A 131,567-nucleotide genomic window follows, 5' to 3' on the forward strand; every position below is an offset into this window, starting at 1 on the left:
GTAAATGATTTATACCACTCTCAATAACTACCAAAGCAAAATATTACTCTCTATTTTTAAATAGACTATAGTTATCATATTTTCTATAAGAAATTAGATGGTTTAAGGTCTCTTTTTCATGTTATCAACACAAAACACCCGGGTCTCGCATTGTCACGTGAGACAGACCCCGATCCCAACCTTACACTATTTATATATACCAAGTAAACACCACCAACGTGCCTCCCACATACCCCCCAGAGTATAGTGCCTAGTCTTCCTAGGTTACTACCTAGCTCCTCACCTCATAGGGGAGATTTGAGCACCCACTCAACTACCCTTATCCAACTCTTTCTACCCCACCCCCTCTTACCTTATTCTGTCCCCTTTTTTAATCCACCACTTCCCTGGAGTACAATAAAAGACACTAGAACGTCCCACAAAATAAACATCAGCCAGACAAAACTTACTTGCCCCAACATTTCTTAATAAATAACCTGATAATCTACACCATGGCATACAAATTTCTACGGAAATTACCAACCCTAATCTCTCACAACGTTAACGGGCTGAACATACCCAAAAGGAGAGCAAAAATGCTAAAAGAACTTAAAAAGGTTCTTCCGTCAATTGTGTTTCTACAAGAAACACACTTCAAAAGTGAACATGTTCCCAAATTCACGGACAATATCTTCACAGAAATGTACCACGCTACTAATCCTTTAGCCAAAATGAAAGGAGTCTCCATTCTAAACAAAACTCCCCTTTCAAACTACAACAGCAACTTATAGATCCAGAAGGACGCTATCTTTTTTTAAAGGGCGACTGGGCAGGATCACCCATCACACTGACCAATGTGTACTTCCCAAATACAGCCCACATTTCATTCTGCCGTAAGATTGTAGATGAACTAAAATGGTTTGCTGAAGGGTGCATTATTCTGGGAGGTGACTTCAACATCCCCCTCTCCCCCCCATAAAGACACATCAACAGGCCACACCACTGTAACATACAGAACCCTTAGACGCCTCAAAATACTCTTAAACTCCTTATCCTTAGTGAACACATGGAGATTGACCCATACTACCGAGAGAGATTACACCTTTTACTCCTCACCACACAAAAACGATATTCTGGGATTGATTTAATCTTTGTTTCACAGAGAGATCTAAGCAATTTGGAAGCAGCAGAAATAGGCATTATATCCCTCTCAGATCATGCTCCTATGGCTATATCTATGCGACTTGATCCCCCCAAACAATCGACCTTTAACTGGAGACTCAACGCATCACTCCTGACTGACCAAAGGGTGAAAGACGAATTACATGACACTCTGACTGAATACTTTAGGAATAATTTAGATGCAGACACCAATCCCTTGACTAACTGGGAAGCCCATAAAAGCCTCCTGAGAGGACACCTAATGAAATGGGGTTCCAGGAAAAAAGAGAGAAAGAGAAAGAAATTACCAAACTGACTTCTCAAATAGCGAGACTGGAATCACTGCACAAACAATCCCTCTCAATCTCAGCAGAAGAAGAACTGACCCGGTGCAGGAATTCCCTAAAACTAATTCTAGATCTGAAGATCAGAAAAGCACTTTTCTTTAAGAAAAGCATCTATTTTGAACATGGGGACAAAAGCGGGAAACTGCTGGCCAAAGCACTTAAAGACACGACGCAGGCAGGCAAGGTACATGCCACAAGGGACAAAGATGGATAACCTAGACACAAACCTACTGACATAGCAGAACTTTTTCGTAAATTCTATTCGAGACTATACAACCTCCCAGAACATAAACCCCCACACCTCTCCTTGACGAAACAAGAAACAATACACCAATTCCTAAAAGACAGCAAAATCCCCTCACTTACCCAAGCAGAAACAAATTAGAAGAACTCATATCCACCAATGAATTACTAGAGGCCATTAAGGACTTAAAAACGGGGAAAAGCCCAGGCCCAGATGGCTTTACCTCACAATATTACAAAACATACACACATATACTAACCAAACCCCTTCTATCAGCTTTCAACTATCTGGCGAAACACAACCACAATCACAAATCTTTTCTCATGGCCCACATCACGGTGATTCCCAAACCTGACAAAGACCATACAGAATGTGCAAGCTACAGACCCATATCTTTACTAAACATAGATTTAAAGCTCCTAGCCAAAATACTAGCCAATAGATTGAAACCCCTTCTATCAAAGATCATAGGACCAGAACAAGTAGGATTTATGCCAGGAAGAGAGGCATGGATAACACAACTAAAGCACTTAATTTAATCCATTTCGCCTGAAACGCTGAGACAAAAGGACTCCTCTCCACCGATGCCGAGAAGGCTTTCGATAGAGTCTCCTGGGATTACATGATGACCACCTGCTCTCATATAGGACTAAACGAGAGTATGCTTTCATGGATCTCAGCACTCTATCGGAACCCCCAGGCTAAAATTAAAGTTAATAACATTCTTTCTAACCCAATCAAAATACATAATGGGACACGACAAGGTTGCCCCCTCTCACCCCTTCTCTTCATTATCTCCCTAGAACCCCTAATAAAAACAATTAATTTATCTGAAGACATAAAAGGTTTCAGGGTCGGGGGCAGAGAATATAAAATAGCCGCCTTTGCAGATGACCTTCTATTATTCCTGACACACCCACCACCTATTCCCAACCTTGAAAAACAATTTGAGACCTTCGGATTTATCTCCAACTTTAAAATTAACAAATCTAAGTCCGAAGCATTAAATATTAACCTACCATCAGACCAACTTAAATTGATGAAAGATAACCATAACTATAAGTGGGAACAAAACACCTTGAAATACCTAGGGATAAATCTAACTAACAATATAGACTCCCTATATCACAATAATTACAAACCCCTCCTAACCACGTTGATTAGAGACCTTCAAAAATGGTCATCCAAAACCTTTTTTCTGGTTCGGTAGAGCCTCAATCCTAAAAATGACAATCCTTCCGAGATTGCTTTATCTCTTCAATGCACTTCCCATTAAAATTCCTGAGTCTTTTTTTACCAGCCTCCTCAGAGCGCAAAGACGCTTTCGGCGGGCTGATAAAAAACCAAGAATAAAGCTCAATTTACTGTCACTACCCAAACATAAAGGGGGAATAGGCCTTCCAAATTTCAAAAAATACCACCAAGCATCTCACATCATGAGAATAATCGATTGGCACTGCCATAGCTCAAACAAAGATTGGATCCAATTAGAACAAACTTTAACTCCATTCAACCTACTCTTTTATCCATGGTCACTACACTCCAAAACGGATAAGAAACTGAATCACCCCTTAGTAGCAAACACACTTGACATCTGGCATAAAGCAGGCACCCACAAACTGGCTTCAATACCCGGCCCACTGACACCTGTCACTAACAACCCCAACTTTTTCCCAGGCTTACACCTGAGGAACATACCGACTCGCACAGCCTCCCAATACTTAACAGATTCTAGGGTTAAACCCCTGGACACCCTACAAGCCAATGGCGTTCCTAGGGGGGGCCAGAGGGGGCCCTGACCCCCCCCCCCCCAACATTATGCTGTGCCCCACCATGTGCCCCCCCCCCCCCCCAATAAAAAAAAAATTTTTTTTTTACAAAAAATCTATGTCTAAGAGAGAATGTCCCCAGTCAGCTCCTGCGGGTGATTCCTCCCCCCTCCCTCTGCTTGCTGACACTGCATAATGCGAGCGCTCACACAACCAAGGCCGTCCGATCTGCTCCTTTCCCTGCATCCTCATTGGCAGGGAGAAGAGGGAGTTGCAGGAAGGACTCCACCAGGACTCTCAATTACTGAAAAAACAGACTGATTTCTCCAATCCTTAGGACAGGAGAACCAGCCTGTAAATTCCAAGAGATGCCAGACCAGCACTGTCAATAGCAGGGGCAGGACAGCAAGAGGAGGCTGGGGAACCCCACAGTGGCAGAACACCAGGGCCCCGTGGCAAGACCACCTTTGCATCCCTGATAGTTCTCCCACTGCTTTGGATCTTTATATTCTCTTGGTATGCTGGTGCCATATATCTCTTGTTTTCTGCCACCCGGGGGGCCCCAATACAGTAGGAAGAGAGCTCACTGCAGAACATGTGAAAGGGCCGTTGTGGGGTCGTAGTCAAGGGCCCCAGGATATATATATATATATTTGCATTTTATAGTTGCCCCCTACTTTTGTCCCTGTCCCCCTATGTGCCCCCCCTAAATATGAAAGCTGGAGACACCACTGCTACAAGCAGAATGGGACGGACCATCTCCTGGCTTGTGGCTTTATATGCAAATAAAGGATTTCCTGTTAAATAGCAATTTCAGACATCTGCTGGAGTTGCGGGGTGGAAGTCGGCACCTTCCTCCACATCTGGTGGGAATGCCCACCACTCCATGTTTTTTGGGAGGCAGTTATAAAATGGAATAAATTTATAACAGAAACCACGCTTGAATTCACTGCAGCCACATGTTTGATTAATGTGAACAAACTCACCATAAGTAAATACAAGAAGTCTCTTTCCAGACATCTACTATTAGCCGCCGAAACACTTATCCCCCTTCATTGGAAGACCACACATGTACCCAACATTAAAGACTGGTTAGAAAGAGTAAACTACATTTACAAAATGGAGGAAATCGCCGCCATGAAGAAAGAAAACACCACAAACTTCAACAGTTACTGGCAACCATGGTTGTTATTCTTATACTCCCCTGAATACTACTCACTTACTAATTAATATACTATAGGTAACAGATTGCTGTCTCATTAAACTGTCGACAAGGAAAGTTGTATTATGTCTCACCACCTCCTAAGTTCTCCTCTAACGATTGTTAATGAAATCACAAACCTCTCCACCTGTTTGATACACTTGATAAATGTTACTTTCCACACATTTTGGAGGGACACTTATTACAATACTCCACACTTATCCCCCCCCCCCACCTTCACCCCCACCCCCCAGCTATACCATCTCCCTAACCCTTCCCTTATCCCCCTCTGAGAATGTTTATACCATATTCATAAACCCCAATTGTTATTTACTCAACTATCTGACTATATACCTTCTTCCTACGCTAGATTTTAAATGTAATCCCCTTTTGTTATGGATATATGTTTCCGAATTGTATTGAATGCAGTTATTGTATTACAACAAGCTTTAATAATCTTCCGATTGTGAAAAAAACCCAAAAACTCCACTCTCTTCTTCCAACTCCAGAGCTCCGCTGTGCATACCGCTTACACCCGCCGCTGCTTGGCTTTCCGGTAATGATAAGCATTGCCTAATCCATTCCTCCCCTCCAGCTGTTTTCGCTCTAATAGTTGATGAAGAAGAGTTTTCATTATGCCAGAGCTGACAGGAGTTACTAAATTTAAAAACTCCCGCTCAGAGCTTCTTGTGGAATCCTCTTCTCTGGCGACTGGCCAGGAATCCTGTCAGTTGATTCCTTATATAGCCTTTGACCTCCTGCTTCTAGAAAATTCTATTGTCACCTGACTAAACTGACCAATCCCAACTCTTAAATAATATCTAATCCTGCTAGCCCTAATCTGCAAATGGGGCCACCATAATAATAAACTAATCCCCTAAATTGATTAAATTGCACTCGCCACGGCCCCATAGTGCAAAGGGGGGCTATATAAGGCTAACCCCCCTTTTCCCTCAGTGTTATCACTTGCTTGCATTAAAAAAAAAATTTGTAATGCAAGTGATAACATTGTAAATCTCACCTTCATAAAAAAAACACAGAACAAAATCGATAATGACAAACACAAATGACAAATGACAAACACACTTACCTGCTCTGCGTAATGGTTTTGCACAGAGCAAACCAGACAACTGTTTTTGCCGTGTCCCCCGCCGCCACCTTTCCTTCTAGCAGTGCCCCCACAGCAAGCTTCCACAGTTGCTGCTTTGCTTGCATGACGTTGTCTAATGTCTTGTATTCTTCTTCTAGGTATAAAGATTGTTTTTTCTCAAATGTAGATGCTGGAAGGCAGGCCAAAGAGATGTTCGAGCTGGAAATGCAACAAATATCTTTTGCACAGGTATTACAGGCACAGGCAGGTACATACCTGAGGTGCTTGAGAAGCCAGCTACCAAAAGGCCTCGCACTGAGCAACAGCCAGGTACCGGTGTGACTGTGGACAGTGTTTTTCAAGAAATTGCTTATTCATCTACATTTGAGAACTGTGCTCCCACCGTTGCTACCATACAACTAGAAGCATATCTTGGAGAGGTCACTGTGCCTCGTTTGGACAAACCTCTTGAGTATTGAGTCAATAAACTGCGATTTTCCCACTCTAGCCCAAATGGCACAAAATTATCTTTCAGCTCCTTGCAGTAGTGTGGAAAGTGAGATTGCTCAGTGCAGCGTCACACATTCTGACTGACACCAGAAACCGACTTCTAACTGAACATGCAGAGATTCTTCTGTTTCTCAAAAAAAAACTTGCCACTTGCGTTTGAATTGGAAAAGTAATCTACCGTCTGTTACTGTCCAACTGTAAGGCATCATGCACAGTTTCATGCTGCAGCTCAAAGCAACTGCTCCACCTGACATTTGAGCGTTTTTTTTTTTGCGTTTCCTCTGCCTGTTAACTCCCCTCCATGTTGGCCTTTAAAAAAAATAAAATAAAATATGCCTTTTTAACTCCATGCCACAACCTTTTTCCTTAAGTGAAAAAGTGAATCACCTATGGTGTGCACATTGCACACTATAGGTGATTCAACGTGCAATGCATGGGGGACACATAGCCTAATATGGAGTGGCATAGAGTTAACACTACAGACAAACAAAAGGCTCAAAAACAGGGAGCTCAAACGCCTGTAGGAGCAGCTACTTTGAGCTTTATTGTGCATGTGGCCTTACTGCTGCTAAGTCCTTGGCTCCTTGGCCTTGCCATCCTGGAATGACACTAATTTTGGTCTGTGAAAAATGTTTTTCACGAGTTTCATAAGAAGTTGAACTAGAAGCTAGCACTTTTTTTTTGTTATTATTTAAAAATGTTTACAAAATAATGTTAGTTTTGAGGTACTGTTCAGTTGCTCCTCCTCAGGCCTAACATTTAACTGTATTGCACTTGGGTTGGTTGATGTGATGATATGAACTTGTGATGTTTGTTTTATACGTGGCGTCATCAACAATGATGATATTTCATGTTCTGTGTGACATTTGAGCTTTTCATTTTCAAGGCATAAGGCCTGTACAAAGCAGCTAAAAGCATCTGCTCCTCAAGGAGTTTGAGCTTTTTTCCTGCCAGTTAACGCCTCCCCTCCATGTCAGCCCATGGTTTCAGGAGTTTAGTGCAGGAAAGTTTATAGGCAGAAACAAATCCAAAGATTTCCATTTCCAATTTCTTTTGATTTTTTTTCTGTAAGCTGCCCTTCCACTAAACTTCTGAAACCGCATAGTGTTCCTTGGCCAATGGCCATGAATGAACACATAGGCTAACATGGAGGTGAAGAGGTAACAGGTAGAGAAAAGAAAAGCTCAAAAGAGCTAAAACACTTGGAGAAGCAGCTGTGGATGAGGCCTTACTGCAACCTACATGCCACCCTAACACAAATCCTTGCCATCCTGGAATGTTCTGTCTGTGAAATGTGTTTCTCTTACACATGTGTAAGTTGAACGGAAACAAAACACGTGTTTTTTTTTAGGTTTTTGAAATTTTATAAATAATGTCTTGTGTTGTGAGTTGACTGAGGTACTGTACTGTCCTGGTTTCTCCTCATGCCTTAACATTGTGAACTTGGAATGAACATGTCATTGATGACATTATTTTTTTATATAACATGTTCTGTGCAATTTGCATTTTAACAGCTTTGTGACCAGCAAATAAACATGTTTTCTATCAAAATCTTTTGACTGCGTTTCAATTGCTCATATTATGGTGAAAATTCTTTTTTTTTTTTTTAAATGGTCACATGACCAAAATCAGGTATCGGTAATTGGTATCGGCGAGTACATGATGTCAAGTATTAGTATTCTTTGTCAAAAAAAAGTGGTATCGGTGCATCCCTAAAATATATATATATATTTTTTTTTTTTTAACGCAGAGGCTCTAGAGCATAGGTAGGCAGCAAGCAGCACGCAAAGCCTCTTTTGCCAGCACCAGAATCCCTCCCCAATAGCAGACCAGTGCAAGGAAGTGTCAGCGAGATGCTAATGCATTCCAATCTCACAATTCCCCATGCTCCACCTGCACTGTGGGGAACTACACAAATATATAATATTTTTTTTATTTGTGTGTCACTTGCTACTGACCCCTCAGCTCTGCATCACCTACTCCCAACCTCTGAACTCTGCGTCACTTACACCTGAGCCCTGAACTTTGCGTCACTACTTAACCCCTTCACTGTGTCCCTTTAAGCCACAGCCAGTATTCAATGAAAATCACACCCAATTTCGCTGCAGCGCTCAGCACCACACCTTTGTCTCAGCTGCGGGGGCTCGATCTTGCATACAGGTCCTCTGCTTTCAGAAAATGCCCCCGACCTGAGCTCATCATTGTGCATCCATTCCAGTTGCTTGTGACATCACATACAAGCACTTGGGCTGGATGCAAAAGGTGGATCAGCGGGGATGAGTGTGCCAGGACAGGTAGATGTGTCTCATCTCTGCTTCCTTGCACCACCCTGCATATCACAGCTGAGAAGAGGGTACAGCAGCTGAGTACCATCGTGGGGCAGCAGGTAGTGGTGGAAGAGATGAGCGGTGGGGCAAAAGAGAAAGGGGGGGTACAGCGGTGGGGCAGAAGAGAAAGGGGGGGGGGAGCGGTGGGACAGAAGAGAAAGGGAGGGTACAGCGGTGGGACAGAAGAGAAAGGGAGGGGACAGCGGTGGGACAGAAGAGAAAGGGAGGGTACAGTGGTGGGACAGAAGAGAAAGGGAGGGTACAGCGGTGGGGCAGATGTGTTCAGTGTTAAAACAGGCGAGAAGCTGGTTCAGTGGTGAGAAAGAGCATGGGGGTACAGCGGTGGAGATGTGCAGGGAGATACAGTGGTGGGGCAGATGAGAAAGAGGGTACATTGTTGGGGCAGATGAGCAGGGTAGTACAGTGAAGAGTGGGGGGACAGAGTTGCAGAAGGGACAGTGATCTGAGGTGTGAGTGCGAGTGCAGGATGTTAGTCACTATTACTCAAGTAGTTTACACTAGCATTTAACTTTATATAAAAAAAAAAAAACACAACTTTTTGCGATTGAGAGTCTGAAGTTAACTTTTTTTTTTTTTTTTTATATATAAAAATCGGCACTCAATTTCTTTGAAAACATTTTTCGGCACACTGTGCTCAAAATGTGGTCTACCCCTGCTCTAGAGAACAAAATGGTTGGTTTTGCAATTTTTTTATGTTACGTGGTATTCACACAGTGGTTTTTAAAATGCAAAATTTTTGTGAAAATATAACATTTTTTAAATGTTGATTGATAAAATAAAAAAAAAAAAACCCCAAAAAAAAAAAAAAAAAAAAAAAACGACACACAGCCTAATTTTAATATAAATGATGTTACAGCGAGTAAATAGATACCAAACATGTCACACTTTCAAATTGTGCATGCAGCGGCAAATGTAAATTTTACTATCCATAGGCGAAGATTCAAAAGTCTTTACAGGTTACCACTTTAGATCTCTCTCTCTCTCTCTATATTTCTCTCTCTATATTTATAGAGATAGAGATAGAGATAGAGATCTGAGAGATATAGAGAGAGATATCTATATTTCTAGATATATCTATATTTCTAGATATATCTATATTTCTAGATATATCTATATATATCTATATATATATATATATATATATATATATATATATATTTATATTTATAGATATATATATATATCTAACACCCATGACTTGCAGGTAAACCGAGCAGGATGTCAGGTCATCCAATTCCAGATTTTGATAGAGAGCCCATCCTGTTTTTTTTTTTTTTTGGCTGTCCAAGCAGCTGAACACGCTGGCTGGTCATTTGAGTCTCCTGGTGGGACAGGAGAGCCCGAGGAACTCACGAAAGGTGGCAGGGGGGAGAAAGGAGGGGGGTAAAACATCACCTCCCACTGCTTGTAAAAGAAGGACAGCAACTTATGGGTATGTTAGTGGTCAGCAAGTGGTTAAGGAGAAAAGGAAAGAGGACATTACAATAGTGGAAGATGATCAGAAAGGGAAGGAGAGCAGACATGAAAGCAATGGAAAATTATCATGGAAGGAAGGAAAGCCGGTGTGGATGGAAGCACTGGAAGAAGACTATTCTAATCTTACTTTTCCCAGCTCACTAAATACTCCAACCAGTGATTAAGCATGAAGACCAAGCAACTTTAGAAAAAAGGGGTCAGCAATGGCAACTCCCATACTTTTTGCAGATGTGAACCAATGCTAAAGAGGGAACTGATACCACTCTGGGGAGTTTAATAAAAAGACAGTTCACTTTGTAAAAAAGGTGAAGTGGTCTTCACTTTGAACACCCCATCCTGTGTGAGGGTTTTTTTTTTTTGTTTGAGCCAAGTGAAGATTTATACTGCTACTTGAAAAGTCTGCTGCTTTAGTAAATCAAACCCTGTGTCACATACCTGACAGTAAGGAGGAAGTGCACTTCATATAGCTACTCCCAAAAGTGTTAACTGTTAGGTGCTACTCCCCCACCTCAACTGTTCTCTCCCTTAGCTTAAAAAAAAACAAAAAAAACAAAAAACACACCCTTTATGCAGTGGCTTATAAAAAGCAAATGCCCGGGGGCGTGGCCTGGACATGGCGAGGTGAGGACGCTGTGCTTCTGAGCTCCCGGCTTCATCCAGGCTAGCCGAGCCTACTATGCTCTAAAATCCACCCGGAGTGCAGGGCATGTACTCAAAGAGAAGGAGGACAAAAGGGGAGAGGTAAATCGGCCAAGTCGAGAGACTCTGGGGGAACTATAGATCACTTCCTCACTCAACCCCGGACTCCAAGATGGCGGAGCCACGTGGAGAGACGAGCGGTACGCAAGTGAGCCGATCGGCATCCCCGGCTGCCTCCATGGACTCAGACTCTTTCTCAGATGTTCCAGTGGCCCTGCAGTCCGGATCGGGGACCCCCCTGTTAACCTCTGGAGGCATGAGAGGAGAAGCGGAGCTGTGGGCACTGCTTAAAGCCCTCCCCACTAAGCTGGACATGGAGTCCCTCATCGAACGCCTGGAAACACAACACCGCAAAGACATGCAGGAAGAGAGAGGAGAGCTGAACACACTCTCCACTAGACTGACGGCGGGGGAGACCTCAGTGACATCCCTGGAAAAACGGGTCTCAGAGTTAGAACATCTTCAAGAGGCTCATGTAGACGCTGCTACAATGCTTCAGCTACACCAGGAAGAAATGGAGGACCGCAGCAGGCGCAACAACCTTCGTCTGTGCGGCCTCCCAGAGGCGACGGGACCTGAGGATTTAGCCGCCACTGCGATCGCCATATTCCACAAGCTGCCAGGTGACTCGCTCCCACAGAATATGGAGTTCGACCGCATTCACCGAGCGCTGGGCCCAAAATCGCAAGACCCTAATAGACCAAGGGATGTTATATGCCGACTTCATCATTATTCCCACAAGGAAATCATCCGCAGAGCATGGGAGGCGGGAGACGTAGACTTTGATGGAGCGATGGTTAAAATTCTGCCTGACGTCTCCAGAGCCACCCTACAGAGGAGAGCTATGCTGCGCCCAGTGTTAGAGACAGCCCGCAGTTAAGGAGCCACCTATCGTTGGGGATACCCACTTTCAGTGCTCTTCAGAAGAGGACAGAGATCGTTCCAGCTGCGCTCTCAGAGGGACTTACCGGCCTTCTTCACATTTCTGGAGACCACCCCCATCCGGATGCCGAATTGGCTGATGTTCCTTCCCCAAACGGGGGGACGACTAGGCCCACAATCGTTGCAGACAAACCTTCAGCCGAGACCGCAGAGACAACGTCGGAGATCTCGTCCACCGACACCAGATGGGACACGTGAGTCATGAGGGGTTGCTGTCCTCCCCTGAGACAGGATGTTCAGTTTTATTGTTTTTTTCCCTACCTGTTGAGATGCCATCTGACCGAACCCAATGTATATCCCACAATTGATACGAAAGACTGCCTGTCTCTTACCAGAAACACCTTAAAAAAGCAGGAGATAATTTCACCCATCACCTCTAAAAGGGGAGAGTTTGACGTGAGTCATGAGAGGTTGTTGTTCTCTCCTGGGGCAAGACGTTCAGTTTTGTTTTGTTGTTTTTCCCCCACCTGCTGAGATATCCTCTGACCGAACCCAATGTATGCCCCATGGTTGATATGAAGGACTGCCTGTCCCTTACCAGGAACACTTTAAAAAAGCAGAGAGGATAACTCCACCCCTCACCTCTAAAAGGAGAGAGTTTGAGTCGTATAGCGACTGGCTCGGCCACCTATACAATTGTGACTGCCACTGAACCCTCACCCTCCCCATGTGCAAAGGGCAGGTGAGCCTAGAAGAATTGGGGGATCTACCCCCGGGGGCCCTGGAGGGGTGAATCCATTGATTCCATATGCTGAAGTTAGGAGGATGGTTCTCAACCACCTGGATTGACACAGGAGATGATGATGCCCGCCCCCCCCCCCCCCCCCCCCCCCCCCTCCGCTCTCTTGGTCCCTGGAGATATCCGGAGAAAGGTTTAATATTTTTTCTGTTAAAGGGGTTCCGTTTTTGATATATGTTCTCCCCTAACTCATGTTTTGTTACAGCTCTAGGTACAGATGAGTGATGCAATGTCCTAGATATTACTGTACAATAGGCTACATAGACATATAAGATGCTGAGAATACATGCTGTTGTTCTAAATGTTAGAGCCAATGATTGATTACGCCAGACCAACTGGCTAGTTTACATAATAATAGAGTAAATGACAGACTATACTGAGATACATAGAGCATGTAATAATTAATGAGATTCCCTGACAATTGGTGCAAGATGAAGAGCTGAAACTCAGTCAGACAGATATTCAAATTTGATGTATGAAGATGCTAGGTCGGTTCCTGATATTTACATTGCTCAGCACTTTTGAATAGACCCGCAGGAAACCCCTGGGGTTCTCCTACTCAGACACATGCCCACAAAATGCTTAGGTAACCCGAAATCATCTCTTATTCGTCCCTGGCTGGTCCAGACCTGCCAGGGGTATAAATGCTACAACATGCTAATCTAACCCATATAAAGACCAGGGGGACCACTTATATATCTCTCAGGGTCTGGTCTGGATGGGTCGGGAGCACCCCTCCTTCGCCCCCTCCAGTCACTCCCCCACATAGGCCACACGTCTCTCGACTGAAGTTCGTAGAGGCGTGCAAAAGCAAGCTAATAGCAGCGTTACCCCACTTAACCCCCCCCCTTCCCATCCTTCCTCTTCACTGAATTCTTTTGTTTGTTTTCCCTGATATAGCTGAATTTTCCCAGATAAAAGATAAAGTTTTTAGGGTCACTTTGTAGAGACCTAATACAACTCACCAGCAGCTAGGTTTCTATCCCCGTTCCCCCCCTCCTTTCCTCCCCTACCCCGTCCAGTGCTCTGGTTGAGGATGGACAGCCTGAAAATATTTTCGGTTAATGCCAAAGGCCTTAACACACCGGAGAAACGACGTATTCTTATGAATGAGCTAAGGCGAGCCAAAGCTGACGTGGCCTTCATCCAGGAAACCCATTTTAAAGAGGACAAACTGCCAGTCCTTAAAAATAGATCCTTCCCATTGACCTATCACTCTACTAATAAAAGACTAAATCTAGGGGAACCTCCATCCTCCTGTCAAGTAAAATACATTGGACCCCTAGGGCCTCTATGGTGGATAGAGAGGGTAGGTACACATTAAGGGTCTTATTGGAGATAAGTCCCTGACACTGGCGACCATATATGCTCCAAATGAAAACCAGGACAATTTCATACAGCACACCCTCTCTAAACTAATCAACTTTCGCGAGGGCCAACTGATACTAGGGGGAGACTTCAACACACCCTTAGCTCCACATGTAGACACTTCCTCAGGATCGTCCTCCGTATCGATTAAGGCCCGTAAACACATCACCAAAACCCTACATGAGAACCAGCTCATTGACGTGTGGCGCCTTCACCACCCTGGTGAAAGGGACTACACGTTCTACTCACCCCCCCACAAAATACACTCAAGAATAGACTACTTTCTAATTCCCCATAGTCAACTACATGCTGTTAAGGATTCGACTATAGGCTTAAGGACATGGTCAGACCATGCTCCGATAATGATGACCTACGCACTATCGGACATCTCTACGCACAGGACTCCCTTCTGGCGCCTAAATGAGAGCCTTCTGCAGAGACCGGAGGTCTTAGAAGAAGTGAATAGAGAACTGACAGACTATTTCCGTACAAACACGACAACTGACTGCACCCCAGGCTCGGTATGGGAGGCCCATAAGGCGGTTATCAGGGGGATATTTATAAAACACGGCGCACGGATAAAAAGAGAATGGGAAACAGCTAGAGCTTCTTCTTAACAAACTCCACATCACTGCGACGCAACACAAAAATTCGCCAGACCCCCTAGTAGAAGCCGAACTAAACTCCATCCGCAGTCAAATAAATGACCTTCTTGGGTATAGGGCAAAAGCAGCATTACAAAGATGTCGCCTCACTACTTATGAGTCGGGAGATAAATGTGGACGGATACTAGCCAGAGCAGTTAAAGATCTTAAAACGAAAACATACATCCCCCATATTAAAACAATAACAGATACGAAAGTCAGCTTACCACGTCAGATAGCTAACTCCTTTAAGGAGTATTACGAAACGCTTTACAGCCTACCGTCCGTGCCAAGAGCACAGTCGAAGATGGAGGCATAATTATCCTCCAGCCAGATTCCCACACTGACACCAGAAAATACAGCGGATTCACCAATCACGCAAGAAGAATTGACATTAGCACTTAAGTCTGCCAAACCTGATAAAGCCCCTGGACCAGATGGCCTTACCCTCCCATATTATAAAACGCTATTCTCATCTCTCAACACCCACATGATATCCTTTTTTAATGCAATAGGACCTCAAACAGCCTTTTCAAATGATACCACACGAGCGCACATTACAGTCATCCCAAAAGAGGGCAAAGACCCTCTAATATGTAGTAGCTACAGACCCATCTCCCTGCTAAACACAGACCTCAAACTATTTACTAAGATCCTCGCGTCCCGTCTAACCCATCATATGCAATCTTTAATTCACTTAGACCAGGTGGGCTTTATCCCCACCAGGGAAGCTAGAGACAGTACAATTAAAGTACTAAACTTGATACATATAGCCAACCAGACCCATAAGCCCTCAGTTTTCCTAAACACGGACGCTGAAAAAGCATTCGATAGGGTTAATTGGGAATATATGTTTACAGTACTCAGACACATAGGACTGGGAGAAAAGATGTTGGGATGGATTATCCAGATATACAATACCCCCACAGCTCAAGTCAAAGTGAACGGAATTCTATCGGACCCTTTCCAAATTAAGAATGGGACGAGACAGGGTTGCCCACTGTCCCCCCTATTGTTTGCCCTCACGTTAGAACCGTTCTTAAGCAAAATTAGAAACAATCCAGACATCCAAGGTCTAAAGGTCGGAGGGGCCCAATATAAGGTCTCTGCATATGCGGACGACCTGCTGTTTTCCCTATCAAACCCAGTAATCTCTCTCCCAAATCTTCTTAGAGAATTTGAAGAATTTGGAAATATCTCCAATCTTAAAATTAACTACAATAAGTCAGAGGCCATGGGTATAGAGTTATCACGACCCACAATGCAAACATTGCGCTCCAGTTTTAACTTTGAGTGGACATCCACAGCTCTGACATATTTGGGTACTCTTGTCCCAGCAAACCTTAACCATACCTTTAGGCTGAATTTCCCACCCTTACTAGCGAAAACAAGAAATATACTGACGTCTTGGGGTAAAGGCCTACACTCCTGGTTTGGTAGATGCAACCTTATCAAGATGTGCATCTTGCCCAAATACCTTTACATGTTACAAGCACTCCCAATTGCGATCCCCACATCCTACTTCAGAAAGGTGCACAGTCAATTCCATAAATTCATATGGGCAAACAAGAAATCGAGATTACCACGTACACTCCTATCTATGCCCAAAGATTCCGGAGGCCTTGCTGTCCCGGATGTGAGAAAATACTACCAAGCTATACACCTGGGCAGAGTTATAGACTGGTGTCGCCATCAAGACCTTTAACTGTGGACACACCTGGAACAGGCCCAGGTGCAAATACCCTTGCAGGGAGCTCTGTGGTGCTATGAACACCTTCGAGTACAAGACAAAAGACACCCGCTGATTGGGACGACGCTCAGGGTGAGCTCACAAACATGCCAACTGCAATCACTGTCGTCGGCTAACTCCCCACTCTACCCAATTATAGGAAACCCGCAATTCTCCCCGGGTCTAGACCCTCAGGTTAAAAATGTACTCTTGAGCTTAAAACGCACACAAGCTCGACACTTTCTGACAGGAGATTCATGGCCATCCGTGAAGACATTAAGTGACCAAACAGGCCCTTTTAAGTTATCTTTTTGGACGGCTGTCCAGTTGAGACACTTCCTCACGTCTATACCTAACCCACAGGGGTTCGCACAACCTCTAACGACATTTGAAGATTACTGCTCAGAGGAAGGTGCACTCGCAAAGACACTATCGATAATGTATAACCTACTCATTACCCCGACAGACGACACACATCTAACCTTTATACGTAAATGGGAGAGAGATCTGAACTATACATTTACATCGGACCAGATTCAACGTGTAGTAACTTTTTCGCTAAAGTCCTCTATTTGCACAAAAATACAGGAAACTAACTATAAACTTTTGACGAGGTGGTACCTAACCCCCCAAGCCCTACATACCTTCTACCCGAACACCTCGACACTTTGTTGGAGATGTCGGGTGGAGAGGGGCACGTTGCTGCACATATTCTGGTCCTGCTCGAAACTCTCACATTTCTGGTCCACCATTAGAGCAACCATCCAAAAATTCGCGGAATACAATATCCCCAATGACCCGGCCTTTTTTCTGTTACACGTAAATACTATACCAACTAAAAGATACAAAAAGTCCATCGTGCGACACTTAGTTAACGCAGCTAAATCCTGTATCCCACACCATTGGAAAAGACAAACTCCACCAACCGTGGCGGAGTGGGTTCGGAGGGTGGAGGAGATAAGTAGAATGGAAGACCTGGTACTAACTGCGAGACACCAACAGGAAAAATATAGAAAGACGTGGGCAATATGGCAACAATTTATTCTGTCCTCAGAGGGCACCACCCTTAGAACCGCCTGATAAGCACACTTCTCCAGGTAATACAAAATCTGAGGCTGTCCTGAATCAACCAGAGCCTATACCCCCCCCTATACCCTCCCCCCCCTCCCCCCTGCAAGTCCCTCCCTTTCTTTCCTTTATCCTTCTCTCTTCCTACCCCTCCTTTTCCCGATGTACACCTATGATTCTCTCCGCTGCCCCTTCCCTCTTGGGTACTGAGGTTCTGCCTGAGTGGGAGAGGAGGCGAGTGGAGACTAATGGAGAGGAATGTTAAAATCTATCAATATAAAGGATTATTTAGGAAGGTAAATGAATATATCTCTCCTCATTTCCAATGTATGTATGTATCGTACTGTATTGTATGTTTTAAGCCCATGTTGGGCCTGTAAAAAATAAATAAAATCTAATATTTGAAAAAAAAAAAAAAAAAAAAAAAAAAAAAAAAAAAGCAAATGCCCATAAACTTTTGGTATACAAGCCACCACGGGCATGTTATATGCAGCTTTTAGGCTGTGTTCACATATGCTGCGGCTCACAGCATGGGGTCTGGTGTGTCCCTGTTCACCGATTCAGGTGCAAATTTTTGCCCGAATTCACAGCTGAATCGGAACCAGACACACAGGACCCTCTTTAAATGCAGAACGTGGCCACCCAAAGCAGTGTGAACTTGGCCTGAATGTCAGAGGTTCTAGCATTTTTTTCAGCCATCTAGTTTGCTTGGACACTAAAAGGCTGCTCGTTACAGCATTTCACATCATTTACACGTGCACACATTAACGGCATTTAAAATCAGGTCGACAAACAGTTTGCAAAAACACATCTGATGAACATTTTTAATAACTTGACAATTTAAAATTGTACATATGCCATTTCAGCAGAGAACAAAATATTCAAAACATTTTAACAATAAAGAATCAAAAATGACAATGATAAAAAATATACAATTTAAGGCTGGGAACACCACCATTCAGAACAGAAGTGAAACATATGTATAATCTGGATGGAGATTGGCGACCTTGAATCCTAGAAAATAGAAAGACAAATGCAAGGATACAAAGGGGTTCTGTCTGAATACTTAAACTTTGTATATGGCCCTTTTCAATAAAAGCAGTAAATAACTGGGCCTCAATGCTGGTTTATTTTCTATTACAGCCAACAAAATGTCTGCCTCTGTTTCCTGGTTTTGACACATTCAGCTGAAAACTGATGAAAGTAATATGTGGTAAAACTTTAACAAAAAAAAAATACATAAATAAAAAAAAAAAAAAACTTGATAAGGACAGCGTATTGATGGGCAATGAGCAGCAAAGTCAAAAAGACCAACAAGACCTCACTTTACTGTAGTCAAATAAGTGAGCAGGCAAAAAAAAAAAAAACACACTACAGGTTACCGCTCCCTGCACACAAGACTTTACAATACAACTGCAATTAAAAAAAAGATGTGCACTGTAATTTCCAGCCATTACCAAAAGCCACCTTCTACTATGCTTTACTGATTGGTTTCAGTGCGATGCACAAGTAGAGGAACCATCCTAGTTTTGTTGGGGTAAACAAATGTGTGACTGCCATTAACAAGGCACATCACCAGGCATGTAAAAGGAGCCCTGTTTTGGAAGTCACCAACCCATGTTATGATTGTACTATTTTTAAGCAGTCATATGCAACTGTTTAAAGATCTAGCAAAAAAAAAATAATAAGTAATTTTTTTTTTAATTGTAGATTAGCTAGAAAGCTAGATGTCTACATTTACTGAGGGGCATTGATGAAGTACTGAAGGTATTGCAAGTTGAGTAAGGGAAATGCACCGCATTTCCTGTTCTAAAATTGTGATTGTTCTATGCTATTTTTTGTGTTTACTCAGCGATTGAAAAGCACTAGTAGTTTTTAACTATGTGCAGAAACAGTTAAAGGAAACCTGTGCTGAATAAAATAAGGCTAACATTCTAAAATGGTGCAATGCTTATCTGTCTAACTTCAATACTTTGAGTCAAGACCTGTAACAAGTATACAGCAAGTGAAGACAGAACTCCATTTATCCAGGTTTGCTATACAAAAAGCACTGACATTGGGGCAGCAAGGCAGCCAAGCAACTAGCATTTTCAAAGGTCAGCGATGGCAGTCTACACAACTTTTTTAGCAGGATGTCCTTTAAACAGAGTATTAGAAGCACTCATTTCTTTTACACGATTCTCTGATCCATTGCAAAGTGCCATTGAAAAATAGACATCTGTGAGTGAAAGATGAAGAGTACCTTGGAAAAGGGAGCTACAAAACTACTTTGGTTTGCATCATTATTGGTATTCCGTTAGCATGCTTCAGGGCATTGGGGCTCCAGGTAATTTTAGAGTAGTCAAGACTGGAACTGGGGTCCAGATACTCTGGGCTGGTCCAGCTTAAGTGACAACCTGGCACCTACCTAGTTCACAGGCAACAAGTGTTTGTTTGGGTTTGGTATAGGCGTGGCGCCACTTCCCGCACCTGATAGACACTTGGCCTCTACAGCAATATTTGGGCTCCAGCAAACCACAGCTGGCATACCAGTCTAACCCCAAGTACCTTCACATTGATTCCATGCCATGTACAGATTAAAACGCTAACATTACCTGGAGCTCTGAAGGTGGAGTCCCACACCCCTAAAAACACATTGGTGCCATCATTTTGTGAAAACCAATAAAGTTGTGTATCAATCCACTGTACTTGTACCAATCTAGGCAAGCCATTCTTTACCCTACACACAGATACTACATGTCTGATGAACCAGCACTCTATCCAGCTGGTTCCTTTAAAAGTTGAGCAGGCAAAAAACAAACAAATACACAGGCCCAACACACCACCACAAAACTCCAGATTTGTATTTCAAGAAAATGGCACAACTGAATGCAGTACTACCACACAAAGCAGCAGTTTTCATAGAAAACAGAGCAGGGATCTCATACTACTGTAGGGAAAAATAGCATGAAGGGGACTTGTATTCCCGGCCACGCCAGAGTCAGACTCATGTTTCAACAGTCATTTTTGAGGTCATGTCAAATCTAATAGATGGCTATGGGGGACAAATACTGCTCTTATTTAAAGACAAATTGATAGAGGGGCTATAGTAAATAACATGAGATTCAAAGTTCTGATTGGTGTTTCCCAATTGGGCTGCATTGCAAAACTTAAATGAAAAGTCTAAATGAAAACTCCTCTATTCTCCACATTTTAGCAAACGACACTGTAAGGTGGTGCAGTTAGAAGTTCAACATTCTCGGTGGTATTCATTACCTACATTACTCCATTAGGCCTAATCAGAGTGCCTAAAGTGAACCTGTTAGCCATTATAAATGGTTAAAGTAAAAGTCCCACCCAACATCAGACCTTACAAGCTGCCTATGAAAACATTTGATAGGCAAAACCCCATCCAATGTGTGTCACTTTGAAATTAGCGTTGGCAGGGGGAGTGCAATCGCTTAGCTTTGAGGTCTGGAACATCAGACCCCTTGCAACAAGCTAAAAGTCCTGTGTACGATTAGGATGACAAATTTTATGGCAAAGGGAATGTTTACACCAGCATTTTATTTAAAACATTTAAATGGAAGAAGGGTTCACTTGAAACAACTCACCTTCGCAGAACAATATCTCCTTGCAATAGTAGTGTGTATACACTTTGCCAACTGGGGTGGGGGGGTGCTAGAGTCCTAACATCTCTGCATTTCAGTGTTGCTGTCTTCACAACTGAAGCTGAATGTGTCCCTTGCAGATTGCTGAGGTTCCTCCTGCTGGACCCTTAGCACTAGGGAGTCCTGTAACAGTGTAGTTGTCTGAGAAAGGAACCACAGCACTGGGCATTGGATGCAGGCATTTAACATTCCTGCATTGCTGGGCTGCAACACTAGAAGACCAAGGTATTTCGATTGCTGCTAAGGTAAGCATTCACAGTATTTTTCTGCAGGGAGCCTTTTTTTCCCCCTGGGAATCGACACAAATCGATTTAGCTTTCGAACGTGGTCAAAGAAATGTTCAGGAATTTTGTCTATAGTTTTCTACAATAAACTAGTTGACAAACTATTCAGTCATGAAATGTTGTTTGTAGCCTCTAAAATGCAGATTACTGTGCACAGACATGGCCAAACATGTTTCCACTTCACACAAAGCTTCCCCAGTGTGAGCAAGTATACAACTCACTGTTTTAACTTCTAGTATTTAATAAAATGCAGAATTATTTTACGAAAAAACAAAAAAAAAAAAAAACACCACAACTGACAACCATATTTATCTACATTGCTCATTTGAATATGTTCTATGGGGTTTACGTCTAATTAAAATGGGCTTAAAATAAAAAATACCAAATTATGCCTTTCCATTCTCAAAGTGTATCTATAGTACAAGGTCAAAAGAGACTTGAAAGTATTACTCCAAAAAAATGGAGCCATGAAAAGCCATGGGTGCTGCCAAACCTTGCCTTAAACAGACCTATCTCCTACAAAAACCTAGATATCCATTTTATGTGTGGAGCCAATGTTTGCAATTATAGATCCAAGTTGTTTAAAAGTGGACTTGTTGAGGTAGAGAAGTTCCCAATTGTCATGACTGGCCAAATTACAGATTTTAGATTGCCTGCCTTAAAGGATAAATGCACTTTTGTACAGTTATCTTTTATGGCTTATTGAATAACATGGTAATTTACCATAACTGTGCAATAAGCAATAAAAACCAATCAATACAAAATCATTTGTTGATATAGCACATATATTATGTGCTCCATGTTTTGTCTTACCATTTAGTTTAGAAATTGGTGCACAGGATTATTGCTTGGCTGCCATTAAAATAGGTATCAATATTTTGGATTTCATTTGCAATTTTTGCCATCATAACATTTTCTAATGTATTTATAGCCGATATGTTTGTGAAAAATTTTTTAATTTAAAAAAAATTGGATAAAATGTAAGTATTTTACAATTTTTTTTGTTTTACTGGATTTTGATATGAAATGTTGTCCTTTTGAACTTATGGGATGGATATCAGTTTAACAACCACATTTATGAATTTGGTCATATCTGTATACAGTTGACATTCACCCAGTAGTAACTGAACATTGGAATCCATATATGTCTTTTAGCCACCAAAATGTGTTGGCTGTTCTATGGAGTTTTACATGAATCAATATCAAAATTAAAAGTTCTTGGACTCGTGATGCTTCAACTCTGAGACCCTCGATTTTGTCCCGATGGAGCTACTGTGCCCTGACGTAATTCGGATTGATAACCTGAAATCAAGTGCACCATTTCTACTTACCCTGTATATTGCAGCCATGGAAGGTCTGCCCTAATTTGGATTAAACCTTTTAGACAACTACAAGCCCAAAACTATTGACCTATTCCAATACCGACAATGCTATATGGGGATACATTGTAGCATTCTGGTATTACAGTGCTCCAGGTGTAAAAGGCTTTGATAGTGCTTTGTTACAGACTAAGGCTTTCAATATACATTTCTGAATCCAGACCGAAGGGAAAAATATTGTTTTGTTTTAAACATAAAAGCCAGAAGATTTGTTTCCAGAACAGTTTCAATCCCTTCATGGAGGAGAGGATGTCTCACGTTCATACAAGGCAATGATGGCCTATGTTCCTTTTAAGTTCAAAGGAAGAAGAAAACTAAAACAAAATATAACTAAAATGTTGGGAGAAAGGTTTCTGTGGCCATGATGATTAGTAGAGTGTTTCAGCATTACTGTTCCTGGGTTTTTTGATTTTCTCAATGTTTTTGAAGATCAGGTCATGTAACGTCACCTGAAACAGACAGAACAGTGTTAAATAAGTACAAACTCCCCATACAATAACATGACTGAAACTAGCTCTTCTAGCATGAGGCTCTCACTCGGGCATCTGTCCAGTTGTCTGTGTTATAGGTTAGCCTTTTCCCCCTTTTGCTCTCCCTTTCCCTCCCTCAAACCCCCCCCCCCCCCCCTTTTAACTCCCTCTTTCTTCTGCTTTGCTTTCTTCTCCCTCTCTGGGTCTTTCCTTTTTAATGTCTCTTCCAGAATTACAACTATAGTCATACCTGCTTATGCTTCCAATGGGGCCCTGATTGTACAGGGTGAAGCAAATACATTGGGCCAAGTTTTCACGATTATCGGTTTACAGTTTTTCACAATCATGCTTAGGCCTTTTGCATTTAATGGTTTGTTTATTACATTAGGTCTGCTGCAGCTGTGAACCTTTGGGATCCCGATGGTTTGCTGTATTGTACAAATTACCACTGTATGAATCTTATGCCAGCTGTTTTATGTTTGATTAATCTGTTGTAATAAAACCTTTATGAAGAAAAAAAAAAAAATATATATGAAATCACGCCACTTGCCTGTAAATTAATTGTGTCACACATAAAGCAGGCAGCTGGATCTTGTAAAAAACTGTGCCGGGATACCCTGCCCTTTTCCTGGAGCCAGTGTACACTGCATGCAACATGATTTCTGAATGGGGGCGAGAATGTGATCATTCATCCAAATCTCCCCCATTTAGAGAACATTTTACAGGCAGTGTACATTATGCACAGGCTTTTCCCAATGGATGAGAGGGGTTGATGGGGCAGGTCCCCAGATGTTTCCACTGCAACTCACAGAAGACCCGAAGCTATTAACTCCCTCAGCACCCAAAGTTTGCACAGAAGATTTCTACAGGACCCAGCTGCCTGCATGACGTGGGATATGCTTAAAATGTTACTAAACCCACAACAGTAAAATCAGCCTGTATTATGCAGTAAAGCATGCTTGTTCTGCTCACTGTGGAACCTAAGGGGTTAATCCTCTGCATTGTGTAAAAAGCCTGTTTGATCCTGTCTGCTCTCTTCCACCCCTTCTTCCAGAGTCCCCAAACCATCTCCAGATAGTACAGAGGCTAGGGTACAAGCTGCACATGCTCAGTTTGGTGTATATTGCTAGAGAGTTTATTTTCTTGAGGGAGTGCATGTGATCAGCACATGGCCAATCAGCACTGTCCAGACAGAGGGTCAGGCATCCTGCATCCTTGTAGGACAATTATAGGAGAATGAAAACTCCTACAAGCTTTAACCAGACACTGATAGAAGTCACAAGACTGCTCTAACTGCTGAGGTGAAAAGATATTTAGTTTATATTTACTAAAACTAATGCATTTCCATGTTCTGTGGGAGACCAGATATAGTGAATTCAGGGTCCCAAGTTTAGTAACACTTTATTTACAAGTGGCAGGACAACGGCCATTGAAGAAAAATACATTTTTGACCAAACTTCAGTTTTAATATTCACCATAATTTTTTTTCCCTCCACCAAGGTTTTTTGGGAACCCATGAGACACATGGAGTTAAAGCTCTGCAAATAGGATGCTGCAAGGTCTTCATTAAGCAAATGAGATCTGGTGACAGTCTTCAAGTTGACAAGTAACTTGTCATCCACCCAAAACAAGGATTTTTTTTGGCAGACTTCATACACAAAATGCATAGTAGCAAAGCAGCACTAAGGGCAGCTTGGAGTAGAAAGGGTGAAGGGGCCGACATGATGACGTAGTGTGCATCACGGAGGGAGGCGAGAGTGTCTGCCGGAGAAGCGGACTCTCCTAGGATCCCTGAAGTGCGCTCTATCCTGCCACCGCATAAGGAGAACCATGCACGTCGATAGGGAGGAGAGGAAGGCCCCCGAACGCCGCCCCGTACGCCGCTGCTGACAGACCCCAACGAGGGAGAAAGAGAAGGAGCTCCATACGCCGCTGCTGCGGAGATACGGAAGGCGGTTGCCAAGTGAAAGCAGACGGCGTGTAAGGGAGGTTTGGACGGCGTCCCCTCACCGCCCCCCCCCGCTTCCCATCCCCCCCGCCTCGCTTCAGACACCGTGGAACCGGCATGGATCTCCGCTAGGTCCGGTATTGGTAAAGTAGGAACAGCTTTATTTTTTCTTCTCTCTATATGGGTGATGTGATATACTGCCATACTGCCTGATTGAGAAAGCAGAAATCAATAAGGAGGATCATGGCTGAAGGTGCTGATATGTCTGAATCCCTTAACTGTGGTGGGCAATGAAGCCTGTTTGTATCTGCAAAGGGGAAACAAAGTAATTAAGGAAGTTCACCTAGAGTAAACGGGAGAAGGGGCTGAAGAGGGGGTGAATACGAAGAACAAATTATTTCATCTTATATATTGTCACACTAAAATAAGAGAATAAAGTAATATACTAACTAAAGGTCCTGTATATAAAAACGAAGAAGAGGACTGTGAAATTATATTGACCTGGAGGGCAAATAGAAGATCTCAGGGTGGGGACAGTCTGACTGAGGTATCTTAGAGGTACGGGTGTGTGGAGGGACTGGGTCCTTGTCCATAGAAGTGTTACCCCCCCTGGTTATCCGAGCAAATAGAAAAGGAGAAAAGTCAGGCTGAAATTGGACTCAAAATAAGACTCATCGGGTCTAGCTCTGTGAAGGGACTGGGTCCTTGTCCATAGAAGTGTTACCCCCCCCGGCTATCTGAGCTAATAGAAAGGAGAAAGACAGGCTGAAATTGGACTCAAAAATAAGAATCATCTGGTCTAGCTCTCCCTACGGAACCGCATTCCACAGGTGGAGGGAGGAAGTTAGATTTAAACCTGGTGAAACAAACAGGAGGCCCGAGAAAGAAGGGAGCAATGAACAAAGCTGCAACTAAATCAGGAAAAGGGGGAGTACCTAAAACCCCGAAGGATAAGACAGCTGGAAGCTCAATAAAACAGTTTATGTCCCAGGGAGTGAGCCCAAAAGGTGGGGAGCAAGGTGCCCAAGGAGGATTAAGGACGGAGGGAAGAGGGGGAACCCCAAATAAAGCAGGGGACAAGATGGCCCAGTCTCGAGAGAATTCAATAATGGAAAGTGAAGGGGAAATAAGTCGGGTGGAAGAAAGAAGAACAAGCGCCCAGATGCTGTCAAAAGAGGAAATGTGGGACATGCTCAAAAAGCTTGAGGATTCAATTAAATCAGAAATAGGCCTGGTGAGAGCAGACCTGGGAAGCCTCTTAGTAAGAGTAGAAACAACGGAGAAAAAAAAACAGAGGAACTAGAAATGGAGATAATGAACCTCAAAGAACAAATTAAAATTTCCAGACAAAATCAGAAGGAAATCCGATATAAGATCAAGGACCAGGAAAACAGGGATAGAAGACAGAATATAAGACTCTGCTATGTCCCAGAAAATAAAGGAGAAGATTTGAGGAAGGTGATCCCCCAAATATTGGGTCCTCTGCTAGGAGAGGGGGTAGTGGAATTCCCTAAAATAGAAAAGGACTCACCGGGTGGGAAGACTACTCAACTCAGAACACAAGAGGCCGAGAGATGTAATCAGGTTCAGATACTATGAAGATAAAGCGGCTATTATATCTAAAATGAGAGGTAAACCCCCGTTAAAATTCGAAGGGTCAGAGATCCAAGTGTACACAGATCTCGCTCCCGAAACTCTAGTAAGGAGGAGGCTCCTGAAGCCACTACTAGACCAGATGAGAGATCTCAATATAAAATATAGTTGGGGGTTCCCGGCGTGCTTAATAGGCTTTAGAGATGGAAGATCAGCAAGATTGAGGTTCCCTGAAGAACTAAAGGATTTCTGTGATAGACTGGACATGAAAGAGCTGGACTTGCCGGGATGGGTGGTGGGGTGACCCGGGGTCTGTGGGGGGGGATGAGGGGGTAAGAAACAGAGGGGGGGACGGCGGCGGGATGGGGGAGGAGATTCCGTGGTAACTGGACTACCCCTTTTTGTTCAAAGCATCATGCAAGGGGGGGTAAGAGGCACATTCGGGCTCTCACCTCAAACAGGTGATTCGTTAGGCTACATGATATCCATGGCGCTTGGCGAATGGGGAGCCAGGTGGTGGCTGGGGGGAGGGGAGGGGGGGCGAGGGGAAAGGGGAACTCTGTGTACAAGGAAGTAAAAGGGAAAGAGGAGGGGAAAGGAAAGAAGAGAAAAAGGGGAAAGCCTGGGCTAGTTCAGTAATGCAGGTCCAACAAAAAAAAAAAAAAAAAAAAAAAAAAGAAAGAAAAAAAAAAAAGGAAAAAAAACACGTGAGGAGATGAGGAAGTTAAATTTTATGACCTATAATGTTAAGGGCCTTAATGAGCCTATGAAGAGACATAAGATATTGGGGGAATTGGAGAGATACAAAGCTGAGGTTGTGTTTCTCCAAGAAACCCATTTAACATGTTATTCAAAGAGTAAGATATGGTCAAAAGTTTATCCAAGCTGGTTTTATGGGGACTCAATAACAACATCAAGGGCAAGAGGAGTGGCAATAGGAATAGCAAAAGGGGTAAATTTTAAGGTTGAAGAGAGGCTAACGGACCCGGGAGGGAGGTATATATTCTTGAAGGGTTCCCTGGAGGGATGGAGGTGTACGCTGGCAAATATTTACGCACCAAATAAAGAGCCGAGTGGTTTCATAGTGAAAATATTGGAAAAATTAATGGAGTTTAAAGAGGGGGGTTTGATTATGATGGGAGACTTCAATTTATGTATGGTACCAGAGGTAGATAGTACGTCGCGTGCGCTGGGGACAATGAACGAGAAATTGAGGAAGTTAAAACAGAAGCTTCATTCATGTCAACTGGTGGATATATGGAAGATGATCAACCCAAATAAGAAGGACTTCTCGTTCTACTCCCCAGCGCACGGGACGTACTCTAGGATTGATTATATATTGACTGAACATTCATTACTTGAAAGAGTTGTGGAGTCTAAGATAGAGGCTACTACTCTGTCAGATCATGCCCCAGTTAGTATGGGAATGTATGTTTCAGAAACTCAGAGAACCCCAGTAACCTGGAGACTAGACGAAGATCTCCTACAAGAAGCAATAAATGTAAAAAAAAAAATAGAACAGGAATTAAAACAATATTTTTTAACAAATGATACAGGAGAGATCTCCGGGTCCTCCTTGTGGGAGGCCCATAAGGCCTACATAAGGGGGATAATAATGAAAATAGGGGCAATAAGGAAAAGGGAAACAAAAGAGCAAATTAAAAAACTAACTGAAGAAACATACAATCTGGAGCAGGAACATAAGAAAGGGCTGGGGCCAAGGGAAGAGGGTCTACCAAAAATTAGTCCAAAAAAAGAGAGCGGAACTAAAAGATTGTATAGATCTAGAAACAAAAAAGGCATTTTATAAGGTGGCAAAAGCTAGAAACAAGAGCAGCAGACTACTAGCAAAAATATTAAGAAAAAAGCCAGAAACTATATAGAAAAAATTCAAAATAGTAAAGGAGTAATGCTTCATACAACGAGAGAAATAGGGGAATCCTTCAGGGAATATTATAGGGATTTATATTCAGTGACCAAAAGTACAAGGCAAGATGGAGTACAGGACAGGAAGATAGTAGAATTTCTTAAAAAAGCTAACCTCCCGAAAATTACCGAGAATGCTAAGGACAACTTAGAAAGCCTGATAACGATAGAGGAGATTAATAGAGCACTATCGGAATCAGCTCCGGGTAAAAGCCCGGGTCCGGATGGATTTACCAATATGTACTATAAAAAATTTAAAGATATACTATCTCCCAGACTCTGAATATATGAACGGGCTGGGTAGGGACTTTGAGCTGAGTAGAGAGGCGCTTAAAGCGGAGATCACGGTTATCCCAAAAGAGGGGAAAAATGCTACGATATGTTCTAGTTATAGGCCAATATCGCTGATCAATACCGATGTAAAATTATACGCCAGAGTCTTAGCAAATCGGCTAAAAGTGATACTGAGCGATATGATACACCCAGATCAAGTGGGGTTCACCCCGAAAAGAGAATGGCGGGACAATGGCGTGCGAGCGCTCCTTCTGCTGCAGCATATCAAGGACAAGGGACCCCCAGGTCTACTCTTGTCTATAGACGAGGAAAAAGCGTTTGACAGAGTAGACTGGGGGTTCATGTTCCAAACGCTTAAATTTATGGGACTGGGCCCGAAAATGATTAATAGGATACGGCCCTGATAAGAATTAACGGATCCCCTTCGGAGGTTTTTGAAATCGAGAATGGGACAAGACAAGGGTGTCCCCTGTCCCCTTTGCTCTTTGTCCTCTCCCTGGAGCCGTTGCTGTCAGTAATTAGGGCTGATCCGGATATTAGGGGTTTCAGGGTTGGGGATGAGGAGCATAAGGTCGCGGCCTTCGCCGACGACGTTCTGCTCTTCATGGCCAACCCGAGAATTACAATGCCAAACATTCTTAGAGTCTTGAGTCAGTATGGAGACGTGTCAAACTTCAAAGTAAATTCAGTGAAATCAGAAATCCTGAATATTAACTTGGGTAAGAGGGAGGAAAGTAAGCTGAAAAAGGAATTTAAATTTATATGGAAAAAAGAAATAAACTATCTAGGTATAAAATTGGCAAACTCATTAGGGAAGATCTTTAAATTAAATTTTATTCCACTGTTAGATGAAATAAAAGCTGAGAGTAAAAGGATAACAAGCAAACCACTTTCATGGGTAGGACGCATTAACGCCATAAAGATATTACTACCTAAAATCATCTATAAATTACAGATGCTCCCATTGAATATCCCACAGTATTTTAAAAAACTTAAATCAATTATGAGAACAGTTTGGAAAAACAGAAGGGCCAGAGTGTCTTTTGACATTCTAAAACAGGAAAAAAAAAAAAAGAAAGGGGGGCTGGCGATGCCTGATATTCAGGGTTATTATAAGGCAACACTGGTGTCAAGAGCGATTGAGTAGTTTAGAGAGAATAAACAGAAAAGATGGGTGAATATAGAAAATAGTTTGAGTAAGGCACACTTAGGACACATGATTTGGAACCCTCCACATTATAGAGTATTAGATGTTAACACACACTCACTGACAAAGGTGGTTTTTAGAATATGGGACACAGTATATAAACAAGTAAACAAGACATATAATTCTCCTTTAATTTCACTTTGGGAAAATGATTATTTTGCACCGGGGAAAAGGGAAATTGGGGGGAGCTGGATTAAAAATGAAAAGGTACAATTGAGAGATATAATCAAAGAGGGGAAGATTGTCACAATTCAGGAATTAAAGCACAATATAGATACATGGGTGTTAGATCGTTGGAGGTACCTTCAGCTAAGCCATTTTGTCAATCGCTTACCACAGCCAATAAGGTCAGGGGAGGAGTTATCAGAGTTGGAGAAAATATGTCTGATGAACACTACTATAAATATGTAAAATTTATAAAATGGGACTGACGATGGGTAGTGGGGATGTACCTCCATTCATCACAAAATGGGAAAAAGAATTAGGATTGCAGTTAGATAGTAATAGGTTAAAGAAAGTACTGGAACTGACCCACGGTTCGTCTATTGACACCAGTGTTGCTGAAATGAACTACAAAATTTTAACGGGCTGGTATATCACCCCAGGTAAGGCTTGTAAATACCAAACAGACAAAACATCGGAATGTTGGAGGGGGTGCAAAGGAATAGGCAATATGGCCCATATATGGTGGGATTGCCCTGAAATCAAAAGTTACTGGGTAAAAATCTTGGGGTTCATTAAGGAAATAACAAAGACAGAAGTAAAAGCAGACCCCTGGACAGTGTTACATCACGGAATAAGAGGGGAGGTAAAAAAGTATAAAAACACCCTAGTCCCACACCTGCTGAATGCGGCTAAAAAGATAATTTCAAAAAAGTGGCAGAAGGTAGAATGCCCATCAATCTGGGAGTGGGTTGATGCAGTGGAAGGTATTAGATATATGGAGGAAGGAGGTTTTGGGAAGGAAGCCGAACCAGCAGGGGGGGGAAATAACTGGCAAAATTGGAAGGATTTAAAAAAATTATGGAGCATTACTGAAGGTCTGAGAACTAGATTTGATTAAAAAGAGATATTAACTAATGTGCACAGATAGGGGGGGGATAGGGGAGAGGGGTTATGGGATTTGGGGGAAAAGAGAAAATAATTTTTGTAAGATGAAGTTTGTATTGGTTAAAGTAAATAAAAGTCATGTATATCTGTATAAAAGCTACAAATGATGTGAAAAAAAAAAAAAAAAAAAAAAGAGACAGATGACACTGACAAAGTGGATTAAGTCTATAATATAATCACTGAGGTGGCAAAAAAGAAAGAAAAAAAAAAAAAAAAAAAAAGGGTGAAGTGAAGAATTTTTTTTTTTTTTTATAGAAATAAAAGTATAACAGTAGGAGATCAAATTGATCATTTTACTACAAGGAGCATTAAAACCCAAAAGATAAAGATGTTAGAGTAAAAAAAGGCAATTACATATTGGTTTCTCAGCTCTGATATTATTAGCCGTAAACTGATATACTCCTTTTCATCTATTTCTGTCACAGTACGTCGATAATCTTCCTGCAAAAGATCAGAAACAAAATTATTAATATTGAACAAGTATTCAGGTTTTACTTTGGTATGGGTAAGTGAATGCTAAGGAGGCATGTTACAGACATAAAACCCCAAAAATAGGATTTTTTAAAACAGCTTACCTGTAAAATCCCTTTCTTTCGAAGGACATCACGGGACACAGAGCCACAGTAATTACTGATGGGTTATATAGGTATCACTGGTGATTGGACACTGGCACACCCTATCAGGAAGTTCAACCCCCTATATAATCCCTCCCCCTTGCAGGGATACCTCAGTTTTGTAGCCAATATAGTGTATTAGAAGAGGGGCGGGACCTCTGTGTCCCGTGATGTCCTTCGAAAGAAAAGGATTTTACAGGTAAGCCGTTTTAAAAAATCCTATTTTCGTTCTCGAACATCACGGGACACAGAGCCACAGTAATTACTGATGGGATGTCCCAGAGCAATGCTACCTGAGGGGGGGGGGGGAACCACGACCAAGTAGGGTGCAATCAGACCTGAGGACCCTGTAGCGCTGCCTGCAGCACACTACGCCCAAAGGCGATATCCTCATGCCTTCTCACATCCACCTGATAGAATCTGGTGAATGTATGAACTGAAGACCAGGTTGCGGCCTTGCAGATTTGAGCCATAGAGGCCCGGTGATGCACTGCCCAAGAAGCACCAATAGCCCTTGTGGAATGTGCCCTGATCTGAAACGGAGGAATCTTCTGTTTCAAACCGTAAGCTTGAATGATCAACTGTCGAACCCATTTAGAAATGGTAGCTTTTGACGCTGCCTGTCCTCTATTGAGACCCTCTGGCAGCACAAACAAAACATCCGTCTTGCGGATCTGAGTAGTTGCCCCTAGATAGGCCTTAACTGCTCTTACTACATCCAACGAATGTAGAGATCTCTCTTCCGGAGAACAGGGATCTGGAAAAAAGGAAGGTAGAACAATGTCTTGGTTTAAATGAAAATCAGAAACCACCTTCGGTAAAAAACTAGGATGAGGGCGTAGTACCACTCTATCCTTGTGTATAATCAAATAAGGCTCCTTACAGGAAAGAGCTGCTAATTCTGATACTCTTCTAGCAGAAGAGATGGCCACCAGAAAAATTAATTTCCTTGTCAACAAGACCAAAGGAATCTGACTTATTGGTTCAAAAGGCTGTTTCTGTAACACAGCCAGGACCAAATTCAAGTCCCAGGGGTTTAGGGGCGCTTTAACCGGAGGATTAAGACGCATCACCCCCTGCATAAAGTTTCGGACCAAAGAATGCGAAGCAAGTGGCCGCTGAAATAATACTGATAAAGCAGAAACCTGGCCCTTGATGGTACTCAAGGCCAGCTTCATCTCTAATCCCATCTGTAGAAAATCAAGGATTCTACCTATGACATATTTTCTGGGATGCCAACCTCTGGATTCACACCAGGTTATATAAGCCTTCCAGACTCTATGATAAATCATCCTGGAAGCTGGCTTCCTTGCATTAATCAAGGTAGATATGACAGGACCTGAGAGCCCACGACTCTTCAGAACGTGGGTCTCAATAGCCAAACCGTCAAATTTAGCGTTTGTAAGGCAGGATGGAACACTGGACCTTGAGATAACAGGTCTGGGCGTACCGGTAGGGTCCACGGGGAACCCACCGTCATCCTTACTATTTCTGCATACCAAGTCCTTCTGGGCCAAGCGGGGGCCACCAGAAGTACCGACTTCCTTTCCTGCCTGATCCTGCGAAGGAGTCGTGGTAGTAGCAGAATAGGCGGGAATGCGTAAATCAGTGAGAACCGATGCCACGGAATCACCAACGCATCGGTCCCGCATGCAAGAGGATCTTTTGTCCTTACCACAAATCTGTCTTTTTGTTGAATCGGGATGCAAAGAGATCTACATCTGGAACCCCCCATCTTTGGCATATGGCCCAAAAGACGTCGGGATGCAGAGACCATTCCCCTGGAAGTAACTGCTGGCGACTTAGATAGTCCGCCTGCCAATTTTCTATTCCCGGGATGAAAACTGCCGATATGCATGGCACATGCATCTCTGCCCAGACTAAGATCTGGTTCACCTCTTTTTGAGCAGCTCGGCTCCGGGTGCCTCCCTGATGATTGACATAAGCCACTGCTGTGGCATTGTCGGACTGGATCCTGACCGGACAACCCTGTAGCCTGATAGTCCAGGCTTTTAGAGCTAGATGTATCGCCCGGATCTCCAGAATGTTGATGGGTAAGGTCCTCTCTGTCTTGGACCATACCCCTTGGACCGCAGCCTGTTCCAGAACTGCTCCCCAACCTGACAGACTGGCATCTGTTGTTACCACCGTCCAGGTAACCGGTAGAAAGGATTTCCCCTTCTGCAGGTTTTCGGGTATGAGCCACCAATTGAGGCTCTGACGCACCGCATGCGACAGGTGCATCGGAAAGTCTAATGCCTGAACCTTCTTGTTCCAGGTCGACAGAATACTGTGTTGCAGCATTCTTGAGTGAAACTGAGCATAGGAATCTGCTTCGAATGAAGACACCATCTTCCCTAGTAGCCTCATACAAAGGCGGACTGAGGGACCCTTCTTGGTCCTTACTGTCAGAATCAGCTCTCTCAAAGCAGTGATCTTTGCCTGAGGTAGAAATATCTTCTCCTGGCTTGTATCTATAATCAGACCTAAATACTCCAGTCTTCTTACTGGTTTTAGGAAAGACTTTTCTAAGTTGAGGATCCAACCCAGGTGTTCTAGATACCTGACTGTGGTCCTCAAGTTTCCCTTCAAAGAGGCTACCAACCGGTCTATCAAGAGCAGGTCGTCTAGGTATGCTATGACAGCTATACCCTGAGCCCTTAATCTGGCCAGAGGAGGAGCCAAGATCTTTGTGAACACTCGAGATGCAGTGGCTATCCCGAAAGGCAGAGCCACAAACTGGAAATGGCGCCCTCCTACCTCGAAGCGCAGAAACTTCTGATGAGCAGGAAAAATGGGCACATGCAGATATGCATCTCTGATGTCTATTGATGCCAGAAATTCTCCTCCCTGCAGGGTGGGAACTACTGTTCGAATTGATTCCATACGGAAGGATTGAATCCTTAGGAATCGGTTCAGATCTCTTAAGTCCAGAATGGGCCTGACATCCCCATTTGGCTTTTGGACCGTAAAAAGGTTGGAATAGAAGCCCAATCCCTGGTCCTTTGCGGGAACTATCATAATGACCTCCTGCGACAAAAGTCGCTCTAACGCTAGAAGGAGCGACTGCTTCTTCACTGGGTCTCTGGGAACATTTGATCTGAGGAACCGAGGAGAGGGGAATTCCTGAAACTCCAGCTTGTACCCTAAGGTTACCGTGGAGATTACCCATCTGTCCTGGAAGTCCTCCTGCCAGAGCTCTGAGAACTGTCGCAGTCTTCCCCCCACTCGAGTGAGCGGGGGCGCCCCCTCATGCAGAGGTCTTAGTGTTTTGCCTAGTAGGCTTCTTTCCCCAGGACTTCTTTTGTCCCTGGGGTTGACTCTTGTCTCTGGACCCCGATGGAGGCGGCCGTCGAGACTGCCTGGAGGCTGAAGCCCCCGGCGCTGGGGAAAGAGTCCGTTTGAAAGAGGGACGCTTACTCTTCTTCTTGACAGGTAAGAGAGTGCTTTTCCCACAAGAGATTCTCTTGATATAGTTATCCAAGTCCTCTCCAAACAACCTTGCACCACGAAATGGAAACCCAGCCAGTAGCTTCTTACATGGTGCTTCGGCTGACCAATTTTCCAACCATAAGATTCTACGTATATGCACCAACCCCAGTGAAAGACGGGAGGTTTGCACGATAGAATCTCTAATGGCGTCAACCACAAAGCATAAGGCAGCTGGAAGGTTAGCAAACCCCTGGGCCTGCTGTTCAGGTAATACTTTGATGACCTGCTTAACATGGTCTCTTAAGTATTGACAGACTCCAATCGCTGCTACTGCAGGTTGGGCCACTGATCCTGCTAAGGAGAAAACATCCTTCAATAGGGATTCCATCCTTTTATCTACAGGATCCCTGAGCATTGTCTACAGGACAAGTCAGGCTATTATTTACGGAGGAAATGGCGGCATCAATAGCCGGTATTCCCCACCTTTTAATAAACTTTTCTTCCATCGGATAAAGTGTTGAAAACTTTCTCGGCGGAAAAAAACGTTTGTCTGGGTGATCCCACTCAGAATAAATAAGCTTTTCAAGTAAAGTATGAACAGGAAAAGCATGTGCTGCTTGGAAAGGTTTCAGTGACCCCAAAGCAGAAGAGGATTCTTTAGCAGTTTCAGGTATGGGCAACTTAAATGTGGAGCGGACCAATCCAGTGAGGATCTGCACTAAGACTTTCTCCTCTTGGGAAGTCGCAGAGGGTCCCTCTCCACCTGAATCCTCCGAAGAGGAATCATCCATCCCATCCCGATCCTCTGAAAGGGATTCATCTTCTTTATCCCAGAGCTCCTCTGTCTGAGGGTCTTGGGGAACAGAGGAAAGCCTAGTGCGTTTTCTTCCACTGAGTGAAGACGTAATCACGGCCATTAATCTTTCCTCTAGACCATTAATGGTTGAGGAAAAAACCTCTTGTGTAATATATACAGGGGCTGAAGTGCCAGAAGCAGGTGTAGCCCCTGACCCCGATGGCTCTCCCTGGCTAGCCGTCCCTGGCCCATCTTTAGGGGGGGAGGATGCTGCCGACAGGGGGCCCTCAGAACCTGAACGAGATCCCCTAGTGTCTCTGGTTCCTGGGGTGCTTGAACCTCTTCTACCCATAGTGCAAAGCAACAAGGTGTGAGGTATACAAATGAACACTGCCCGCTGAGCGATGTAGTCTGGCTAAAAGCCTTGCTACCCAATGCTCAGTCTGGTGTTACTTCAGTAAATGCTGCCTAGGAGAATGCCTGTGTCCCACCTTACATGCGACCGTCAGCTCTGTGTCTCTCAGAAGGCTGTGTGCACCTGTACAGAGTGCCTCTAATAGCCTGCAGCTGGCCTGAGTGGGAGTCTAAGCACCTGTGCTGACGTCCCGCCCCCTCCTCTACCGCCCCCTCCCCCCCCCCTCGAGTTTTGAAAAAAACGAGCGCTTCCCGCGCTGCCGACTCTCCTGTCATGCTTCCGGAGAAAGGCAGGGGATGGGGGAGGGAGAGAGACTGGTAACAAGATCTGCCTGAACGGCTATCTTGAGAGATGGTGGCCATTAGGCCGCAGAGCCCGGGTGGTATAACCACTTTCTAGACCCCTGTGGCCCCTCTCTAGCCTGGGGGGGAACATTCAAACATGAGAAATCCCCCTTTCCACCTTACCTGTTTGCAGCCTGCTTGAGACGCTGGGACATAAACAGCGATTACAACACCTGAGACAGAGTCAGCATGTGTAGGTTTGTGCTCTTGGCAGCCCCCGGTGGTCACAATAGGCATAGCATGCATTTACCTTAAAGGAGAAAAGCCACTAGAACTCAAAAATTCTGTGGAATCTCCTCTTACCTTATCCAGCCGCAGGGTGCTGTTTACACAGACCCAATCTTCACCTCTCACGGTGGGCTCCGTTTGAAAAAACCGTCAGAGACTGGGGCCCCCATCAGTAGGGGGATCCAACAGTTCTGGGACCGTAAAGCACCTCGCCAGAAATTAGGAAGTTTAAAGCCATTTTCTGATCTGCGGGGTCCAGCTCTCTAAAAAGAGAAGCATTACGGGTAAAACCTCGTTTCTTCGGACACGAGGCCCGGGTACCATTCAATTCGGCCATGAAAAGACACTTTGAATGGATCCGGTTCGCCTGGCTTGCCCCAGTATAGGATCTTAGGATATTCCCTTTGGAGCTCAGCACAGGACATCTTTACACGTCCATCACCTAAGACACTGGCGTAAAAACTGAGGTATCCCTGCAAGGGGGAGGGATTATATAGGGGGTTGAACTTCCTGATAGGGTGTGCCAGTGTCCAATCACCAGTGATACCTATATAACCCATCAGTAATTACTGTGGCTCTGTGTCCCGTGATGTTCAAGAAAGAAATGTTTTCTTATTAACCACTTCAGCCCCAGACCATTTGGCTGGCAAAAGACCAGAGCACTTTTTGCGATTTGGCACTGTCGCTTTAACTGACAATTGCGCGGTCGTGCGACGTGGCTCCAAAACAAAATTGACGCCCCCCCCCCCAAATAGATCTTTCTTTTGGTGGTATTTGATCACCTCTGCGTTTTTTATTCTTTGCGCTATAAACAAAAAAATAGCAACAATTTTGAAAAAAAACCCAGCATTTTTTACTTTTTGCTATAATACACCCCCCCCCCCCCCCCCCCCCAAAAAAAAATTAAAAAATAAAATATATAAAAAAAACACTTTTCCTCAGTTTAGGCCGATACGTATTCTTCTACATATTTTTTGAAATATAAGCCTTTGATTGGTTTGCGCAAAAGTTATAGCTTCTACAAAATAGGATAGGATAGTTTTATGGCATTTTTATTAATCTTTTTTTTACTAGTAATGGCGGCGATCAGCAATTTTTATCGTGACTGCGACATTATGCCGGATAGATCGGACACTTCTGGCGCTATTTTGGGACCATTCACATTCATACAGTGATCAGTGCGATAAAAAATGCATCGATTACTGTGTAAATGTGACTGGCAGTGAAGGGGTTAACCACTAGGGGGCGCTTTAGGGGTTAAGTGTGTCCTATGGAGTGATTCTAAATGTGGGGGGGTATGTGTGACACGACACTGATCACCGCTCCCGATTACAGGGAGCTGTGATCAGTGTCCTGTCACTAGGCAGAACAGGGAAATGCTTGTTTACATCAGCATTTCCCCGTTCTCCCTCTCCGTGAGACGATCGCTGGTATTCCCGTGGACGTAGAGTCCGCGGGACCTGCGATCACACTCATGGAGCTCGTGGCGGGTGCGCGCCCACAAGCTGCTTCTTAAGGGGCAACGTAGAGGTACGTTAATATGCCGTGCCCTTCTGCCAACGTATATCGGCGTGAGCTGGTCGGCAAGCGGTTAAAGTACCATTTGAAATCGAGACATGACATAACTCCCACAATATATATTTAATCTATAGATAACAACGCAACAGAAGCTTACTCAGATCTATAACACAGCATAAGCATTATTGTTGGGCAGTATGATAAAGTGCAGGATCTGAGGATGCCATTCTCATTAACAATAAATCTAGGTCACAAATTCTAATACTCACCACATGAGGGTATTTTGCTATTTTGGAAACCAGTTTAGCCCGAGTGATATAATATCTAAAAAATTAGAAAACAAGAAGGGACCATATATTAATAATACGGTTTAGCACGTTCTGCCTTTACCGTTGTTATTCATTAGCTAACTGAATGGATCCTATTGACAAAGGTTATTTAAATACAATCCAACACTTTGCCTATTCAAGGCAAAGTTACAAGTTTGCTTGTAAAAAGAACCCCCCCCCCCAACTGCTGATACGTCATCATCCCTCTGTCATTATCCCTCTCTGCTCTGAGAGCTCAGTAAAGACCTTTTCTCAAGAGGCAGTGCTTTCCAGAAATGAACACTGTCAAGGGTAGAAGTAATGTCATTAGGTCTCCAAGCTCTGACACAGGAACAAAAGCAATGAGGAACAGTAAAAAAAATAATAAGCAGGCAGTTTTACTGCCATAAGCAAATATTTTTTACAGAATGACAGTGTGTAGACACGGTGTATTGCGATAAGCTGTGACTTACCACAGCTAATTAAATGATACCATGTGATCGCTGTGACCACAAGACAAAAGACAAAAGTATACAATGGATGGCATGAAAGGAAGCCATTTATAGTTTACAATAGTCATGTGATCTGCTGTGAATGGTCATCGCAATCACATTACCATCAGCGGGCCAGTACACTGCTCATCGGGTGACAGATCTCGGTCCGTTCTTGGGAGAACGTCATATGACGTCCTCCCAGAGCAATAAAGGGTTCCCGCCTGAACGTCATTTTACAATGGCCCGGGCAAAAAGCAGTTAATATGGTAGACTGCTGCTTCTAGCACATCAAGGTTTTTGCCCCGTTCCTATTTAGTACATGCCTAAAGAGGAGTTGAATTCTCGAAAACTACAAGAAAAGCAGGTAGACGGCAAAAGACTAGTTACAAGGGTTGCTTGTGCCCCCCCACCCCTGCAGCTAACCTTTTCCCCTTTACTTTGTTTGGCAGTGTGTGTGCCTGTGTAGAGACGGCCATGTTGGTAGAGGCAGGACACTGCTTGCGCAAGGAGAACAATGAGTAGCGCAGTAATGACATCACCAAACTTCCTTAGACTAGCAGTCAGAGGCAGTGCCTTAGATATCACATTTCAGCTTTACTGACACTGTATGACCAGGAGTGCTAAAGTACACTCAAGCACCAGGAAGTGTACGGATATCTTTCAGGAGGAATTCCATGCAAAATTTTCAGGGTACGGCTTAGGCACAATTAACATTTCTGGATGCTTGTAACATAGCAAATCTGCACTTTATGAATTCAGGTCCACTAGTGGGCAATTTCGTTCCCAAATACATAGTTGCAATGGAAAGTTTGACTAATGTGATTTTACTGGGAATAAAGATTATAGAACAGGGCTTAGTTCCGAGGAGAGACGCACTGGAGGATCGATGATGTGAAAGACAAGAGGAGAAAGTACAGTATATTTTTGATCCAGCCAGAAATCCAGTGTTATCGGTCCTGACCAGCTCCCTTTTCTGGAGTACTGAACACCTCTTTCCCCTGTTATGGAGATGAAGTGGGAAATGTTTTTGTAGCCCTAACACCTCCTGTTCTAGGGTGACAATGCTGCTCATTCATAGATACAGGTCAGGGAGTGTGCATAATCACCCCAAGACAGGGGGTGTGTGTGAGAGAGAGAGATGATTGTCAGGACACCAGGTGGAAAAAAAAAAAAAAAAAAAAAAAAAAAAAAAAAAAAGGAAGAACGCAACCACCACATCTAAAGACTGGTAAGCTGCAATACATAATTTTCTCTTCTTGAATTTAGATACACTGTAACCACTTCAGACCCAGAAGGATTTGCCCCCTCAAATGACCAGGCCATTTTTTGCAATACACACACACTATATATATATATATATATATATATATATATATATATATATATATATATATATACACATATACACACACATACACATACATACACACACAAAATGTATCAGTTTAGGCCAATATTAGGCATATATTGACTGGCTTGCGCAAAAGTTATCGCATCTACAAACTACGGGATAGATTTAGGGAATTTAACTGTTTTTACTGGTAATGGCGGCATTCTGCAATTTTTAGCGGAACTGCCACATTGCAGTGGACAAATCTGACCCCAAATAACACTTTTTGGGGACCAGTGCTAGAAAAATGCACTGATCAATGTAAAAATGACACGGGGAGGGAAGGGGTTAACACTAGGGGCGATCAAGGGGTTAACTGTGTTCCAACTGTACAACTGTAGGGGGGGGCTGCCTGGGACATGACAGAGATCAGTGTCCCCGATTAATGGGAAAAGTAGATCTGTCATGTCACCTGTCAGAACGGGGAAATGCCTTGTTTACATAGGCAGTTCCCCGTTCTGCCTGTGTACAAGGGCCGCCGGCGGACACAGAGTCCGCCCAAACCACCGCAGTATATCTGAGTGAGCAAGTCGGCTGGTGGTAAAATATAGTTACGATTAGCAGTTATGACTAAATGATTCATAAGATAGACAATACATTTTGAGTGAAAATGAGAAGTGCTTTGGCAAGTTGGTAATTTCTAAGTCATTAAGGCCCCTTTAACACAGGCGCCTCTGTCTTGCAAATTCCGCTTGCACCTGCCTGAAAAACTGACAGGTGGGCCTTATCGGAAAGCCCGTGTGAAAGGATCCTAAAAGACTTATGAGTGTTAAGACTACAATACTGGTTTCCAGAAGATACTGTGTAGGAAATGCAAACTTTCAGGAAAATGTTCAGGAAAAAGGGCACTTGGGGCCCTCAGCAAACTAATAACTAAAACTACACTTCAGTTGCAGAGTGCAGGAGCTTTAAACCTCCAGACACCAGAAGAGCATTGCACAAAATGTTAACCAGAGCATCATAAAAAGGCTGGTCTCCCTACACCGAGCAAATTGCACTACTCCTTTAAGCTTTACCAGCATAAGATAAAATATTAGAAGACATCTTTAGAAGTAAACACTCAAAAACCATGCAACTAGACAACTGCAAGGAGGGACATTTGTACAAGTCATTAAAGGATAAGTTCACTTTTTTTGCAAATAAATAAATAAAATAAATAAATGCACTCTTTTCTGCAAAAAATAAGTGCATTTATTTTTTTTTTTCTGGAGTCTGTAAAAAGCATTGCACCAGTGATCAGTAGATAGCTGGTACCATGCAGGTCTCCAGCAGAACTGTCAGTGTACCTGCTTGCCCATACATCCTGTACAGGGCAGATACAATCTGACAGGAAGCATGAACAAACTACCACGGCACTCCACAGCGCCGTGGTAGTTCATCGAAAACCAGACCCTGTAGTTTTCTATGCCCAGATCCCTGACAGTGACGTGGCCGGGCCATGGTTTTTTAAAACTGAGACAGCTAGCTGGGAGGGAGAAGAACCCTGCTAGCCGTCACAGAAGGGATTGGGAAGATGCAGGGGCTGGGTCACAGCCATGTGCACGAAAACGCTAAATAAAAATCTATGCCAAATCCATTATAAAATTGCCTACAGGTTACCCTTTCTCCCAGCAGTTGCTGTGATCAGTGACCAAGAAAGGGCTTTTTGTGCCTTCATGTTTTAGCATACTTTTATACATGAGGCCTTGTAAGACGCACAAGATAAATGAAATGCTCAATGTTCCCACACTATCATGCCTCACCTGGAAATCTGATCAAGATAGGATGCTGCTTCACTCTCCACTGTTCGCAACTCGGCCACTGTCTCTTCCTAAACATGAACAGAGCAGAAATCAAACATCAAGAGAAAATTCATGTAAGGTGGTTGATTTAGTGGTGGATCAAGAGATTTTTTTTCTTGTCCATTTGCAAACCCACTTAAGTTCGCTACACACTATTCATATTATTTCCAGTGCAACTACTTATCTTGTTACCCTTTTTTTTTTTTTTTAGAGGGCTGAATACTTTGAAACAGTGTTCAATGGTGATGCAACTGACCTGAAGTATTGCTGATAAGTACCATATGGGCTATCAAATTAATAGGCAATAAATTGCCTTAAAGAGCATTAGAATACAACATTTCACTGGTTGCAGAAAAATGCAGTAAAACTGACCACCAATTAAAAAACATTTTCAGTTAGGTAAATGAATGGAGGAGATAGAACTATTAAAAACTGTATGTCAGACCAAAATTAAACATGTAGATCGTGACAGAATTTCCTTGGTTCCTAACTTCCTGTTGTGTTCTGACAGTATTTTAAAAATTTCAAGAGATTGTGTCAGCGTTCCCAAGTCTCTTCCAGCCTGAGGTTTTTAGGCTGGGCTTCTCCTATCGTCACAGGAGTGCAATTAGTTTTGCACTCCTGTGACCCGTTTTCAGCGAAGAGCTGTATGAAGTCTGTTCTCCGCTGAAGTCCCTGCAATCAGTCGAGGCAGTGTGTCATCCCGACTTCTGAAGTCTGGATCCGCAAGCCGCTGAGATGGCTGCTCCCCGCCCCTCCATAGCTCAGCACTCCAGTGAGCATGGAGGAACAGAGCAGGAGAGATGCTGACCGACAGGCAGCTCTCCGCTCAGGGAGGAGTGAGAACTGAATCATCGGCAATGTTTGGAGGGTCGTGCAGAGACGCCTGGGGACAGCTGCAGCGGTCTGATGCTGCATCCACCTAGGTAAGTATGAATCTCAAAAAACAAAAAAAATAAAGAAATTCCATACTTCTCTTTTAAGGAGGTTATGTTCTGTAGGCCAAGAGAAGATCTGAGAGGGCAGATTAGACTGCCCGAGTTTAGACTGTTGAACGCAGGACAGCTCTGGATTTTTTTCCTTGCACTTCTTGAGCAAACAGAACAAAATACAGTTCAGCACTTGGCATTGAAGTCGATAATACTATCCAGTGGCGTAATCTCCACCTGATAGCACTATATTTAATTTCCAGGTGCTATTTCAGTGTTAACAGCACTGCCACTAGACCAGCACTGGCGGTTGTTACTGGAGTCACCAACACCAATAAAATTAGCACAATAGGAAAAGGTTCATATAGTACAATGACCACTGAAGACGACATTTTTGTCATCTTATTGGCTACAGAGGAAATATGAAAAACAGGAAGGACAAGGAAACTTAGGGCTCATAGAGCCAAGATAGATATAACAATAGTAAACAATGAGAACAGAGAAAGTAAAGCTGACTAAAGACTGTTCTCACAGACTGAAACTCAGCCGGTTCTGCAGGGACAGGCCAAGATTTAAACCATGTATAGGCAGGCTAATTTTACCCAAGTCAATCCATCGAACAACTTGGGTATAACCAGCATATCTGATTTTTTAATGTGAATATTGCCAGCAGCTATAGCTGCTAGCAATAATCACTGTGCGTTATCCTGGCAGGGATGGCCGGGAGAATACAATAGCTCTGCAGGAGGGATTCCCCTATTGACACTGTTTTGATGGGGGGATTGAGAGACTTTCTGGAAACCCATGGTTACAGGAAAGAAAAATCGCACTATTGCCAGCATAAGGGAGGACGTAAGGAAAAGATTTCTCCATCATGGCTTCGTTTAATCCAGAGAGTGCTGTTTCTTCTATTTTTTTACATTTAAAAAACTGTAAAGCTGTAAAATGCTAAACTTGGCAAGTTTTTTTAAGCACACAACAGCAGCAACTTTTGTTTAGACTTTTTGCTAGGAAGAAAAAAAAAAAAAAAAAAGTGGCTGATTAAAATACACAATCGACCAAAGCTGCTCAGCATTTAAAGTATCAACTGTTCACCAGGGTCATGCTGTGGGGCTAAAAGCAACCGTGACTAGTCCACTCCAGCCCTAAATTTGGCGCTCAGGGAATAACAGGGCTACCTTCATGGGGTATGAAAAATGCTTCTGGCCACTATAGTGCATGTTACCACACACAAAGATTGCACAACTTGTTGAAAATCTGTGTTATAGACATTCCTTCCTCCATGACCACGAATCATTAGCTGACCATGTCACTTCCGGGTTTTACCTGGATAGACACTCCAAAATTATTACCATCTTCTATCCTTGGAATAAGAAGCTGAACCCACATTTTTACCTAAAAGGCAAAATAAAACAAAAAAATAGGGATTAAAACACAAAAGTAGGTAGTCCAGTTCAACCTGGAGGTTTACAGATTACAAACTATTCATCCCATTATTTTTGAACGTACATCCGCTTTATGGAGGAACTTGCTTACCAGCCCTGTACATTTTGCTCTATTATTGCACTTTCTTCACCCCTAGAGAATTATTCTGAAGTTTTAAGTTCGATCACGTTTATCCGCAACAACTTCTACACCTCCAGTCATTTCTTGCTCTTAGCACCAGCATGTGTTGATCACTATAACTGTCTGGGAAGACAAGCAGTACCCTCTCCTGCATTACAGTCTTCTACAGCAGCTAGCATTACTCATACACATTTATTACAGACACCGATAACCTCTGCCTTACACCACTGTCACACCTGTTTCCATTTACACCTTTTCTCCCATTATTATGCAAGCCTGAATATGGACAGTACACTCACGGTATTACACTTCTCAATCAGTAACCTGATCTCCGGCTTCACTTTTTCGATGATCTCAACTAGAGGCGCATTACTCTTCAACATTCCATTGGGCATCACAAAAACTTTGGTGCCTATGAAAAAGGAAAATGGACCATTACTTACTGAAAAAATTTTTTAAAAAACCACCATCGTTGTATACCTTAGACATAAATGTTTAACTGCTTGCCAATCCGCCACAGTACATATACTGTGACAGGGCAGCTCCTGCAGGCACAGCAATGTACCCATATGTTGCTGCCCGTTTCCAAGTTTTGGGGGCGCGCACGCTCCAGTCCTTCTACTCCCCTGTGATTAGACACAGATTCCAGCCACTGATTCCTGCAGCACATGCGTGTGCGCAGATGTGCTGAAAGAGAGAGAGTCTCTCTCTCAATCTCTCACTGCAAGAAAACACTAAAATAACTGGCCAACAGCTTCTTATTTTGTTAAACAATAGGATTTTTATAACAGCTTACCTGTAAAATCCTTTTCTTGGAGTACATCACGGGACTCAGAGCACCATAGTAATTAATAGTAAGTAACTATGTGGGTTATAGGCCACCTTCAGGTGATGGACACTGGCACACCCTAAACAGGAAGTTGCCTCCCTATATAACCCCTCCCATACCGGGAACACCTCAGTTTTTGTAGCAAAGCAATATACATATACCCCAGAAGAAGAGGGGCGCTCTGTGCCCCGTGATGTACTCCAAGAAAAGGATTTTATAGGTAAGCTGTTATAAAAATCCTATTTTCTTTATCGTACATCACGGGACACAGAGCACCATTGTAATTACTATGTGGGACGTCCCATAGCAATGCTATTTGAGGGGAGGGAGACACAACCCGTAGGGCGCCAACTGACTTGAGGACTTATACTGCTGCTTGCAGCACACTGTGCCCAAAGGAGATATCCTCAGGCCCTTTTTTTACATCCACTTAATAAAATCTGGTGAATGTATGGACTGCAGACCAAGTTGCAGCCTTGCAGATCTGAGCCATGGAGGCTTGTGATGCACTGCCCCAGAAGCACTAATCGCTCTAGTAGAGTGCACTTTGACATGAAAAGGTGAAATCTTAATTTTTAACCATTAGGCCTAAATTATAACTTGCCGAATCCACTTAACAATAGTGGATTTTGATGCTGCCTGTCCCTTCCTAGGACCCTCTGGCAGCATAATAAAACATCAGTCTTTCAGAACTGAGCAGTGTTTAAATAGACCTTGACCGCTCTCACTACCTTAAGACAATGTAGTGAGTTCTCTATCCTAGACCATGGTTTTTGAAAAAAAAAAAAAAAAAAAAAAGTGGTAGGACAATATCTTTGTTTGGGTGAAAACCTAAAACCACCTTAATAAAGCATGGCTTCTTTACAGGAGGAAAGAGCGGCCAACTCAGATACCCTTTTGCAGAGGGTATAGCAACCCAAAACACCATTTCCCTTGTCAGAAGGACCAAGGGAGTATGCTGTAAGGGTTTAAAGGGCTGTTTTTGCAGTACCAAGAAAAACTAAGTTCAAGTCCCAAGGGTTCAAGGGTGGTCTAACTGGCGGAATAAGCCGCATTACCCCTTGTATAAAAAACCCTGGACCAAAGAACGAAAGCAAGTGGTCTTTGAAATAAGACTGATAAAGCCGAGACTTGGCCCTTAATAGTACTCAAGGCCAGCTTCATTTGTACTTGTAGAAAAAAACAAGAATTCTACCAATGTTATATTTCCGAGCATGGCAACCCTTGGATTTACACCAGGAAACGTAAGCCCCCCAGAGTCTATAATATCTAACCCTGGAAGCCGGCTTTATTAATGAAGGTAGAAATCACTGACCCGGAGAGACTACGTCTCTTCAGATTGTGGTCTTCAATAGTCAAACCGTCAAACTTAGAATTTGTAAGGTAGGATGGAATATCGGCCCCTGTGAGTGTAGGTCTGGCCATAGTGGAAGGGACCATGGATCCTCCACCGCCAGCTTCACGATTTCTGCATACCAGGACCTTCTGGGCCATGCTGGGGCTACAATTACCGGCTTTCTTTCCAGCTTGATCCTGTGAAGAAGCTGTGGCGGCAACTGAATAGGGAAAAAAGCCTAACTCAGCAAAATCATTCACTGATTCATGTATTTTACACACGCACACACACACACATCTATATTTGGTTCACTTTTCGGAAAAAAAAAAAAATAAAAAAAAATTCCCTTTAGATATTCTTGGGTTTATGTCATTTATATTTCATACATACATTTTTTCACATAGTATCTTTCACCAGTTTACTTTAATGTTCGTCACGACTCCATTCTAATGATAACCAATTCACGCAGGTTATTCATTTCCATCTTTAATTCATGTTTGATTTTTTATTTTGTAGATTATCCATTGATGTTTGTATTTTTATACTGTACATTTGTGTTAAATGTGATTCTACCGCATGTCATTAACTCGGCTAAACCAGCGCTGAGATCTCATGCAGCTAAATTGTCAACTGTCTAGTATCATCTTATTAATGCTGGGTCATGTGATAGGCATGTTCTATGTATAAAAGTGGTCATTTTTATGTAAACCAGCTATGAGTAAGCGCTCCGCAAGAGTGTGAAACGCGTTAGTGGTTAAGCTGTACTGCTCTAACAGCGTCATGTACTAATTTTATGCCACATTATTGAATAAAGAAGATTTTACTTATTTGCCCATTCCAGAGTGCGGCTGTCCAGATCTTTTTCCTGCACGCCTACAATCACTAGGCATCTGTCTCGCGTGCGAGTGGACCCCTTATCCTTGACATAAAGTTGATCAACTACATGTTGAACCTGGACGCCAAAAGACCTACGTCCATGATCCCCCATCTTTGGCTATAGCCAGAAAGATTTCGGGGTGAAGGGACTACTCCGAGAACAACTGCTGGCGACTCACATAGTCCACCTGCCAATTCTTTATTCCTGGAATGAAGACTGCTGATAGGCAAAGAACATCCTTTTCCGCCCAAGCTAGAATATGGTCCACCACTGAGCTGTGTGACCCTTAGTGCCCCCTTGGCGATTGATATAGGCCACAGCTGTGGCATTGTCGGATTGGATCCTGACAGGACAACCCCGTAACCCGAATGTTCAGGGCCAGACGCACTTGCGCCCGAATCTAGGATGTTGATGGGCAGTTGTCTTTTCCAGTACTGCTCCCCAACCGGAAAAAGGTTGGCATCTGTCGTTACCACTTTCCAGGTAACTGGTATGAAGGTTTTTTCCTTCTGCAGATTCCTGGATACCAACACTACTGAGGCTCTGGAACACCTTTGGGGATAGCCGCATTGGCAAGTCTAAAGCTTGAATCAATTTGTTCCAAGCAGACAAGATACTGTTTTGCAACAGTCTCAAATGGAACTAGGCATAGGGAACTGCTTCGAATGAAGCCACCATCTTTCCTAACAACCTCATGCAAAGCCGAATGGAGGGATCTCCTTTCGACCTGACCATCCGTACCAGCTCTCTTATGGAATTAATCTTTGCCTGAGGCAAGAACACCTTTTTCTGAGCTGTGTCTATGATCAGACCCAAGTACTCCAGCCTTTTTAGAGGCAACTAGTTGTAATGCGTACGCTTTGCTCCAAACGAGCCACCGAGTGGTCTATTAGCAGTAGATCGTCTAGGTACGATTTATATTTTTAGATGTAGAATGGGTCTGACATTTCCATTCAGTTTTGGCACTGTAAAGAGGTTTGAATAAAACGCCAAACCTTGCTCTTATGTGGGGATTTGTATGATCACCCCCTGAGCCATTAAATCGGTCTAGTGCCCGAAACAGAGATTACTCCCTGGATCTTTGGGAACGTTTGACCTCAAATCAAGACTGTGGAAATACCCGAAATTCCAGTTTGTACCCTAGAGTTACCGTGAGGATGACCCACCTGTCCTGAATTTCCTCTTGCCAGCCTTCTGAGAACTGCAGAAGACTCCCCCCCAACCTGGCAAGGGGGGTGCCCCTTCATAATGAGGCTTTAGAATTCTGTTTTGCAGGATTCCGGCCCCAGGACTTCTTTTGTGCCTGGGTCTGACCCTGAGGTCTTCCCCTAGAGTGACGGCGGAGGCCGTCGCCACTGCCTAGAGGCAGATGCCCCTGGTGCAGGAAAAAAAAAAAAAAAAAAAGTCTGCTTAAATAAAAAGGGAGTTTATTCTTTTATCAGGCAAAAGAGTACTTTTCCCACTGGAAAATTGTTTGGATGTATTTGTCCAAATCATCCTCAAATAGCCGATCCCCATGAAAATGAAAACCAGTCAGGAGTTTTTTTGCATGGTGCTTCGGCTGACCAATTTTTTAACCACAGGATTCTACGCATGTGTATTAGCACAAGCGCAAGGCAGGACACCTTGGTGAATAGAATCTTTAATGGCGTCTATGACAAAACATAATTGCTTTTGGCAGTTCGGCCAAATCCTTGGCTTGTTGTACAGGAACCTCTTTAAGGGCCTGTCCAAATTGGATTGACAGATGCCTATTGCAGCGACTGCAGGCTGAGTAACGGCACCTGCCCAAGAAAAACAGGATTCTAACAGGAATTCCAAGCTTTTATCTGTTGGATCCTTAAGCATTTGTGCATTGTCTACTAGACAAGTTAGACTTCATTCACACTGGAAAGTGCAGCGTCAACTGCTGATACATTCTATTTTTGGTGAATTTCTCCACCATGGGATAGAGAATTCGTAGTATCTCTTTGGAGAGAAAAAAATTCTTATCTGGGTGATCCCATTCAGCATAAATAAGCTGTTCTAGCAATGCATGGACAGGACATGCATGCAAAGGCTTTGAAGGTTTTAAAGAACCCAAAGAAGAAATTGAACTTTCAGCTGACTCAGTTAGGGGTAGCATGAAAGTAGAACAAACCATCTCCGTAAGAGACCATCAGCAACTCAGATTGCGAGGCTGAAAAGGGTTCATCTACGTTTTTTTACGCCACAGAGGAGTGATCGGTTTGTCTTTCCTCCTGATCGCCTGAGGGTAACACCTCATCCTGTATCCACTGTTCCCCTTGCAAAGGGTCTAAGGTGGGGGAGGGTGGGATCTAACACGCTTCCTATCCATTTGAATAGAGGATGCGAATAAAGCCGCTAAACTTCCTTCTAGGCCCTGCAGGGCGGAGGAAAAGGCATCTTCAGTTACGTATATAGGGGCTGAGATGAGAGAAGCAGCACCACCAATTTGTTCCAATGACTCACTCTGGCTTGCCATAATTGGTATTTCAGGCGAGGATGACAGTGTGGAGACACGGCTGGAGTTTCTAGCACCTTTGTGGTGTCTTTTTTGGTACGCATAGTCCTCTAAGCACAAAAGCAGAGGCACTATTTAATTGCACTAATTGCTGAACATAGTCTGACAGAGTAATGCCGCTATATAGGTTCAGCCTAGTGCTGGGACAAATGTCCTTTCCATATTAGGAAAATGCCACTTGCAGCCCTTACGTGCCCCACCACTCCTGTGTCCAGAGTGTAGGCTGCTTGCTCCTCCTCGCTATCAGATGAGGAGAGACTGCTCCAGCTGATCATTAAGCCTGTGCTTGTGCCGTGCATCCTTGTGGATGCTCACGGAGCCGCGGCTAGGCCCCAACTCCCTTACCTAACCCACCCCCCTCCTTTTTCATTTGAAAATGCTCACGCGCGGGCGGCTTTCAGGTCCGTAGACCCAACACAAGAGGGTTGGATCTTACTAGGTTTCTTCCCTTATCCCCACCGCAGGATTTGCCGATTTAACAGACAGATCCAATCTTCACCCATCACGGCGGGCTGCGTTTAGTAAACCTTCAAGGAACGGGTCTCCACTCCCTTGGACCTGTAAAAGCACCCCGCCAGGAATAACTTTAGGTAATGTAGCATGACCAAAGCTTTGGGTCCCGGGGTCCAGCCCTGCAAAGAGGCGTTACAGGCAAAACCTTGTGCTTCGGATACGAGGCCCGGGTATCATCCACTTTGGCCTCAATGGCACTTTGGATGGATCCAGTCTATGGAGGATATTTAAATCCAGCAAGGATCCCTCCTGGAGCTCCTCAGAGCTCACACATCTTCACTTGTGACCAACACCTTAGACACTGGTGAAAAAAAAAACTGAGGTGTTCCCGGTATGGGAGGGGTTATATAGGAAGGCAACTTCCTGTTTAGGGTGTGCCAGTGTCCATCACCTGAAGGTGGCCTATAACCCACATAGTAATTACTATGGTGCTCTGTGGCCCGTGATGTACGATAAATAGGTTTTGTTCCTTCCTGGGAAGACCTTCATTTTCGCAATAATGTGTCTTTTCTAAATTGTTATCAAAATGAGCTGAGCTCATTCATAGTCAGGTCCATAAATATTGGGACATTGACACAATTCTAATCTTTTTGGCTCTATACACAACGGATTTGAAATGAAACAAACAAGATGTGCTTTAACTGCAGACTTTCAGCTTTAATTTGAGGGTATTTACATCCAAATCAGGTGAATGGTGTAGGAATTACAACATTTGTATATGTGCCTCACTTTTTAAGGGACCAAAAGTAATGGGACAGATTAACATTCATCCATCAAACTTTCACTTTTTAATACTTGGTTGCAAATCCTTTGCAGTCAATTACAGCCTGAAGTCTGGAATGCATAAACATCACCAGACGCTGGGTTTCATCCCTGGTGATGCTCTGCCAGGCCTCTACTGCAACTGTCTTCAGTTCCTGCTTGTTCTTGGGGCATTTTCCCTTCAGTTTTGTCTTCAGCAAGTGAAATGCTCAAATCAGATTCAGGTCAGGCGATTGACTTGGCCATTGCATAACATTGCACTTCTTTCCCTTAAAAAAACTCTTTGGTTGCATTTGCAGCATGCTTCGGGTCATTGTCCATCTGCACTGTGAAGCGCCGTCCAACGAGTTCTGAAGCATTTTGCTGAATATGAGCAGATAATATTGCCCCAAACACTTCAGAATTCATCCTGCTGCTTTTGTCAGCAGTCAAATCAATAAATACAAGAGAACCAGTTCCATTGGCAGCCATGCATGCCCATACCATGACACTACCACCACCATGCTTCATTGATGAGGTGGTATGCTTTGGATCATGAGCAGTCCCTTTCCTTCTCCATACTCTTCTCATCACTCTGGTACTAGTTGATCTTGGTCTCATCTGTCCATAGGATGTTGTTCCAGAACTGTGAAAGCTTTTTTTAGATGTTTGGCAAACTCTAATCTGGCCTTCCTGTTTTTGAGGCTCACCAAATGGTTTACATCTTGTGGTGAACCCTCTGTATTCACTCTGGTGAAGTCTTCTCTTGATTGTTGACTGTGACACACATACACATACCTCCTGTAGAGTGTTCTTGATCTGGCCAACTGTTGTGAAGGGTGTTTTCTTCACCACGGAAAGAATTCTTCGGTCATCCACCACAGTTGTTTTCCGTGGTCTTCCGGGGTTGCTGAGCTCACCGGTGTGTTCTCTTTTTAAGGATGTTCCAAACAGTTGATTTTGCCACACCTAATGTTTTTGCTATCTCTCTGATGGGTTTTTTTTTTTTTTTCAGCCTGATGGCTTGCTTCACTGATAGTGACAGCTCTTTGGATCTCATATTGAGTGTTGACAGCAACAGATTCCAAATGCAAATAGCACACTTGAAATGAACTCTGGATCTTTTATCTGCTCCTTGTAAATGGGATAATGAGGGAATAACACACACCTGGCCATGGAACAGCTGAGCAGCCAATTTTACTTTTGGTCCCTTAAAAAGTGGGAGGCACATATACAAACTGTTGTAATTCCTACACCGTTCACCTGATTTGGATGTAAATACCCTCAAATTAAAGCTAAAAGTCTGCAGTTAAAGCACATCTTGTTCATTTCAAATCCATTGTGGTGTATAGAGCCAAAAAGATTAGAATTGTGTCGATGTCCCAATATTTATGGACCTGACTGTATATGCCCGACTAAAGACACATGTGAAATCCTGTATCTTGAGCTTGTTCATACGTGCAGTGACCTCTGAAGATCGATCTGTGCTAGATCACTTTTCATAGGGCATTAGATAGGCAGCATTATGTTGCCTTCTCAGCGCCCAATTTACCTCGTAAATGCTGCACTACACCGTGCCACAAATGCAGGGCGGTAGAGATAAAGCCCCAAAAACTTTCATTTGTCGTGTTTGACAACTATGTCTGCCGAAAGAGATATGCCGTTTAATTTTTGCCACCGCTGTGGCATGCGTACGGCCCTAAGTGCCTACATGCCCCAGGGGGTTGTTGAAGGGTGGCGACAACGCAACTCAACAACCTGGTTTTACTACCCCCGAGCCTCACATGCAAATAAAGTCTTTATTTTGTTTTCAAATGTATTAATTGGCGTTTCTACTAAAAAAAAAGTTACAGTATCTAACAAATACATAATACTTTCCAAAACAACCAAAGCTGTTTTTAAGCATTGCATGGTGCATTTTTTTTTCACCAAAAGACAAATGTTGAGCTACCTGTATGACAGACAGCCAATGTAGAAACACAGGCATCTGCACAAGCATCAATCACAAACATGTTACAGAGTTCAAATATACAGTGCCTTGAAAGTATTCATACCCCTTGAAATTTTCCACATTGTCATGTTACAACCAAAACCTGGAATTTTACGTAATAGACCAGCACAAAAGTTTCACCTAATTGTTAAGTGGAAGGGTGAGTCAATACTTTGTAGAACCACCTTTCACTGCAATTATAGCTGCCAGTCTTTTTGGGGATGTCTCTACCAGCATTGCACATCTAGAGAGAGTGACATTTTTGCCCATTCTTTGCAAAATAGCTCAAGCTCTGTCAGATTGTTCACAGATGCTCTCCATCCAGCAATTTTCATGTCTTGCCACAGATTCTCAATTTGATTTAGGTCTGGACTTTGGCTGGGCCATTCTAACACATGACTATGCTTGATCTAAACCACTCCATTGTAGCTCTGGCTGTATGTTTAGGGTCGTTGTCTTGCTGGAAGGCAAACCTCTGCCCCAGTCTCAAGTCTTTTGCAGGCTCCAACAGGTTTTCTTCTAAGATTGCCCTATATTTGGCTCCATCCATCTACCCATCAACTCTGACCAGCTTCACTGTCCCCGCATCCCCACAACATGATGCTGCCATGTTTCACATTGGGGATGGAGTGTTCAGGGTAAAGTGCAGTGTTATTTTTCCGCCACACACACAGCGCTTTGCTTTTAAGCCAAAAAGTTAAAATTTTGGTCTCATCTGACCAGAGCACCTTCTTCCACGTTTGCTGTGTCCCCTACATGGCTTCTCACAAACTGCAAAAGGGACTTTTTATGGCCTTTTACTTGCCACTCTTCCATAAAGGCCAGATTTGTGGAGTGCAAAACAAACAGTTGTCCTGTGGACATATTCTCCTACCTGAGCTGTGAATCTCTGCAGCTCCTCCAGAGTTACCATGGGCCTCTTGGCTCCTTGCACGGCCTGTCAGTTTAGGTGAATGGCCATGTCTTGGTAGGTTTGCAGTTGTGCCATACACTTTCCATTTTCAGATGTTGAATTGAAGAGTGCTCCATAAGATGTTGACAGCTTGGGATTTTTTTTTATAATCTAAGCCGGCTTTAACCCTTTCATGACTAAGCCTATTTTTAAAATTTGGTGTTTACAAGTTAAAATCCGTATTTTTGCTAGAAAATTACTTAGAACCCCCAAACATTATATTTTTTTTAGATGAGAATCTAGAGAATAAAATGGCGATTGTTGCAATATTTTATATCACACGGTATTTGTGCAGCGGTGTTTGAAACGCACATTTTTGGGAAAAGGGACAATTTCATGAAGTTTAAAAAATCCAAACAGTAAAGTTACCAATTTTTTTGTATAATGTGAAAGATGTTACGCCGAGTAAATAGATACCAAACAGGTCACGCTTTATAATTGCACGCACTCGTGGAACGGCGGCAAACTACGGTACCTAAGAATTTCCATAGGTGAAGCTTTAAAGTTTTACGGTTACCAGGTTAGAGTTACAGAGGAGGTCTAGTGCTAGAATTATTGCTCTCGCTCTGACGATCGCGATACCTCACATGTGTGATTTGAACACCGTTTACATATGCGGGCGTGACTGCGTTTTCTTTGCTGCGCGAGCTCGCGGGGACGGGGGCGCTTTAACATTTTTTTTTCTTATTCATTTTATTTTTATAAATTGTGTTAAACAAAAAAAAAAAAAAAATTTTTTGATGACTTTTATTGCTGTCAAAACATTCCTTGTGACAGTAACAGGTGGTGACAGGTATTCTTTATGGAGGGATACCTCCTTTGCACTTCACAGTATTCAGATCGCCTAAAACGGCGATTCTGAATACTGTGTATCTTTTTAAAACCGGCGCCATTGGCAGCCGAGTAAACGGGAAGTGACGTCATGACGTCGCTTCCGCGTTTACAATGAGAAGGCTGGAACGAAGCCGCCCACAGCCGCCGGAGGCAGCTGATTGGTCACCGGGCCTCAACACAACTTAATCCCTGACCTGTCAGGTGGTTTCTTTGGCCTTCATGATGCTGTTTGTTCATTAGGGATCTCTAACAAACCTCTGAGGACTTTACAGAACAGCTGTATTTATAATGATTCAATTATGCACAGGTGTACTCTATTTACTAATTAGATGACTTCTGAAGGCATATGGTTCCACTAGATTTTATTTAGGGGTATCAGCGTAAAGGTGGCTGAATAAAATAAATAAAAATGCACACCACGCTTTTCACATATTTGTAAAAATTTTGAAAACAATTTTTCATTATCCTTCCACTTCACAATTATGTGCTACTTTGTGTTGGTCTATCACATAAAATTCCAATAAAATACATTTACGTTTTTGGTTGCAACATGACAAAAATGTGGAAAACTTCAAGGTAGGTTGGATGCACCAAGTTTCACCAACACTAATGTCATTATTGTACTATAAAATGGAGCAACCATTCAACTTAGGAAAAAAATAATGTGCCACCCAAAATAATGTGGTAGCAGCAACAGCTTTCAAATATAAAGAGAGAGTCAACATAAATAATTCAGTCAAAAAGCAAAACAGTCTTATGAAAATTTCTAATGGCCAGTGCCTAACTATTCAGTCATCTTTCCTTATGCATTTCCGACTCCAATGCTACTAACACATCTCCAAAGATTTTCAACTCTGTCTCAATTATTAAATATCTGATGACCTTTATTATGTTGTCTGCATACCCAACTAGCAGAGGTTTTAACCTAGAATTAAAGATATGACATTGCGGAAAACTTTGCTCTGCACCATTTTTTTTTTTTTAATTAGCTAGTGTGTTCACTTTTATTGTAGCCTTTAATTTAAACTTAGACAAAAGATATCTCCCATGGCACTTTGTTGCAGCAATAGAAATCACACAATTACAATTTGGTGTATTAAGGGATGGAGAAGCCTTCTTCCCATGATATAACTGCTACTCTCTGCTTTTAATTTAAACTTATTACAACGTGTAGGTGGTGTGTAAAAGCATAATGAAAAATAGCATAAAGTCTAACTGCTAACATTTTATACACAAAAAAAATAAAAATCCTAACAGCTTACCTGTAAAATCCTTTTCTTTGAAGTACATCATGGGACACAGAGCCATAGCAGTTACTATGCGAGTTATAGGCCACATTCAGCTGATGGACACTGGCACACCCTAAATTAAAAAGTGCACTCCCTATATAACCCCTTTCACTGGTGCGAGTACTTCAGTTTTGTAGCAAAAGAATACACGTGTATACCAAGAAGGGAGGGACCTTTGTGTCCCGTGATATACTTCAAAGAAAAGGGTTTTACAGGTAAGCCATTATAAAAATCCTATTTTCTTATCGTACATCACGGGACACAGAGCCATAGTAGTTACTATGTGGGAGGTCCTATAGCAATGCCAACTGAAGGGAGGGAGACACAACAAAAGTAGGGCAAGAGACTAGAGGACTTATACTGCAGTACACTGCGCCCAAAGGCGATGTCCTCATGCCTTTCACATCTACTTGATAGAATCTGATAAATGTATGGACTGAAGACCAAGTTTCGGCCTTGCAGATCTGAGCCATGGAGGCTTGGTGATGCACTGCCCAAGAAGCACTAACAGCCCTGGTGGAGTGCGTTTTAATACGAAAAGGAGGAATTTTCCTCTTTAAACCATAAGTTTGGACAATCACTTGACAAATCCATTTTGAAACAGTAAATTTCGATGCTGCCTGTCCTTTAGGACCATCTGGCAACAGAAACAAAACATTTGTTTACGAATTTGAGCGGTCACTTTCAATAGACCTTGACCGCTCTCTCACCACATCAAGAAAATGTAGTGACCTTTCTTCCACAGAAACGAAGTTCTGGAAAAAAAAAAAAAAAAATTAAGGCAGAACAATATCCTGGTTTAAATGAAAACCTGATGCTACCTTTGGTAAGAATTCAGGATGAGCCCGCAATACAACCTCATCCTTATGAAGGACCAATATGGCTCCTTACAAGAAAGAGCAGCCAACTCCGATACTTTTCTTGCAGAAGATATAGCAACCAAGAAAATTATTTTTTCCCCCCTCAAGGACCAAGGGAATATCTCATACTGGCTCCAAAAAAAGGCTGCTTCTATAAGCCGACAGGACTAAAATTAAGTCCAGAGGGTTCAGGGGTGACCAAAACTGGAGGATTAATCCATGTTACCCCCTGAATAAAGTTACGAACCAGAGAGAGGGAAGCAAGTGGTTGATGAAAAGAAAAAGACCAATAAGGCCAACATCTGGCACGATAGGATTAGAAATGAAGCTGGCCTTGAGTACTATCTGTAGGAATTCAAGTATCCTACCTATGACATATTTCCTGGGGTGCCAATCCCTGGATTTACACCAGGAGACATATGCCTTCCAGATTCTTAACTCTGGAGGCCAGCTTCCTAGCATTTAACCAAATTAGAACTACTGAGGCTAACCATCCACGATCTTTTCAGAATGTGGGTCTCAATAGCCAAACCGCTAATTTTAGCTTTTGTAAGGTAGGATGGAATACCGGACCTCGCGAGAGAAGGTCTGGTCATAGTGGTAGGGACCAAGGGTCCCCCACTGCCATTATGATCTCGGCAAACCAAGATCTTCTAGGCCACACGAATCACCTCTTTCCCTTCTTGCTTGATCCTGCGAAGAAGGCGCGGAAGCAGCAGAACAGGAGGGAACGCATAGATCAGTAAAAAACTGATCCCACGGAAAAAAAAAAAAAAAAAAAAAAAAATCAAGTCATCTGTTTCGTATGCCATCAGATCCCTGGTCCTTGACACAAAGTTCCACATCCGGAACTCCCCATCTTCTGACATATCAACAGAAACATGTCGGGGTGAAGGGACCATTCTCCTGGGAACAATTGTTGGTGACTCAAGTAGTCCGCCTGCCAATTCACCATTCCTGGAATGAAAATTGCTAATAGGCAAGGAATGTTTGTTTTCTGCCCAAGATAGAACATGATTCACCTCTTTCTGGGCCGCACAACTTCTCGTGCCACCTTGGTGAATGATAAAAGCCACAGCTGTGGCACTGTCGGCTTGGATCCTGATAGGACAATTCCGTAGTTGGGCCTCCAGGACCAGGCGTACTGCCCGAATCTCTAGAATATTGATGGACATGGTCATCTCTGATTTGGACCATTTCCTTTGGACAGATGCTTCTTCCAGGACTGCTCCTCAGCCCAGAAGGCTGGCATCTGTTACCACCTTCCAGGTAACTGGTAGAAAGGATTTCTCTTTTTGAAGATTCTTGGATTATCAACCACCAATTGGGGCTCTGACGCACATTGGGGGATAAACGCATTGGGAAGCCCAAAGCTTGGGCCTTCTTGTTCCTAGTTGACAGGATACTGTTTTGCAGCAGTCTTAAATGAAACTGCGCGTAAGGAACGGCCTTGAAAGAAGCCACCATCTTTCCCAACAAATTCATGCAAAGCCGAATAGAAGGATTCTTCTTTGACTTGAGTAACTTAATCAGTTCTCTTACTGATCCTTTCCTGGGGAAAAAAAAAAATCCTCTTCTGAGCTGTATCAATGATCAGCCCCAAGTACTACAATCACTTTGATGGATTTAAGGATTTCTCTAGGTTGAGAATCCAACTTGGGTATTCCAGGTAGCTGACTGTGGTGACCAAAGTTTGGATTAAGCGGGCTACCGAATTTGATCTATGTAGGCTAGTATTGTTATACCTTGAGCCCTTATCCTGGCTAAAGGAGGAGCCAGGACCTTTGTAAACACTCGAGGTGAAGTAGCTAGACCAAAAGGCAGAGCTAAAAACTGAAAATGAAGATTTTCTACCTTGAAGCGTAGAAGTCTCTGGTGAAAAAAACCCCCCGACACATGGAAAAAAGCATCCTTGATGTCGATTGACGCCAGTCGGATTGAATCCATGCGAAAAGAACGGATATTCAATAGCGGTTTAGATCTTTGATCTAAAATGGGTCAGATATCCCCATACGGTTTTGGAACCCTAAAAAAGGCTTGAATAAAACCCTAATCCTTGCTCTAACCAAGGGGACCCTTTGAGACAAGAGATGATCCAAAGCTAGAAAGACCTTTTTCACTGGATCTCTGGGAACGTTTTGATCTGAGAAAACGAGGAGACGGGAACTCTGACATTGTTCCTGCCAGACCCTGGAAACTGTAGAAGCCCCCCCCCCACTCGAGCGAGCAGGGGCACCCTTTCCTAAGGCCTTAGTATCTTGTTTTGTGGGTTACCTCCCCCAGGTCCTCTTTTGACCCTGGGACTGACCCTGAGGTTTACCTCTTGAATCCTGACGGTGGAGGCCGCCGTGACTGCCTTGAGGCAGATGCCCCTGGGACTGGAGAAGAAGCATATTCTAAAGAAAAATACTTAAACGTCTTAACCAGAAAAAAAAAAAAAAAAAAAAGGGAACTTTTCCCCATTAAAATTCTTTGGATATACTCCAAATAACCGCTTCCGCTGACCATCTTTCAACCATAGAATTCTATGCACATGTACCAGCCTTAGCATGAGCCGTGTGGCCTGGAGAATAGAATCTTTCATAGCGTCAACTGTAAAACAGAACGCTTCCGATATGCCGGCCAAACCCTGGGCCTGCTGATCAGGAATTACTTTGAGTACTTCTATAAACTGGTCCTTTAAGGACTTAGATACTCTGAACGCTAGCGCAAGTCTGAATGACTGAACCTGTGAGCACATTTTTTTTTTCTTCTCTTCAAAAGGAACTCCAACTTCTTGGGTCTGTTGGACCCTTTAGCATATGAACATTGTCTACTGGACAAGTCAGGTTTTTGTTTACTGAGGATATAAATTGCTGGAACTCCCCAAAAACCCTTCCTCCATAGAATAAAAGTATCGAGAACTTTTTCAGAGGAAAAAAAAAAAAAAAAAAAAAAAAAAAAAAAAAACACTTTATCTGGGTGCTCTCACTCAGAATACATAAGCTTTCTTAGCCATGAATGGATAGAAAAAGCATGAACAGAATGGGGGGGGCTTTTAGTGAACCGAAAGCAATCAACTGCATTACTGACAGTAAAAATGTGAAGTGGACCAATTCATTGAGCGACTGTAAACAACCTTTCCTACGAGCTTGATACTTCGCATCAGGTTCTTCGGAAGAGGAGAGCCTTTCCCTGGTCCTAGAGAGAAATTCACCATCCCTCGCTCCTTGTTCCTCAGTATGAGGGTCTTGAGCAATGGACGGGGACCTGTTACGCTTAGTCCCACTCTGGGATACGATTAAGGCATCAAACTTTTACTTCAAGCTTAAAGTGGTAGAAGAAAAAACCTTCTCCTTAGTAATATACACAGGGCCTGCAGTGTTTAAGAGCAGCTGCAACACTTGCCCCTGCTGACAGCTCACCGTGACCAGCCATATTACTCTCAGAGGAGGATGCCATCTTACTGGGATGGATCTAGGCTTCCGTGTGACTAAATAAGTCTTTCTAGAGCCCTTTATTGAGGTGGTGTTTTTACCCCCTTCTGCCATAGCCCGATGCACAAAGCAGAGGTACTAGCAGAAGGAATGCATCCACTGCTTGAGCAAATAGTCCAGCTCTATCACTGCTATTAATGCTTAGCCTGATGCAGTAGTAAAATGTGTCAAAGGAATGCCTGTGTCACCAACCTCACTGCTCGTGTCCCTCCTGCAGCATAAACAACACAATGGTGTTTTAAAAAGCAGACCTTCCCGCGCTGGACGTTGGAGGACGCCAACGCCGAGCTAAGCCCCGCCCCTTCCCCCCCAAAAATAGTTTTCCCGCGTGAGCGCGTGCCCCTGATCCTATAGGATCCACCGGGAGGAAGGAGGAATGGCGGAGGGGGGCCTGGGAGCCGCCGAGCAGCATGCTATTCGTGCCGTTTTTTTTTTTTTTAATAAAAAAAACCTTTGGCGCCCTTTCCCAGAGAAAAGGGGAAGAAAAAACAGCAAAGGGGGGCATCTGGTGGGGAGAGAAAACTTGCTGTTTCCTGGACAAACGTGAGCTCTGAGAGGCTTGAGATGTAAGTGCTCAATACAGCCCCCAGTGGTGACAGTGGTATGACAACATTTACTAATTTAAAAGGAGACATAAGAAAATTTTTTTTAAATTCTTAGAAAACTCCACTTACCTTTCCCGCCGCAGGGTTTTGTGGTAAACCAACAGACCCAATCTTCACCCTTCACGGTGGGTTCCGTTAAAACTTTAGGAGCTGGGGACCTGGGAGGAAACCCACAATCCCGGACCTGTAATAGCCCCTCCGCCAGTAAAACTTTGTTCTTACTACCAAAAAGTACTGGATCCCGGGGTCCAGCTCTCTAAAAGAGAAGCGTTACAGGCAAGACCTCGTTTCTTCGGATACGAGGCCCGGGTACCATTCAATTCGGCCAAAAAGACACCGAATGGATCTGGTCTGCATGGCTAGCCCCAACAAGGATTGTTCCAGTGGAGCTCAGCACAGCAAATCTTCACTCGTGACCAACACCTTAGACACTGGCGAAAAAACTGAGGTACTCCCACCAGTGGGAGGGGTTATATAGGGAGTGCACTTTTTAATTTTGGGCGTGCCAGTGTCCATCACCTGAAGGTGGCCCTATAACCCACATAGTAACTACTATGGCTCTGATGTACGATAATAAGAAAAAAGGTGCTATATTCATCCAGCACATGTGCAATTGCAATGCAGCATTTGTTTCCCCAAACATAATCCTACAAACACACAAACCTGAACAGTGATCATCACCATCTTCCAGTTTTCGCTTCTTGAGGTTTGGCTGGAAAAAAAAAAAAAAAAAAAGGGAAAGGGGAAAGAAGCAGTTATGTACAGTGAAAGCAAACAAAAGGAGGCCCTCCCATTCCCTGGTCAATATCTATTCAAGAGGAAGCTAGTTCACAAAATGTTAGTTCAGTAAACGTGGCCTGTGTTGAAGCAACCAATTCTAGTGGTCATTTTACTCAAAATAGACTAGAACAAGAAAACATGGAATGGTATGGATGGGTAAAAGCATAATAATATCTCTTCCCACCCCCATCTACACCCCTTTTATATGTTGTCCACATATGTGTTCTATAATTAATGGATCGCAGATATAGGGTAAGTAGCAGGCAGAAGTGTTCATTTCATATCTTTGTTTTACTACAGACCTAGATCAGGAGATAATCTATCAATCTGCTAGTTTACAAAATGACATACAACTAAACAGAAAGTACTACACAAATTATTCTTTATAAAATAGTTGCAGCTGATAAAGTCAACTTTGCACTGCACTTTGTAGCAGGAACTTACGCCATCCAATCCATCATGGCTGTTAGTCAGTAGAATGGGATCTGGTACTGGCAGATTCATTTCTGAATGTATTTGTGTTAGGTCTTGGACATTGAGCATGGGTTCCTGAGAATAAGTAAAGACAAAGAAAAAATAAATAAAAGAAAACATGAAAAAAAAAAAAAAAAAAAAAATTAAGGAGCAGTCCTACCTTGAGAAAGCTGTCCAGTTCTAACAACTTCTTTGGAAAAAAAGCAGCAACCAAGTCTTCAGCCTTAAGATGGGGGGGGGGAAAGGATTTTTTCATCATCATTAACTTCATATTTTCTCACTTTTTCCACACATATTTTATACATTTTTTTTTCAGGACACTATTAGCAATCATCCCCACACATGTGGAATGTGTTGTGGTGATTGGGCATGCTATGGAGGTTTCTTGGCTGGGTTCCTTGCCTCAGCTCCAAGACAGACAGTTTGGGGGTCCGTCTTGCTCGATGCTAGCCAAGCACAGTAGACCCCTTTCTCCCCATGAGGTCTTTCTCCCCTTAGGGGGTAGAATATATTAATACTGCATACCCATTTGTATTTTCAGTTTATCTCTGTAACCAACTCCTGATGAATGGCATATAGCCATGAAATGCGTCAAGTTTCCATGGGGTGCTCAGTCAAGTCTGGCTCATTACCTATTCACTGGCCCATATATTCCTTCATTCAAAATTTCTTGGAGTACTAAGTGATTAATAATGTGTATCTTCCTTCGTTTTTACAGCAGCTCTGTTGCATATGGTGTACCAATGCCTGTTAATAGGAAATATCTTGTACTACATCTACAATTGACCATGTTCAATATTTATATCATTTACCTTATTGCCAAATGCTGTCTCTGACATGTGTACATATATGTATTTATACCATTTCATCAATAAATTATTCGCTACATATATGTCAGCTTGGCAGCACATGAAAAAGTATCAATGTATCCAATGTGTGTGTACAAAAATATATATATATATATATATATATATATATATATATATATATATATATATATATATATATATATATATATATATATATATATATATATATATATATATATATATATATATATATATATACACATACATACACACACACACACACATATATATATACATACACACATATACATACATACACACAGTTACATAGTAGGTGAGGTTGAAAAGAGAGACACAAGTCCAACCCATGTGTGTGATTATATGTTAGTATTACATTGTATATCCATGTATGTTGCGGTCGTTCAGGTGCTTCGCTAATAGTTTCAAGAAACTATCGATGTTCCCCGCTGAGACCACCATCTGTGGAAGGGAATTCCACATCCTTTGTGGCTCTTACAGTAAAGAACCCTCTACGTAGTTTAAGGTTAAACCTCTTTTCTTTTAATTTTAATGAGTGGCCACGAGTGTCTTTAAACTCCCTTCTGCAAAAGAGTTTTATCCCTATTGTGGGGTCACCAGTATGGTATTTGTATACTGAAATCATATCCCCTCTCAAGCGTCTCTTCTCCAGAGAAAATAAGTTCAGTTCTTGCAACCTTTCCTCATAACGAATATCCTCCAGACCCTTTATTAGCTTTGTTGCCCTTCTTTGTACTCACTCCATTTCCAGTACATCCTTCCTGAGGACTGGTGCCCAAAACTGGACAGCCTAGGTGTGGCCAGACCAGAGTCTAGTAGAGCGGGAGAATTATCGTTTTATCTCTGGAGTTGATCCTCTTTTTAATGCATGACAATATTCTGTTTGCTTTGTTAGCAGCAGCTTGGCATTGCATGCCATTGCTGAGCCCATCTACTAGGACCCCCTAGTACACACACACACACACACACACACACACACACACAGTTGTGCTCATAAGTTTACATACCCGGGCAGAATTTATATGATTTCTTGGCCATTTTTCAGAGAATATGAATGAGAACACAAACATTTTTTCACTCATGTTAGTGTTTGGCTGAAGTCATTATCAACCGTTTACTCTTTTTAAATCATAATGACAACAGAAACTAGCCAAAATGACCCTGATCAAAAGTTTACATATCCCAGTTCTTAATACCGTGTATTGCCCCCTTTAACATCAATGACGGCTTGAAGTCATTTGGGGTATTTGTGGATGAGGCTCTTTAACTTCTCAGATGGTAAAGCTGCCCATTCCGCTTGACAAAAAGCATCCAGTTCCTGTAAATTCTTGGGCTGTCTTGCATGAACTGCACGTTTGAGATCTCCCCAGAGTGGCTCAATGATATTGAGGTCAGGAGACTGAGATGACCACTCCAGAACCTTCACTTTATTCTGCTGTAGCCAATGAGAGGTCGACTTGGCCTTGTGTTTTGGATTATTGTCATGTTGGAATGTCCAAGTACGTCCCATGTGCAGCTTCCTGGCTGATGAATTCAAAAGTTCCTCCAGGACTTTTTGATAACATACTGCATTCATCTTGCCATCAATTTTGACCAAATTTCCTGTGCCTTTGTAGCTCACACATCCCCAAAACATCAGCGATCCACCTCCGTGTTTCAATATTGGTCTCATCACTCCAAATGACACTGCGCCAGAGGGTTTGAGGCTTGTCTCTGTGCCGTTTGGCATATTGTAACCGGGATACTTTGTGGCATTTGCGTAGTAATGGCTTTCTTCTGGCGACTCAACCATGCAGTAGAGCTGCACAATCGTTCAATTGTGATTTCGATTCAACCCCTCTGACGATCTCCCGATTCTTTCATATAACAAGTGGAGAAACTTATCTGCTCACTCAGCTGTCAAAAGAAAACATCCAGGCAGTCTGCCAAGTTTCTAAAATGAAACATTGTAAGCAACTGCCTTCTTAGATCAAAAGGAAACTTCTGTGTGTAAAGAAAAAAAATCCAGGCAGTCTGCCAAATTTTTAAACAACGTGTAAATAAATGCATGAAGTTTAACCACTTAAAGTCTAAAATCTTTTTCTGACTTAAGTTAAAAATCAATATTTTTTGCTAGAAAAATTACTTGGAACCCCCAAAACATTATATATTTTATTAGAGACCCTAGGGAATAAAATGTCAATTGCTGCAATATTTTATGTCACACTGTATTTGCCCAGCGGTCTTTCAAACACAATTTTTTGGGAAAAAAAAAAAAGTGTAACAGTAAAGTTAGCCCAATTTTTTTGTTTTAAATGTGAAAGATGTTACACCACGAGAAGCGTGAGCAAAGAAATCGTGATTCTCATTTTCGCCAGAATCGTGCAGCTCTACCATGCAGCCCATCTTTCTTCAAGTTCCTCCTTTTTATGCATCTTGAAACAGCCACACCACATGTTTTCAGAGAGTCCTGCATTTCATCTGAAGTTACTTGTGGGTTTTTCTTTGCATCCCAAACAGTTTTCCTTGCAGTTGTGGCTGAAATTTTAGTTGGTCTACCTAACCGTGGTTTGGTTTCAACAAAACCCCTCATTTTCCACGTCTTGATTAGAGTTTGAACACTGCTGATTGCTTGTAACTCAATGAATTGAGAATGCTAAACAGATCACAAGGTGAGGATGTTTACCTTTAATAGCCATTCAAACCCCTTTGTGTCAACTTGTGTGCATGTTAAAAGGCCAAAATTACCAGGGTAAACTTTTGATCAGGGTCATTTGGGTAGTTTGTGGTCATTATGATTTAAAAAGAATAGCTTAATGATGAACTAGGGATTGACTGATTATTGCGGGCAGATAACGGCATTTTCCAAAACAATCGGCATCGGTCGCAAACTGGACCGATATTGGTCTCCACGGGCCGCGGTCATCTTTTTGGGGCCCAGAAGCCTGCAGGACACGCACACAACGTCATTATGCCACTGGGCCCAAGCTTCCCTCTTCTCTCGACACTCGGGCAGACACGCCAGCCAGGCATCCACTGTAAGGTGCCTGCCAGCAAGCTCACCCACCCACAGCAGGGTGCCTGCCAGCAAGCCCACCCACAGCAGGGTGCCTGCCATTTTTAACCTATTTTAAATTCCAATGCAGATGGATGCTGAGAGAAAAAGTTAAAAAGTGTGGGTCTGGGACTATTTCTCGTCTCAACCATCTCCAGGAAAAGAAGCAGTGTGCAACACATGGGATCAACAGCAAAAAACAAAAATACGTCAAATCTTTGGGCCCATCTAAAGCCTCGTACAAACGATCCAATTGTTGGCAGGTGATGGTGTGATGACAGACTGTTGGCCTAAAATCTGACTGTTAGTACGCTCCTTCAGACAATTGTGGTCCAACTTTAGGCCAACAAATGTTGGATGGCAGGCTAGTAAATTTTTGTCAGACAATGGTCTGTTGTCATTTTCGTATCGTCTGTACACAAATCTGTCACACAAAAAACCAAAAGTACAAACACGCATGCTCGGAATCAATGCTCAAACACGACATTAGCAGAAGGTTCCCAAAGGGTGGCGCTCAAGAGCTGAAATTTCACGGAGTACATCTCTACGTTTGGGTTTGTTGGCCGACAATTGTGTGCCATTATGCAAGACAAGATCCAGACACATGCCCTTTTGACAAAAGTCTGAGGCTCTGTTGGCCAACAATCCCATTGTGTGTACGAGGCTTAAGAGTTCATCATGTTGAATTGTATAATGAAGCACAGAGAAAACAAAGTGAAATACCACAATCCCAAACAATAAAAGATATGTTTCAGAAAAAAGCTAAGTGGAAGAGCACAACAGCTGGACAAAGCAATCACAGAGATGGTTACGGATAACCAGCCATTTACCATGGTGTCCGACTCTGGATTTCAGCAGTTGATGTCCATAGCTGAGCCAAGGTACCCACTGAAGAGTGAAAAGTATTATCGAAACGAAATGCTGGGACAACAAAAAGGTAGTTGAGAAAGTAAAGGCTATGCTGCAACCAGAGAATGCTGGCAACTCACTCTCCTTCACGACTGACTGCTGATCAGGAACAACAGTCACTAGAGAGAGTCTTACGTGCCACTTCATTGACAGCAGATGGACAAAAAGGCAATTGGTGTTGAAAACAAAAGGTGATGCAAGGATCCCACACTGGGGAGTACATTAGAGAAATGTTTCTAGGCATGCTTCAAGAGGGAATAAACAAAGACCTAGTGATGCTTGTGCTTCGTGACAGCGGTGCAAACATGGTGAAAGGAATGAGGCTTGCTGAAGTGTCCGACCTCAGTTGCATGGCACACACCCTGCAACTTGTGGTAAATGATAGTCTGTCAAGCCAGAGAGCTTTGATCGACATATATGGCAAGCTGAAGAGACGGGGAGGCCATTTCCACCATTCAGTTCCTGCCAAGCAGCGACTGAGATACATTCAGGCAGACCTTGGCCTACCCCCAAAACAGCCTAATTCAGGCTGTTCCAACGCATTGGAATCCAACACGTCATATGCTGCAAAGAATGCTGGAACAGAAGCGAGCTCTTGAGCATCTATTCAGGTGAACATGGAGGATATAGTTGTCCTACTGCTGATCAGTGGAACATTGTAGCCGATGTCATTGAGACTCTCCTCCCCATAGAGGAAGTGACACTAGAAGCGAGTCATTATGACTCCTCTGTCATCCCATGTGCGAGTGCTGAAGATGCTTTTTTAATTGAAAGAAGGACCCAACACACGTGGCATTAAAACATTCAGGCAGGTCATGAGGGACAGCCTCAAACGCTTTGAGAAGCATGACGAGAATAAAAATGTTGTGCTGGCATGTCTTTTGGATTCTCAATACAAGAACCATGCTTTCTCTTCTGATGTATCGGCCAAGGCAAAACAATGGCTGAGAGAAGATCAACACAAGCTGCTGGAGGTTCCTGCAGAAAGGTCAAATTTGGAAGAGCAGGTTACTAATCTGGAAGAGCAGGATGCTGCAAAAACAGACAAGCATCAAAAAAAGACAGCGAGCAGAAGAGAATCATCATGGTCGAATTGACATGCCATGCTCAGTGTGTTTTTTGGGGCCTCATGCGGAGGATTCTTCTAAATGTGCATCAATAATCAGCCTGGATGATGAACTTCATCTCTATTTGAAGGAACCAGTAATTGACAGAAGTGATCCTCTTCAGTGGTGGAAAGAAAAGTCACGCTAAAAAAAGACTTGCCTCTTGTGCTAGAAGATACCTCTGGTCCTACTTCATCTGTACCAAGGAAGCGTGTTTTCAGTGAAGTGGCAGCTATTTATGGGAGGAAAAAAAAAAAAACACAAACAAACAAACAAACAAACAAACTAGGGGTGCACCGAATTTACATTTTGGTACCGAAAATGAAGGATGCACTAGGCCGAACACAGATACCGAAAATGACAGTTTAAAAAAATATTTATATTTTTATATATAAATTTTATTATATTCAACTTTTTAATATTGTCAATTTATCATCAATTTGGATATGAATTTATTGTTGGCCATTATTGGCACCTTTAGTGCAGTCTGCAGTGTCTAACCATCTCTTGAATCATGTCTGCAATCTCTTACTTAAAACACGTTGCCAAGATTATTAGCAAAGTTTTCATTTTGTGTACCTCTAGTAGATATGATATAGGAGATGGTCAGAGACTGAAGACATGATGCTAGAGATCAATGCAGCCTCACCAGTGCCCATCATATGCAGCCTACCAATGCCCAGCAGCCTCACCAATGCCCCAGGGTCATATGCAGCCTGCCTGTGTCTGGATCAGAGCTGCGATCTCTGTATATCACGGAGCTGGATTTGAATTGCTCGGGCCGCAGTAACAATGTCCCGCCTCCTGTGATCAAATCACATTGATTCAATGTCTCGGCATTGGATCAGTGTGCAGTCTATCACAGAAGGTGGGACATTGTTACTACAGTCCTGACAATTCAGCTCCGTGACACACGGAGATCGCAGGGAGGGGAGGGAGGACTGGGCGGCACCTGGGGCGGACCCCGCCCCCTTCCGGTATCTGCCATTTTTTTCTTTTTGGCCTGAAATACAAAAAAAAAAAAAAAAAAGGATCCCCCCCCCCCCCCCCACACCATTTTCGTCTGATAATTTTCGGCGGAAGAAATTTCGGTGCACCTCTAAAGAAAAACAGACCGTTTAACAGGTGAACATGCTGAAAGGTTATGCTTTTTGCACTATAATATTGTTCTACTTAAATGGGAGTATTGAAGAACATTTTTGGGAAGCCATTTAAGAAGTTGTTTTTCAAGCACTTTATTCTCCCAGTTGTTTGCCTTTAGGCCTTGTTCATCACACCATGGTGCACTGCAGACAGATATGTCAGTTTTGAAATCTGTTTTTCTCCCATCAGTTTTCAAGTGAAGAACGAGCCCGTATTGTTTCATTTTAATAAACATTAACATGTTCATTTTATACCAGATTTGTGCATAAAATTGGTGTTATTTTCGAAAAGTTTAAATGTACAAAATATCGGCAAATAATATCAGCTATCAGCAGGAGAGACGGCAAACAAATGGTTATCAGGGGCGTGTCCAAGATGACAGAGTGACCGGACGTCTTTCCCGAAGCTCTGCTGGAGTGTTCTCCTAATATCATCCACACCAGAGTTTGGTGGTGTTCTGCGCTGCTGGGTGGACGCCTTCTAAATCCTCCGGCCGTGGGAAAGCTGCCAGGAGGATCCGTTTTCCCCCAGATATATCCTGGGGGGGGGGGGGGCGGATTTGGGGGAAATCGCTGTAAGAGAAACATCATCCACATCATTGGTCTGACAGGAGGGGCTGAGGGAAAAAAAACCTACAGTCTTTGCGGAATAACTTTTGCGCTCCCTTTTACCAGCAGCAACACAATCGGCTGCTGATTTTCCCTGACTGCTCTGTGGAGATACAGAAGCTTCGCAGGTCCTTTGATTCGGTTAAAGCTGCATTCCGTACCAGAGGGCTTAAATATATAGTGTCCTTTTCCTGCTGAGAGTCGTCAATGGTGAGATGGTGCGGTTCTGTCTCTCCCCCAAAGATGATGCGGACTGGCTAGAGTCCTTACCCCTGGGGGGGGCTGAAGATCCTGGACATCGCTGCAATCTGGTTACTACTCATCTGCCTGCTGTTCCCGAGCTGTGATCCCTAAGATTTAATTTGTTTGTTTTTTTCAGTTGGTGGGAGGCCCCTTACTTACCTTGTTTGTCCCCTGTTTTTGTCTAGGGGGACTTTTGGGGGTCTCTTCCCTTATATTGGGGTTCCTCACGGACTACAGAGGTCATAGAGCTGCTGCAGCTACACAGGCCCTTTCAAGATGTGTGCCCCTGGCTTAGTCCAGGCGATTGACTCTGGTAATATTTTTTTCCCCCCCTCTTACCAGCACCTCCTGATGGGAACTTTAGGTCTCTATTGCTACTATCATTTCCAGAAGGCTGTCAGGACGGACTAGTTATGGATTGCTTTTCACTCTAGTTTTGCTACCACGTCTCCTGTGTTCCAGTTGCCGGGGATCCATGCGGTCTCACACTATATGAGATCCAGGGGGGTGAGCAGTTGCTAACCAATGGTGGACAAGAGTTTCTTTTGGTCTGTTATTTGCTTGTTTATGTGGAGATTAATATGTACAATTGTATCTTTTATGGCATGGTCCGTTGTTTCTTGATATATTAAATGGCATTGTGTTACTGATATGGGGTACAATTGGGAATGCATTGGCCCTGTTTGGGAAGGTTCCTCTGGCTGCGGTCCCTTGGGGTGTTGGAGTGCGGGCTGGCTTGCATTGGCTCAGGTTCATTTATGTGGTTCTAATCTTATGGCAGCTGTATGTGTAATCTCCTGGAACGTTCAGGGGCTTAATTCCGCTGTCAAGAAATCCCTGGTGTTCAAATACCTCAAAAAAAAAAACAAACCCCACACAACCCCCAGATTGTTATTTTACAAGAGACACACTTAGTGAGATCTCGTATCCTAGGTCTCGAAAAGGGATGGGTTGGCTCACAATCACGCCACATGCCTCGGCCACTGGGGGGGTGGGGGGTCAGTATACTGGTACATAAATCTCTTCCCTTTCAGCTCTTGGACATTAGAACAGAATCTGAAGGGGTGCTATATAATGATGCATGCTTCGATAGAGAATGTACCCCTGGTGGGCTTATACTTGCCACCTCCGGCAGATGCCTCCTTACTTGGAGTTATTATGCGAACTGTATTGACATATGTGTTGGGTGATTTACTGTTCCTGGGGGATTTCAACATGACCCCTACTCCAGATCTGGACAGACTCTACCTCCCGTTGGTCCCCTGACCTGGCTCAGTGGATGGGTTACATAGTAGGTGAGGTTGAAAAAAAAGACACAAGTCCATCAAGGCCAATCTATGTGTGTGATTATGTGTCAGTATTACATATCCCTGTATGTTGCGGTCATTCAGGTGATTATCTAATAGTTTCTTGAAGCTATCAATGCTCCCCGCTGAGACCACCGCCTGTGGAAGGGAATTCCACATCCTTGCCGCTCTTACAGTAAAGAACCCTCTGCGTAGTTTAAGGTTAAACCTCTTTTCTTCTAATTGTAATGAGTGGCCACGAGTCCTATTAAACTCTCCTGCGAAAAAGTTTTATCCCTATTGTGGGGTCACCAGTACAGTATTTGTAAATTGAAATCATATCCCCTCTCAAGCGTCTCTTCTCCAGAGAGAATAAGTTCAGCGCTCTCAACCTTTCCTCATAACTAAGACCCTCCAGACCCTTTATTAGCTTTGTTGCCCTTCTTTGTACTCGCTCCATTTCCAGTACATCCCGCCTGAGGACTGGTGCCCAGAACTGGACAGCATACTCCAGGTGCGGCCGGACCAGAGTCTTGTAGAGCGGGAGAATTATCGTTTTATCTCTGGAGTTGATCCCCCTTTTAATGCATGCCAATATTCTGTTTGCTTTATTAGCAGCAGCTTGGCATTGCATGCCATTGCTGAGCCTATCATCTACTAGGACCCCCAGGTCCTTTTCCATCCTAGATTCCCCCAGAGGTTCTCCCCCAAGTGTATAGATTGCATTCATATTTTTGCCACCCAAATGCATTATTTTACATTTTTCTACATTGAACCTCATTTGCCATGTAGTCGCCCACCCCATGAATTTGTTCAGGTCTTTTTGCAAGGTTTCCACATCCTGCGGAGAAGTTATTGCCCTGCTTAGCTTAGTATCGTCTGCAAATACAGAGATTGAACTGTTTATCCCATCCTCCAGGTTGTTTATAAACAAATTAAATAGGATTGGTCCCAGCACAGAACCCTGGGGAACCCCACTACCCACCCCTGACCATTCTGAGTACTCCCCATTTATCACCACCCTCTGAACACGCCCTTGTAGCCAGTTTTCAATCCATGTACTCACCCTATGGTCCATGCCAACGGACCTTATTTTGTACAGTAAACGTTTATGGGGAACTGTGTCAAATGCTTTTGCAAAATCCAGATACACCACGTCTACGGGCCTTCCTTTATCTAGATGGCAACTCACCTCCTCATAGAAGGTTAATAGATTGGTTTGGCAAGAACGATTCTTCATGAATCCATGCTGATTACTGCTAATGATATCGTTCTTATTAATAAAATCTTGTATATAGTCCCTTATCATCCCCTCCAAGAGTTTACATACTATTGATGTTAGGCTAACTGGTCTGTAATTCCCAGGGATGTTTTTTGGGCCCTTTTTAAATATTGGTGCTACATTGGCTTTTCTCCAATCAGCTGGTACCATTCCAGTCAATAGACTGTCTGTAAAAATTAGGAACGGTTTGGCAATCACCTGACTGAGTTCCCCAAGTACCCTCGGATGCAAGCCATCTGGTCCCGGTGATTTATTAATGTTAAGTTTCTCAAGTCTAATTTTAATTCCGTCCTCTTAACCATGGAGGTGCTTCCTGTTTTGTGTCATGAGGATAAACACTGCAGTTTTGATTACTGAAGCCCCCCCGATTCACTCGTGAAGACTGAGGAGAAGAATAAATTCAATACCTTTGCCATCTCCCCATCCTTTGTAACCAGATGTCCTTCCTCATTCTTTATGGGGCCAATATGGTCTGTCCTCCCTTTTTTACTGTTTACATACTTAAAGAATTTCTTGGGATTTTTTTTGCTCTCCTCCGCTATGTGTCTTTCATGTTCTATCTTAGCCGTCCTAATTGCACCCTTACATTTCTTATTGCATTCTTTATAAAGGATGATCCCTCAAACTTGTATTTTTTGAAGGCCTTCTCCTTTGCTTTTATATGCATTTTTACATTGGAGTTAAGCCATCCAGGATTTTTGTTCGCTCTTTTAAATTTATTACCCAATGGGATACATTGGCTAATGCCCTTATTTAATATGCTCTTAAAGCAAACCCATCTCTCCTCCGTATTCTTTGTTCCTAATATTTTATCCCAATGTATGCAGCAAGGTTTGTAGTTTAGGGAAGTTGGCTCTTTTGAAATTCAGTGTCTTTGTGTTCCCTTCATGTTTCCTATTTGTGTGACTTGTGATCGCTGTTACCTAAATTGCCCCGTATTTCCACATCTGTGATCAGGTCTGTATTGTTGATAATCAGTAGATCCAGTAATGTTTTATTTCTAGTTGGTGCGTCTACCATCTGACCCATAAAATTGTTCTGCAAGACATTAAGGAAATGGCGAGCCTTAAATGAATGCGTGGTTCCCTCCACCCAGTCTATGTCTGGATAATTAAAATCCCCCATTATGATAACACTTCCCATCCTTGCTGCTAATCCAATTTGTGATAGGAGATCCATCTCCACTTCCTCCCTCAGGTTAGGGGGCCTATAGCATACTCCCAGTATTATTTTCCCCTTAGCTTCATCCCTTTGGAGCTCTACCCATAAGGATTCCATCTCCTCTCTAGCTCCCTCAGTGATGTCATCTCTCACATTCGCTTGTACATTATTCTTGATATATAGGCATACCCCTCCCCCTTTTTTACCCTCTTTATCCTTGCGGTATAGGGTATACCCTTGAATGTTTGCCAGCCAATCATGAGAGCTGTTGAACCAGGTCTCTGAAATTCCCACAAAATCCAAATCCTCCTTGTACAACAGTATCTCTAGTTCACCCATCTTGTCCGCCATGCTCCTGCCATTGGTGAACATGCCACATAGTTTAGACCGGTCGCATGTTGTCCTCGTATTGGGTGTTTCAAGATTGCAACTAGGACTTGCTACTATACTCACCTTGTGTTTTTGTGCTTTGGTTAACCTACCACTAATGCCCCCAATATTACCCTCTGGAATATCTTCCGCGCTGGCTATCACTGTCTCTGGACCCTCCCCCCCATCGCCTAGTTTAAAAACCCCTCTAACTTTTTGGCCATCTTCATTCCCAGCAGATCTGCACCCTCCTCATTTAGGTGCAGTCTGTCCCTTCTATAGTACCGGTTACCAACTGAGAAGTCGGCCCAGTCCTCCAGGAACCCAAACCCCTCCTTACTACACCAGCTCTTCAGCCACTTGTTTACTTCCCTAATCTCCCTCTGCCTTTCTGGTGTGGCTCGATGTACCGGTAGTATTCCTGAGAACACTACCTTGGAGGTCCTTTTCCTCAATTTAGCACCTAAGTCCCTAAAATCGTTCTTTAGGACACTCCATCTGCCTCTGACTGTCATTTGTGCCAACGTGCACCATGACAGCCGGGTCTTCCCCAGCCCCTCCCAGTAATCTGTCCACAAGATCCGTAATGTGCCAAATCCGAGCGCCCGGTAGACAACATACTGTTCGGCGCTTCAGGTCTTGGTTACAGATTGCCCTCTCTGTCCTAAGAATTGAGTCCCCTACCACCAGAATCTGTCTTTCCTTTCCTTTTGCTGCCCCCCCACTCACTGGAGGAGTTCTTCCCCTGGCAGCTAGGAGAGTCCCTCATCTCCAGCAGTGCTGGTCCCTGACTGGTTTCACCAATGTCACTCAATGGAGCGTACTTATTGGGATGCTCCAGTCCTGGATCGGCCTCCCTGGTACTTCCCTCTCTACCCCTCCTGACTGTCACCCATCTACTCTTTGCTAGTACCTGCACCTCTGTCTCCACCCGCCTCTGTGCTGGCTCCTGTCAGCACCTGCCGTGTACGTTCCTGGCTCACCTTTAGTATGGAGGGACCTCTCAGTGCTGACAGTTGCTTCCCCAGATTCAGAACCTAGGCTTCCAGGGAAACAATGTGCTTACATTTTGCACAACAGTATTCGCCCTCGATCGGATGATCAAGGAACGCATACATGCCGCAAGATGTACAAAGAGTCGCCTCTCCACACCCACCGGGCATCGTACCTATTAAATTCGCTCTGGTGGATGTCTGGAGATACTTTCACCCCCGCTAGCCGGGAGTTTACGTGTCATTCGGCATCCTGCCGGACGTTCTGACGCATTGAATTAATCCTTGCTACCCATACCTTGCTCAGAGTTTCCAAGGTCACCATCCTTTCCAGGGGTGTCTTGGATCATGCTCCGGTGAGGGTTGTACTGTATAGATAGGGGAGAGCGATTGTGGAGCCTGTCCAGATACTGGATAGAGGATCCTGCTGTTCAAGAGAGTATTCGAGAGGGGTTTTGCCAGTACTTGATTGACAATGCTAACTCTACTAACCCAGCTACTACCTAGGATGCGTTTAAGGCCTGGACACCTGGGTGCCTATATATCCTGCATTGCAGTGGCCTGTTAGGCCTCTGCTCAGTCACTAGATAAGTTAGAACAGAGAGGTGGGTGAAAAGGAGGCCTTCTATGTCACTAACCCCATTCCCACTACCTATGGGGACTGGCAGTTCGCCCTGCAGATTATCCCTGCTCCGAGTAGATATGACCCACAAGTCTATGTTAGATACTGCTCAGAGAATATTCGAACATGGCAATAAGAATGGTAGGATGCTGGTGTGGCTTGACAAAGACCAATATGCCATGACGCATATTAGTGGGGTTAAAGACGATACAGGGGAATTACTTAGGTCACCCTCTGACAATCACAGGTTTCTTAGGTATTACAAACATTTGTATTACTCCCGAGTGGCTTATACTACAACTGACCTATACACTTACTTGGATGGGACTGCCTTTCCTAGACTGGACTTGGCTAATCTTGGAGCAGGATATTTCCTTTAGAGGGGGGTTCAGCTGGCCATGACCCCAGGGACAGACGAACTTCCTAGCGAGTTTTACACACACACACACACACACACACACACACACACACACCCCATCTGGATCAGCTTGCCCCAAGACTTACCTCCGCATTTACAACAATTCTTTTTAACCGCTTGATATCCGCGCTATAGCTGAACGACGGCTACAGCGCGGACCTTAATTCCCTGGAGGCCGTCACACGATGGCCTCCCCTGTGCACGCGCCCTGCGATCACCGAGTCACTGAGACTCGGCTGATCACCAATCCAAGTAAGGGGCCGGCCCCTTACCATGTGATCAGCTGTCAGCCAATGACAGCTAATCACATGATCAAAACAAAAGCTCTGATCGTTTTTTTTTTCTCCTCGCGCTGACAGTGCGAGGAGAAAAAAAAAAAGCCGATCACCGGCTCGTTAGCAAGGGACATCGGTCCCGAAGAGGAGGAGGCAATAATGCCTCAATTGTGCCACCAGTACCCCCTGCCAGTGCCACCTGACATTGCCACGTACCAGTGCCCACCAGTGCCACGTACCAGTGCCCACCAGTGCCACGTACCAGTGCCCACCAGTGGTGCCAGTGCCCACCAGTGGTGCCAGTGCCCACCAGTGGTGCCAATCAGTGCCACCTAGCAGTGTTGCCTATCAATGTACCAGATCAGTGTCCACCAGTGCCGCCTCATCAGCGTACATCAATGAAGGAGATAAATTACCCTTTTTAAAATTTTATAACAAAATTAAAAAAAAAAAATTTTTTTTTTTTTTTTTAATTCGGTCTTTTTACATTTTTTTTTTTTTAACAAAAAATAAAAACCGCAGAGGTGATCAAATACCACCAAAAGAAAGCTCTATTTGTGGGGAAAAAATGATAAAAATTTCATTTGAGTACAGTGTTGTATGATCGTGCAATTGTCATTCAAAGTGCGTCAGCGCTGAAAGCTGAAAATTGGTCTGGATAGGAGGGGGGTTTAAGTGCCCTGTAAGCAAGTGGTTAAATGGGTGGCTTGCCAGATTCTATGTTGGAGGCGGTGGTGGTTTTGGTGCCCAAGCCAGGTAAGAATCCTGAGGAACGTTCATCGTATCATCCAATATCGCTCCGCAATGTGGATTCAAACATTTTGGCCAAGATATTGGCGAATCGCCTATCCGCAGTGTTGGAGCAGGTCATTCACTTGATCAAACTAGCTTCATATCATGCCTGGGAAGGGCGTGAATACGCACAAATAATCAAATTTCTGAATACTTTCCATTGCAGTGAGGTACCCGGCAGGGATGCCCCTTGTCTCCCTTCCCCATTTGCCTTGGCCCTGGAGCCCTTGGCAATTCCATTTCAGGATTCTGCATCAGTTAAGGGTTTGCGGGTGGGACCTTTGGAGGAGAAGGCATGTTTATATGCAGATGACGCCCTCCTCCATATACAAGACTCAGGTCCCTCGCTCAATGCAGCTTTAGCCCCTGACCCTCAACTTTGGGCTAGGTTGAGCCACTCTTTTGGTACACTCCTTATTGGATACTGTGAATGGGTATTGATGGTGGGGTATTTGCAACTGATATGGATCTTTAAGTCTAGCTACAGTCATGGGCGAAACTGTTGGCACCTCAGAAATTTTTCCAGAAAATCAAGCATTTCTCACAGAAAATTATTGCAGTAACACGTTTTGCTATACACATGTTTATTCCCTTTGTGTGTATTGGAACAAAACAAAAAAAAGGGAGGGAAAAAAAAAGCTAATTGGACATAATGTCACAAAAATCCAAAAAATAGGTTGTTCAAAATTCTTGGCACCCTTTCAAATTTGTGGATAAATAAGATTGTTTCAAGCATTTAATGCTCCTTTAAACTCACCTGGGGCAAGTAACAGGTGTGGGCAATATAAAAATCACACCTGAAAGCAGATAAAAAGGAGAGAAGTTAACTTCGTCTTTGCGCCGCACTCAGCATGGACAACAGAAAGAGGAGAGGAGAACTGTCTGAGGTCTTGAGAATCAAAATTGTGGAAAAAGATCAACAATCTCAAGGTTACAAGTCCATCTCCAGAGATCTAGATTTGCCTTTGTCCACAGTTCGCAACATTATCAAGAAATTTGCAATCCATGGCACTGTAGCTAATCTCTCTGGGCGTGGACGGAAGAGAAACATTGATGATGATGAAAGGTTGCAACGCAGGATAGTCCGGATGGTGGATAAGTAGCCCTAAACAAGTTCCAAAGAAATTCAAGGTGTTCTGCAGGCTCAGGGAGCATCAGTGTCAGCGCGAACTATCCGTCGACATTTAAATGAAACAAAACGCTATGGCAGGAGACCCAAGAGGACCCCACTGCTGACAGACATAAAAAAGCAAGACTACAGTTTGCCAAAATGTACTTAAGCCAAAATCCTTCTGGAAAAACATCTTGTTGACAGATGAGACCAAGAGAGCTTTTTGGTAAAGCACATCATTCTACTGTTTACCGAAAACGGAATGAGGCCTACAAAGAAAAGAACACAGTACCGACCGTGAAATACGGTGGAGGTTCAATGATGTTTTGGGGTTGTTTTGCTGCCTCTGGCACTGGGTGCCTTGAATGTGTGCAAGGCATCACAAAATCTGAGGATTACCAAAGGATTTTGGGTCGCACTGTAGAGCCCAGTGTCAGAAAGCTGAGTTTGCGTCCGAGATCTTGGGTCTTCCAGCAGGACAATGACCCCAAACATATGCCAAAAAGCACCCAGAAATGATTGGCAACAAAGCGCTGGAGAGTTCTAAAGTGGCCAGCAATGAGTCCAGATCCAAATCCCATTGAACATCTGTTGAGATATCTTAAAATTGCTGTTGGGAAAAGGCGCCCTTCCAATAAGAGAGACCTGGAGCAGTTTGCAAAGGAAGAGAGGTCCAAAATTCCGGTTGAGAGGTGTAAGAAGCTTACTGATGGTTATAGGAAGCGACTGATTTCAGTTAATTTTTCCAAAGGGTGTGCAGCCAAATATTAAGTTAAGGGTACCAAGAATTTTGACCATCCCATTTTTGGAGTTGTGTGACATTAGGTCCAATTTGCTTTTTTTCCTCCTTTGTTTTGTTCCAATACACACAAAGGGAATAAACATGTGTATAGCAAAACATGTGTTACTGCTCCTTTCTTCTGTCTGTATAGCAAGTGACTGTTATTTTACATGTGGATTTTTATACGCTTACCATGCTCAAGTTTTTCAATAAAAAAAAAAAAAAAAAAAAAACCTAATCAAATTTCGAAAGAATTTTACCATTACCATTAGTGGGCTGCAGCAACAGACGATTTTTGTGTGGCCATGGAATTTAATTGGGCATGTTGGAAATTTTTTGAAACAAATGATTTTCTAATCAATGATAGGAGAATCGTGCGAGAAATGTAATCAAAAAGAAAATTTGCATGTGCAAGAAAAGAACATTTCCAGAAAGAAAAGAAGATTCCCAGCCCAGAAAATTATTTTCTGTAGCAACAGGAGGTGAAATTGCAGGCTTGGTTGGTCGAATTTTTAAAATAAATGGTGGCACCATCAGAGCACAAAATGCACCAAAAATTCTTGCGAAATTCGACCATGTATGGCCAGCCTTAGACTAAAGATAACCTATGACACTGCATAATTTAGGTCCTACAGGATCCTAAAAAAAAATAAAAAGGGGGAAGTTTTTGCAACTCTTTGGTAGATGGGAAGACAATAGTGAAAACGAAACTGGAAATAATTCTGAGAAGACAGTAAGGCTCCTTTCACACTGAGGCGCTTTGCAGGCGATAAAGTGCTAAAAATAGTGCCTGCAAACTGACGCTCAATGCACTCCAGTGTGAAAGCCCCGAGGGCTTTCACACTGGAGCGGTGCTCTCGCAGGGCGGTCCAAAAAGTCCTGCAAGCCGCATCTTTGGAGCGCTGTATTTACCGCTCCTAAAGCGCCCCTTCCCAATGAAAACAATGAGGAAGCGCCGCTGCAGCCGCGATTTGCGGGCGGTTTTAACCCTTTTTCGTCCGCTAGCGGGGGGTTAAGACCGCCCCTCTAGCGCCGATAAAACGACGGCAAAGCGGTGCAATATTTAGCGCCTCTGTACCGCCAGCGCCCGCACGCCTCAGTGTGAAAGTAGCCTTAGAGATAAATCAGATTTGTCTGGGTAGGAAAATGACAGACCTCCCCAAAACATGTGGCAGAATACCTACAGTGCCTTGGGGGGGGTTTGGGAAACCCATTCATACCCTTTAAAATTTTCCACATTTTGTCATGTTACAAGCAAAAACCTAAAAGCATTTTATTGGGATTTTATGTGATAGACCAACACAGCGGCACGTAATTGTGAAAATGATAAATGTTTCTTTTTTTTTACAAATAAAATGTTTAAAAAAAAAAAATGTGTGGTGTGCATTTGTATTGAGCCCCCTTTACTCTGATACCCCACAACTAAAATCTAGTGGATCCAATTGCCTCCAGAACAAACAGCATCATGAAGGCCAAAGAACACACCAGACAGGTCAGGGTTAAGGTTGTGGAGAAGTTTAAAGCAGGGTTAGGTTATAAAAAAAAAAAAAATAAATAATCCCAAGCTTTGAACATCTCATGGAGCACTGTTCAATCCAACATCTGAAATTAGAAAGACTATGGCACAACTACAAACCAACCAAGACATGGCTGTCCACCCTGACAGGCTGGGCAAGGAGAGCATTATCAGAGAAGCAGCCAAGAGGCCCATGGTAACTCTGGAGGATCTGCAGAGATCCACAGCTCAAGTGGGAGAATTCGTCCACAGGACATCAATTAGTCGTGCACTCCACAAAACTGGCCTTTATGGAAGAGTGTCAAGAAAGCCATTGTTGAAAGAAAGCTATAGGAAGTGCAGTTTGCAAGAAGCCATGTGGGGGACACCGCAAACATGTGGAGAAGGTTCTCTGGTCAGGAGGAGACCAAAATTTAACTTTTTGGCCTAAAAGCAAAACGCTATGTGTGGCGGAAAACTAACACTGCACAATCCCCACCGTGAAATGTGGTGGCATCATCATATTTTGGGGATGCTTTTCTTCAGCAGGAACAGGGAAGTTGGTTAGCACCAAATACGGGGCAATCTTAGAAGAAAACCTGTTAGAGTCTGCAAAAGACTTGAGACTGGGGGGGGGGGGGGGGGGGTTACCTTCCAGCAGGACAATGAACCTAAAGTATACAGGCAGAGCTTACAATGGAATGGTTTAGATCAGGCATGTCCAAAGTCCGGCCCGCGGACCAATCGCGGCACACGTTACGGTTTCGGGCGGCCCACCTGGTAATTTTGACATATATATCTTTTGTGGCCCCCAAAAGATATAAATGCCTTGGAGGGGACGGGACGAGCGCCGTACACGATACAGGAGTATTTCCTGTTTACACAGCGTCCTGTGTAAAAGGAAGTCCCGTCTCCTGCGCTGTCATTGGACAACTGTTCTGCCCATCACAGGAGGTGGGACTTTCAATTAAAGAGGCCGCCGAGAAAACAGGAGATTCTCCTGTATGTCTGGCGGCGCTCGTCCCGCCCCCTCCCTGTCTCCTCAAGGCTGCAGATGGACATAAATCAGACTGCACCGATGGAGTGGGTGCTGCATTCATGGCACTTGTGAGGCTGCAGATGGGCACTGACCCTTATTTTGCTTCACTGTTATTTAAAATGTAAGATTTCTTCCTGAAACTTCCTTTTTAAAGTGAAGGTGCGTGTTTTAAGCCGATAAATACGGTATATCCAAATTACACGCCCAAGCTCATCTCTTCACCACACACAGCCACAAACGCAAGAGAATTCTTGTTGGGCCATGTATTAGTGCTTGAACGAACACGCTTAGACCGAATTTTAATGGTTTAAAGAATGTCAGGCAAAATGGTCTGCCCTCACGCATGTTCACTTCATCAAATCTGGCCCCCTTTGAAAAAAGTTTGGCCACCCCTGGTTTAGATTAAAACAGATTGATGCGTTTAGAGTGGCCCAGTCAAAGTCCAGACCTAAATCCAATTGAGAATCTATGGCAAGACTTGAAAATTGCTGTTCAGACTCTCCATGCAATCTGACAGAGCTAGGCTATTTTGCAAAGGGCAGCAAAAATTTTACTATATAGATATGCAAAGCTGGTAGAGAGACATACCTACAAAAATACTTTTTACTTTAAGACTATTACCAGCTGTAAATTGACTAAGTCACAGCAAGATTTTAGCCAATATAAATCTGCCCTCTAAAAATACCATTCCTGCCTCCACACTGCCAAACAGAACTACTTTATCACTCTCATTAACACCCTCTCACGCAGTCCCCGTTTAATTCTTTTCTACCTTTAAACGCTCTACTTCGTCCTCCATTACCTCCACTCACTGCCCAGGAGATTGCTAATCACTTCAAAAAATTAGACTGAGACAATTAGTCTTCAGATCCCCACTCTACAGATATCTCCCTCACTTTATACTGTCAACCTGTACAATCAATACTCTTGTTTAACCCCTTCCCGCCGACCGTAAGCAGATATGCGTACTCGGCTTTCCGGGGTTATACCGGGATGATGCCCGCAGCTGCGAGCATCATCCCGGTACCGTTGTTTCCAGCGGGCGATCGGCTAACCGAGTTAAAAGCCACTCGGTTGTTATACCGGAGGAGCGGGAGGGGACATCCCCCTCCCTCCCGTCGCTGTTACCGGGCCTCCCGTGCGATCGGGAGGCCCGGTGTCCGATCGGGTATCTTCGGCAGCTGGGGGCGGGCTGGAACGAAGCTGTGGGCGGCTTCATTCCAGCCTTCTCGTTGTAAACGCGGAAGCGACGTCATGACGTCACTTCCCGTTTACTCGGCTGCCAATGGCGCCGAATTTAAAAAAGTACACAGTATTCAGAATCGCCGTTTTCAGCGATCTGAATACTTTGAAGTGTAAAGGAGGGATGGGGGGTCTTTTAGACCCCCCATCCCTCCATAAAGAGTACCTGTCACCACCTATTACTGTCACATGGGATGTTTACATTCCTTGTGACAGCAATAAAAGTAAAAAATAATTTTTTTTTAAAACACAATTTATAAAGTAAAAAAAAAAATTTTTTTTTAAAGTGCCCCTGTCCCCGCGCAGCGAAGAAAACGCATACGGAAGTCGCGCACGCATATGTAAACGGTGTTCAAATCACACATGTGAGGTATCGCCGCGATCGTCAGAGCAAAAGCAATAATTCTAGCCCTAGACCTCCTCTGTAACTCAAACCTGGTAACCGTAAAAATTTTTTAAAGCATCGCCTATGGAAATTCATAGGTACCGTAGTTTGTCGCCATTCCACGAGTGCGTGCAATTATAAAGGGTGACATGTTTGGTATCTATTTACTCGGCGTAACATCATCTTTCACATTATACAAAAAAATTGGGGTAACTTTACTGTTTGGATTTTTTTAAATTCATGAAAGTTTCCCTTTTCCAAAAATTTGCGTTTAAAAACACCGCTGCACAAATACCGTGTGATAAAAAATATTGCAACAATCGCCATTTTATTCTCTAGATTCTCTGCTAAAAAAAAAATATATATATAATGTTTGGGTACTCTAATTTTCTAGCAAAAAATACGGATTTTAACTTGTAAACACCAAATTTCAAAAATAGGCTTAGTCATGAAAGGGTTAACCCAGCTACTACAGAGGAAGTCAATAAACTTTTCCCTAACTCTCATCTAACCTCCTGCCCATGGGACCCTGTTCCTTCTCAAATACTACTTTCACCCTCTGACTCTAGCCTACACTCATATCTTCAACCTCTCCCTCTCTACTGGCATCTTCCCCAACCCTCTGAAACATGCACTAGTCACTCCCATACCAAAAAAGGCCTCACTGGATCCCACCAATCTTAACCTGAGACCCATCTACTTACTCCCTTTTGCCTCCAAACTCCTTGAACGTTTAGGCTATGTTTCCCCTATTGTGTCCCCCAAAGTTGCGCGATTTACACTGCGACTTTACTATGCAATTTGTGATGCGATGTCAAACAACTGGTGAAAACCATGCGAGAACAAGTCGCACCGATGTCAGAACAAAGTAGTGCAAAAACCTTTTTTGGAGTTGCACCAATTAGAATGGGGACCATTGAAATACATGGGTTTTGACTTGTCATGCGACTTCACATGTCAAGTTGCACAACAACTCGCAGTAGTGGAAACAGAGCCTTAGTCTAACCGACTGAGCGACCACCTCATTAGGAATAATCTTCTTGATCCCCTTTAGTCTGGATTTCGTCCACAGCACTCCACAGAAACTGCTCTCCTAAAACCAAACTGTGATGATTCCATACTCTTAGACCCCATACACACCATTAGATCTTCTGCAGATTTTGGTTTTCAGATTTACCAACACTGAGGTCAAACCTTAAAGCGGGGTTCCCATAAAAAAAAAAAAAAAAAAAAAAAAAAAGTCAGCAGCTACAAATACTGCAGCTGCTGACTTTTAATTGGACACTTACCTGTCCCAGGGTCCAGCGATGCGGGGGATCAAAGCCCCGCTCGGCGGCGCCGGCATTTCAACTGTGGGCGCCCGGCTGTGGCTTCACAGCCGGGCACCCACTGCGCATGCCGTCACTACTGGCCCCGCAATCATCGGGGAACGGTCACATGTCCCAGATGATTGACAAGAGGGAGGGTGGAGAGGCGATCTCCCGTCCTGCGCTGTGGGAAGTGACGTCAGGAGCCCAGGCACCGAAGGAGGCAGACTACAAGGGACCCCCTAGCAACAGGCATTTAGAGGAGAGAAAAAAAAAAAAAAAAAAATTCTCCAAATTTTTTTTTTTTTTTTTAAAAGAATATTACTAATTTTTATTTTTTTTGGGGGGGGTGGAACGCCACTTTAAGAGTTTCAATTTGTATGCAATCAGGTAGGCCCTTGCACTACATGGTTTTGGTAAATCTGAAGACTATCTGAAATAGTTAGATCTTAAAATCTAAGGGTGTGTATGGGGCTTTACTCTTGGACCTCTCTGTTGCCTTTGATACAGTTGATCACCCCCTCCTCAAAAAACTCAATTTGCTTGGTATCCATGGCTGTGCTCTCTCAATTCACCCTCAGTGTCACTTACAACTCCACTTCCTCCTCACCAATACCTCTTACCGTTGGGGTCCCCAAAGGTTCTGTCCTTGGACCTGTACTATTCTTGATCTACACACATCCTCCCTGGGTCAGCAGATAGCCTCCCATGGCTTCCATTACCATTTATATGTCGATGACACCCAAAACGCTACCCCTCAACTCACCCCATCAGTCTCCTCACAAATTACTGATTTACTAACAGATATATCAGCTTAGAGGTCACACCACTTCCTCAATCTAAAAGAGAGCTCATAATATTTCCTCCCCCACGTGCCCCTTCCCCCGACTTCTCTGTCAAGATCAATGGCACAACTATCAGTCCGTCCCCACATGGCAAAGTAACCCTAGACTGAACAGTCCTTTCAGGCCCACATCCATTCCCTGCACAAATCATGCCGCCTGAGCAACATCTCTAGAATACTCCCTTTTTAACCAACGACACTACCAAGCTTCCAATTCATTTCCTGGTTATCTCTCTCCTCTACTACTGCAACTCCCTCATTGAAATTACCTTTACATACACTAGCCCCCCTTCACTCCATAATGAAGGCTGCTGCAAGACTCATCCACCTTACCAAGCAGTCAATGTCCTCCACCCCTCTCTGCCAATCCCTGCACTGGCTTCCACTCACCCAACGAACAAAATTGAAAGTACTAACAATAATTTACAAAGCCATCCACAACTCTGCCCCCAGCTACATCACTAACCTAGTCTCAAAAATACCAACCAAGTTACTCTCTCTCTGGTCCTCCCAAGACCTCCTGCTCTCTAGCTCCCTTGTCACCTCCGCCCATGCTCACCTCCAGGATTTCTCCCATCCTTTGGAACTCCCTACCCCAAACTGTCCGACTGTCCCCCAATCTATCATCTTTAGACGATCCCTGAAAACCCTTCTGTTTAAAGAAGCTTATCCTGCTTCTAATACACTTTCTCCATAAGCTCATCCCCCACAGCCATTAGCTTTTGTATCAATTGAACCTCCCTCCTAGATTGTAAGCTCTAATGAGCAGGGCCCTCCGATTCCTCTTGTACCAAATTGTAACTGCACTGTCTGCCTTCATTTTGTCAAGTGCTGCACAAACTGTAGGCGCTATATTCTGGGGGGCCGAATACAAATGCACGCCGCACTTTTCAGATATTTGTATATAAAAAAAAAAATTAAAAAACCATTTATCATTTTCCTTCACATCTGTGTGCCACTTTGTTGGTCTATCACATAAAATCCCAATAAAAGTACTAGTTACTTACCGGTAACTGTCTTTCTAGGAAATCTTCCAGGACGGCACACCTGAGAGATGAGAGGCTCCTCCCCACAGGAAACACAATCAATCAACAGCTGTTTTAAGTCCACACCCTTCCCCTTGATCCTCAGTTTGTAGAGAAGTAACTCCTGAACCTGGTTCACAAGGGAAATCATTCCTCATAGGCACTCACCTTCTAGTGTTCTAAAATTTTCCCTCCTCCAACGGGTGGGAAGTAGGCCTGCCGTCCTGGAAGATTTCCTAGAAAGACAGTTACCGGTAAGTAAGTAGTACTTTTCTCAAGTCATCTTCCAGGACAGCACACCTGAGAGGATACTCAAGTACCTCAGGCCTACCTTAGGGTGGGACCACTGCAAGACCCTCTTGGCGAACCTCGGTTCTGCAGTAAGCTTTACCTTCACTCCATATGCTTGATGAAGGTATCTTAGCTGGATCATGCGGCTAATCTGCCGGTCTACTCCACCGGTGTCCCTGCCTTCTCTGCTTCGGATGCAGGATCTAGGTGGAGTGGGCTCTTAAAGATGGAATCAGAAAACATTTTAAACTTGTAGGTTATCAATGTTGCCTGTCACACATCTAACAACAATGGCCTATTCTGCCTATAGGTGCTGCTTAGAACCACTAAAAAGATTAATCGGAGACCTGTGTTGCAAGACAAGGACACTACATTGATCCATAAAAGGGCCTGTCTTAACACAACCCTGTCCAGGGAAATAAAACTGTCAAAAAAGGGGGGCCCCTGACAGACAACCCCTTTTTGTTCATTTTTATCTTTACGTCAGCAAAGACTGAAGGGAAACCTACTTAAGGAAAATAGATTAACAAAAACTTAATCCCTGGGTTTAAGGCATGCCCAATCTATAGTTTTACTTACGCCTGAGAGCCTACTCAGGAGATTAACATCTATAGCAGGAGAAGAACATTCATATTGCTACATCTAGTTTTGCTAGAAGGGCAAAATGAAGGTCATGCACCGAGCTGTAACCTATTTGGTCGGGTATACATCTTTATACTTCATTTTCAGGCCATAAAACTCCACTGAACCGAACTTCCTAAGTTCTTATTAAACAGGGCGATTCATTATTGCCTTCCTCCAGTGATCCATAACTCTACTGGGCTTCAACCCTAGGAAATGGCTCTGGCATCCCTGAATGTAAGGGGTCGAGGCTTTCTGACATATGACATCTGCAAAATCAAAAAACAAAATCAAAAAAGAAGCAGCGCTGTGAGAATAAATAACTTAAGGGTTGACCTATAAAAGTGAACAAATATTGAAGTGAAAATGCCTTAATACGTGATGATAAAAAATTACCATGTAAATTTGGAAATTAATCATATAAAGTTTAGTCCCAAAAACAACAAACAAGAGAGACAGTCCAAATATGAGTCCCAACAGATGAATGAGATGATGTGGGGAGATAAAAAGGTACCAATCCCGGTTGGCAAATAGAAGTGCAATTGGATAAATGAGACCTTCACCCCACCAATGTGACAGATTGATAAAATTGCGCGCTTACCAAAAGGCAAGCTAATATGAGCTTGCGACCTTAACCCGGTCGGGGCCTTTTGTGGGTTGAAACAGCAACGCACCACTTCAGCTTATGGATAGATACACTGTCCGTCAGATCCCAGGAAACATTCAATTGGGGAGATATTTCCTCCAGCTAAGGGTTGTTCTCAAAGGGGGTATTCAAAGGAAAAGAAAGGGCAACATAGTGTAATCCTGCTTGATGGTTTATTAAAAAGTAGGTTTAAAATCACACTTACATTTAGTAGGTCAAATAAGAGCAAAGAATAGCCGGCCAGCTAAAAAGCGAACACCCGTCCGAGACGGAATCTGAAGCACGTCAGCACGCCCGACGTACGTTTCGTCACACTCTGACGTCGTCTGGGGCACGGGCGACGCACTGACGTGTCGCACATAAATAGTAAACAACGTAACCAAGCCTCGTGATGAGACCGGAATTAGAAATCACCCTGCGCTCCACTAGATAAAGCGGATGGTATAAAAACGCCATCTTAAATGAGGGATTAAAAGTATGAAATCAGTATATGTTACTACTGCGGGACCCCCGGATATGCAAAAAAACCAATGCAAAGACATTTAATTGTCAAGGTCTCACATACATTAATGCATACCGTTTCAAATTAAAACTAATATCGAATGAAGGAATAGCAGAAATTCCCTCAATAACACAGGAAAATGAAATCCCAACCGAAAACTATAAATTAAATAAAAATTATATTATGAATAAAAAATATGTGAGTGCCAAAATTATTAATTGGATTCAAAGAAAAAATTCCGCCAAGAGCGTATTTAATAGTGCACTCGTCCATATTAGTTGGGTAAGGATAGGGCATAAATAAGACAAACGTCACACCCAATCAGGCAGATATTAAACAAAATGGATAAAACTAGGGAAGAGGAAGGTGATTTCATCCCCCATATGAGAAAACCTTTTATATGGCATAATAAATCAGACAGAGGTTATAAAGGGAAATATATCACATACAAATAACTTTAAAAACTTACCACACCTCAAGAGACCTGATTAAAATTCAAATGATGGGGCACATACCCCATTGCTAAAGCATCTTAGTATAACCGATGGAGCATGTGTCCAACCTAGGACTAGATAGATAATCAATGGCCTCTCGTACATTGTATAAAAATAAGTTCTTAAGGGCATCGCAGGACCCTAAATACAGGTTCACTATGATAATTATTTTATGAGTTGTCAATGAAGGCACTGGTATCAACGTCCACATGGAACGTACCACTTGATTTTATGTATCCAGAGCATCTCGAGCTTAGAGATGCTCCTGATCAGAGAACTGCCCCTCCAGTGGGGCCGATACCTATCAATACCCAAAAACAAAGTCTTGGAGGAATCCTTATTATGGGTGGTTAGATAATGCTTTGAAACAGAATGTTTCGGGAAGCCATTTATACGAACGGAGAGGGGTCGTCTAGTCCTGCCCACATACTGCAAACCACACGGGCATTGCAGCATGTAGACAACCCCCTCCGTTCCACAAGTGATAAAGGGTTTGATGTCATGCTCCTCATGAGTACTAAATGAGGTAAATCTCTGGGTACGTCTAGAGGGCGCAGAATTCAACTTACAGACACGACACCTCCCACATTTATAGTACCCCTTCAAATTGTCAAAAAGACCTTGTATGCTCCTAACAGGGGGATCCAGAACGTTAGGGGCTAGCCTATTTCTGAGGGACAATGCTCCCCTAAAGATCACTTGAGGTTTTTCTGGGATCACAGCTCTCAGAACAGGATCATTACATAATATGTGCCAATGCCTATTGACCAAGCTTTTGATATTATTGTGCTGTATTGAATAAGTTGTAACGAAGGGGAGAGTCACAGAGTTCTCTCTAGGGGGTACCCTCTCGCTTAATAGCTGTTTTCTATCGATATCCTTGACAGCATACAAGGTTTGGGTTAGAGACTCCCTATTGTAGCCTTTTTCTAAAAAACGATTCATCAAGACACCGGCCTGTTCCAAGAACTGAGAGTCATCAGTGCAATTGCGTTTAAGTCGCATAAATTGACTCTTGGGTACAGACCGGAGCCATGATCTATGGTGACAGCTATTTAAAGGAATATACGAGTTGCGGTCCGTTTTTTTTTTTTAAAATGTGGAAGTTACGAACCGGTCCCCCTGTATACTAATATTCAGATCCAAAAAGTTTATATTAGACTGACTGGCTTCAAAATTGAGTACAATGCCCCTATCATTTAAATTAAGTTCCTCCATAAATAGGTCTAAGTCACTGCGATTACCATCCCACAGGAGGAGGATGTCGTCAATGTACCTAGCCCACAGTATTAACTGGGGCCTCTGGCAAACATGGACGACATCCTCCTCCCACAGGGCCATAAACAGGTTCGCAAGACTGGGGGCATACTTGGTCCCCATCGCAACTCCACGGTCCTGTCGATAAAAACGTTTGTCGAACCAAAAATAATTGTGGGACGCGGCATATCTTAGGAGTGCCATAATGAAATTGATTTGCTCATCATATAATTCAGAGTCCCTCCTTAAATAATATTCAACCGCATAAAAACCTAACTCATGGGGGATAATCGTGTATAAGGACGTTACGTCCGCCGTCACCATCCACATGGTGGAGCTAGGGGTGAAGTTGGCTAATAAGTTAATGTTGTGTTTGGAATCCCTAATAAGGGAAGGCATTTTCCCCACTAAGGGTTGTAGAAAAAAAAAAAAAAAAAAAAATTTCGATATACCTCCCCACCCGGGACGTGAGTGAATCAATCCCACTCACAATGGGACGTCCTGGGGGGCAGGTAGGGTTTTTATGCACTTTCGGCAGATAATATATGACGGGAGTGCGGGGGGCTTTAGGTATCAGGTAGGCCTTTTCTTTTTTATTAAGAATACCTTGTGTATAACCACAGTCAACTAATTTTTTCAGTTCTTTAAGATAAGGGGTTTTGGGATCTGATTCGAGTGGAGTGTAGGTCTCCCTATCCTCAAGGATCCTATACATCTCTTGGAGATAGTCTCCTCTATTAAGTACCACGATCCCCCCCCCCCTTTGTCTGCGGGTCTAATAACCAACTCCTTATTGCTACAAAGAGACTCAAGACCAATATGGAGCTCCCGATCTAATTTTGCCCTTTTAATGGGCATTTGGTCTAGGTCCCTTAACATCACCTCTTTAAATATTTTAATAGAGGGTGCCATCGCCCCTGGAGGGTTGAATAGGGAGGCATTGGCCAATCCCGAATGTTGGTAGTCGTTAGGAAACCCAATCCTTTCTTGAACAGGATTAGAGAGCAAATATCCGTTGATGTTAATTTTGCGAATGAATTTATGGATATCCATATAGGTTTCAAACTTGTTAAGTTTCCTGGGTGGTGCAAACTTTAAGCCTTTATCAAGTAACAGTTTTTCTTCCTGACTAAGAACCACAGTACTTAGATTAAAAATCCCTGTACCAGCTAGAGCTTTTTCCTTTTTTGCTCGATGGCGTCTGCCCCCTCGGGTGCCTCTCCCTGTTCTGCCAATCGCTTGGTACCCTGGCCTGCCCTGTGAAAACCCCATTCATGGTGGTTGGGGCCCAAGGGGCCTGAATAGTGCGTGGATCCCATAGAATGACGATGGGCCTGGGGTACCCCCATCACCCGGATAAGGGGAACAAACTGGATCAATGTTACCCTCCGGAGGACCAGCAAGGTCGCGTAGGGGGAAGAATCGATTCTGGGTAATACCTCCATAGCCAAAGTATTCGTCAGTGCTAGGGCCACCCAATGGATGATTCACTGGAGCTCCTGTCACGTGGGAATATCTACCCTCCTGGTGGATGGGGTAATTCCTCCTAGGCGGGGGACCACCTGTAGATCTTTCGGTGGGATAATTCCCCGTACGTGGTGGGGGACCCCATCTAGGGTTACCCCCTGCACCTTGATATGCGGCATTCGAGGGGTAGGAACCCCAACCCTGATTGGAATTAAGCCCCCACTGTGTGTTGGGCGGATTCCAATAAAAATTGGGATTGTGGGGGGCATTTTGATTACGTCCACCCCTATTCCCTGTATTAGATTTGGGAAAACGTTTAGGCGGTCCTGACTGATAGGGAGGGGGTGGTGGTCCCCCTTTATTGGGTTTAAATTGTCTCTGGGGAGATTGGCGAAAACCCCGTGCGTTGGTATCATTGATCCTTTGCACGGTATTTGAGATAGGTTTCCTATCACTGTTGGAGTTAGTGGAAGTAGAAACTTCCATGGCAGTATTGTCAGAAGCGGCATTATCAGTATTAGTTGTCAGTAATTTTTTCTGCCACTCGAACACAACCCCACCTTGGTAGTCAGCCAAGTCTCTATTGTATTTTTTCTTTTTCTTATAGGTTTGTTCTCTATCCTCTTTTTCTAATACATTTAACAATGATTGTGACTTGTCTTTGTATTCAGTGGTGTCCTGAAGGGGGAGGAATTTCTCCCGAAGGGATTTTATCTCTCCATCCAACCTAGATAGGTTTTGTACCTTCCTTTCAATGAGGAATCTAAAGGAGCACAACCCCAGCCTCATTGAAATATTTGTACCATTCCTCCAAATGGGTGTCCCCTTTCTGGGGACTGACCTCCCACCTAAGGCTGCGAGGTACCATATTGGATTTGACATAAGTCTCCAAATAGGCAACATCCCATTTGGTATGGATTTCGGAAATGGTAAGATTTTTTAGCCTGGTGAAGAGGCCAATCAAATCCCCCTCCTCATCTTTATAGGGTTCAAACACCCCACTGGTGTTAACCTTCTTAGAAACCCTATAATCAAATATATCCATTCAAAGTGAATCTGGTACTATATAATACCCAAAATACTGTGATCAAAACTAAATTAGAAGCAGCGGTGTATATGTATCAAATATAGAGTGGAAATAGAAAGGACTACCGCGCTACATATACAAACAAATGTAGAATTTAAATGAACAAACCCCTCAAAAATCAAAAACAAAGCATGTGAAGAAATATAAATTAATAGAATCAATATATGACACTAGAGCAGCCGCTAAAAGTGGGATACACACTAAAATATTCAAAATCAAAAAAGGAGCAGCGCTGTGAGAATAAATAACTTAAGGGTTGACCTATAAGTGAACAGATATTGAAGTGAAAATGCCTTAATACGTGATGATAAAAAATTACCATGTAAATTTGGAAATTAATCATATAAAGTTTAGTCCCAAAAACAACAAACAAGAGAGACAGTCCAAATATGAGTCCCAACAGATGAATGAGATGATGTGGGGAGATAAAAGGTACCAATCCCGGTTGGCAAATAGAAGTGCAATTGGATAAATGAGACCTTCACCCCACCAATGTGACAGATTGATAAAATTGCGCGCTTACCAAAAGGCAAGCCAATATGAGCTTGCGACCTTAACCCGGTCGGGGCCTTTTGTGGGTTGAAACAGCAACGCACCACTTCAGCTTATGGATGGATACACTGTCCGTCAGATCCCAGGAAACATTCAATTGGGGAGATATTTCCTCCAGCTAAGGGTTGTTCTCAAAGGGGGTATTCAAAGGAAAAGAAAGGGCAACATAGTGTAATCCTGCTTGATGGTTTATTAAAAAGTAGGTTTAAAATCACACTTACATTTAGTAGGTCAAATAAGAGCAAAGAATAGCCGGCCAGCTAAAAAGCGAACACCCGTCCGAGACGGAATCTGCAGCACGTCAGCACGCCCGACGTACGTTTCGTCACACTCTGACGTCGTCTGGGGCACGGGCGACGCACTGACGTGTCGCACATAAATAGTAAACAACGTAACCAAGCCTCGTGATGAGACCGGAACTAGAAATCACCCTGCGCTCCACTAGATAAAGCGGATGGTATAAAAACGCCATCTTAAATGAGGGATTAAAAGTATGAAATCAGTATATGTTACTACTGTGGGACCCCCGGATATGCAAAAAAACCAATGCAAAGACATTTAATTGTCAAGGTCTATTTCCACTCCATATGACATCTGCAGCCAGAACTCCTGGCCCTTCCACGGAAGAGAAGGCTGAAATACAAAAAGGTGATACATGTATTATTATTATCACAAATAAAAAAAAATCATAGATTGTGGACATAGCACAATAGAGAGTTAGACAGGACACAAGCATAGACAACAATGTTGTGTATCTAAGTGTGACTAGCTAAACCAAAATATCAAATATGGGAAGAGACCCAAATCTGAACCTCAGTGTCTGGTTTTCTGATGTGCGGCCAATATGTAAGCATTAAGACACAAACACACCTTAAATGCTGCGCATTTCTGAAGTGCAGCTAGCTAGGTCATAACTGGTAAATACAGAAAGGACGGGAATCCCCTTTTACAGTGGTGTTTTACTGATGTACAGCAAAAGAAGGCCATAAAGAGAAGACAGAAAAACCCAAACTTCTATGTTGCGTATTTATGACGAACCACCAAGTACAGTTATAAGACAATCCTTCCTGTTATGCAGTTCTGTAGTACAGTTACATAGAACCAACAGAGAAAGAACACAAGCAACCTACAGCATTGTGTTTTTCTGAAGTGCCATAAGGTAAGGCAATATGAAACAGAAAGCCCCAACAAGCTTCAATGTTGAGTATTTCTGCTGTGCAGCAACATAAAAACAAAGAAACAACAGACAGCCTTTACAGCTGCGATCTTTCTGGTCTACTGCAAAATAAGGCAATAACTCCACAATGAGTATTACTGCTGTGTTGCAAAACCTGAACCAGAAGGGACAGATAAGCTTAGGGTTCCCACACCCGTGCGACCCAACCTGCCACTTGGGACTGCTAGACGGATGAGAAGTCATATACTATGGCTTCCAAAGGGTACCATTCGTGACTGTGCGACTCCAGGTCGCAGCGTCTCCAGCAGTCCCTGCTTACGGAACCACAGACCTCAAGATTACACAGGTCTCAGGAAAAGCAGTTTTCAGGTCGAACAAAAAAGGGGTCCCCATGCTGTGGCTCCCTGGAGGAGTGCAGCCAACAACCCCCTACTGTGTATACCTAAGAAACAGCAAGGAAGATCAATGAGAAACACCACTTACTGCTGTGCCTTTCTGATATACGGACGATAAGGCAGTAAATATAGGACATACAGGACACAAACAATGTTCAATCTTTGTGTATGTCTGATGTGTAGCATATACCAATACTGAGCAGAGATGCCATCACCCTCAATGTGTCTCCCTGCTGAGCAGCAAAAACAAATCAGAAAAAGACAAACAACTTTCACTGTTGCGTCCTTTCTGGTATGCAGCCAATAAGGCAGTAAATGAAAGACATAAAGGACAGACAACCTTCAATCTTGTATGTGTCTGATGTGCAACAACAATCTTGAATAGAGATAGCACATCCATATTCAAGTGATTTGGCATGTGACTCAACATGTCAAATCGCATGCCTAAAATCGTCAGCCATTGCCGTTAATAGCACTGTCTGAATCAGCACGGGCCACTTTGTGGTGCTGCACTGATTACCAATAGCAGTATGTGTACTACCCCTGGCACAGGTTCAATTTTGTATTTTCCAACAAAATCAGGACCATCCATCTTCACTGCTGCCTTTCTGATAAGCAACCAATAAGGCAGTAATACAGGACCCACAAACAGACCTCAATCGTGTATATCTCTGATGTGCAACAATCTAACAATTCCAAATAGAGATAGCACATCCATATTGAAGCGATTTGGCATGCGACTCAACATGTCAAATCGCATGCCTAAAAATCGGCAGCTATTGCCGTTAATAGCACTGTCTGAATCAGCACGGCACCACCTTGTGGTGCTGTACCGATTACCAAAGGCAGTATATGTACTACCCCTGGCACAGGTTCAATTTGTACTTCTGTTATGGAGCCCGACAAATCAGGACCATCAATCTTTCCTGCTGCCTTTCTGATAAGCAACCAATAAGGCAGTAATACAGGACACAAAAACCCCACAGACAGACCTCAATCTTATGTAGGTCTGATGTGCAGCAATATAACAATTATGAGCAGAAATGTCATCACCAGACTCAATGATGTGCATTTCTGTCGTGCGGCACAAAACCAGAAAGTACAGACCACCTTCCCTGTTGTATTTTCTGATCTGTAGCCAAACAAAAGCAGTACCTTTAGGATATAAAGGACAACCAACAAGCTTCAGCAGAGATGTCACAAATCTCAATACTTTAGTTGTGCCACCAAACACCCCAGCAAGCACAAACCTTCACGACTGAGGTCTACTGGTGAGCAGCCAAGAAGGAGTCATGGTGTATCCCTTTATGAAATAACCAAACAGGGGCAATTTATTTTCATAGGCATAGCCTGGGCTGTAGATACTAATCCTTTACCACCAGTGAAGGAACCAATCCTAAAATGGTTGGACACCTTACTATAGTAGCTGTTGTCCTACCTTACCTCCGTAGATTGAGCAAACGCTAGCCAGCTCATACACGGGTGGAGCTGATCAGTAACTAAAGTCTCAATGAGCCCAGCCCTAGAGACCAATTTAAGACCTCTAGAATGGGTGGTTACCAATTTAGCCTGGAGGTAAATAGCCACCTGCAGGCCTTAAAGAAGCAATCATATAGCCATCTAGCTCTTGCATATGTTTGCACAGAAAATCCTTAAAAGGATATAGGAAAACGATTTATGGTAAATCGCTTTTAGATCTGTCACTGAGTGGGCTGTAGCCCAAACCAACAAAAAGGTTTTTTTTTACCCCCTGCATTAAAATATAACCACAATGTAAGGGTGGAGTGGGAGGTTGGAGCTTATGAAAAGTTACCCATAGCAAGCAACCCCCAAAAGGAGGATCTGTCACAAGGGAACCCCTACTGTGCCACACAGAAGCTTGGTCCCTGCCACATTGTTGAAAGTTAGGTCAGCTTTTAAGCATCTTGGAGCAACCTTAAGCAGATTCCTAGCAGCTGGGCTAATAGGGCCAGATAACCTAGTGCACCTGCTGAGCAAGGGAGCTTACTCCTGAATCCTTCAACCACTGCACCATTAATAACTTGTTCAGTGGTATACCTGGCCAGTAAGGAACTTTGTTCTACCAGGTCCCCCCCTTTGCTATATTCACCCCTACTAATGTACCACAACCGGGTATGTAGGGAGAGGCTGGCAACCTATTGTTGTGGTAACCAGTGTCTCTGCTATAAGAGGAAGCTGTGGCTGGTGGTTTTTAGCAGTAGCTTCTGGGCTATTTTGTTATGGAGACCCCAGGTCCTGCACTGCACCACTCAGTAAATACAGGTGGAAGGGGAAAAAATGCCTTACCTACCTCTTTCCCATCTGAGGTGGTTTAGGCACACTCGCTCCTCTGCACCACTTGTCCACCATACAGCATCTCTGATGTAAGAGGGAGCTGTGGCTGGTGTCTTTAGCAAAAGCTTCTGGGCTATTTGAATCCAGACCCCAGGGGAGATTATCTCAAATGCCCAGAAACCATCTGGCTGGGATTGGGGATTTTTGACTCACCGTTGTCGTCTTCCCCTTTTGCCACAGCCACCGGGCTTGCTTTTCCATCCTTATGGTCCACACGCAAGGAGGATAGCCACCAAAGTGCCCCCCCCCCCCCCCACAACTGCTGTCCCTTTAGGGAGCTGCAAGGTTAGGCTGTGTCCTGCACTGTCCAGTCAGTATATACACATGGGGGGGGGGGGGGGGGGGGGGCCAATGCCATACGTTCCTCATTCCCATCTGAGGTGGTTTAGGCAGACATTCACCATAGTGAACTGGTGCCTCCTCGAAAGGAGGATGTGGGCGCCTGCTCCTGCTGACTCTCAGCCTTCCCTTCTGGGTAAGAACGCAGGTCGTTCAGGCGGTGCCCTCTCCAGCAGCCCACGCGAGCTACCAGGGACCCAGGAGTCAGGGGATACGATCCCCCTGGAAAGAACCGACGGCCAGCACCCCCGTCTGAACGGACTTCCGGACAGGTAAGGAGGGAGACAGGATAAAGGCCCCTGAAGTTCTGGGTACACCACTGTACCCAGGGGCCTTCAGCTCTCAGGGGGGCTTTCCCAGTTTCTGCTGCCCCCCCTGAGGAAAGGATAGGGGAACCCCCCCCGGGAAGGATAAATATATCCTGCCAGACCCAGAGGCTTCCCAGGCATTTGGTCCGGCTCCCAGGGGGAGACCACCAGCCCCAGGCTTCTGTCATTTGGAAAAAAAAAACAAACAGTTTCGCTGTGTAGGGAGAAACACAATCAAAAACTGAGGATCAAGGGGAAGGGTGTGGACTTAAAACAGCTGTTGATTGATTGTGTTTCCATCTCTCAGGTGTGCCGTCCTGGAAGATGACTTGAGAAAATCCATTTACTTTTTTTGGTTGTAACATGACAAAATGTGGAAAATTTTCAAGGGTAATACTTTTTCAAGGCACTGTATAAAAAAGAAGAGATAAATAAGGCATGACTGAAATCCATATTTTGGACTGTGTTCCTAGTCCTAGAAGAATTTCCAGAATCCCAGCGCTTAAACGTTCCTTTAAATAGTTTGGTCCAAACTGGCCCATACAAAATGAACTGCAACAACAAGTGTTTGCTGGGCACACTATTAACTGTATGTAGCATCAGCTACATACGGTATACTGTATTCAGCAGTGGAACTAGAGCTTTCAGCCCCATTCCCGGCACAAAATAGAGTCGGGCTAAGCGCTGCTCAGCCATTCACAGGAAACTTTGTATTCTATGAATAAATACAAAGCTTACTTTGATTGGCTGAGGTGGAGAGACAGGTTGATGTCACAATATTTCGGCCCAGCCAATCAGAGGAAGCTTCCTATGAATGGCTAACCAGTGCTCAGCCCAACAGTTTTGTTTCAGGAGTGTGTTCCAATCCTTGCCCCACTGCTGGAACACTGCGGTGTATACTTATGTAGCTGAGGCTACATACAGCAAATACAGCTCGCCCAGCAAGTGTCCATTAGGTTACAAAATTACATAAGACCTCACCCAGTAGGGACAGCAGAATTTTTTGATGTGGACTTCAAAGCGACCCTGCATACTTAAGCCACACCCCTCTACCCCCACATGGCCATTTGTGCAGAAACGCATCGGGCGGAGTCGGTGTGAAGTCATTATGTGCTGGACGGTCAGGTGACACCGCTGTCAGCTTGTTTTATTATCGCTGCCTACTGTAGCTACTTAAAATGTAAGTGCAATTCTTTTACTAAATTGTTCAGACTGTATTACACTATGGAGCTTCTCCCTGTCCGTATTCCCTATATGCCAGCGTGGAGAGCGGTCTTTTGACTACAAAGGGCTGAGCATTATAGTCGGCTTATGGAAGCGTTCCCCTGAAGGTCTGCTGCCAGAGAACCCATTACACTTGGAAAAGTGTGTGCAGTTCTAGATCAAGATAAATTTACCTTTGGCAAGAGACCCCTCCTTTCTAAAGGAGCACTGAACAGAGTTTTTTTTTTTTGTTTTTTTTTTTTAGCACTGAGAACTTTTCACCATCATTACATTTGGACTTTTGATTATGGTAGAGGTCGTTTTTGATGGACTTTACTTTCCCTTAGAATTACTGCACCAATTAGATTTTTTCATAACCATTTCGACTTCACCATGTTTGCAATTTGCAAGTCTTTAAAAAAAAAAAAAAAAGAACACAACAACAAATATAAAAATACAAGGAACACACCCCTTTTTCCAGTAGGTGATAGCTGAAAAACCAACACCTGATTAAACTGTCTAATTCTCACCGATTGAGGCAAAACCCTCTTGAACCCTTACACGTAAAGTGTGAGGGCTCAGAAGCAACCAAGCCCAAAAGCAAGAGTCAAACTACATGGCTTTAGCAAACCTATTCTGGCGATATGTCCTTACCTGGCAAGTATTAAGGCAGCACCAAAGAAATGGGCAGCCTCAGAGAAAAAAAAAAAAAAACCCACACACAACCATCAAAGCTGTAAGACATGACTGTACATGAAAGAAAGATGTTACCATTATCTACCGTGTGAAGTACAAATACTAAAACAGTGTCTGAAGACTAGAAGCTGGACAATTAAATCGTTAATTTTTTTTTTTTTTTTTAATTTGCGATCTCGATTCAACCCCCCACGCGATCTTAATCCAGCATTTACACAATTCAAACAAGTGCAGAGCTCTTAGCTGTCAAAAAAAAAAAAAAAAAAAAGTTTTACTATCCAAAGTTAAAAAACAAGGGCAGAAGACTTAATAGATGGAAAGTTGGGGGAAAAAAAAAAAAAAAAAAAAAAGGACTGAAGTACTGCTTTAAAGACTAAGCCTTTTTCTGTTGCTTACAAGTTAAAATCAGTATTTTTTTGCTAGAAATTTACTTCTACATTATTATGCATACATTTTTAGCAAAGACCCTAGAGAATAAAATGGCAGTTGTTGCAATATTTTATGTCACACTGTATTTGTGCAGTGGTCTTGCAAACGCAATTTTTTTTGGGGGGGGGGAGAGAACAAACACATACACAAACACTAAACAGTAAAGTTAGCTCAATTTTTTTGTATAATGTGAAAGATGTTACGCCGAGAATCGTGATCTTTATCCTAAGCAAAAAAATTGGTATTCTCATTTTATCCAGAATCGTGCAGCTCTACTGAAGATAGTGGAAAACTCAACTAGCGTAGCCTCTCCTAAGCTTCTGGTTATATCTCTGGGTGCACAGGTAAGGGAACATTTGGAAAAGGGGAAGTCGCATGCTAATTAAGAATTAAATTGCCAGAAAGTATTCCAACCTGAAACCTGGGAAGGAATAATAAACCAAGCACTAAAAGCATCCACTTCCAACACACACTAAGCAAAGACTGAAAATGAAATGCATGCATCCCCCCCTCCCCCATAGCAGAGGAACAACCTTTATAAAATATTCACCTTTCTATAGACAGGGCGTAGATATTTCAGGTAACACCATGTTCCTCAACGGATGACAGAGGGTAGCCTCATTTACTTCCACCATACAAATACACACATTGCATTGATAATGCTGTTAAAGAACATTTCTAAACTATCATACATACCATTTTTGTCCCTCACCATTGCTATGCTAAATAGCTACACACTATAAAAAGAGTAAAACACTTTTCAGTTCCATGGCAGTAAAGGCGGCCTGTCACCTTGTGCTTTTCACTGACACACAAGTTAACAATATGTTTTTCTATCAAAATCAAATGAAAGCACTAATAACAAGGTACTATCTATACTAATAATTAAGGTGCATTAAAAGTTATTAAACTGATAGTCTCAGCAATAAATTTTTCTAAAATAAAACAGGCTTACCTCATTTGTGATTCTCTCTCGAAAGCAGTCAACCTAGAAAAAACCAAGAACAAAAATTACCATAAACCTTAGACATTGATAACAGAATAAGCAGCCACCTACAACCCACCTTCTCCATGGACCTCGCTTTCATTTGCTGGAGGGGGTTGTTTTTTTCAGGGGTTGGGCTTGGCCCCTTAGGTCCAGTGAAGGGAACTCTTAAGACGTCAGCATTTCAAGACATTTTGGACAATTTCATGCTTCTAACTTTGCGGGAACAGTTTGGGGATGGCCCCTTCTTGTTCCAACATGACTGCGCATCAGTGCACAAACAAGGCCCAAAAGGACATGGATGAGGAAGTTTGGGGTGGAGGAACTTGATTGGCCTGCACAGACTCCTGACCCCAACCAGATAGAACACCTTTGGGATGAATTAGAGCGGTGACTGCTAGCCAGGCCTTCTCGTAAAATATCAGTGCCTGACGTCACAAATGTGCTTCTGGAAGAATGGTTCTTCCATTCCCCTAGACAATCCTAAACCTTGTGAACAGCCTTTCCAGAAGAGTTGAAGCAGTTATAGCTGCAAAGGGTGGGCCAACTCAATATTACAGGAGTCCCATTTTGCTGCCCACAAATGCCCTTGAGTAAAATTTCAACATTTTCCTCACCTGTACATGGCAAATGGCCCCAAAAAAGGCCTGTGGAGTCTTTAGTGCTATGAGGGACTCTGCAGTATTTCGCCATATCTACACTATTCAGGATCCTCAAAGCCAATATATCATCCATGAACTAAATCAAGTAGTTTTTACACTAGTTAGCCTTTATGCCCCGAACATTAAACAGAGGAAATTCCTTACTCCACTGTTTTCCAAGGTTCTGGAAGTAATGCAAGGCACCCTTATTATTGGTGGAGACTTCAATGCAATCCTACACTCCACCGCTCCTGTGAGAAGACTTATTCACTCAATTGTTCCCTTGCTACATAAATATGGACTTATAGGATGTCTGGCACTGCTTCCATGGATCAGAGAAGGATTTCACTTTTGTCGTCTGCATCACACTCTTCCTACTCCCACATTGAGTTTTTCTTCACGGTAAAATGGTCTGCAAAAATGCTCTGAATGGGAACATTGGTACAGTTTCTTGGTCAGATCATGCTCCAATGACAAATTTCATAACCCCTCCCCCACCATGGTGGAGACTAAACACCTCACTTTTGGAGGACAAGAAATTGTACCAAAAAAATCGTGCACGAACATCACAACTTTGTGTATAATGACACTCCATCAGGTTTACCTTGTGGAATACCTATAAAAGGTCTATATGAGGGGGATAGTAATCAAAATGGCTTAAATTGTTAAGAAACAGGGGAGGAGACAGATCAAAGATGTGCTGAACGCTATCTTCCTAAAAGAACAAGAGAATAAATCTAACCCAAACAAGATAGGCAACAATTAGGGTCTTTACAAATATGAAAAATCATCTCAAAATCTCACCTTAAAGCCAATTAATATGGCCTCCACAATAAAGCAGGATCTTAGCTAAACCAGACAAACTCTTACTCGCCCCCTAGGTCTAAGAATATCCTATTTAAAGTGGAGGGCCACCTTGAAAAAAAATAAATAAATAATAATAATATTTATTATTAATTATTTATTATTATTATTAAATAATAATAATAATTTTTTTAACTTGCCTAAACCCTTGTTACTAGGCAGTCTTCCTAATCTGCCTCCTACTTTTCTGCAGCATGTTCTTCTCCTCAGTGAGCAGCCCCGTTGTCTTCTGGGAACTGTGTGTGTTCCCAGAACACCACGGGGCCATTCACAGAGCGCCGCTCGCGTGCACAGTAGGAAACTGGCAGTGAAGGCGCAAGGCTCCACTGCCCATTTCCCTTACCTAGGATGGCGGTGCCGGGACCCGAGAGACGGGTCGGCCTCGGGCGGCCGACATCGCGGGCACCCAGGACAGGCAAGTACTTATTTAAAGTCAGCAGCTACAGTGTTTGTAGCTGACTTTTAATGTGTTTTTTTTTACGGCCGGAATACTGCTTTAAAAAGGAGACAGGCTGAGCTTTTTAGGCTGGGCTTCACCTATAGGTCAAAAGGAGTACAATTCGTTTTGCACTCCTGACCCTTTTCTGTCTGAAGTCCGCTCTCCACGAACATTACTGCAATCAGTCGAGGCAGCGCATCATCCCGACTTCCGAAGTCTGGATCCGCCAGCTGCCTTGACTGATGGCAACCCGCTGATACAACCCGCTCCTCGCCCCTGCACAGCTCAGTGCTCCAATGAGTGTAGAGGAGCAGAGAGGAGAGATGCTGACAGTCAGCAGCTCTCCTCTCAGGGGAGGAGTGAGAACCGAGCCATCGGCAGTGTTCGGTGGCTCGGTTCTCAGTGCAGAGAAGCCGGGGGACAGCTGCAGCATCGGTATGATGCTGCATCATCCTAGGAAAGTATGAACAGGAAAAAAAAAAAAAAAAACACACCCATACTTTTAATCCAAAGGACACGGCCAACACCTTTGCAGACTATTACCAGACCCTTTATGACCTCCATAGTGATGGCTCGATGTCCCAGCCACCCCCGAGATCATTAGCACTTCAAAACATTAATTTATTGTGTAGACACACGAGATGCATACTTGTACCAACTAGTTTGTGTTGCTCTTTTTTGTCATTTTATCATTTGGTGTCTTTTTTCAACCGTTCCATATGATCATGGCATTCTTGAGTTGGCTTGCTGCCTATGGCCAGGAGCTGCGATGCACACTAGGTGCTGCCACCCATCCCTTCTCAATCACCTCACAGCGTGGGGGATTGAACGGGCGGGTTTCCTCCTACGCATCATCAGCGCCACGCACAGGGGCCGCGCATGTGATATCACTCGTGACCGTTGCTGGTCAATTAGCGGTCTTTTTCCATCTTGGCTGACTACATGGAGGTTGACGTTCGCCCACTGCTTGTCATGCCAGCGTGACGCTGGTTGGAGGGTTGCACTATATATTTCCTGCATTCAGGCATCCCCATTCAGAGCAGGTTTTTTTTTTAGTGCACTGCTTCGATCCATTGCACTTCACTCATGCACTTATCAATCACAAGGTACAGTGGGGCAAAAAAGTATTTAGTCAGCCACCAATTGTGCAAGTTCTCCCACTTAAAAAGATGAGAGAGGCCTGTAATGGTCATCATAGGTATACCTTAACTATGAGAGAAAAATGTGGAAACAAATCCAGACAGACAATCATTGTCTGATTTTTCAAACAATTTATTTGCAAATTAATAAGTATATTAAAATAAGTATTTGGTCACCTACAAACAAGCAAGATTTCGGGCTCTCGTAGACCTGTATCTTTTTCTTTAAGAGGCTCCTCTGTCCTCCACTCATTACCTGTATTAATGGCACCTGTTTGAACTTATCAGTATAAAAATACACCTGTCCACAACCTCAAAAAGTCTCACTCCAAACTCCACTATGGTGAAGACCAAAGAGCTGTCAAAGGACACCAGAAACAAAATTGTAGACCTACACCAGGCTGGGAAGACTGAATCTGCAATAGGCAAGCAGCTTGGTGTGAAGAAATCAACTGTGGGAGCAAAAATTAGAAAAATGGAAGACATACAAGACCACTGATAATCTCCCTCCATCTGGGGCTCCACGCAAGATCTCACCCAGTGGGGTCAAAATGATCACAAGAACGGTGAGCAAAAATCCCAGAACCACACGGGGGGACCTAGTGAATGACCTGCAGAGAGCTGGGACCAACGTAACAAAGGCTACCATCAGTAACACACTACACCGCCAGGGACTCAGATCCTGCAGTGCCAGACGTGCCCCCTGCTTAAGCCACTACATGTCTGGGCCCGTCTGAGGTTTGCTAGAGAGCATTTGGATGATCCAGAAGAGGATTGGGAGAATGTCATATGGTCAGATGAAACCAAAGTAGAGCTGTTTGGTAGAAACACAATTCGTCGTGTTTGGAGGAGAGAGAATGCTGAGTTGCAACCAAAGAACACATACCTACTGTGAAGCATGGGGGTGGCAACATGCTTTGGGGCTGTTTCTCTGCAAAGAGAACAGGACGACTGATCCATGTACATGAAAGAATGAATGGGGCCATGTATCGTGAGATTTTGAGTGCAAACCTTCTCCCATCAGCAAGGGCATTGAAGATGAAACATGGCTGGGTCTTTCAGCATGACAATGATCCCAAACACACTGCCCGGGCAACGAAGGAGTGGCTTCGTAAGAAGCATTTCAAGATCCTGGAGTGGCCTAGCCAGTCTCCAGATCTCAACCCCATAGAAAACCTTTGGAGGGAGTTGAAAGTCCGTGTTGCCCAGCGACAGTCCCAAAACATCACTGCTCTAGAGGAGATCTGCATGGAGGAATGGGCCAACATACCAGCAACAGTGTGTCACAACCTTGTGAAGACTTACAGAAAACGTTTGACCTCTGTCATTGCCAACAAAGGATATATACATAAAAAGTATTGAGATGAACTTTTGATATTGACCAAATACTTATTTTCCACCATAATTTGCAAAAATCAGACAGTGTGATTGTCTGGATTTGTTTCCACATTTTGTCTCTCATAGTTGAGGTATACCTATGAGGACAATTACAGGCCTCTCCCATCTTTTTAAGTGGGAGAACTTGCACAATTGGTGGCTGACTAAATACTTTTTGCCCCACTGTATATAAATCTTTATTCACCACATTCTCGTAGTAACCTTTCTTATGTTGGGCTTAGATACACTTTTCTTGCACTTGCTTCAGCCCTAGTTCACAGCTGTGATATACATTATGCACTCCTACTTTTCGGATCCTGTAGGAGCCTTTGTGGAGGTTGGTCTCTTTACACTCTTCTTTGGCAGTGCACTCTGATTTACCTGTGTATATACATATATACACTTATACTAACCTTATATATTTTTCCTGTAGCCATTACCAGGCACAGTACCCATCATCAATATGATGACTTCTGTTCCTTTAGGGTCAGTCCTGTGTGCAGCTGGTATTGTTGCAATCCTCCATACCTCAGCTCCCGGGATAGACACACATAGCGACTCTCATGTGCTAGGATCTTATAGGTTGAACTTGTCACTAGATGCAAGTTACCCCAGGTTGAACAACAGTTCTTCCTGTCATTTTTCTTTTCTACTATTTTGTTATTAATATACTTAAAAAAAAAAAAAAAAAAAAAAAAAAAAAGGTAGATACACTCAGCATCCACTCCTGATGAGTTGGATATAATTCCACAAAACGTGTTGAGCTTTTAAAGGATGCAGTTTACACATTTCTCCATGATTTCAACCACATCATGTCAGAAGTTTCAATTCCATTATATGGTTCATTTATTATGATTTATGTACTTTTTTATATGACAAGATGCAACATGGTCTATGTCTTTGGCCTGATACAAGTAAAAAGGCGCAAAGCAGTTACCTTGAAAGTAAAACCGATTAGTCCAGAAACTGAAAACTGTAAAAATGCATGTGTAAGTTCATGCATATATACTGGGAGTATATACAAGAGATCAGTCAGGGCGGCCACCAAAGGAACCAAAAGCAGGGTCCAGCAAGCTAAAACAACAACAAGGAGAGGGGAGCCTCTGAGTATAAATCATAAATACATTTTATTAAAACAACAATATCCACTCACATGGAAGTTGGAGAAGTTGCATTAGGGTCGGTTGGCTGGGCTGGAGAGATGCGGTGGAACTACAGGTCACAGCGGTTCCTGCAGGGCATGCCAGGTCCAAAGAGGATCGGTTCTTGCAGCCAGGTTCAGTCTCTTGCAGCGAACAGTCCAACACAAATCCTGCTGGGTTGGGAGCCAGGTTATGTCCCAGATGCACAGATAGGGGTTCCAGGGAAGGAAGGGAGAGATGTGTAGGACGCCAGAGCATCCGTTCAGCCGTGCTGCTGCTCACTGATAGAATGGTGTGAAGCCTCTAGGAAGGGAAAAAGGCCGGCCGAGCCGAAGATCTCAAACGAGGCTTGGAGAGCAAGTACAGCGTGGCGCCCGGTGATGACGTCACACGCATGCGACGCGTTTCAGAATAGGCTTGCCATTGGTGGACGAATGGCCGCATTCCTTTGTCAAGCATAGGGAGAGGAGGACACAGTGGGCTTATATAAGCTGAAAAGAGGGGGGGCGGGGCCGGAAAGTCCGTGATTTGCATAAAAAATAGGTAATGGGCGGCATTAGATGGCAGGGGGGATAAAAACAAAAAGGACCTTACAATGACATAGTGCAGAAAAAATAAATACAAGGGAGAATATATGTATATAATTTTACAACAGGGCTCCAATTAAGACAAAACATTGTGAATAAAACCAGATAAGGTAAGATAAATTCAGGAACAAGCATTTAAAACATCATGAGGAAATAAATCATAAGGTACAGTGCAATAAAATAGATCAAATAAATATAAATAAATATACAGTAAATACAATAGACTGCCATAAGATGTTATGTATAGAGAGTGGGAGATGACTGTCAAGGATAGGGGATTAATAGTTGTAGTCTGCACCGTCTGGCGTGCAATATGGAATAAAACAATGTAAATTTAATTAATAAATTATAAATTGATCCTGGGACTATGATTACAGAGAATATGGAAATAAACACTGATGGATTTTAGTATTTCAGGGTAAGTGGGGGGAGGGGGGGAGGGGAGATATGTACATATATAAATGTGTGAGGGGGAGATGCACATGCACATATATTAAAAAAAAAAAAAAAAAAAAAAAAAAAAAGGGGGGGGGGGTAAAAAGAAGAGGAAAAAAAAAAGAAAAAAAAAAAAGGGGGGGGGGTAAAAAAAAAAAGGGAAAATGTCTTTGGCCTGGGTGATGTACTTTGCTGCCTACAATGGAGTCAGCCTCCTTATGGGTTCCATGTACCGTATATACTGTACGACGACATGAATTTATGCAATAAATGTATTTATATTTTTACTCCTTTCTTTGATACTTGCCTCATTCAAAGTTCCCAACCCCCCCCCTTTGTCTACTACAAATATCTCTCCACTGAAACTGCCCCATATCTGCAGTTGGTCACACATTTACATCGGCAAAGTGGTTCGTTACCGCAAAACGACTTACCGATACGTCGGCCCCTTTAAGAGCCAGAGCAGGCCGCCGGCCACCCACGATTGTGGGCACAAGAGCCAGAACAGGGATTTGTGTGTGTAAACACAAATCCCTGTTCTGACAGGGGAGAAGAGACATCTGCTGTTTGTAGTAATTAAGAACATCGATATGACTCCTCCCCCAGTCAGTAACCCCCCCCCAGTAAGAAACTCACGAGGGAACACATTTAACCCCTTCCGTATATATAATCACAGATCACCACCATTACTAATAAAAAAAAAAAATTCCATAAAATCTTTCCCATAGTTTGTATACACTAACTTTTGCGCAAACCAATCAATATACGCTTATTGTGTTGTTTTTTCTTACCAAAAATATGTAGAAGAATACATGTTGGCCTAAACTGATGAAGAATTTTTGTTTTCTTTAAAAACATTTTTTGGCAACATAGCAAAAAAGATATATTTTTTTCTTCAAAATGGTTTCAAAATTGTTTATAGAGCAAAAATTTAAAACCGCAGAGGTGATCAAATACCACCAAGAGAAAGCCATTTGGGGGAGAGGGAGAAAAAACCCTGTCAATTTTGTTTGGGTACAACGTCGCACGACCACGCAATTGTCCGTTAATTTTTTGTGACGCAGTGCCGTATCGCAAAAAATGGCCTGGTCATCAAGTGGGCAAATATTCTGGTCTGTAAGTGATTAAGAGCTGTGATTTTAACTATACCAAAACCCCACCTGCCCTGCAAACTACAGGCCCATATCTCTACTGAACACAGATGTCAAGATATTTGCTAAACTTTTAGCACTTAGACTACAAAAAAATTCTGCCATATCTTATCCACCCCGACCAAGTGGGATTTGACCCAGGTTGCCAAGCCCCAGACGGAACAGGGCGTCTCAATTTGGTCTCTCAGGCAGGGACCTCTCGGACGCCTTCTCTGCTCCTCTCTTTGGATGCGGAGAAGGCGTTCGACAGGGTCCACTGGGAATACCTCAGGATAGTGCACAAAGGGAAAATAAGTCCGTAACTGAATAGACAGGATCAAAAATAGAAATGAAGGGGATGAGAGGGCCCCTTTAAAGAAAAGTTACAGGCGGACTAAGCAGCCTAATTTTGGGAATTACACAAAATAAACGTGTAATAAATTCTCAAAATTAAGCTGCTTGGTTCACCTGTAATTTCTCTTTAAAGCAGAACTCCGGGGTTATCAAAAAATCCACCCATTATTACCCCCCCCCCTCCCCAACTCACACACAAAACCCTAAACAGCTATTACATTTGTGAAATTTCTTACCGTTTAAGGGATATGACTGATTGAAATTTCAGGAAGTAAGCTCTGCGATTAAAAAGAAAAAAAAAAATGCAGCCTGTATTCTGGCAAGGAGGTGTTAGAACAGGGATTGCATCATATCCTCTTCTCTCTCTAAATTGTAATCAGCCTACATTTCCCCTGAATCCTTGGCATGGAAGTGAATGTGGGAGGTACACTAGGTTTGTACTTGTAAATATGAACCCGCTCTGACTGGAAGTGATGCAAAGACATAGGGTACCCTACGTCTTTGCATCACTTCTGGTCAGAGTGGTGATTGTTTGTATACAGCGCTGGCTCCATTTTTATTCTATCTCACTGCTGCATGTAAAATTCTGACTCAATGTCAGTATATATCTACATATTTTTATTATAAAGGCTTTCATAAAACAATATCACGCTATGGGCATTCCTCTCTCCTGCATGTGACAACTTGGGAGAAAGCCAGCTTTGGACATGCAGACCATCCAGCACGCCCCAGAGAGCTACACAGTGGCTAAAACTGTGAATGTCTAATACCCTTGGGAGGGTAATGCTATCTGGTGAGTGCAATACATTACCAGCACGGAAGTCACTTGGCACTATTGTCACCTGAGAGAAAATAATCAGCACTAAACCTGAACAGTCACTGAACACAGTTTGAAGCACAAAGTCACTTTAATCAATGAAACTGTATATCTTTTAAAACAGTTGGACTATTTTTTCAAAATTTTTTATATTCAATTGTTTACCATGGAATATTCACTATTTATATTTGTGGTTATATGTTTATGGTTTGAATTCTGATACAGAGGATCAAACACGTATTTTGCTTGCAAATAGTTTTCTTTAAACACCCTCTATTCCCAGAGGGTGTAACACTCCCAGTCCATTTTAGTTTTGTTTCATTATATTTTTGTTGCATGATTGTTGATCAATTCATCATTCTGACACCCACCAGAGGGTGTAACACACCTATCCATTTTGTGTTTTTTTGCATACGTTTTTATCAGTTTATTACTAGGAATATTAAATTATACCACTTGCACATATTTCACTTGCTTTGTGACAGGCAGGGGGTGTAACATTTTACACCAAATCCTCTGGATTTCAAAGTTGGTTTGAAATCTGAAGTTTACCATATTCTCCAGGGACAGTAACACCACTACATAAACCTTTTTTAGCCTAGTTGCCTGACCCAATAAGGCAGAGGGTAGAACACCGGCTTTCACAGTTTCACGTTTTCTTTCCATTGGAAAAAATGCTGTTTATTCTTATTTTGACTTCTTAATATTTCTGTACAGGGACTAGTGTTAAGCCAAAGGTACAGTTAAATTGTTAGGCACTTCTTTTTCATCATACTATATTAAGAGTAGAATAGTGCCATTTCTACACTTCATCCTTCATTCATATACTCCACCTAGGTGGTAGTATTATGTAGAGGCAGCAATTCTTCTTACACACATACACAGTTCTATATACTACAACTTTTTTATATACCGTATTTATCGGCGTATAACACGCACCTCAATTTAGGAGGGAAGTTGAAGGGAAAAAAACTTACATTTAAATGCCCATCATTGCAGCCTTGACAGTGCAGCCTTGCCAGTGCAGCCTTGCCCAGTGCAGCCTTGCCCAGTGCAGCCTTGCCCAGTGTCCAGTCCAGCCTTGCCCCTGTCCAGCCTTGCCCCAGTCCAGCCTTGCTGAAGCCTCTGAGCTTCAAAATCGCCAACCGCGATTTGAAAATGGCGCCGCCGGCGCCGAAATACACAGAGCCGGTCCTCGGCTCTTCTCGGCGGCTCTCGTTTACTTTCGGTTCCACTCGGACGGTGAGCGGAGCTCGAGTGAAACCGAAAGCCGCCGAGAAGAGCCGAGGACCGGCACTGTGTATTTCGGCGCCGGCGGCGCCATTTTCAAATCGCGGTCAGCGATTTTTTCGTTCTGGATCGCAGGGGATCGGCGTATAACACGCACCCGCGATTTTCCCCTGATTTTAAGGGGAAAAAAGTGCGTGTTATACGCCGATAAATACGGTATTTTTTTTTTTTTTTTTATAACTGTGGCATCCATTTACTGGACCTTAATACTAGGGCCACTTTTTCACTTAGATAGATAGCGTAGCGTCACCTACTATTTTTCAGAGATCCCATTTATGTCTTCACCTAAGGGACCAGACTCAAAAATTCTTAAGCCTAAAGAGAATCTCCTTATTTTATAATATCTACCATGCCCAAGACCACTACTATTATCAAATGGGAAGAAATATTAGGGGGAGGGGGGGGGGGGGGGGACTTTCCCAGATCCCAGTTGGAAGAAAACTTTCTCCACTTCATCAAGATGTGTAAACCACTGGGAACATTTCCAAAAAGGTAGTACACTGTTGGTACCTCGCCCCGTTCAAACTTTCCAAGTTCTACCCAACCCAAACGGCCCTATGCTGGAGGAAATGCGGAGAATCTGGTACCCTATACTATCACTACCATAAGACTAGTACTGTTAATAATCCTTTATTATACGTTCTACTGTATGCAGAGTATACCACCGCAGTTTCTGTCTGAACCCTTCTTTATGAAAACACAATAAAAAATATTGGAAATAATAATAAAAAAAAAAAAAGTCTGCTCTGCATTTTGGGACAGACGATGACATTTTTTAGAATCTCTGGCAGCCTCTTTTTATAAACTTGAAAAATTATTTTGTTTAGGGGGGGGGGGGGGAGGGGGGGGGGGGGAACCCCCAAACACAACACACAAAAAAAAACAAACAAAAAAAAAAAAAAATAACGCATTGCACCACTGCTTGGAAAAAAGTGTGATGACCTTCAAAAGTATTATGTGGAAATTTGGGCAAACTATTGCTTCAGGACTCTGTTGTAGTGAGCTAAAGAACTTAAAAGCCAATCCTCATATTCATCTCAAGTATCCTTTAATGCAATTTCTGTAAAGTAACAATTACCAATACAAAAAAAAAAAAAAAAAAAAAAAAAAAGTTATCCCTGTCCTTTTAATAGTCTTGCTGGTGGGTGGAACTAGAAAGAAACACACACAGTTTCAGGGATGCCACCAGACTTTTTAGAACATATATAAAAGTGGTGTGTCATTACCACACAAGCACTTATCCAAAATAAAGTTTGGATGAACTGACCCTTTAAAAGCTACCTGTTCAGCATATAAAATAAGGGTCTCGACTCTAGACAGGACCATGCATAAATGGTATCAGTGCACTTTTCAGCTACATGATTATTCCTGGTGAGTGCCTCACTAAGCAGAACAGGAAGTGAGCAGAAATCTGTGTACTTACACAAAGCCTTGTACTGTGCCTGAGCACAGCCCTCATTTCCCCTCTGGCCTGTGCTCACACTGTTGGGCTCCAACATGCTTACATTGTCACCTCTGCCTCACAGAGATCAATTACCGGTATGTGCCCAAGTCCAACTGAACAGAGCTCAAGCCCACCCCTTCAAAGCGGGCCAGTGTATGGTACAAAGTGATCACACTAATCAAACAAACTGAACTCTGGGGGTCAAAATGGTTTAGGCATAGATTGTCTAACAGAGTTAAAGAACAATTGGATAGCGGGACTTTAAAAAGGTGTCAAGTCCTCCTTGTGGAATACTGACAGAGTGATTTAGTACATGATTCAGAATGATTCACTAATACGGCTACAATCAAATCAAGTATGACAGAGTGATTTAAAATGTATTGAAATTTTTTATAAAAGTCTAACAAAATAGACATAGTAGCACATCTTACAACGTACTGATGGAGAATTTCAGTGCCTCAGTTTTGGGGCTTCTTAGTATTTTTCTTGCTTTAATGTGTTTTACTGCTTTGAAACAATCTAAAAATATACATTTTGAAGTGAGTTTTCTTTTTTAAATTTTTATCAATATTATTGGCATATATTTTTATTTTTTTACAGCAACTACAGTGCATTCACCTTTCCTCTAAGAGAACCCCTGAAGAAGCGGTCAAGCGAAACGCGTCATGTGGCGCTCTCTCTTGTATTAGCATTGATGCATGTCATGGATGTCCATGGCTGCATCTCTGCAAAACTATAGATATTAGCCCATCTTCATTTAGGGGGATGTACTGATAACATATACTATTGCTGTTTGGAGATTTTTTTGCTACTACGTCTATTTTGTTATAGACTTTTATAATAAATTTCAATACATTTTACATCAATTTGTCAGTATTATTCCACAAGGAGGACTTGGCACCTTTAAAGTCCCACTATCCAGTTCTTTGTTCTATCTTGGACTGTGGTGCCAATCATCTGATATACCTTATTAATATATTTAACAGAGTTAAAGGGTAACACCCCAGAGCCTTCACATTCAAAGCCAGCAATGGCACCTTGTTCCAAACAGGCAGGTTCCCTTTAAGTGTCAGATGAGAGAAACATTCTTGTCACCCATACACATCAGAATCCTCCAATGTTTTCCTTTTTACACACATAGTTTCACATATTTTTCAGGCCAAGTACATGTTAAAATGAAAATTCACATCATTCTCCTCCACATCTTCCCCCACCTTACCCTATTTCTCTGGTATTAGGCAGCTCATACTTTAATTGTTATTCCCCCCCCCCCCCCCCCAACTAGCAGGTTGAAGGGAAAAAAAGTAATAGAGAAATATAGATATATATATATATATATATATATATATATATATATATATATATATATATATATATATATATATATATATATATATATATATATATATATATATATATATATATATCTCTCTCTAGGACACAGAAGGGGGCGGGGCACGCAGCCTCATCCTTGCCTATGTGAGCACTGTGGGAGTGGGTACAGATAAAAATCAATATCCCCCCCGCAAAAAAAAAAAAAAAAATCAGTTAGAAGCTTAGGGGAGGAAGTAGACCAGTGATACTTTACTATTTCAGTGAAGTACCACTTTAAGTAATGTGCCAATATAACACTTTCAAAAATGTCAGTACTCTACCCGCTGATGGTGCCTTTATTTGGGTCTCTCCAGATGGCCAGCAACATCTTTGTTTAGGCATCAGAGTTCAAATCTACTTCTTGGACTGAGATGCCAGATCGGGGTTGACAAAGACAAGTCCAGGGATCTGAGCAGTACTTGGCTGTGTTCACAGGTGTCATCCACCCCCCTCGTGACTTGCTGCAATGATGTAGTATACTCATTGAGGGAGAGGACATGCGCACTCCTGCCTCTGCCAGACTGACATTTTGGAGAAAGAGGACATGCCTCCCTCCAAACTCAGCCAGGCCAATGACGCCATTGAGGAAGAGGACATGCCCCCCTCCTAACTCAGCTAGACTGATGACATCAATGTGGGAGGAACACATGCCCGCTGCCGCCTCAGGCGGACATCAATGTGGGAGGAGGACATGCCCGCTGCCGCCTCAGGCAGACATCAATGTGGGAGGGGGACATGCCCGCTGCCGCCTCAGGCAGACATCAATGTGGGAGGGGGACATGCCCGCTGCCGCCTCAGGCAGACATCAATGTGGGAGGAGGACATGCCCGCTGCCGCCTCAGGCGGACATCAATGTGGGAGGAGGACATGCCCGCTGCCGCCTCAGGCGGACATCAATGTGGGAGGAGGACATGCCCGCTGCCGCCTCAGGCGGACATCAATGTGGGAGGGGGACATGCCCGCTGCCGCCTCAGGCGGACATCAATGTGGGAGGGGGACATGCCCGCTGCCGCCTCAGGCGGACATCAATGTGGGAGGAGGACATGCCCGCTGCCGCCTCAGGCGGACATCAATGTGGGAGGAGGACATGCCCGCTGCCGCCTCAGGCGGACATCAATGTGGGAGGAGGACATGCCCGCTGCCGCCTCAGGCGGACATCAATGTGGGAGGGGGACATGCCCACTGCCGCCTCAGGCAGACTGATGACATAATACCCAAGTCGCAGAAGCTCAAAGTACAGCTTTTTTATTGGAGGAGATTTTCCTGGATACTTATAAGGTGACATGTAAAAATGTACACATACAAACTTGTTAGCTGAGATTGTCACTTTACTTTTGTCTTGAATAAAGCAAAATGATTTTCCAGCCAGCACACAAGGCTTCCATAGTGACCCAGACTAGTCTCCCCCATCAGCTCCAACTTGAGGATACAATCCGCTCAGCACGGAGCCCACCACAGGGAAAGAAGTGGAAGCACTGAGCTCAATTTACACCTCGGCAAAGGCCAGTCTGTATTATTAGGCTGTGTCATCATGAGACGAGATCCCCCTCCCCGGATAACAGGGCCCCAGCCACCCACAAAGGGCCCCTAACACAAAACTGCTGACACAAGTCCGGTGGTAGCGGTCCCGGAGAGCCGTCACCCCGCCGCTCACCTTCTTCTTCAGCTCCTGATCCACTTTCAGCAAGGAGGACATGATGTACAGCTCACAAACCACCTTCTCTCACACCAGCTCGTGCGGCTCAGCTCCGGAAGTGACGTCTCTTCTAGCGCGCTGTCTACTGAGTTGATTGAAAGAAGGCGGGCTCACCAAAGGCCAATGACATCGCGGAACCGCATTCTGTACGGCCAATAAGAGGCACGGATGAGAGCCATTGGCTGCTTGTTTACTTCCTCTTTGTCCCTGATGATCCCATGTGTTCCCCTGTCAGCAGCCACACGTTTGGTAGCAGCTGCTCTTCATAACCTGTGATTGTCGCTGCTATAGAAGAAATATCCCTGATATAGAAGAATTGTCCTTAATGTATAATATGTTTATAAATACTGCAGTGCCACGAGAAGGGTGACCATGTTTCCACACTGCCATTCAGGGACACCTCCCCTTCCCAAGAAAAGATGAAGTGGTGGGATGTAGTCTCAGGGTTGACTGGGAATTTGGCGGTGATTTATCGGGCAAATGGCTGGTGTTAACACTTAGATCGTCCTGACACCATTCTTGATATGGTGTTAGGAAGATTAAATAATATTTCTATTATTACATTATAATATATAATGAAAAAAATCAATTCACCATATTTGAGAATCAGTGGGAACTCTGAGCTTGTCACTTGCCACCAGATGCAGCGTGCCACCATTGTCTGCCACCAGATGCAGTGTGCCACTTGCCACCTGCAGACTGCCACCAGACGCAGTGTCACTTCCTACCCGCAGCCTACCACCAGACGCAGTGTCACTTCCTACCAGCAGCCTACCACCAGACAGTGTCACTTCCTACCCGCAGCCTACCACCAGACGCAGTGTCACTTCCTACCCGCAGCCTACCACCAGATGCAGTGTCACTTCCTACCTGCAGCCTACCACCAGACGCGGTGTCACTTCCTACCCGCAGCCTACCACCAGATGCAGTGTCACTTCCTACCCGCAGCCTACCACCAGACACAGTGTCACTTCCTACCCGCAGCCTACCACCAGACACAGTGTCACTTCCTACCCGCAGCCTACCACCAGACACAGTGTCACTTCCTACCCGCAGCCTACCACCAGACACAGTGTCACTTCCTACCCGCAGCCTACCACCAGACGCAGTGTCACTTCCTACCCGCAGCCTACCACCAGACACAGTGTCACTTCCTACCCGCAGCCTACCACCAGACAGTGTCACTTCCTACCCGCAGCCTACCACCAGATGCAATGTGCCACTTTCCACCCATAGCCTGCCACCAGATGGAGTGTGCCACTTGCCAACCGCAGCCTGTCAGACGCAGTGTCACTTCCTACCCGCAGCCTACCACCAGAAGCAGTGTCACTTCCTACCCGCAGCCTACCACCAGACAGTGTCACTTCCTACCCGCAGCCTACCACCAGACACAGTGTCACTTTCTACCCGCAGCCTGCCACTAGATGCAATGTGCCACTTTCCACCCATAGCCTGCCACCAGGTGGAGTGTGCCACTTGCCACCCACAGCCTGCCAGACGCGATGTCACTTCCTACCCGCAGCCTGCCACCAGATGTTGTGTGCCACTTTCCACCCATAGCCTGCCACCAGATACAGTGTGCCACTTGCCACCCATAGCCTGCTACCAGATGCAGTGAGCCACTTGCCACCCATAGCCTGCTACCAGATGCAGTGAGCCATTTGCCACCTGTAGCCTGCCACCAGATGCAGCGTGCCACCGTCGCCTGCCACTAGATGCAGCTTGCCATTTGCCATCCACAGCCTGCCACCAGATGCAGTGTGTCACTTTCCACCCGTAGCCTGCCACCAGATGCAGTGGGCCACTTTCCACCTGTAGCCTGCCACTAGATGCAGTGTGCCACTTGCCACCCATAGCCTGCCACCAGATCGAGTGTGCCACTTGCCACCCACAGCCTGCCACCAGATGCAGTGTCGCTTCCTACCTGCAGCCTGCCACTTTCCACCCATAGCCTGCCACCAGATGCAGTGTGCCACTTTCCACCCATAGCCTGCCACCAGATACAGTGTGACACTTTCCACTCATAGCCTGTCACCAGATGCAGTGTGCCGCTTGCCACCCATTGCCTGCCACCAGATGCAGTGAGCCACTGGCCACCCGTAGCCTGCCACCAGATGCAGTGTGCTACTGGCCATCCGTAGCCTTCCACCAGATGTAGCGTACCACCGTCGCCTGTCACTAGATGCAGCTTGTCATTTGCCATCTGCAGCCTGCCACCAGATGCAGTGGGCCACTTTCCACCCATAGCCTGCCACTAGATGCAGTGTGCCATTTGCCACCCATAGCCTGCCACAAGATCAAGTGTGCCACTTGCCACCCACAGCCTGCCACCAGACACAGTGGCACTTCCTACCCGCAGCCTGCCACCAGATCCTGTGAGCCACTTGCCACCCGTAGCCTGCCACCAGATGCAGTGTGCTACTAGCCACCCATAGCCTTCCACCAGATGCTGCGTACCACCGTCGCCTGCCACTGGATGCAGCTTGCCATTTGCCATCCACAGCCTGCCACCAGATGCAGTGTGTCACTTTCCACCCGTAGCCTGCCACCAGATGCAGTGGGCCACTTTCCACCCATAGCCTGTCACTAGATGCAGTGTGCCACTTGCCACCCATAGCCTGCCACCAGACTGAGTGTGCCACTTGCCACCCACAGCCTGCCACCAGATGCAGTGTCGCTTCCTACCCGCAGCCTGCCACCAGATGCAGTGTGCCACTTTCCACCCATAGCCTGCCACCAGATGCAGTGTGCCACTTTCCACCCATAGCCTGCCACCAGATGCAGTGTGACACTTTCCACTCATAGCCTGCCACAAGATGCAGTGTGCCACTTGCCACCCATAGCCCGCCACCAGATGCAGTGAGCCACTTGCCACCCGTAGCCTGCCACCAGATGCAGTGTGCTACTGGCCATCCATAGCCTTCCACCAGATGCAGCGTACCACCGTCGCCTGCCACTAGATGCAGCTTGTCATTTGCCATCTGCAGCCTGCCACCAGATGCAGTGGGCCACTTTCCACCCGTAGCCTGCCACTAGATGCAGGGTGCCATTTGCCACCCATAGCCTGCCAAAGATTGAGTGTGCCACTTGTCACCCACAGCCTGTCACCAGACGCAGTGTCACTTCCTACCCACAGCCTGCCACCAGATGCAGTGTGCCACTTTCCACCCATAGCCTGCCACCAGATGCAGTGTGCCACTTTCCACCCATAGCCTGCCACAAGATGCAGTGGGCCACTTTCCACCCGTAGCCTGCCACTAGATGCAGTGTGCTATTTGCCACCCATAGCCTGCCACCAGATCGAGTGTGCCACTTGCCACCCACAGCCTGCCACCAGACGCAGTGTCACTTCCTACCCGCAGCCTGCCACCAAATGCCGTGTGCCACTTTCAACCCATAGCTTGCCACCAGATGCAGTGTGCCACTTTCCACCCATAGCCTGCCACCAGATGCAGTGTGTCACATTCCACCCGTAGCCTGCCACAAGATGCAGTGTGCCACTTGCCACCCATAGCCTGCCACCAGATGCAGTGAGCCACTGGCCACCCATAGCCTGCCACCAGATGCAGTGTGCTACTAGCCATCCATAGCCTTCCATCAGATGCAGCGTACCACCGTCGCCTGCCACTAGATGCAGCTTGTCATTTGCCATCTGCAGCCTGCCACCAAATGCAGTGTGCCACTTTCCACCCGTAGCCTGCCACCAGATGCAGTGGGCAACTTTCCACCCATAGCGTGCCACTAGATGCAGTGTGCTACTTGCCACCCATAGCCTTCCACCAGATCGAGTGTACCACTTGCCACCCACAGCTTGCCACCAGATGCAGTGTCACTTCCTACCCGCAGCCTGCCACCAGATGCAGTGTGCCACTTTCCACCCATAGCCTGCCACCAGATGCAGTGTGCCATTTTCCACCCATAGCCTGCCACCAGATGCAGTGTGCCACATTCCACCCATAGCCTGCCACCAGATGCAGTGTGCCACTTGCCACCCATAGCCTGCCACCAGATGCAGTGAGCCACTGGCCACCCGTAGCCTGCCACCAGATGCAGTGTGCTACTAGCCATCCGTAGCCTTCCACCAGATGCAGCGTACCACCGTCGCCTGCCACTAGATGCAGCTTGTCATTTTCCATCTGCAGCCTGCCACCAAATGCAGTGTGCCACTTTCCACCTGTAGCCTGCCACCAGATGCAGTGGGCAACTTTCCACCCATAGCCTGCCACCAGATGCAGTGTGCTACTTGCCACCCATAGCCTGCCACCAGATCGAGTGTGCCACATGCCACCCACAGCCTGCCACCAGACGCAGTGTCACTTCTTACCCACAGCCTGCCACCAGATGCAGTGTGCCACTTTCCACCCATAGCCTGCCACCAGATAGAGTGTGTCACTTTCAACCTGTAGCCTGCCACCAGATGCAGTGTGCCACTCGCCACCCATAGCCTGCCACCAGATGCAGTGTGCCACTTGCCACCCATAGCCTGCCACCAGATGCAGTGTGCTACTGGACACCCGTAGCCTGCCACTAGATGCAGCATGCCACCGTCCCCTGCCACTAGATGCAGCTTGTCATTTGCCATCTGCAGCCTGCCACCAGAAGCAGTGCACCACTTTCTTTATCGTACATCATGGGACACAGAGCCTTAAGAAAGCACAAGCATAGGAACATTTTAAATGTAAAAAGGGGGCGGAATTTTTCTCGGAGGGGGCGGGGCCTAAGCACGGTGCCATGAACGTCCACGAGAACGCACGGAAGGCAAAACAGATAAAACTATAGGTATGACAGTCTCTCCTCGGCTGACGAGGAGAAAATAAACAGCCTGCAACACAGGGACACAGGAGCTGTGGGACACATGAGGGTTGCAAACTGGCATTTCTGATACAAGGAGGACACCTTTTTCCCAGCACTAGGCTGAATTTTATAGCGCCTTTAAATGTCATGACTATTTTCAGCTATTAAGTGCAATTTGAATAGTGCCTCTGTTTTTGTACTTAGGACTATGCCTACTAAAAAAGACACCACAAAAACCAAAAAAGTAAAGGTTTCACCCCCAGGCGTTAGGATCTCGAGTTGCATTTTCATGCTGTCATCCTCACCTGAATTACCAGTTATGGCAGCCCAGGGTGAGCCATTGGAACAAATTGATGGTACAACTGCGTCTCACATCTCACATCAGCCCCTGTATATGTGACTGAAGATGTCATTTCCTCCTCCCTGCAGGGTCTGGAAGAAAGATTAGCGGCTTTAATCGCATCCTCCATTCAAATGGATAGGAAGCGTGCTAGATCCCCCTCCTCCACTTCAGAACGTTTGCAAGGGGAACAGTGGGCACAGGATGAGGCGTTACCCTCAGTCGATCAGGAGGAAAAACAAACCGATGATTCCTCTGCGGAGGAAACGACGGTAGATGAACCTTTTTCAGCCTCTCAATCTGAGAAATTACTGATACATTCTCTTACGGAGATGATTCGCTCCACTTTCATGCTACCCCTAACGGAGTCTTCTGAAAGCTCGGTTTCTTCCTAGGGTTCCTTAAAACCTTCTCAACCTTTCGCATGCGTTTCCTGCACATGCATTACTAGAACAGTTTATTTTTGCTGAATGGGATCACCCGGATAAGCATTTTCTCCCTCCTAAGAGATTTCAATTCTCTATCCCCTGGAGGAGAAATTCTCAAAAAGATGGAAAGTACCAGCAGTTGACGCTGCAATTTCCAATGTGAATAAAGGCCTAACTTTTCTTGTAGACAATGCACAAATGCTTAAGAATCCAACAGATAAAAAGTTAAAATACCTGTTGAAATCTACTTTTTCCATGGCAGGTGCTGTTACTCAGCCTGCAGTCGCTGCAATAGGCGTCTGTCAATCCTTAAAGGACCAATTTAAACAGGCCTTTAGAGAGCTTCCTGCACAACAAGCTCGGGAATTGGCTGAACTGCCAAAAGCATTATGCTTTGCCATAGATGCCATTAAAGATTCTATTCACCAGGCATCCCGCCTTACGCTTATGCTTGTGCATATGTGTAGAATCCTGTGGTTAAAAAATTGTTCAGCTGAAGCACCATGTAAAAACCTCCTTACTGGGTTCCCTTTTCATGGAGAGCGACTATTTGGAGAAGAATCAGACAAATATATCCAAACAATTTCTAATGGGAAAAGTACTCTTGTGTCAGTCAAAAGAAAGTATAAATGCCCTTCATTTAAATGGGCTCTTTTCCCTACGCCAGGGGCTTCCGCCTCCAGGCAGTGGCGACGGCCTCCGCCGTCAGACTCTAGAGGAAAATCTCAGAGTCAGACCCAGGCTCAAAAGAAGTCCTGGGATTGGAAACCTGCAAAGCAGAATCTTAAAGCCTCATCACCAAGGTGGGGGGAAGACTTCTGCAGTTTTCAGAAGTCTGGAAAGAAGAAATTTAGGACAGATGGGTCATCTCCATGGTAAAACTGGGGTACAAACTGGAATTTCGAGAATTTCCACCGTTTTGTTTCCTGAGGTCAAGCGTTCCCAAAGATCCAGAGAAAAGACAATCTCTGTTTCAGGCACTAGACCGATTAATTTCTCAAGGGGTGATTATACAGATCCCCGCAAAAGAACAAGGTTTGGGGTTCTATTCAAACCTTTTTATGGTACCAAAACCAAAATGGAGATGTCAGACCCATTCTAGATCTAAAAAATCTAAATCAGTTCCTGAAGATCTGCTCCTTTCGCATGGAGACGATCAGGTCAGTAGTTTCTATCCTTCTAGGAGGAGAACTTCTGGCATCAATTGACATCAGGGATGCATATCTGCATGTTCCTATATTTCCCACTCACGAAAAGTTTCTGTGGTTCGAGTTAGAACAGCACCATTTTCGGTTTGTAGCCCTGCCCTTCGGGCTAGCCACAGCACCCTGGGAGTTCACAAAAGTGCTGGCCCCACCTCTAGCCAAAAAAAAAAAAAATTAAATATTTGACAACGTTGTCTCATTTTTAATTGGTCTGTGATAGCCACTTATCTGTGTCCCCCCCCCCCCTTTTCTAGCTTAATTGGTTGTTGTGAATTTTTGTACTAATAAAGCCAGTTTGTATACACCACAGTGTTGTGTTTTAGCCCTCTTAAGGGAACTTTATTCTTAGTTTTTTTTGTATGCCTATAGGGCAACCAGAACTGCATCCTATGGGGCCCGTTTGGATGAAGGTTTTGTACATACTCGCTATTACCCCTCATATTCATTAGTACCTATTAAGGTTGATCCAGGCAACTACCTGTTATTTTTTGCCCATTTTTAGTCAGGTTAAGGGCACAGGGCATAACAGTTGTAGCGTACCTAGACGATCTATTACCGAGTCGGTGGCTCGTTTGGAGCAAAGCGCATGCACCACAACCAACTATCTGAAAAGTTTGGGTTGGATTCTCAACCTAGAGAAATCTTCCTTAATACTGCTAAAAAGGCTGGAGTACTTGGGTCTGATCATAGACACAGCCCAGGAAAATGTATTCTTGCCTCAGGCAAAGATCAACTCCATAAGAGTTGTATAAAGAAAGGGCAATCAGCGCAAACAAATAAAAGAGCACAGGTAAATGCAAGCTGAACACTATAGGTAATCACAAAGCCTATAAAAAATCTGCAAAACAATGGTTAGTGCAGCGCAATAAATTTAAGGAAAAAATGTCCATTCCACATAAAAAGGAACAACAACGTCCAAAAGAAGATGGAAGGCAAGATCCCTCATGAAGAAAGGTGAAATAAATTCTTCCGTAATGTATTTGTGACAAGATCCTCCACCACAGAAAGCTAAATGCGCTTACCAGATCAGGTGGACCTCTATACTACAGAAGATCATATGACATTTAACCACTCAGGGATGTAAGTGTAATCCAGCGCAGCTAAGAGGTCCCTAGTCCCTAGCAATAGATTGCAGCAATGGTAACTTCCAAACCAGCTGTATAAAGGTAATGTGGTAAAATGACAGTCCCAAGTATGTATAAAAGATAAAAGGACACGCTCTAAGTGTACTCCGTAAGTTTATTAGACCAGTAAAGGCATAAAATGCTAGCGCTGACACACGCATATAGTAAAATGGCATCAAGTAAAAACTGCAAGATCCGCAGATTGAGCACTGAGAGATGGCAGCGGGTGAAGTCCGTGCAGAAGCTCCTCCCCCCCGTACATAGCGTTACATCCTAGCAGGACTTCGTCAGCGAGGGTGGAGCTAGTGAGTCACCGGAAAAGCTTAAATAGGCCGCTGGTGTCTGCAAAGGTGGCAGAACCGGAAGTCAGAGTTACTTTCTAAAACGGTCGCCTTTCCTAATGGGGACGCCAGATAATAGGAGATAAAAAGATATATTCAACATTAAACAAACATAAAAGATGAATCAATATCGATCCCAATCTTTAAAAAGGTCAGCATAATAAAAAACAGACTAATAGAATTACCCACGGCCATCTCTTTACAGATACTATATTAATACAATGTATGAAAATTAAAAAATGTAAAAAATGAGAGAAAATAAGAAATGAAAAAGAGACGTATCTACTCTTACTTATCTGATATGAAGCAGTTGAGATCAAATTCAACATTTAACCCCCTAGGTACCAGGATTTCAAGGATCCACAGGGATTCATGTTGGATCAACTGTCTTATGTAATTTCTTCCTCTCCAATGTTTATTTACTTTTTCCAAACCCCAGAATTTCAGGCATCTCGGATCCCTATTGTGGAAAATTCTGAAGTGTTTGGAAACATTCTGTGTTTTCAAACCTCTTTTAATATTGTTCACGTGTTCGGCTATGCGTACTCCCATAGGTCTGGAGGTTCTCCCTACATACTGGAGTCTGCAGTCACACTGTAACATATACACCACCCCCACTGTGTCACACGTAATGAGGTTTTTTATCTGGTATTTTTTATTAGTAGCGGAGGCAATGAATTCCTTCCTCTTTTTAAGATTGTGTTTGCATTGTCTACATGCTGGGTACTTCCCGCAGGCATAAAACCCAGACATAAAAGAGAATATTCTACTTTCTTTAATCACAGGAGGATCCACCACACTCAGGGCTAACATATCCCTCAGAGTTGGTGGTCTCCTGTAAATAAATCTCGGGCAAGGGGGTAACACTGTACCTAAAATACTAAATCTTTTTTCAAAATATCCCAATGCCCCATGATGATCTTCTCAAATTTTTTGTTTTGAATGTTGTAATCTAAAATGATTTCATACTCAGAGTTGTCTTTTTTCTTCTTATTCTTATCAGAAGCTGCAACTAAAGTAACTCGATCTAGATTTCCAATGCTGTCAATATCACCTGCTATATATTCCTTAGTGTACCCCTTTTGGAGAAAACAATCAGCCAGTATATTGGCTTCCACATAATAGTCTGAATCAAGAGTACAATTTTGCCGTAGGCGAATGAATTGGCCCCTTGGAATGTTATATAACCAGGAATGGTGATGACAGCTATCCAACGGTATGTACCGGTTTCTGTTGGTCGGTTTGAAATAATGTCTGGTTTTGAAAGAGCATCCTTGTTTAAAAATTTCTAAATTAATAAATAAAGGAAAGCTATGCATAAGGCATCAGCATTCCAAGATAAACGGATGTTCCTATTATTACCATTGAGCTTGGACATAAAAAGCTGAAGGCTGATGAGATCCCCCTCCCATATCCTGATCAAATCGTCTATATATCTTTGGTAACAGACCAGCTGTCTGCTACCAAAGACAAATTCCTCCTCCCAAAGTGCCATAAAAATGTTAGCGACACTCGGTGCGAAACGGGCGCCCATAGCCACTCCAAGCGTTTGTAAAAAGAATTTTCCGTCATGCCAGAAATAATTTCTAGCCAAACAAAATTCATAAGAAAATCTTTGAGTAAGGGAGGTAAGTCTGACCTATCCAAAGCCCATTTGACAGAGTTTAAACATCAGTTGTTACCAGAAGACTATTTTCCTTATAAGGGATATGTTCCACAATCTGAATGATGTATTTAGTATCCTTCAGATAGGCTGTGGTAGTGGATACTAAGGGCTTCAAAAAATAATCTATGTACTGACCCAAACGTGCTTATAACGAGTCTATACCATTAACAATGGGCCTGCCTGGAGGAGACCGAGAGTCCTTATGTATCTTAGGTAAAAAATACACTATCGGTCTCCTGCAGGCACTAGGGTCTAAGCACAAAGCCTCCTTCTTAAGAACTCCCTGCGTTCTACCTAATAAGATCAATGATTTTTGAACTGTAATGCCCCTTACACATGATCGGAAATTCCACCAGCAAAAGTCCGATGTGAGCTTTTGGTCGGAAATTCTCACCGTTTGTATGTTCCATCGGACTTTTCCTGGCGGAATTCCTGCCAGCAAAAGATTGAGAGTAGGATTTCTATTTTTTGGTCGGGAAAAGTTCCGATCGGAAATTCCGATCGTCTGTACCAATTCAGACGCGCAAAATTCCTACGCATGCTCGGAAACAATTCGACGCATGCTCGGAAGCATTGAACTTCATTTTCTCGGCTCGTCGTAGTGTTGTACGTCACCGCGTTCTTGACGATCGAAAGTTCAGAAAACTTTTGTGTGACCGTGTGTATGCAAGCCAAGCTTGAGCGGAATTCCGCTCCTGTGTATGGGACATTAGACAGGATCATTGCCTAACACTTGGTAAGTATTCCTATCAGATAATAATCGATCCATTTCCACTCTATAATAAGATTTGCTCATAATCACCAATCTGCCCCCCTTGTCAGCGGGGCGGATGACCACATCTTTATTTTTTTCTAGAGTACTGATTCCTTTTTTAAGGTATGATGGATCCCCCACTTTTTTAATTTTCATTTCCTCCAAACCACTGGTTACCATGTTTTAAAGACTTCTATATGTCTGTGGTCATTTTTTGGAGGATTGAAAACCGACTTGTTTGCCAAGTTTGAGTGGATTCCAAAAGAGACCCCACCACTTGTTTGGAAAGGTCTCTCACCAGGTTTAGAGAGAAAGTATCTCTTAATGTTCAAGGTCCTGATGAACTTCTGTAGACTAATGTATGTCTGGAATTTATTAAAATTACATACTGGGGCGAACTTGAGTCCCTTATCGAGTACCTTCAGTTCGTCCTCAGATAAATTTGTCCCACTGATATTCCTGTTCCTAATGGAACTTTTGCCTTTTTTGCTTTTTGTCCAGCTCTTCTCCCTCTCTTTCCCTTCTTTTGCCCCCCTGTTTGTTTCCAGTTGGTGTGTGGTTCCATGGTTCTTGCCATTGGGGCTGAGAGTTCCCTAAAAAAACACTTTCCTGATATGCTTCGTCATTAAAAATGGGGGTGAATCTATTATAGGTGGATGTCGGGGCTCTATCATACTGGTAGTCTTTTTCTCCATAATGTTGATTATGGTCATTATACGAGTAGTGGCCCCTACTAGACACATTACTAGGGTTCCTTCCTCTAAATGGACGCGGGGGACCCCAATTGTCTACTCTATACCCTTGATTTTGGGAGGGTGGATAATGATACTAATTTCCTCTCTCTTTATCTCCCCTGGCTCTCCCTCTATTATTAGAGTGTGTATGGCCTCTAGGGATAGCTCCCTGAGAATTATGAGGTTGGGAGTAAATTACTGTGGTACCTGGAAGTGGTTTATTAGAAGTTACTTGTGTGGGGATATGACTAGGTACAGATTCTGAAATGTGCACCTTAGATTGCCACTTAAAAACCTCTCCCCTAGAATAATTACCAGAATCCCTGATGTATTTATTCTTTTTCTTATCTTGTACCTCCTTATCCCATTTAACCATTTTGTTTTTTAATTCACCAGAAAGTTTAGAAAAGTCTGGTGACTCTTGGAGGGGTTCTATTTTACTTTTCAACTCGGTGATTTGTTTGTATAACATTTTCATTTTTACATTTTTTCAAATGTACCCCAATTTTCTAAAGCAAGTCGATAAATCATCTGAAACATTAGAGGGCTGGGTGTTAGAGAAGACTTCATTAAGTCTAACATCTCTATGGGGGTCATTTACTATAGCACCAAAAAATTATCTTGCAGTACCAAAAAATAGCACTCAAAAAAGGCCAGAAAGACTTCAACTCTCAGAAAGTCAGCTCTAATGCAAATGGAAAGCAGCGCTATTGCCGCCAATAATGCCTGTCAGATCACATATGCTGGAAATAGTGGAAGTCAATGGGGCTCGAACCTGCAAAATACAAAGTTCTCACTCAAGGCTTTTATGCAAGTTCTTTGCCATAAAAAGTGTTTGGAGACTCAGGTCCTGCCCCAGGGGACATGTATCAATGCAAAAAAAAATTTAAAAAACAGACGTTTTTTCGGGAGCAGTGATTTTAATAATGCTAATGCCCCATACACACGGTCGGACATTGATCGGACATTCCGACAACAAAATCCTAAGATTTTTTCCGACGGATATTGGCTCAAACTTGTCTTGCATACACACGGTCACACAAAGTTGTCGGAAAATCCGATCGTTCTGAACGGGGTGATGTAAAAAATGTACGTCGGGACTATAAACGGGGCAGTAGCCAATAGCTTTCATCTCTATTTATTCTGAGCATGCGTGGCACTTTGTGCGTCGGATTTGTGTACACGCGATCGGAAATTCCGACAACGGATTTTGTTGTCAGAAAATTTTATAGCCTGCTCTCAAACTTTGCGTGTGTCGGAAAATCCGATGGAAAATGTGTGATGGAGCCTACACATGGTCGGAATTTCCGACAACAAGGTCCTATCACACATTTTCCGTCGGAAAATCCGACCGTGTGTACGGGGCATTTGAGTGAAACAATAAAAATGTAATATTCCTTTAAATTTCATACTTGGGGGGTGTCTATAGTATGCCTGTAAAGTGGCGCATGTTTCCTGTGTTTAGAACAATCTGACAGCAAAATGACATTTCAAAGGAAAAAAAAAAGACATTTAAACGGTTCCCGACCGGCTCCTGTAGATATACGTCGGCAGAATGGCACGGGTGCGCAAAGTAATGTACCAGTACGTTACTTTGAATTTGCCGCCGTGTGCGCACGCGCACCTGCCACGATCTCCATGAGTCGGGTTGTGGGTCCCGCATACTCGATCGCCACCGGGATACCCACGATCGCCTCACGGAGAGGACGAACAGGGAGATGTTGTTGTAAACAGCATCTCCCCGTTCTGCCTAGTGACAGTGTCACTGTTCTCTGCTCCCTGTCATCGGGAGCAGAGATCAGTGTAGTGACACACACAGCTCATCCCCCCTACAGTTAGAATCACTCCCCTAGGACATACTTAACCCCTCCCCGCCCCCTAGTGGTTAACCCCTTCACTGCCAGTGTCATTTACACAGGAATCAGTGCATTTTTATAGCACTGATTGCTGTATAAATGACATTGGTCCCAAAAATGTGTCAAAAATGTCCGATGTATCTGCCATAATGTCACAGTCCCGACAAAAATCGCCTCCATTACTAGTAAAAAAAAAAAAATTATTAATAAAAATGCCATAAAACTATCTCCTATTTTGTAAACGCTATAACTTTTGCGCAAACCAATCAATAAATGCTTATTGCGATTTTTTTTTACCAAAAATATGTAGAAGAATACGTATCGGCCTAAACTGGGGAAAAAAATTGTTTTGGGGGATATTTATTATATCAAAAAGTAAAAAATAATGCGATTTTTTTCAAAATTGCCACTCTTATTTTGTTTATAGCGCAAAAAATAAAAATCGCAGAGGTGATCAAATACCACCAAAAGAAAGCTCTATTTGTGGATGTCAAAAGTATGTCAATTTTGTTTCAGAGCCACGTTGCATGACCGCGCAATTGTCAGTTAAAATGACGCAGTGCCGAATCGCAAAAAGTGTTCTGGTCAGGAAAATCCTTCCGGGGCTGAAGTGGTTAAAAGTACTAGCGCTAGCACCGGCTATTAATGAATTGTCGGTCCCAACAATAAACATAAAAGTTTGTTGATAAAAACGGCCTGGGATCCCCCACAGTGCATTACGAGGCCCTTTGGGTCTGGTATGAAATATTAAGGGGAACCCCAAACCAAAATAAAAAAAAAAAAAAAATGGCGTGGGGGTCCTCCCAAATTCCATACCAGGCCCTTCAGGTCTGGTATGGATATTAAGGGGAACCCCGTGCCAAAAGTAAAAAAAATGGCATGGGGTCCCCCTAATAATCCGTACCAGACCCTTATCCGAGCACGCAACCTGGAGGGGGGGGACGAGAGAGCACCCCCCCTCCTGAACCATACCAGGCCACATGCCCTCAACATGAAGAGGATGTCCCCATGTTGATGGGGACAAGGGCCTCATCCCCACAACCCTTGCCCGGTGGTTGTGGGGGTCTGCGGGCGGGGGGCTTATCGGAATCTGGAAGCCTCCTTTAACAAGGGGACCCCTAGATCCCGACCCCCCGTGTGAAATGGAGAGAGGTATGAAGGTCATGCCTATTCACACCTGCACCCCCATAATTTGAAAATTGGGACTATTGCGGTACTCGATAATAATATTGCAGTTACCACATTCTAGGAAAATATAAATATAAATTTTAATGATTGAAAGTATCAAAATACAACACAACAATATAACATACAATCATAAAAACAAATGCCACACTACATACAGCGAGGATAACCCGCAGAATTTATACAGAGCATGTGTGTGGAATTATTGTCTCGACCGGTT

At 43.7% G+C, this 131,567-nt stretch overlaps 1 protein-coding gene across 1 annotated transcript; it reads right to left on the bottom strand.

Annotated features, from left to right (window-relative positions):
- Positions 1-18,110: 18,110 nt before the first annotated feature.
- PSME3 (proteasome activator subunit 3) lies at positions 18,111-117,009 on the bottom strand. The gene is made up of 11 exons (XM_073608382.1): positions 116,879-117,009; positions 102,162-102,194; positions 63,231-63,293; positions 63,041-63,145; positions 62,480-62,528; positions 45,290-45,402; positions 44,751-44,819; positions 42,457-42,524; positions 38,792-38,846; positions 31,530-31,616; positions 18,111-23,076 (listed from the first exon to the last, which is right to left on the bottom strand). The coding sequence occupies exons 1-11, from the start codon at positions 116,918-116,920 to the stop codon at positions 22,996-22,998; spliced, it is 765 nt and encodes a 254-aa protein (XP_073464483.1). The 5' UTR covers positions 116,921-117,009; the 3' UTR covers positions 18,111-22,995.
- Between the last annotated feature and the right edge of the window lie 14,558 nt (positions 117,010-131,567).

The sequence above is a fragment of the Aquarana catesbeiana genome, linkage group LG12 (assembly GCF_042186555.1).
Source record: "Aquarana catesbeiana isolate 2022-GZ linkage group LG12, ASM4218655v1, whole genome shotgun sequence".
Taxonomy (NCBI): domain Eukaryota; kingdom Metazoa; phylum Chordata; class Amphibia; order Anura; family Ranidae; genus Aquarana; species Aquarana catesbeiana.

Bases quoted from the DNA above. Each gene is read 5' to 3' on its own strand.
- PSME3 (XM_073608382.1), bottom strand. From the start codon at position 116,920: ATGTCCTCCTTGCTGAAAGTGGATCAGGAGCTGAAGAAGAAG. The intron at 63,294-102,161 runs GTAAGCCTGTTT...CCCCATCTTAAG, and splicing joins GAGAGAGAATCACAAATGAG to GCTGAAGACTTGGTTGCTGC. The intron at 31,617-38,791 runs GTGAGTATTAGA...GATCTTTTGCAG, and splicing joins TAGCAAAATACCCTCATGTG to GAAGATTATCGACGTACTGT.